Consider the following 121,896-nt stretch of genomic DNA (forward strand, 5'->3'; position numbering starts at 1 on the left):
TCAACCCTGAATATTCATTGGAAGGACTGATGCTGAAGCTGAAGCTCCAATACTTTGACCACCTGATGCAAAGAGCCGACTCATTAGAAAAGACCCTGATGCTGGGAAAGACTGAAGGCAGAGGAAAAGGGGGTGACAGATGAGATGGTTGGATGGCATCACAGACTCAATGGATGTGAGTTTGAGCAAGCTCCGGGAGATGGTGAAGGACTGGGAAGCCTGGCATGCTTCAGTCAATGGGGTAGCAAAGAGTCAGACACTACTGAGTGACTGAACAACAATTCCAAAGAACTTAATGAGGGTTTTTATAATCATTGGTCAAAGGTAGGGTCTCTAACAAAATTACAGTGTGAGCAGGACTTGCAGTGCCTTAAGTCTCAGTTGGTCTTCTAATCTTGATGAGCTTTCCTGGTCTGTTTAACCTTGCTTCAGATGATTTCTCACCCCACTCCAGTACTCTTGCCTGGAAAATCCCATGATGGAGGAGCCTGGTGGGCTGCAGTCCATGGGGTCACTAAGAGTCGGACACATCTGAGCGACTTCACTTTCACTTTTCACTTTCATGCACTGGAGAAGGAAATGGCAACCCACTCCAGTGTTCTTGCCTGGAGAACCCCAGGGACGGGGGAGCCTGGTGGGCTGCTGTCTATGGGGTCACACAGTCAGACAGGACTGAAGCGACTTCGCAGCAGGTGATGTCTTGGCTACTCCTCTTTTGATTAGTAACTGTTCAAATTGCCCTTTGGAACTCAGGAAAGGTCATAATGGCTGGAGTCTTAAAACGGGGGACAGAAATGCCTCCATATCTGGGAACCCCACAGGGCCCTGCTAGGTTTCAGGGTGATGACAGTACTCTAAACTGATACTCTATAAATGGGTGAATTGTAGGCCTTGTGAATCATATCTCAATAAAGTCACTTTTTAAAAAAATGCCCAGACAGGATGTCAACAGTGACAGACATTTTGTCTTTTTCTTTCTTTCGGGTTCTTATATGATTGATTTCTTTAATTTGGTGTTTTTCAGATCATAGATATTATCCTTTCTCTTTTTAAAAAAAGTCTTCATTGATTTTGCTACTATATTGCCTCCGTTTTATGTCTTGGTCCCTTTGGCCTCGAGTCATGGGGGATCTTAGGTCCCCAGCCAGGGATTGAACCTGCACCCCCCGCACTGGAAGTCAAAGTCTTAACCACTGGACCACCAGGGAAGTCCTTGTGATTCATATTTGTTGAAGCAAATGGAACAGTACTAGAGGTCAAAAGAAAGATTTAGTCATCTTGTTTCCCACCCCCTAAACAGGGAGCTATCCCACTGGAATGGTGATTAATCCAGCATTTAAAACAGCTGCCTTTCTTGTGGGGTTAGTGGTCAGTCACTAAGTCGTGTCTGACTCTTGCGATCCCATGGACTGTATCCCTCGTGGCTCCTTTGTTTGTGGGATTTCCCAGGCAAGAATACTGGAGTGGGTTGCCATTTCCTTCTCCAGGGGATCTTCCAGACCCAAGGACTGAATTCATGTCACTTGCATTAGCAGGTGGAATTCTTTACCACTGAACCACCTGGGAAGCTTTCCTTGTACAAAGGTAGCCTCAAAAGCCTAAATCTGGGATATCTGATTGTGGCCAGATGCCCTCCCAAGCCCCATCTCCAACCCACTCCTTCTCACCCCATCAGTTTTGTGTCCATAAAGGACTCAGAATTCCTAAATTTGCCTTTGACAACTAAAAAATGTCACTTGTCTCCTGATTCTCCAAGAATGAAGTTGCTAGCCATTGCATTCACTGACGATTGACACACCCTGCCCAAAAGGAGGTCAGGGCTGCCATCAGGAATGAGGCCCTCTGAGCTCTGGGAAAACCAACAGAACAAGTCTTAGGACAGTTGGATATTTCCAGGAGAAGTTTTTAGGAACCCGATTCCTTGTATCTTCTCATATCTAGAAAGGCACTAAAATCATTAATGGAGAATTCTGATCCTGGTGATCAGCAGCAACCTTCTACTAAGAGGTATACCCCTTTCACCAAACCATATATATATATATACTGACCTCCCCACCCTCTTTGGAGCAGCTCCTCTGAGCTTCCTGGGAGGGTATCTGCCCAGCTATTGTCCTCAGTAAGTTCCCAAATAAAATTGAAACTCGCAACTCTCACCTTGAACATTTTTATTTCAGTCGACACATTTCATCCTTGCCTCCTGGGCGATCTTGGGCAATTTTATTTTATCTCTGAGCCTGTTTCTTCACCTGTGACATGGGACTCAAAATGTCCACTCACCTGGTTGTCTCAGGGGTAAGGGAAGCCCCACATCATATAGGAAATACTTGACATGGAATCAGGCACAAGCAGATGCTCGGGTGAGATAAGCACCAGCTGTATACGCTCAGGGGGCGGGGGGCTACACGTGAGCTTCCCGATGCCCACTCCCTTCAGCTCCGCCAACCTGGATCTCCAGCAAACACCCAGGAATGTTCCACTAGGGGGCTTGGAAGTACCTGTGGAAGGTCAGAGGGGGCCCGCAAGAGGGGACAGCCTGTCCCATGGAGACAAATGTGCAGGCTGTTTGTATTCTCTCTGCCTTCTATGGGCTTCCCTGGTAGCTCAGCTGGTAAAGAATCCTCCTGCAATGCAGGAGACCCCGGTTTGATTCCTGGGTCGGGAAGATCCCCTGGAGAAGGGATAGGCTGCCCACTGCGGTATTCTTGGGCTTCCCTCGTGGCTCAGATTGTACAGAATCCACCTGCAATGCATGAGATCTGGATTCAATCCCTGGGTTGGGAAGATCCCCTGGAGGAGGGCATGGCAACCCACTCCAGTACTTGCCTGGCGAATCCGCATGGACAGAGGAGCCTGGCAGGCTGCAGTCCATGGGGTCGCAAAGAGTTGGACACCACTGAGTGATGAAGCACAGCACACTGCCCTCCATATCATCCATATTCTTGTCCTGGCTAGTGGGACAGGAAACCTTTGCTGAAGGGGCCAGGAAGAAAGCCAACGGGATGCATGTGGGTGTGGTGTTCATGCATGCCGCACCACATACAGACCCCTGCACACACAGACCAAGGCTTGGCACCGGGCAAGGAGGCAAAATCTTCCACTTCTGTGATGAAGATGATGGTAATGAGGGTAGTGATGGCTGCCAGCACTTATTGAACAGTCACCTGACACCAGATCTGTTACATAAATATATTATGGTGTCATCTAATCTTATAAGGGTGATACTAATATTATCCCCATTTTACAGATGAGCAGAGTCCCCAGGACACAACGTGACTCACCTAGAGCCACACATCTAGTAAAGGGCAGAGCCAGGAACTCTGACCCTTCTAGGTCTTACCTATATTGCTCCTTTAGGACAAAGGAGTTATAAAGGATAACAGGGGAAGGCAATTTAAAAAATTGTGTTCAGCCTTTGTGATTAAGTAATGTCAGTTGCTTATCATGTCCCTCTTTCTGTTGAATTTCACTTTGAGATTTTATATCCCCAATACTTACAACACTTGGGATTTTTCTGAGTTCTCCTTTTAATGCTTAAAAATATGCTGACACAGGATTTGCCTGATGGTCCAGTGGTTAAGGCCCCGCGCTGCCAATTCAGGGGGCATGGGTTCCATACCTGGTCGAGAAACTGAGATCCCACGTGCCCTGCTGAGCAGCCAAAAGATTTTAAAATACATGTACATTGACATGATAGTTCCATTCTTAATCCATGACCTGGGCATGAAATAGTTTAATGTCATTGGAATTTGAAGAATATTAGTCATGCATGTATGGGGAAATAAGTTCTGGTAAGCTGTTATGAAATTGAAACTAAAAGCAGGTGAAAAAAGCACTTTTGTGTTTCTCTATATGGTTATGAACCAGTCCTGTTGCATCATAAGGATGACTATTCATCATTTTTCTTTTGCTTTACAGCACAAACGAATGTGTGAGTTTCTAAACTCAGTAAATAAATAAAATTTAAAACCTGTGTTCAGATTGCAGATTTGGGGGTTCCCCTGCTGCGTCCAAGAGCTAGCTCAGCCCTCTTACTGCATGCCTCAGTTTCCTTTTCTGTAAGATGGGAATAATAATAGCATACACTTCCTCCCTGGTTTTATTCTTGCCCACTGAGCGCCAAGCAAGTGCTAGCAAAGATAAGTGCATTATTTCACACCCAATCTGGCAGCTTCCTAAAAGCTGTGGTGAAGTAGGTATTTGTCTGAAATGATGCTGAGGGTGGAGAAGGGGCGTGGCTAGCGGGACTGAGTGAAAGACCCTGCTAGAGAGAGGGGCGTTCCCTTCCGGGAAGCCCCTAGAGTCTAGAGCCAAGAGGCGGGGCCTGGCGGGGGTGTGGCCGGCGCTGGTGTCCCATTGGCTGCTCAGGTGCCCCAGGGGAATAAAGCCCGGACCCGTTAGTACCTGGGACAATTCTGAAGACACGCTACCCCTCCTACTCGTCCCGTCTGTGGACCGGCTATCCAGTCGGTCCATCTAGACCATCTCCAGTCTATTCCTCCTTTGCCTGACGCTCAGATACCCAGCTCCTCACCTTTCTCCGGTAAGCCGCCCTATCCATCCACACCTCCATCCGCGGGACTGGAGTGTCTGCGGCCACCTTGGGTTTTCCCTGGGCAAGAGAGGGAGAAAGAGTCAGATAAGCGTAAAAACCCATACGTGGAAGCCAGACTGGCTGGGTTCACTGCCAGCTTTGTACCTCGGTTTCCTCATCTGTACAGTGGAGGCAATAATAACAGAATCTTCCTCTTAAGGTGGTTGTGAGTATTGGAAGCGGGGAGTCTTAACCACAAGCCCAGTCCTAATAAGAGTTAATTTTTATGTATTTGGCTGGTTGGGTCTTAGTTGCAGCACACAGGATCTTTGTGTCACATGGGGATCTCCCAGGGACTCTGGCTAGATGTGGCATGCAGGGTCTCAGGTTCTCAGTCACCCAGAATCCATGGAGACAGACCCCCCACCCCCACCTACTGTGTCCTGGAGAGAGCTTGGACTCTGGGCCTAGGCTGCCTGGTTCAAATCTTACCTCTTCTCTTTGTAATTACATTGCGACTTAGTGGTTAGGACTCCCTGCTCTCACTGCTGAGGGCACGGGTTCAATCCCTGACTGGGGAGCTAAGATCACACAAGCCTTGAGACATGGCCATAAAATACAAGAATCCCTTCTCCGCTAGTCACTCCCTGTGTGACCTTGGACAAGCCAATACTGCAGTTTCTTTTTAAAAAAATTAATTAGTTTCTTTGTTTTTGGCTGCACTGGGTGCACTTTTTCTCTGGTTGCGGTGAATGGGGGCTACTCTAGCTGCGGTGCGCAGGCTTCTCGTTGCGATGGTTTCTCTTGTTGCGGAGCACGGGCTCTGGGGCAGACAGGCTTCAGTAGTTGGAGCACTCGGGCTCAGTAGTTGTGGCAGAGGGGTTAGCTGAGCCTCGGCACGTGGAGTCTTCCCAGAGCAGGGATCGAACCCATGCTAGGTGGATTCTTTCTGTCGTGACGCTGGGGCTTGATTGGACTCAGCCAGGCAGTTCTCACTTGGGTCTCTTCTCGGGGGCTGCAGTGTGATAACGGTAGCTGGGTTAGAGTCTTCCCTAAGTCAGGCGCCATGTCTGCCCATCAGCTGGGATATCAGCTGGACATGTTAGGCGGGGCACCTCCCTGGGGCCCCCGGCATGCCGCCAGGGCTTGTTCCCATCTTGGTGGCTGGGTTCATACAGGGAGCTTCCCAGCTGCCTGGCAGCCCGGTCGCCTTATATGACCCAGCCTTGAGAGCCATGCTGAGCTACAACCAGATGACACAGGGCTGTCAGTAGTGGACAGTGTCCATCTCTTCCCGACTCCCTGTTCAGTGACATCCTGTTAGTAGCTTGAAATGTCACAGACGTGCAGACCCTAGAAGTCAAGGTTTCTTCCCCTTTGGCGAGGCTATCATTAAACACTCACCAGCACATCACTGCTTGGAGGGAGTCACGTAGTGTTCATTTCCCTGCAGTTACAGCCCCTCCCCCCACACCCCCCCACCCAGGATTCAAGGGAAGGAAGTGTAGACCTGACCCCACCTCCCACCTAGAAAAGCCTCAGTGTTGCATCATAAGCGGTGTGTGACGGGTAGGAATTGCTCAGCGATCAATCTGGAAAACACAATCAGAGCCTGTTTCCTCAACAGGAGAACTGGACAATAACAGGCAATTATCCTGGGCATTTCCTAGGGCTGGTAGAAAGATTAAGTGAGTTAATATCTGTAAAACTTAAGAAAATGCCTGGCACATGGTAATCACTTTAAATGTTTATGTATTTACTTGTGTGGCTGCCTCAAGTCTTACTTGCGGCACACAGCATCTTTGTGTCATGCAGGATATTTTCTTGTGGCTTGTAGTCTCTTGTGGTGTGCCTGCTGAGCGGCTCTGTGGTACGTGGGATCTTAGTTCCCCAACCAAGGATCGAACCCATATCCTCTTGCCTTGCAAGACAGATTCTTAACCACTGGAACACCAGGGAAGTCCTGGTAATCACTTTATAAGTGATTGTTAAATAATATAATAGTTATTACAAAAAAATAACAATAATAAAAAGCTTCCCCTAATGGGTACAGGGTTTTCCAAAGATTAGTTGTTTTTATTAAGCTTTTACTGGAATATAGTTGCTTTACAATGTGGTGTTGGTTTCTGCCTTACAACAACCTGAATCAGCTATATGTATACATATGTCCCACCCCCTGCCCCATCCCACCCCCCACGTCATCACAGAGCACTGGGCTGAGCTCCTTGTGTTATAGAGCAGCTCCCCACTAGCTGTCTATTCTACCCATGGTGCTGTATATATGTCAATGCTGCTCTCTCAGTTCATCCCACCCTCTCCTTCTCCTGCTGGTCCACAAGTCCTCTCTGTATCTGAGTCTCTATTCCTACCCTGCAAATAGTTCATCACTACCATGTTTCTAGATTCCATGTATATGCATTGATATATGATATTCGCTTTTCTCTCTCTGACTTACTTCACTCTCAGAGATTAGTTTTTAAAGATGTGTAATTTAAATATGTAATAAACAGGCAAGCAGCAAAATATTGAAATGGTACAGAAGCAGGTGCCATGTGCCTGTCCTTCCCAGGGGCCCCCCACCCTGTCGGGTTTCTTGTGTGTTTTCTGAGATGTCTTGTACACATGGATTGTGGGTGTGCATGTGTATCCTTGCAGTTTTTGCACAAACTAGACCTGATATCCTGCCCCTGGGTTTTAGCCATAATCTTGCCGCTCATTCTGAGTAAACACCCACAAGTCTATTTCTTCCTCATAGTCTTCAAAAGCTGCAAGGTCTAGATGTTATTTTTCTTTTTTTGACTATGCCTCTCGGCTTGTGAGATCTTAGTTCCTCAACCAGGGATCTAACCCAGCCCTCAACAATAAGAGCACAGAGTGATAACCACTGGAGCTCCAGGGAATTCCTTGGATGTCATTTCTGATATTAATAGCTTCCCAGCATAATGTATGTGTGTGTTGGGGTGAGTCGGAGGTGGGCAGGGGTAAGGGGGAGAGAAGATGACCTCTGCCCATTTTACAGATGAGGCAGCTGAGGCCAAAGGGAGATTCCTTGTCCGATAACAAGTTGGTGGCTGAGTTGCGATTTGAACTCAGGTCTCCAGGATGCTATAATCTGGCACTTGTCCTCGGCCTTCTGGGAAGTTAGGGACAGGGTCCTTCCCAGCCCCACTGCTACTGAGTGGCAGCAGCTGACGCCAGGGCCAACTCCCCTGACCCTCTGGGTTTCTTTCTTTTCTCCCAGTGGTGATGTCGCGAAGACCCCTGCACGAGGAGACCCCTGTCCGTGACAGCATGACCCTGTCCAAAGTGGCCGGCACCACGGTCTATCTCAAGATAGACAGTGCCCAGCCCTCTGGCTCCTTCAAGATCCGGGGCATCGGACACCTCTGCACAATGGTACAGCCTCATCCGGGCAGATGCCCTCTGTGGACAGGGCAGGGCCACTCACTGCCATGTGACATCCTTGGAGTTCCAGGCTGGGCCCTGCTGACTCCCCACAGGCACCCTCCATTGGCACCTCCCCTGGTTAAAGGGTGTCAGCCCAGAGGGTCCCCTGGTGGACTGACCCCAGAGCCATCAGCGACCTTCCTCTCCTTCATCTTTCCCTGAACCAGTTAGTCTCTTTGGGGAGAAAAGGTGTCAGGCCTGATCCTCTCCCCTGTCTGTCTCCACAGTGGGCTGAACGAGGCTGTGAACATTTCGTCTGCTCCTCAGGTAAGCGGCCTGCTGTGTGTCCTGGGGTCAGGTGCTCCACCTCTCTGAGCCCTGGTTTCCCCAGCAACGAATAAGCCGTTGCAAACATCTTCAGAAGTCCCAGTTTAGAATTCCAGGGGGAGGCCAGCCCTCACACAGGGAGGGTTCAACCCCACTAACACTGTCTACCCTCCACCCCTGGCAGCGGGCAATGCAGGCATGGCAGCCGCCTATGCAGCCAGGAAGCTGGGCATCCCCGCCACGATTGTCGTGCCCAGCACCACGCCTGCCCTCACCATCCAGCGGCTCAAGAATGAGGGCGCCATGGTCAGAGTGGTGGGTGAGGTGAGTACCAACCTGGAGCTGGGGCCACAGAGGGCACCGGGGCACAGGGCCAAGTCTGCCGGCCCCTCACCCCTCGCGCCTTCTCTGTGATCTTGCAGACATTGGATGAAGCCATCAGGGTGGCCAAGGACCTCGAGAAAAACAATTCAGGCTGGGTCTACATCCCTCCCTTTGACGACCCCCTCATCTGGTATGTGGAGCCCCCAGTCAACCAGGGTGGGTAGTGACCATGCCCCTACATCACCGAGTGGATACCTTCCCCAATACACACCATCACGCACAGCAGCGTACACGTGTGTGCACATCACATAGAAGCACACACACAGGCACAGCCGCTGGTGCCCACATCTATCTGTTTCAGTGCCCGTTCTCCTGGACCATGGGCAAACGCTTGGGCTCAGATACACAGGGGTGTGTGTGTGTGTGTGTCATTGGGGCCCCCGGAAGCAGAACCCCGAGATAAAGATTTCAGAGAAAGCGGTTGACTTGGGGGGTGACTCATTTGAGTACTGGGGAAGCGAGATGAGGAAGGAAGGGTGCTGATGGACTGGTGACCACTGTGGTCAGCAGGAGCTTAATCCCCCAGGGGCCCCTGGGAGCCAGCATGGACCATGAACCAGGGTTGTGGTAGAGGATGTTGGGCAAGGAGTGTCTGTGCATCAATTCCTGTAATTCTTAATTCCTATAATGGATTGAGGGCTGTTTCCGGGGGTTTCAGTTCCTGGCACCACCAGCTGCCACATTCACCGTGCTCCAGAGGCTAGAGGAAGACAGGCAGAGATGCAGGTGTTGGCAGCTGGAAATAGGGTGGAGTCAGGTTTGAGGGGACCAGCCTCAAGGCCCATCAGCTGCCTGGGATGAGGGCAAACAGAGGGTAAGGGGCATCTTCAGGACCCCTGCCTGGTGTCTCTAAGCAGCCCAGCCCTGACCTCCACCCCTCTTCCCCACCCACCTCCTCCAGGGAAGGCCACTCATCCATCGTGAAGGAGCTGAAGGAGACGATGACTGAAAAGCCAGGGGCCATCGTGCTGGCAGTAGGGGGTGGAGGCCTCTTGTGTGGAGTGGTCCAGGGGCTGGTGGAGGTGGGCTGGAGGGACGTGCCCATCGTCGCCATGGAGACCATCGGAGCCGAGAGCTTCCACGCTTCCACCAAGGCCGGCAAGCTCGTCACCCTGCCCCGCATTACCAGGTAAGCAGCCAGGGAGGCTGTCACTATGTTCAGTGAGTGCTGTGGGGAGCTCCCCGCTCGGTGCTGGCGGCCAGGTAGATTCCCCATGCCAGCCCCATTTTGCAGGTGAGGAAACTGAGGCTTTGGTCACTTAGAGTCACGCAGCCAGTGAGTGGTATGGCTATTAATGAAGTCTGTGTGAGTCTGTACCAAGAACATCACACTTCCTCACATGAAAAGGCTAACATTGGTCCTTTATTAGGGTTCTTCTGTGGTAGGGTTTAACACACATCACTAACTTACCAACCATTTATTGAGCCTCTAATATGTGCAAGGCACTGGCCGATCCTGGGGAGACAGTGGTGAATAAACACAGCTCCTCCTCCCAAGGGGTTCATATCCCAGCCCCAAACCTTTCCCAGATGGTGTTTGACTAGCATTAGGTTTAGCCACATTATACAGGAGTCCAAAGTAACAGTGGTTTAAACAAAATTGAACTTTATTTCCTCTCATATAAAAAAGTCTAGCTCCACGAAGCCAGGTGCCCAGGACCCTTGATTTTGTTCTCCATCATCCTCATTGCATAGACTTATGGCCCAAGATAGCTGCTTAGGTGTTGGCTATCACACCCACGCTCAATCTGGCAGGAAGAAGTCAGGGCAGAAGCTGACTCTTTTCCTTTAAAGACACAGATATGTCCACTTACCTCTTATTGTCCAGAAGGTAATCACTTGGTCTGCCTCCCTCTTCTCTCCTGCCTCTTTCCCCTCTTCTCCATCTTTGTCCCTGCCAGTGTTGCCAAAGCCCTGGGCGTGACCACCGTGACGGCGCAGGCTATGAAGGTATATCGGGAACACCCCATTTTCTCTGAAGTTGTCTCGGACCAGGAGGCTGTGGCTGCTCTTGAGAAGTTTGTGGGTATGTATGTGCTAAGTCCTTTTGAGACCCAACCCTGCTGGCTAAGGACTATGTGGCTGTCCGATTGGCATGCCAAGGGATGTCATTCGCAATTCTGTCTCCTGTCCCTCTGTGGAACTTCCCATTAATGAAAGTTACTGCAGTCCAGGGGTTAAAACAGAAAGACCGAGGGGACAAATGATAAAAGTCAGAAAATGTAAGAGCAGGGGAAAATAACTGCGTATGTAAAATGTTGGTTCTGAGCAATGTAGTCAGGGTGAAAAAGGAAACTATGGACCTCAGTGTTGGACAGAGGTGAGTCTGCGACTACGCTGGACTCTTTTTAAAATATCCTTGTGATTCTTTTACTCTTCCAGATAAGCTTTTTTATTTTTGCCACATAGCATGGGCTTCCCAGGTGGCTCAGTGGTAAAGAATCCACCTGCCAATATAGGTGATGTGGGAGACTCAGGGAGACTTTGATCCCTGGGTCGGGAAGATCCCCTGGAGAAGGGAATGGCTACCCACTCCAGTATTCTTGCCTGGAGACTCCCATGGGCAAAGGAGCCTGGAGGGGTACAGTCCATCAGGTCGCAAAGAGTCAGTCAGAGACAATTTAGCAAGTAAACAGCAGCAGCAGCAACATGCGATCTCAGTTGCCCAACCAGGGATCAAACCTGCACCCTGTGCAATGAAAGCGCGGAGTCTTAACTGGACCACCGGGGAGTCCTGAAGCTGGACTTTTACGGGGTTCATCCTAGAACAGGGATCTCACACACACATACATACACACACGCTTATGCTGCCATTTAATTCTCTCGTACTGGGAGTTAGTTTGGCCAATCAGTGCTGGCACTCTTGCTCAAATGATGTTAACACAGTGCCCAGGAAATTACAAGCAAAGCAACTTGTTGGCTCTGATGTTGAAATTCAGCCCTGACTCAGGCCTTCCTTAGAAGGTCAATGGAGGGTAATGATGGGGGGTGGGGGGGGGGGGTCCAGGACCAGTCTGTGGCCGGGGCTGATAACCGATGGCTTCACCAGTGACCCGGTGGTTTCCTGGCTCCACCCCCACCATCCCCTTGCTCTTGTAGATGACGAGAAGATCCTGGTGGAGCCCGCCTGTGGGGCCGCCCTGGCCGCCGTCTACAGCAACGTGATTCAGAAGCTGCAAGGACAGGGGAAACTCCGCACCCCTCTGTCCTCTGTTGTGGTCATTGTCTGTGGGGGCAGCAACATCAGCCTGGCGCAGCTACTGGCACTCAAGAAACAGCTGGGCATGGACGGGCTGCCCCAGTGAGGACCCTCCCCTACCCGGGATGCACCCTGGAAGGAGTGGAGTTTTCTGCAGCATGACCCAGAGCCTCATTGTAAATATTATTCCCGTGTCTGCTGGGAGCCCATGGCCCGCGCCAGCTGGTATTCTGGTTCTCCTGAGACCACTGTGTGTGGAGCGGCCGGAAAGGCAGTAGCCAGCAAGGCTGTGAGCGGAACTCTTCTGAGTGTTTGTTTCTCAGGAAGCCCAAAGCCTACCCTTACTCACTTCTCTTAAATCCACCCCCACCCCCAGCCGTGCCTTGTGGCTTGTGGGATCTTAGTTCCCTGACCAGGGATTGAACCTGCTACCTCAGCAGTGACGGCATGAGTCCAAGCCACCGGACCGCCAGGGAATTCCCTTTTCTGTTGTGCAAATTTTCATTTTCGTAAGAAGTGCTTTTTTATTGAAACAAAGCTCCTCTTTGAGTTCTTCTATCATGACTGTCTCCCTCCTTCCCTCCCTTCCACCCAAGCATGCCTGCTGTCATCCCCAGCTCTCAATATCCCCTGTGCCCCCTAACCCTGGGAACCCTGGGGCCCCACATGCAGGCCGGGACCCCAACTCCTGCTGGGAGTGTGTGCCAGGAGGGGGCATCTCTGCATGTCAGGGAGCCAGTGAGGGGCAGCCGTGCTGAAGGAGAGGGGCTTGGGATGGGACACGGGCCTCTAGAGGAGGCAGGACCAGCTGGGAAGGCAGATCATTCTACTGGGAAGTCCTTCCTGATAACAGAATAATTGTATCGCAGAACCACTGGGAGCGGGGTCATGAGCCCCTTGTTCCTGCGCGCTAAGTCACTTCAATCGTGTCCAACTCTGTGCAACCCCATGGACTGTAGCCTGCCAGACTCCTGTGTCCATGGGATTTCCCAGGCAAGAATACCCCGTGTGGGTTGCCTTCTCCTTCTCCAGAGGACCTTCCCAACCCAGGGATCAAACTTGTGTCTCTTATGTCTCCTGCATTGGCAGGCGGGTTCTTTATACCACTAGCGCCACCTGGGAAGCCCCGGGGGTGTGTGAACCAATGACGGACACTCATCTCTGGTCCACATCAAGGCAATCCTCCCAAACACAGAACCCTGTCTTCAAGGACAGTACATACTGAAGCCAGTCTATAAACCAGACAGAAGAGGAACTGCTGGGGCTGTCTTGGTCCTGGAGGGAGCCCCCCCAACACCCCTGCACCACCTATAGCAGCCCCTGGACACCTGGAGCCCCATGTTTGAGAACCGCCCTAACCCCTTGGGTTACCACACAGATTCACATGGGCTTGCAGAGGGGGAGCCCCCACCCCCACCTTGACGAAGAGCAGGTACCGTGAGATTTCAGGGAAAACCCACCCTAGTGACAGGGATACAGGCTGACTTCCAGCTGGGAGAGACAGCACACGTACCTGAAACCCAGGAGACAGGGGAGGGACGGGGGGAGGGATAGTTAGGGGGCTTGTGGGGCATGGACATGCACACACTGCTATATTTACAACGGGTGACCAACAAGGCCCTACAGCACAGGGCACTCCGCTCAATGGTACGTGGTGGCCTGGATGGGAGGGGAGTCTGGGGAGAATGGATACACGCGAATGGCTGAGTCCCTTCACTGCTCACCAGAAACTCACAGCACTGTTGGTCAATCAGCAATACCCCAATACAAAACTAAAAGTATTACACAAAAAATCCAGGAGACAGGACTCCACAAAGGGCAGGCAGGGATGGGGAGTCACCAGTCGACTGGCCCCAGAATTGTTCCTGGAGGGATAGAGTCTAAAATATCAGTCAGTTCAGAGAAACTTGCCCAGAATAGGAGTCTTTCCAGCTCTACCTATATGTGGAACTTAAAAAAGTTGAATTCCCTGGTGGTCCAGTGGTTTGGACTCCACGTGCTTCCAATACAAGGGGCATGTTTTCAATCCCTGTTTGGGGAACTGAGATCTCACAAGCTGCTGAGTTCAAGCAATGTGCCCCACAAAAATTACACATATACATATATATAGCAAACCCACTCCCACCCCTCAGCTGTGCTTGTCTTCCCAGAGCATTTATCAACATCATACACACTGTGTTTATCTACTTCCTCAATGTAAACATCATGGAGGTTTTTTTCTTTTTTGGTACCTGTTATGAGGTATCCCCAGGACCTTATAACAGTGCCTGGCATGTTTTAAATATGTGATAAATTCTTGCTAGTGAATGAATGTTGAGTGTGTAAGGCCCCACGTGGGCCATGTCATAGCCACCACTGCAGTGAATCTCACCCTCCTCCAAGCACACACACACACACACACACACACACGCAGAGAAATGCTGCTCACATCATTACCTATTTAACAGTTGAGGTACTGCAGGCACAGAGAAGTTAAGTACCGTAACTAGTAAGAGGTGGAGACAGGATTCGAACCCAGGCCTCTGACTCCAGGGCTATGTGCTTTCCTCTCCCCAAGCATGGCACGAGTCTTGTCTCCAGTGGAGGCTCTGGGTGAGATCGGATGGGGAGGGACTCTGTGCTGCGTTGATCTGTCTTCCCCCACCGCCACCCTTGGTAGGACTCAGGGAGTAGGGGGTAGGACTTGGTGGTTAACAGAGCCCTACAACAGGACCCAGAACAAGGTAGGTGTTCAATAAGCACAGGATAGATGGATGGACGGACATGGGTGGATGGATGCATGGGTAGATGGATTGATAGTTGGATTATAGATGGATATGGGGATGGATGGATAAATGGAAGATGGGTGGATGAACGGATGGATGACCGTGCGGATGAACGAGGGGTGGGTTGGCACGTGAATGCCTATACAGATGGACAGACAGGATGGACAGGAGGGTGCATGGGTGAACGGTCAGAACTCAAACCTGAGAAGAGAAAGGACGCTGACCCTGCTGTCCCCGTGGCCCCAAGAAGCACAGCACAGGGGCCTCGGCCTCTCTTGTTTAATGGCAGCACAGCCTGCAGTGTGGTTCCTGTAGCAGGGGGCCTGAGGGTCCTGCCCGGAGGCCAGGGGCAGGCTGGAGCTGGGGGGGCGGGGGCCACGAGGCTGGAGCCAAGGGGCTGACACTCCTGCTTGGCCCTGGGGAGAGCAGGACTCTTGGGCCCCTCCAGCCACAGGTAGCCAGAAACTTTGGTTTTTCATAGCGTTTCCAGTTTCCGTCCGCCAGGAGGAGAAACAGGGGCAGCTGCTTCCCCAGGAGCAGATGGGCAGGGGGTGGGGATGGGAGGAGTGATGCTGACCTGGAGCCAAAGCTCCAGAGCCACGGGCAGGAATGGTGCTGGGATGTAGGCCCTGGGGCCTCTCCTGCAGAATCGGAGGGACCCGAGGGTGGTAGAGAAAAAAGCAGGAGAAAGATGCAGAGGGAGACAGGGATAGCATCACCCAGGCAGGGGAAACAGTCAGTCCCGTGCCCCCTGGGGTTCCGTTCCCCACCCCGGAGGCCGCCCAGACGAGAGTGAAGCTGGCACCAGCCCAGGTCCCCATCCAGGCACAGCAGGGCGATGATGCCCCCTCCCCTGCAGAGAAGGCAGGCGGGAGGGCAGGGTGGCAGCCAGTTGGGTGGTCCCCGCCAGGGTCAGCGGGGGCAGAAGGCAGCAGAGCAGAGATGGAGCTTCAGTCCCAAGAGACCTCGATGGGCGAGAACTTCCAGAGGTCAGGCTGGCCCATGTGCAGCATGCCACTGAAGGGCGAGGTGCTCCACTGGAACGGGGGCAGCTGGTCCCACGTGGGGCCGCTGACCGCCAGGAGGCGCAGGGCCTTGGCCAGGGCCGCGCTGGTCACCTGTGGGTGAGGGGAGGGCAGGTGGCTAAGTCGTCCCAACCCAGGAGGCCCTGCGGCTCCCCACCAACTCTGACCACCCCCCACCCACAGCACCCCAAGCCCGGTACCTTCACGTCGATGCCCCCGTGGGAGCGCTGGTGCAGAGCCTGGAAGGGGTAGGAGCCATTGGCTGGGTTGAGGTCGGAGCGGGCAGAGATGGCGTTCTCCCCATTGGGCTTGGGGGTGCAAGCTTTGCACAGTGACAGGGGGTCGTGTAAGAAGTCGTTGTACCTGGATGCGGAAGGAGAGGAAACACCAGTCGTGCTGGGGGCAGGGAGACTGGATTCCAAGCAGCAGCCCCATAACCCAGCCACCTGAGTTCAATGTGCCAACCTGGACTTCCGTCACCCACCCCCTTTGGCTGGTCACTCCATACCCATCACTCAGCCCTTGGCTCTGCCATCCCTCCCTTGGGGTGTCCCTCTGGGCCCCCACTCCAGGCCAGGCTAGAGACCCCGCTTTGTCCCTTCACAGCATTTCCTGGAGTTCAGACAGTCCTCGTTACTCATCAACATCACTGTGAGCACATCTCTGCAACCCCTGAGGGAGAGCATGCTCCCCGAGGACCACGGGGGCATGTTCTGTGCTCTTGGCTGTCCAAGGTCCTGCTGACGCCTCAGTCCTGCTGTCACGGATGCATCACCCTCTGCCGCCCTCCGGCTTGTCGGGAGGCTAGAATGAGTTACTATAAAGCTCCACCACACGATTCTGGGCTCCCGGTGCCCCCCTCGCACCTCATAAGCCGCATCATGGAGTCCAGGTCGTGTACCAGCGTGTGGTTCCGTCGGAAGATCTGGGCCCGGGGACTCCCGTCGTAGGAGAACCAGTCCCCATAGCGGGCCACCAGGGCCGGCAGCCCACTGGCGTTGAACACGGACTCAAAGGACCTGCCGGGGAAGAGGATGGTCACTCACGACCCACACTGACTGTACCTGGCCATGGCCTCAGAAGCAAAGAGGGCAGTCGTGCCAGGACATGAACACCAACAACCCCAACGGTCGGGATTACAATAATCATGTCTTTTGTTAGTGCTGCTGGGAGGCTTGGAGGGGTGGCCAAGTAAGTTCTGGACTCTAATAAGAGATGTGGAGTTCAAATTCTGACCTCACTACTGACCAGGTATGGAACCTCAGGAACTTTAGGTACTTTCTCAAGGCCTCAGTTTCATCATCTGTGAAATGGGTACAGGAGCCGTGGTTACCACGTGCAGTAGTTATACAGATCAAAGGAGATAACCCAGGTAAAGCACTGTGAGGGGTAAAGGGTGCTGGCTGTGCAGCCGGTTAACGCAGCTCCAGCTGGGGACCCACGGCAGGGGTCGGCACCTGAGCCAGGGCGCTCCCCACCACCCTGTGGCGGGTGCAGACTAGGGGGCCCCTACAGACGCCAACCCCACAACTGTACCCCAAAACTGTCAGGGCTTTCCTGGCGAAGAAGGGGATGGGGTGGGTTTCTTTCTTCTTTTTTGTTAACGATTTTACTTTTGTTTCTTTTTTTTCTCCCCCCTGCTGGCTACACCACATGGCTTGTGCGATCTTAGTTCCCCAACCAGGGGATCGAACCTGCACCCCCCACAGTAGAAGCACGAAGTCTGAACCCACTGGATCGCCAGCGAAGTCCCAGGGTGGGTTGCTTGGAGGAACTAAAGAATCACCAGGGAACGACCCCTCCCCTGCATGGAAAACTGGGCAAAGGGTGGGAAATACCAGGAAGCAGGACATACGGGATGTTGTAGCTGGCCCAATAGGTCTTCTGGTAGAGCTCTGAGGTCCTGTCGGCCACCACCACCATGCCCCTGCGACCAGGAAGAGAGACGGGGTGCAAATGGTGAGAGAGAAGGCTCCTGCAGGCACTGCTGTGCTCAAGGACCCCCGAAGGCTCCCCACTGCCCACGGGTAGATTATGTCCCAAATCTTGAGCCCCAGTCCACGGCTGCCTTCTCCTCCAGGCTTGCCTTCCTGAGGTCTCCCCTCCCACACAGAGTTTCAGTGGCCTCCAGGACTCCGCCAAGGCGGTCCCCTCTGCTGGGGCGCCCTGCCCCTTTCCGGGTACTCACGGGATCTGCTCCAGGACGGTGAGCACCCTTCTCCCAGGGCTGGGCCCGCCAGGCACAAACGCCTTGTAGTCCACGATCATCCACTGGTTGTTGTACCTGCCAGGCCCCAGGAAGGAGAGCTGAACAGACCCGGGGCCGCTGCCCCAGCCAGCCGCTGCCCCCAGGGCCACACACAGCCAGGAATCACGTGGCCAGGGTGCTCTGGGAGTGTCCGGCCAGTCAACCATCACCTGGACACTGTGGCTTGCCCAGCCATCCTCACACTCTTCTCTCATCACGCTGCTTACCTGCTCCGGAGGAGTCTGTGGCTCCCTAGTGCTTAATGGAACAAAGGTGGATTCTTCTGCCCAACCTCCTAAGACCCCGTCCAACCCGGTTCCAGTGTCTCTGGCTCACAGGGTCCCCATCCACCCATATCCACCTCCTCAGACGGCCCACCCCACTGCCCCCAGAGCTTGAGTTCCACGTTTCTTCCTGGCCTTTCTCTGGGAGCCTTCCCCGGGTGGAGGAGCCTGTGAGAGAGGGGTAAACCCTTTCCTTCCCCATGCCTCCGTTTCCCCACGTGTGAAACAAGAGGACTCTGCTAAGAGGGTGGGCTGTGTGGCCCCGGTGCCACATCAGGTCCCCCCAGGGTCTTGAGTATTGGTGGGGAGGTTGGGTGGAGAGGCCACGGTGCCCACTCACGTGCCACTGTTGAACCTCTTGAAGATGTCAGCCCAGGAGTCCCCGTCCAAGGCCAGGCGATTGGCCACGACATTGCGCATCCACTCCAGCACGCAGCCCTTGGGCTGCACGTACTTCCACAGGGCCGGGTTCCTATTGCCGATGGTGGTCTCCAGGGTCACCTGTGGGAGAGACCAGGGCCACTGCACTGAAGGGTCACCTGACTCACCGCTGGGGCATGCTGCCACCTAGGGGGAGCACTGTTACACCAATCATGGCTCAGAACTGTTGACTAGTTTTTTTTTTTTAAACTGGCCTCAGAAGCAGTACTCAGGCAGTCTACAGAGGTGGGTAGGGAAACAGTATATCTTTATTTGCACTACCGTCAAACCGAAATGCAGCATCTTCCACTGATAATGTGGGCAACCTGCCAATGTTATCAGCAGTACCTGAGACGGTCACCAACAGATGTCATGGATGTTTTCCCACCATACAACAGGACTGCACACAACTCAGATTGTGTATGCTCCCTGTAACTTCCAAATTATGGCAGGGAGCCCACCTGCAACCAGTTTCTTATTTAACATGCTAATAAAGCAGCACCTACCGGCAGACCCCCGAGAAACGGCAGGCTCTGTTTCAGACCACCGCAAGGAAGCGAATATTGAAAGGAAGCAAGTCACGTGAATTTTTACTTCCCAGCTCCCAGAGAAGTCGTTTCCACGACACTGTGCGTGTGTGTGCTCAGCTGCTCAGGCAAGTCCGACTCTTTGTGACCCCATGGACTGCAGCCTGCCCGGCTCCTCTGTTCATGGGATGCTCCAGGTAAGGATGCTGGAGTGGGTTGCCATGCCCTTCTCCAGAGGATCTTCCCGACCCAGGGATTGAACTCATGTCTCCTGCACTGGCAATTGGATTCTTTACCACTGAGCCACCTGGGAAGCCTTTCCATTATACTATAATCTATATAATCTACGGTAAGTGTGCAATCTACTCTAAATCTACTATAAATGTGCAATAGTATTATGTCTTAAAAAACAATGTGCATACCTTAATTTAAAAAGAGAAAAGAAAAACCTGATTACAACAGTCACATTAAAGATCACTGATCATAGATCACTGCAATGAAAATGAAAAAAATAAAAATGTTGCAAGAATTACCAAAATGTGACAGAGATACAAAATGAACAAATGCTATCTAAGCTATACCATCTAACCTATAATCTAATATAAATGTGCAATAGTGTTATCTTAAAGAACAATGTACGCATCTTAATTTTAAAATAGAGAAGAAAAAATACAAAACAAAAAAATGATTACAATAGTCACATTGAAGATCACAGATCACCATAATGAATATAATAATAATGAAAAAATGAAAAATATTGCGAGAACTACCAAAATGTGACACAGAGATACAAAATGAACAAATGCTGGTGGGAAAATGGTGTTGACAGACTTGCAGGGTTGTTAAAAACCTTCAATTTGTAAAAATCACAGTATCTGCAAAGTTCAATAAAATGAGGTACATCTGTATATTACATTAAAAGCTTACATACTATTTCAATAAATGCATGTCAATGTAATTTGTCTCCTTTATAACCCCACATGTTGGTTTATGCATTTAAAAGTATTATTCTGAGAAGGGGTTCACAGCTCCCCAGACGGCCAAAGGAGCCCATGGAATCTTTGTTAAGAACCCTAGTGGAAGGTAAATTTCCCGTTTGGACACTTTTCAGGTAACAGAATCAAACCGGGATCAATCCTACAAGGATCCACTGTCCTTCCCAGGCTTCACTCCTGCTTTCCCAGCCCCAGACCGCAGCAAGGGGGCCCCCTCACCCACTGCCTGGCCCCTCTCAGGCTTGTTCCCACATCTAAGGGGACTAAACGCCCTGCTCCTCACATAGACTAATAGAAACAAAAAAGGCTTTCCATCCCCGTCCCCAGGAACTGGCGTCTTCTGCATCTAGGCTGTTTTTTAAGGGATGTTTTTTTCTCCTCTGCAGTGTTGCCCTGGTGACCACAGGGCTTGCTGAAATCCACCAGGGGTGCCAGGAACAGACTTCTGAGAGTCTGGCACCCAGCCAGGAAAACCGATAAAAACAACACACTGTAATAAACAACATTTATTCAGAGAACCCGGCCAGGTTTAGAGGGGGCTTTGTGAAAAACAAGAGGAAAAGCAGAACAAGGAAGAGCAGAGTCATGGTGGGGAGAGAAATGGCTTGTCCTAAATACGTAAACACAAAACGAGGTCACTGGGGCAGAGGATATTTTTAAAGGGCCCAGACCAATAATTTCCCAAGAGCTGGGTGACAAGGCAGAGGTCCAGGCCAACCACTGGGTCTGGGGCCTCAGATCTACATTTTTTGAGAGCACCCCCTGGTGGAGGATGCACTCACCCCGTGCTTGGCGGGGTGTCCACCTGCTGCACCTGAGCTGCCAGCTGAGAAGCTGCCCGGCGGGGAGGAGAAAGGTAACACAGAAGATGACTCACCAGCCCGCTGCCAAGGATGTAGAAGTCATCACAGGAGAAAATGGTACCAGGATAGGATGAGAAGATCACCTTGTTGCCAGGAGCCCGGGTAGATTCCGCTGCAAGGGCAAGAATGAACTCAAGTTGGGGTGGGGTGGCGGCTGGTCAGACAAGTCCATATGAGGACCCCCGCAGCTCCATCCAACCAGGAGGGGCAGCAGGCGTCAGAGGAAGCCCCCCACTCCATTCTTTCTGAGAGTTAGCAAACCAGGCCATTTGTATAAAAGCTAGTAGCAAAATGGATATATAATTTTTTAATTATTATACTTTTGGCTTTCCTTTTTTATTGCAAAAAATCTACTGCCAAAAAAAAAAAAAAGGTTATTCAGACAGCAAATACCCAGAAGTCTCAGAGTACACACTCTGTGGTTATTTTTTGGGGGGTGGTGATTATCCCCTGCTTTACCAAGGTATAACGGACAAGTAAAAATTGTGCTTAAGGTTGCACTCTGTGATGATGGGACAGCTGTAGACACTGTGAAAGGATGACCACCAACAACTAAATTACACATCCATCATTTCAGTTACCTTTGTTGTGTGTGTGGTGAAAACACTTAATTTCTGCTGTTTTGGCAAGTTTCAAGTATACAATACTGTGCTGTTAACACAGTTACCATGGTGTGCTTCAGGGTAAGTAGACTTTAAAAATCTTACTTGTCTTCTAACTGGGAGCTGGTCCTCTCTGATCAACATCTCCCCATAGTGGTATGTGAGATCTATTTCTCCCACCAAGGATCAAACCCAGGCCCCCTGCACTGGGAGTTCAGAGTCTTAGCCACTGGACCACCAGGACAGTCTCAAGTCTATTAATTTTTAGGAGGTCTATAGATGCACACGTATAAATGCATCCCCCCAAATCTGGATGGATCCAAACCAAAATGGCATCAGTGCTGTCCTCTTAGGAGAGGTCTGGGATTTTGGAGGAGGGCATCAAGGGAGATGTATTTCTCCATCTCTAGTGGCAGTGAGAACATACTAACACATTACTAGGATAAAAAAGTGTTTAAACAAATGGAATGGTGACGTACATTTTATTTAAAAGTCCAGGGAAAAAATGTAACTAAATGATCCCCTGTGGGTTGCGGAGTGTTCCAATGACTTTTACTATGTGTGTATCATTTTGCTGTGTTTTCCAATTTTCCATAACATACATGTATGACTTATGTAGGCTTTGTTTTTAAGATTGTTTTTTGATGTGGATCATTTTTGAAGTCTATATTGAATTTGTTACAATATTGCTTCTGCCGTTTATGTTCTGGTTTTGTGGCCTCCAGGCATGTGGGATCTCAGCTTCCCGACCAAGGATCGAACCCACATCCCCTGTATTGGAAGGTGAAGTCTTAACCACTGGACTGCCACGGAAGTCCCTATTTCCCCACTTCTTGAATCTGAATTGGTCACCTTACTTGCTTTGAGCACCAGAATGTTGTGCCAGTTTCAGTGGGCCCTCAAGAGGCCTTCCACACTTCCCTGTCCAGATGTCACAGGAACAGGCCTGAGCTAGCCTGTGGGAGGATGAACGCCCATGTAGCCCAACTGTCATGTCATCCCAGCTGACAGCAACCCCCAGAAATGCAGATGAGGCCACCCTAGGTCAGCCAGCTCACCCCAGCTGAATACAGAAGCATTGCTGAGCCTGGACAACATCAGCAGGCTTGGTTCAGAATAACAAAACCACCCAGGTGACCCACAGACACCCACAGATATTGTGAGTAAAAACAAATGGCTATTTTAAACCTTTGTTTTAAATTGATTTGATCTGTTATGCAGCAGTAGCTTGCTGATATACCTTGTAAAATAAAAATTAAAAGGAAATAAACTAGTCAACAGTAACATGAACTTTTAGCGTGGCCTTACAGTGACCCCAGTGTATATAGGGCCAAGACGCACACCTCCTAGCACTGTGCAAACTGTGTACCCACAGACATGCCCACACACACAGATCCACCCACATCTACCCACCTTGGGGCCCTTCTCTGAACTGGAACCAGTACTTCTTCATGACGCGCAGCATGTACTGGTAGGAGTGCCACGTGTTGTGGGCGACCAGGAGGTCACTCTGGCCAGGCAGCAGTTTGATGAGGGCAGAACAGGAGCCAGAGCCCATAGCATGGTTGGTCTTGGTCTTATTCAGGGCCACCTCTAAGTCTTCGAGGTCCCCAGAGATCTGCAACAGGCTGTGGAGGGCCAGGGTGCTGGAGGGTTACCACACCTGCATTATGTACCCATTTCACAGAGGAGGAAGCTGAGGCACTGGGAGGCCTGGCAACCGGTCCGAGGCCACGTAGCCAGGAAGTGGCAGGGCTGGCACTGGAACCCAGGCCTGTCTGACTGTAAGGTGCGTGGCCCTCTCCCCTGCCCTATGCACTCTAGGGGTGGCACTTACAGGAACCCCAAGGGTTTGATGGTGAACTTCCCAGTTGGAAAGGTCACACTGCCTTCATAGCTGTCCTCTAGGCCTTTCAGCTGCAGGAGGGTCAGCCGCACCTAGGGGGAGGGGAAAGGGGCAGAGGGCAGGGGGCAGAGGGAGGGTGAGGCCTCTCCCCCAGGCTCACACCTTCTCCTGCGATGGGAGGGGCTCTGGCAAGAGAGGCTCAGATGCACCCTCCAGGCTCCAGCCAGCCCTGACCCCCTCCTTAACCACAGCCACCCCTCCAAGCTAAGCACCCTCCTGCCATCACCTAACTGCATGTCTCCATTCTGCGCCAACCTCAAATCACCCCCGCATAAGGGCCTAGCTCAAAGCCACCTCCTCCAGGAAGCCTTCCAGCCTGCCCTGGCCCACTGTGGACGGCTCCCTGTTCTGAGTTTTGTTACTGGCTACGCTGCTGGCTCAGGGCACTGGTCTCATGTGGCTGACTTCTCCCCACTGTCACTGTCATTGTTCTGTAACCATGGAGTATATCACTGTGTCCCCCATGGGGCCTTGGCCTGGGCTGGACATACACCAGGCACTTAGCAAGCATCTGTAAGACAGATGGACAAAAGGATAGATGGAGGGATGGATGGACGGGCAGAACTGATAGATGGATGGTGGCTGCGGAGGTGAACAAGAGGACGGAGAAAGGCAATCATCTAGATGGACAGGAGAGTGGAGAGAAGGACAAATGTTCAGGCAGGTACTGAAGTAGATGGACAGGACAGGATGGATTCATTCCCTCATCTGTCAAAATGCAACAAACCTTCACTTACAAAACACCGACAATGTGCCAGCCCCTGTGCTAGGTACAAGGGCTATCACAGCGGACAAAGCAGATGTGGTCCTTGCCTTGTCCTCATGGGGCCTGAGTCTGGCTGAAGACAGGCACTGAATGCCTTGTAAGAGTGCTACCAGGAAGTGCAGAGAGGGCACACGGCCGTGAGGATGGTGGGGGTGAGCCGGACAGAGGCGGGGGAAGAAGAGTGTTCCAGGCAGAAGGAACAGCACTTTCTAAAGTCCCGAGGCAAAAGGTAACACATCTTGTTCAAGGAACTGGGAGGAGACCAGAGGCCGGAGCACAGATCAAGGTCAGCAGGCGATGAGGCTGGAGAGGGAGAGGGTACCAGGGGCTGCTGAGGCCACATTACGGGGTGTGGCATCACCCCGGAACAACAAGGCAGCCCCTGGTAAGCTTTATGAAGAGCCAGGACAGTGCAAGGGGATGGACTAACAGATGGACAGCCAGATGAGTGCCAAGACTCTGATCAGAAAGATGAGGAATGAAGCAGGGAAGGTGGTCAGTCAGCAAGATGGCTAGACAGGTAGAAGGGAGGGCAGATGGACAGACAGAAAGACGATGAACCATAACAGGTAACCAAACAGGATATAGCAACAAGGTGCGTGGACAGAAGATCTTGACAACCAGGCTAAGATGGGCAGGTAGGTGACAGATGGATGAATAAGAAAAGAGTGAAAAATGGACAGGCTTGTGGGGGGTAGACAAATGAGCTGACAAACTGGATGCACGGATGGGTAAATGGATGGACAGACGGATGGATGGGTGGGTGGGTGGGTGGCTGGATAGACGGATGAAAGAATGGGTGGGTGCAAAGAGAGATGGATGGGTGGGTGGATGGATAGATGATGTATAGGAGGGAGAAAGGGAAGGGTGGACATGGGGAGAAGGAAGACTGGACAGATGTGAGAATGGATGGGTAGGCAGATGGCTGGGTGGATGGATGGGTAAGGGAGGGAGGAAGAAAGGGCTGGCTGACAGGAGTGGGTGACACACAGGTTGGCCAGTGGAACAGGGGCAGCCACAGTGGCGGCAGGTCCCTGAAGCTGACCCAACCCGCCACCCCAGCGCTCTGAGCACGGGGGCTGCGCCCACCTGGTGCCAGTAAGCAGAGCCATTGTTCAGCTCCATCTCTTTCTGCATCCACTCCAGGTTGGCCTCTAGGAAGTTCTTGAGCCTCTCGCAGTAACCGACTTCGTACTCGAAGGGGCCGCAGTAATTCACCACCGTGTTCATCCAGTACATGTAGATGAGCTGGGGCGGGAGGTGGGGGGCGTGAGGTGGGTGAGGGCAGGGGTGGGGCAGCAGCGCTGCTCTCTTCCCCGAGGACCCCCCTGGCCCCGCACTCAGGCTCAGAGCCCCTACTCCCAGGCAGGTCTCCAGAGTCCAGGAGCCCTGGTGGGGACACCCCTGAACCTTCACCCATGCTGGCTTCTATCCCCAAGGGCCCTTCCCACCCAGCCAGCTCTTACTCCCTCCGGTCATGGCCCAATGCCCCTGGCCGCCTCCCTCCTCTGAAAGCCTTCAGCATTCACCGTCTGTCCTACAGGAAGCCTCTTTTGCCACTGGGGACCCCCGCCCTCACCGCAATCTACATGTAGTCAATCAGTCAATGACCAGTTTTGCTGAGCACCTATTATGTCCTGTCTCAAGCACTGAGGACACAACAGTGAACTTGGCAAGAGAATTGTGTGCCAGTTCCACCAGCCATCAACGGGCTGTTCCCACCTCCCTGCCCTCCAAGGTCACATGAACTGGGCCAGGCTGGAGGGTCAAAGATCACATGACCCCAGTCACCTCCCTCACCCCAGCTGATCCAGAGCCTCCCTTGGGGGCTGGTGTGCAAGCTCAGGGAGATAACGTGAGCAAAGCACCTGGCACGTGTATCTGGAGTTTCTCATGTGAGAACCACTTCGGGCCTTGCCTCCGTGTTCCTGGCTCAGGCTACGAAAACCACGAGAGATGGAATTGTGCCTCATTTACCACTGGGCACCCCAAACCACGAGGGCCTGACCCAGTGTCTGACCTCTCCCCAGACACTGAGGTCCCAGGAGGGGATCTCAACTGCAACTGCGGGTCAGAAAGAGGAGAGGGAGTTTACAGAAGGCTGTCGGGTTGTATCCCATCTCCTGTGATGGGCTCTGTCCCCCTCACCACTACGCATCTCAGACCCATCCACACTGCACGTTCATTTTCATGGCTCTATCATCTTGCACTGTGTTGGGTACCACAAGCTGGTTGCCCGGGGGGTACCTGCTGGTGGCATTTGAGTGTTCCCGCCTAGGGGGATGCTCTGAACCCCTCACGCGCACCCTCGGGTCACCTCTAGGGTACATGCCTGAGGAGCGGGGCCACTGGGTCCTAAGGCACATGTGCGTTCAACTCTACAAGCTAATGCCGAGTTATTGTCCAGTGGGGGTGTCACAGCCCCACCCACCCTGTGGGAGCGTGGCCGGCACACCATAGCCTCACCCATTCCCAATGCCTTCTGAAAGGGGTGACTACCACTTTTAAACAGCCCCAAAGCAGTTAAAGCAACACAAAAGTTTGTTTAAGGTTTCATCACATGTAGTAAAACCAGTTTAACCCAAGGCAGGGAGTGGAAATAACTCAGTCCACTCACTGATGAGTGGGTAAATAAAACTGTCTGTCCCTAAGATGCGGTATTATTTGGCCATAAAAAGGAATAAAGTTCTAACTCATGCTAAAATGTGGAGGAACCCTGAAAACAAGTGAAAGAAGCCAGTCACAAGAGGCCACATGTTGTATGATTCCTTTCATAGGAACTGTCCAGAATAAGCCAATCTGTAGAGACAGAAGGTAGATTAGCGGTTGCCAGGGGCTGGGTGGAGGGGCAGAAAGGGAGGTGACTGCTAACGGGTATGGGGTTTCTTCCTGCGGTGATGAGAATGTTCTGGAATTAGATAGTGGTGGTGGTCGTGTAACCTTATGAATACAGTAAAAACCACTGGAGTGTACACATTTTAAAATGGTGAATTTTATGGCATGAAAATTCTGTCTCAATAAAAATGAATGAATGAATGAAAGGGAATGGGAATGGCAGCCACCCCGTGCAGTTTGGTGGGTGTCTCTGGGCTAGGGGAGGCAGGGGAATGGTGTTGAGAAAGGGGTTTCAATTAGTATTAGTACCATTCCAGGGTTTAGTTTGGGCGTTTATTTTATTATTAAGCTTTGTAACTTGGAAACACGTTAAGTGTTTTTCACATGCATCAAAGAGTACCCAGGGTACTCTTTAACAAAACAGGTGAGCCTTTTCTTCCCGACTGAATGGAAGGCCGGGGATGGGGGAGACCCCCCCTACACACATCTCAGACCCCTCCGAAGCTCCCTAGGGAACACACCTGCTGGGTGGGGGGAGTCCCGGGTTCCCCGACCGACCAGGCCCTTACCTCCTCGGACACGCTGGCCTCCACCACGCCCGCGGCATAGGCCTGCAGGCTGTCGTTGAAGCGGCCGTTCGTGTGCAGCTCCAGAAAGGCCCACCTGCAGAAAGGAGAGGGGGACACCTGGTCAGTGAGGGGGCACGCATGGAACGGGTGCTCGGCTCGGCTTGCAGCCGTCTGCAACTACAGAAAACAACTCAGTGATGAACTGCCGTTCACGTGGATGTCTGTCGATCTGCCTCCGTACATGTCTCAGGCTGAGTCCCTGAAAGCAGAACTGCTGGGTCAAAGGATACATGGATTTTTATTTTTAACAGATGTTCATAAACAGAGCTATACTAATCTTTACTCCCCACCCCGCCCCCAGGATAACACCAGCTACTACCTAGGGAGGGCTTCCTCTGTGCCAGGCACTCTTCTAGTCATCTCCATATCTTTTTCTTGTTTTAATTCATTTAGTTATTTATTCTTGGCATCACTGGGTCTCGTTGCTGCAGTGGGCTTTCTCTAGTTGCAGCGTGTGGACATCTCATTTGGTTAAATTCTCTCCATACAAATTAGCCCATTGGCTTGTCACTGATATGGAAAATGCCTGTATTTTAATAGATCTTTGCTTCTGTTTTTGCCATAGAGTGCTTTTCAGCTTTGTCCTATCTTTCCTTTACGGTTCTGGATTTCATCCTTGCTCCAAGGACACAGAAATGTTCACCCAGGTGACTTCTGTAACTAAGGAAAACATTTGTGAAGGTAATTTCTTTTAAGAAAATGAGGGCGACAGAAGACACCGATGAAAGCTTGAGGTTATGTGACAGGAGAGCCAGGCGGAGCCAGGGCGGTCCCGTGGAGAGCTGGCTGAAAAGCCACCAAGCAGCTCCAGAACAAGAACAGCTCTGCCCGAGAGAAGACGCAGCAGAGGCAACGACTAGCGAACGTTCACACCCCGAAGTCTCGCCAATCAAGCTTCTTTGAGCACCTATGGGCACCAGACACCAAGGGTACAAGAAAGAATGCAACTGCTGTGACGAGAAAAGGAATAAAGTGCCATGGGCACCCTGAGGAGGTACACTCCTGCTGCTACGAGTAAAATCTAGGAAGGCTTCTCAGAAGAGGTGATAGTTCCTCTGGGTTTTGAAGTTTAAGTAGGAGCTTGCAGGAAGAAGGGGGTCAGAGGGAGGAGAGGGGAAGTAAAAGAAAGAAGGCCAAGCTCTGAAAGTTCCAAAGCAAAGAAATTGAGCCACAAGATAAAATGGAGCTGTGGGGACTTGTTATGGGGCCCCAACACAGTGGATAACAAGTCCCAGTGCTAAGCACATCACGTTTACTTCTCCCTCTAAATTCTTCTGACATGTACAGATGTGGGACCCGAGGCTCAGAGAGGTGAAGCCACTTGCCTGAAGTCACACAGCAAGTAAGTGAAGGAGCTGAGACTAGCACTGCAGAGCATGCGCTCTGAGCCTCTAACTTAACTGAGTTTTGTGGGCAACTGTTTTGTCCTTAAAGGGGAAGGGGTTAGTTCTTACCAAAGGAATATGAGAGCCATGGACTTCCAGCTAATGACTCACATATAATCACAGATAAGGATAGGAAAACACAAGAGCCTAGAATAAAGGTCTGAAATTTAAAGGAGAGCAGAAGACAAAGAGAGCCTGGGCTTGTGGCTCCCTCAGGCTGAGTTTGAATCCCCAGGGCTGTCTCTTACTGACTGTGTACCTTTGGGCAAATTGCTTACCCTCTCTGGGCCTCGGTTTTCTCACCTGTAGCATGGGCAAAGTGATTCCCACTCCAGAGGGTTGCCATGGCAGGTGCCAGAAGAGAACTCACGTTTTACAGCCACTAAATACGAGTCTTATCATGAATCTGAGACGGGAGGTTTGGAGTGATCCAGTAGATTTGGTGGTGGGAAGAAATTTCAAACAGGGCCCAGTATGTAGATTCACTTATGACCAAAAAAAAAAAAAAATCACAGGGAATCAAGAAAGAATGTATACAAATTACCTAAAACCAAAAAGGCTGTTCAGATACTAAGTCTTGGTGATAACTGAAAGGTCAGTGGCCTTCCTCCAGACAGCCCCTCCTTAAAAGCTCTCTGGCAAGGAGCAGGCCATGGTGCCGAGTCCATGGACTCAGGCGGTGGCTGAGAACTCACCCTGTGACCCGGACTCTCACAGCCCTTATGGAGGCATAGGAGGGTCCTTGTTCACAGCAGCCTTTTATTTTCTGGCTGTACTGCTTGGCTTGCAGGATCTTAGTTCCCCAATCAGGGATAGAACCCATGCCCTCTGCAGTAGAAGCTCAGAGTCTTAACCACTGGACCGCCAGGGAAATCCCTGGCATTTCTGAGTAGAGCTGGAGAAAACTGGACCCTCTCAAAACATCTGGTGTTGGGGCCTAACACAATAACCTACCCATAGATGCAACGGGCGTAGAGAACCATGTGGCAGGCTGCCACATGTAATGAGGTGTCAGACACTAGATTTTTTTCCCCCCCAAAAAAAACCCAAAAAACCCAGGATTAGAGAAGGACAAATGGTAGATTCATGATAACCTCAAGTTCAAAAGCATTACACAAGCAGAGACACACACCAGTACACATACACATGTATGTATGTAAGTTTAGGCCTGTTAGGCATAGAAAATTCTGGAAGAAAGAACTCACAGTGGTTTTATATATAAAAAGAAAGAATGAGGGCACGGTTTATCTTCCACATCCCATCTCACTTTTCTAAACGGCTAGAATTTTTTTTACTATGAATAGTTAAGTGTGTGCTCAGTCGTGTCCAACTCTTTGAAACCCATGGACTCTAGCCCACCAGGCCCCTCTCTCCATAGGATTTTACAGGCAATACCGGAGCAGATTGCCATTTCCTTCTCCAGGGGATCTTCCCAGCCCATGGATCAAACTCACATCTCTTGAGTCTCCTGCATTGGCAGGTGAATTCCTTACCACTAGCACCACCTGGGAAGCCCTAAATAGTTAAGTACTCTTAACTATTCAGTACTATTAACTAATAATTAAGTACAAAAATATAAAAGAATGCAGCGTGACTCTTCCAAGCTGGATGAAAAGGAAAAGAATGAGTGGACAGTAATAATCCACTCCCAGCCAGGCCACGGTACTGTAAATAAGGAATGAGTCACTCCCCTTGTTCAAGATAGTACCTCCTGCGTTCCGCCCTGGGCTGCCTTATTCCAAAGGGCAACTGGGGTGATTCCATCTGGATGGGGTTTATTTACTTCACCAGAGTCCTCAAAAAACCTGGTCAGGTGGGTTTCGGCCTATCTTTCCAGAACACCTTAAAAAGAGAGAGGGGATTCCAGTGCTGAAGCCCCTGAGGCTGATCTCTGAGGATCCCTCTGTTGCTTCAGGCCCTAAGCCCTTATCAAACGATTCTTTTGCAGAACCTTGCAAGGCTGGCACCATTCTCACCACGAAAGTGAGGCAGCTGCTGATGATCACCTGTAGTAAGTGTCTGGGCAAAGATCTGAACCTAGATCTCTCTGATGTTAAGCCTGAAACCTTGCTGCAAACCAAACCTTCGTACTTTTTCAGCCTCAGTTTTCCCATCTGTAAAACTGGAAGGTTTGGACATCAGCAAATGACTTCTGGAATACCTCACTGCCATGCTGGCTGACAACTTTGAGACACTATCCCAGTCTCTGGACAAAAAAACAACAACAGTAACAACAAAAAACAAACTACTGAGAAAAGAGTGTTTCTAAAGAAAAATGTTCCCATTAGACTATTCTTGATTCAGAGATCATGGCCTTCTGGCTTGTTTGGTTCTAAAATAGCTGACCGCTTTAGAAGATGAAAAGGGAAGAGATCGATAAATATTGTTCTGGTTTGTTTCTAATGCACTTGCTTGACAAAAATAGTCAGCTGCACAGAATCTATTTCCTCAATCTTTTTTTTTTTTTTTTTCTGGAAAGTCTATGGCCCACACTGTGATTTTATGTCAGGGGCAACTAATACCTCCGAGATGACGCCGGGGTTTAATGAAGAGGCCACGTTTGGGAAAAGTCGGACCATTCTAGTGAAATGAGCATGCGTGCATGCTCAGTTGCCCAGTTGTGTCTGATTCTTTTGCAAACGCATGGACTGTACCCCACCAGGCTCTTCTGTCCATGGGATTTCCCAGGCAAGAATACTGGAGTGGGTTGTCATTTCCTTCTCTAGGAGATCTTCCCAACCCAGGGATCGAACCCGTGTCTCCTGCATTGGCAGGTGGATTCTTTACCACTGAACTACCAGGGAAGCCCGTGACATGAGCAGGTTACAAATCTCCCTTCCCCATCACTGCCGTTTCAGCATATAGTGTGCCCTGGACATCCTCTACTATGTGGGATGTACCACCTTATCTGTGGCTATCACTCCTTTTCCATTCATGATGGTATAAGTTGATCTTTTGTGACTTTTCAAAGAAACAGTTGGAAAACTAATAAGAACCTGCCGTAGAGCACAAGGAACTCATTCCATACTCTTTAAAGGCCTATATGGGAAAAGTATCTTAAGAAAAAGAAAAATGGATTTATGAATATGTGCAGTGCATTCAATTTGCTATATACCTGAAACTAACATAACATCATAAATCAACTATACTTCAATAAAAATTTTTTTAAAAAAGAGTTGGGTGATAATTAGCCATTTTACTGGGCTGTGTTTCTGCTTGTTGGGTGATAGATTTGGGTTGTTTCCCAGCTTCCTATTAGGTTAATTCCCTCTTAATGGTATTTACTTCCTCTCTCAACTTGAAGGCAATTTAGATCAAACAGCTGGTTGGGGGGCATCAGGTCAGAAAAGGAGGAAAAGGTAAAGTTGGAGGGGTCAGCCTCCCCAGGACCAAGGCCAGAGCCAGGCTGGGGCAGGCGCTGCCTCTGGGGGCATCTCTGATCCCCCAAGTGTCAAGTCCTAAATGTTTTAGGCTTCACGGGAGCCAGTCAGATACAGCACAACTGAAAGAAGAGAGATGATGAGTGAAAGGACCATGCAAGTTATCCTGAAAATTCCAGGATCTGGTGAAAACTCAGGGCCAGAAAGGAGGGAAAGATGTCAACTCTAGGTGAACAGAAGAGCCAAATCATGATTTCCACTCTCCAAAAATTGAGACAAATCAGTTGACCTCAGATCAGAGGTTCAGATGCTTAGTAAAGAGGATACCCCAGCTGTCTTTCTTACATCTCACTCCTGAGTTCCCACGAAAAGTGTCTTTGGGGGAATTCCCTGGCGGTCTAGTGGTTAGGATTCGGTGCTTTCACTTCCACAGCCCGGATTCAATCCTTGGTCCAGGAATTGAGATCCTACAACTGCAGAGCATAGCCAAAAAAAAAAAAAGGGTGTCTGAGGGCTGCAGTTTCCTAGCTTACAAAACGGGGGCTTCCCATGTAATTTTCCTTCCATCATAGTCCCAAGTGCTGTCAGACCCAGAAGGAAAGGGGCAGAGTGGACAGAAAAGATGCTGGAACAGTGAAGTGAGAGCAAGGAGTGCAGAAGAGAACAGGGTTCATTTCTCAGTTTCCCCAATTGTAAAACAGGGGCAGAAGACACCCATTCTTCTTCTCTTTCATTCACTCCTTCCTTTAGTAAATAAACAGAGGTACTTTCTGTGATCCCCCTGAATTTTCCTTCGAGCCCCACCTTCAAGGGAGGAAACAGGCTCAGAGAGGTGAAGTGATTCGCCCAAGTCACACAGCATCAGAGCTGAGCCTGGAAGAACTTTCCATCCAGCACAATCATGGGAATCCTCTCCCCACTTTTCTGTTTTCCATAATTGACAGCAACACAGCCCATTGGGGAACTGCTGGGGCCAAAGCCCCTCTCCCATGTTGAGCCTTATCTCTGTGCCTCCTCCCAGCTGATATCCAGGCAGAGACTGTCAGGCTCTCTTAGCTCTGCTAAGCAGGGCCAAAAATATATGAGTCAGCAGAGACTGGGTCACCAGATTCTAGAGTCATATCCCACAGAGTTCTGGTTTCCTCTGTAAATGCCAGCCTACCCTGTGGCTTCCTCTCCCTGGGAGCCTTCCCAGATTAGCCCCACTCAGCTTCTGTGTCTGCGGTAAATCCTCTTCCCACGATTCCCGGTCTATCTATCAAACACCCTCCCAGGTGCCACAAAGCCCCAGAACTGGGGTGTCCTCGGTGTCCTGTGTCTCTCCAACACCTGCAGGAATGAATGCATTCCAGCAAACTGGATGAGTCCAGGATGGGCTAGTGTGGGTAGGGTCCAGGGGACACACAGGGTTTCCTAAGACCCCCAACACAGCCTAGGTCCTGGGCCTGGGCCATGCTGACAAGTCTTTGAGGCAGATGTTCCCCACTTCCAGGATTTTCCCTCCTCACACTGTTTCCGCCACTGAGTGGGGACCCCCTCAACTCTGTCTCTCCATGGCCAAGCACACCAGGAGAGTGAATGAATGAATGAATGAGCACAAGCCTTGGTACAAGGCCTGAGAAAGGCACTGCCCAACTTCCCAGGTAGAGCATATCCTCAAATTCCAAGATGGGAAAATGAGAGCCCAGATAGGCAGAGGAGTCAGGTAAGAGCCATATATCAGAATGACAGCCCAGACCCCTGCGACAAGGACAGTGACAGTGACTGCCAAAGACGGGGTCCTTGGCTCCATACTAAGCATCTGGACAAGCGACTCTCCCCCGGACCAGGAGAGAGGAGGGAAGTGGAGAGCAGAAGCCAAGCAAGGATACCATCTGGGTCTTTGTGAATTTAGGGACTCTCTGTTTTCAGACTGGCCTGGAATCCAAGCTCAGTCCTGCTGCTCTGGTTCCAGAAAGGAGGCAGGTGGGGCTGGCACCCACAGGGCAAGCTACAACCAAGGAAGTGAGAATTTCTCCTGGAGAGGTAGTAAAATCCCTCTGGTCCCTGGGAGTGAGACGGGCGGTGGGGGGGTAGGAGGGGCGGGGGGGGGGGGGGGGAGGAAGGGGGGGGGGGGGGGAGGAGGAAAGTGCTGGCCTATGTGGGGATTACTGTGTCGCCAGGGAAACAGAGGTCCTCTCATCCCTGGCTGAAGGCAAGGGGCTGGCCCTGAGCTGAGGGAGGCCTCACTGGCCCCACCCAACCACGGCGCTGCAGCCTCAGAGGAGGGAAACTGACCCTCAGGGAGACAAGGATGGGACTCTTGTCATCGGCAAGAGGCCCGTCCTAGGGGCAGGCTAGGCCCGGCGCCCACGCAACTCCCTCCCCCGGCTGGCCCGCGCGAGATCCGGCCAACCCTTACCCGGTCTCGCGGATGGCGTTGGTAAGGTTGGCCCAGGCTACGGCGTCAGGGTGGCGGCCATCCACCAGGCGCAGCTGGCCCGTCTCCGGGTCCAGGAGCAGCGAGCGGCAGCGGGAGGCGGGCGGAACCGGCATCCCCCGTCCCCGTTGGCCCCTCGGGGTTGGGATCGCGCCGGTCAGGCCGCTCAGGAACAGCCCGACCAGCAGGGCCAGCACCAGGGCCAGCGCCAGCGCCCGCGTCACTGCCCGGGCCAGGCGGCCGCCGGGGGAGCCACACATCGGGGCCACCATGACGGCGCGGAGCGGGTCGCCGCAGCCCGGCTCACGTGACAGCACTCCTCTGCGGAGGGCGGGGCCTGGGCAGGCTGGGGAAGGCCCGGTAGAGGGGCGGGGCTTGGGCCAAACCTTTCCGGGTGGGCGGTGCTCTGGGGGGCGGGACGTGAAGGGCGGGGCCATCTTAAAGGGGCCAGGTACCTCCTTTGCCTACTGAAACCTTGCCGTAGCACTCTTCCTCCCAACTTTTTTTTTTTTTTTTTTAATTTTTAGTTTTTTTCTGAGATTGAGGTATCCTAGTTCCCCAACAAGGGATAGAATCCAGGCCCTTGGCAGTGAGAGCACGGAGCCCTAACTACTGGACTACCAGGGAATTCCGCCAACTTTTTATTTTTCAAAATTTTGAACCTCAAGAAAAGTTGCAAGAATAGTGAAGTAAATACTCATATGCCTGCCATCAATTGCTAACATTTTGTCACATTTTATTAAATTTGTCTAATATTTATTAAAATATAATATATTATTATTATTATAAATATATACATATATTTGCTCAACCATTTGCAAGTTAACTGAAGACATCGTGACCGAGCCATCCTAAACACTACAGATGATCATATAAGAGAAAAGATATTTTCCTTCATAAACACAATACCGTTATAACATTCAGGAAATTTACCATTTACTAATGATGGTCTATCATTTTGCCTTCTTACACTGTTCATGGGGTTCTCAAGGCAAGAATACTGAAGTGGTTTGCCATTGCCTTCTCCAGTGGACCACATTCTGTCAGACCTCTCCACCATGACCTGACCGTCTTGGGTGGCCCCACACAGCATGGCTTAGTTTCATTGAGTTAGACAGGACTGTGGTCCTGTGATCAGATTGGCTAGTTTTCTGTGATTATGGTTTTAGTATGTCTGCCCTCTGATGCCCTCTGGCAACACCTACCGTCTTACTTGGGCTTCTCTTACCTTGGACGTGGGGTATCTCTTCATGGCGAACTGTGGTGTTGGAGAAGACTCTTGAGAGTCCCTTGGACTGCAAGGAGATCCAACCAGTCCATCCTAAAGGAGATCAGTCCTGGGTGTTCATTGGAAGGACTGATGCTGAAGCTGAAACTCCAGTACTTTGGCCACCTCATGCGAAGAGTTGACTCATTGGAAAAGACCCTGATGCTGGGAGGGATTGGGGGAAGGAGGAAGAGGGGACGACAGAGGATGAGATGGCTGGATGGCATCACTGACTCGATGGGCATGAGTTTGAGTCAACTCCGGAAGTTGGTGATGGACAGGGAGGCCTGGCGTGCTGCAATTCATGGGATCACAAAGAGTCGGACACGACTGAGCGACTGAACTGAACTGAATGATGGTCTAAAGCAGGGTCTTTATTCAAATTTTACCAGTTGTCCCAAAAATACTTCCTTTGTCTTTTTTTTTACTTTTGACCCAGTGTCCACTCCTCACACAGTACACAAGAATAAAGTCCTAAATGATGACTATCTAAATGTAAAAAATGAAACTGTAATTACCAGTAGGTGAGTGCATCCTCAGTTGCTTCAGTCATGTCAGACTCTTTGAGACCCTATGGACTGTAGCCCCCAAAGCTCCTCTGTCCATGGGATTCTCCAGGCAAGAACACTGGAGAGGGTTGACATGCCCTCATCCAGGGGATCTTCCTGATCCAGAGATCCACCCCGCATCTCCTGCATCTCCTGCATTGCAGGTGGATTCTTTACCACTGAGCCGCCAGGGAAGTATACAAGTATATGGGTGAATTCCTCCATAACTTGCGTGTGGAAAAAAGATCTCTAACTATGATTCAAAATCCAGATGCAATAAGAGATTAGTACAGAGTCTTCTCTGGCGGTCCAGTGGTTAAGGCTCCATGCTTCCAATACGGGGGACACAGGTTCCATCCCTGGTTGGGGAAATAGGATTCCACATGCCAAAAACTAGGATCCCACAGGCCACAGTGCTGCCAAAAAGTTTTAATTTTTTAATTAAAAAAAAAAAGATTAGTAAATTTGACTACATAAAATTTTCATTAGCTTTTACACGTGAAAAATACCATAAGTGAAATCAAAAGACACTGACAAACCAGGAGAAAATATTTACAACACACATAATGGATAAAGGAGCATTCTCAGTAATAAATGAGTAACTCTCTAAATTTGACGGGGAAATGTGGAAACCAGATAGAAAAATGGACAAAAATGTATGAACAGACTATTCATGAAAAGAGATGTTAAAGTAATCTTTAAACATGGAAAATCCCTACTTCATTTACCATAAGAGAGAAAGACAGTGATGGCAAAAGGGAACTAGATTGGTAGCTGGGCACCTGCAGGAGACAGGCCTTGATTTGTGGGGGATGTAGTTTGTGAGGGTTGAGAAGGATGTTGAGAGAGATGAAGTGCCTTATCTCTTTCAGTCCTCAACACTGCCCTCTGGAGACTTCCCTAGTCCTCCAGTGATTAAGAATCCCCCTATCAATGCAAGGGACACAGGTTTGATCCCTGGTCTGGGAACTACGATCCCACATGCAGTGGGGCAACCAAGCCTTCCTTCTGCAACTACTGAGCCTGTTCCCTGGAACCTGTGTTTCACAATAAGAGAAACCACTGCAATGAGAAGCCTGCACACTGCAACTAGGGAGCCTGGCTTGCCACAACTAGAGAAAACCTGCGCGCACCAATGAAGACCTGACACAGCCAAAAATAAAGAGATAAAATAATTTTTTAAAATTGCCCTCTGGTTTGGGTACTAGCAGAAGATATTGAGAAGAGGTGTCAAGAATAAACAAAGAATTACACAAAAAAGATCTTAATGACCCAGATAACCTCACTGGTGTGTTCACTCAAGTAGAGCCAGACATCCTGGAATTCGAAGTCAAGTGGGCCATAGGCAACATCACTACGAATAAAGCTAGTGGAGGTGATGGAATTCCAGTTGAGCTATTTCAAATCCTAAAAGATGATGCTGTGAAATTGCTGCACTCAATATGCCAGCAAATCTGGGAAACTCAGCAGTGGGCACGGGACTGGAAAAGGTCAGTTTTCATTCCAATCCGAAAAAAAAGGCAATGCCAAAGAATGTTCAAACTACTGCACAATTGCACTCATCTCACACGTTAGCAAAGTAGTGCTCAAAATTCTCCAAGCTAGGCTTCAACAGTACATGAACAGAGAACTTCCAGATGGTCAAGCTGGATTTAGAAAAGGCAGAGGAACCAGAGATCAAATTGCCAACATCTACTGGATCATAGAAAAAGCAAGAGAATTACAGAAAAACTTTTGCTTTATTGACTATGCCAAAGCCTTTGACTGTGTGGATCACCACCAACTGTAGAAAATTCTTCAAGAGATGGGAATACCAGACCACCTTACCTGCCTCCTGAGAAACCTGTATGCAGGTCAAAAAGTAACAGTTAGAACCGGACATGGAACAACAGACTGGTTCCAAATAGGGAAAGGAGTATGTCAAGGCTGTATATTGTCACCCTGCTTATTTAACTTATATGCAGAGTACATCGTGCAAAATGCTGGGCTGTATGAAGCATAAGCTGGAGTCAAGATATGCAGATGACACCACCTGTATGGCAGAAAGCGAAGAGGAACTAAAGAGCCTTTTGATGAAAGTGAAAAATGAGAGTGGAAAAGCTGACTTAAAACTCAACATTCAGAAAACTAAGATCATGGCACCCAGTCCCAGCACTTCATGGCAAATAGATGAGGAAAAAATGGAAACAGTGACAGACTTTATTTTCTTGGGCTCCAAAATCACTGCAGATGGTGACTGCAGCCATGAAATTAAAAGACACTTGCTTCTTGGAAAAAAAGCTATGTCAAACCTAGACAGCATATTAAAAATTAGAGACATTACTTTGCCAACAAAGGTCCATTTAGTCAAAGCTATGGTTTTTCCAGTAGTCATGTATGGATGTGAGAGTTGCATTATAAAGAAGGCTGAGCGCTGAAGAATTGATGCTCTTGAACAGTGGTGTTGGAGAAGACTCTTGACAGTCCCTTGGACTGCAAGGAGATCCAACCAGTCCATCCTAAAGGAAATAAGTCCTGAATATTCATTGGAAGGACTGATGCTGAAGCTGAAGCTCCAGTACTTTGGCCACCTGATGCAAAGAGCTGACTCATCGGAAAAGACTCTGATGCTGGGAAAGATTGAAGTCAGGAGGAGAAAGGGACGACAGAGATTAAGATGGTTGGACGGCATCACTGACTCAATGGACGTGAGTTTGAGTAAAACTGGGAGATGGTGAAGGACAGGGAAGATGTGCTACAGTCCATGGGGTCGCAGAGAGTCAGACAGGACTGAGCGGCTCAACAGCAACAATCCCCACTTTACAAATAAGTAAGTGGAATTGATACGACCTGGTGAAGTCGTATCCCAAGGGCCTGCAGCAAGTAAGTGGGCTAGTTGGATTCTACCCTGGGCCTCTCTGCCTCTAAATTCTAAGCATTTAACTCCTTAACTATGTGGATTCCTGTAAACCCAGCTTTGGGAGCTAGTGAACCACTGTGGATCTCAGCTTGCATGGAGAAAACGTTCAAATGGCCACGGGTCATCAAAAACAGAAAGATTCTCCTTGAGTGATAAGAATATATATCCCACATGCCACAATTAAAGATCCTGTGTGATGCAAGAAAAGACCGAGCACAGTCAAATAAAATAAATTAAAAAAAATTTTTAAAGACAAAAAAGCAAGTTAATATGTACTAAAGTTATTATAAACCAGACATTGTCCTAAGAACTCAAGATTCATTAGATCATTTAATCCTCATACTGTGTACCCAGGGGACAGGTATCTATATCATCACTCCCATTTTACAGATGAGAAAACAGAGCCACAGAAAAGTAACTTGCCAGAAAATTGCACCACAGAAAAGCTGAAGCTAGGATTTAAACTCAGACAGCCAGACTCTGGGTCCCATGTGTTCATTCCTTATCTAAAAAATGGCAAATGCAAGATCCACTGAAATGCTGCCACTGGTGTGTGCAAGGCACAAACAGGATCTATCAGTGACTACAGCCACAGTGGACTGCTGAGAAGGACGGAGAAGCAACACCGGGACTCAGAAGGTCTGTCACTCCTCAGCTGGTAACTACAACAGGCTGAATAACATCCTCCCAAAGATGTCCACGTCCTGACCCCATGACTGACAAATACGTTACAACCCACGTCAAAAAGAGCTTTGCATGTGTGATTTTTAAAAATATAACATTACTGATTTACTTCCTTTATTTTTGGCTGTGCTGGGTCTCCGTTGCTTTGCGGGCTTTTCTCCGGTTTCAGCGAGTGGGAGCTACTCTCCGGCTGCAGTTTGAGGGCTTCTCATTGCAATGGCTTTTCTTGTTGCTGAGCACAAGTTCTAGGGTGGGTGGGCTTCAGTAGCTGCAGCATGTGGTCTCAATGGTTGTGGCTCATGGGCCTCGTTGCTCCAAGGCAGGCGGGATCTTCCTGGGTCAGGGCTCAAATCCCTGTCTCCTGCACTGGCAGGCAGATTCTTTACCACTGAGCCACCAGGAAAACCCTGCAGATGTGATTTTTATGTATATATGTATGTGGTTTCTCCATGCCTTAGTTGCAGCACTCAGGATGTTCGAACTTCATCACGGCATGCAGGATCTTTTTTTTTTTTTTCTTTTAGTTGCAGCATGGTGGGATCTAGTTCCCTGACCAGAGATTGAACCTGAGCCCCCTGCACTGGGAGCTCAGAGTTATAGCCACTGGACCACCAGGGGATTCACTACAGATGTGATTCAGGATCTTGACATGGGGAGATTGTCCTGGATTACACAGATGGTGGGACCAACGTAATCGCAAGCATTTTTAGAAGAGGGAGGCAGGAGTTAGAGTGAGGAAAGATGTGTGATTGGAAGATGCTACGCTGCAGGCATCAAGGATGGAGGAGGGGGCCACAAGCCAAGGAGTGCAGCTGGCTTTTAGAAGCTGGAAAAGGCAAAGAAACAGACTCTCTCTTGAAGCCTCCAGAAAGAACGCGGACCTGCGGACACCTTGACTTTTAGATTTCTGACCTCCAGCACTGTAAAAATGTGTGTTGTTTAATGCCATTCAGTTCGTTATGGCAGCAATGGGGAATGCACAGAAGTGGACTTGGGCAAAGCCTTTTGAGTTTCTGGGCGTCCAGAGCCTCATCCTCATAATGAGAAGAATGAACTCTGTCTCCCTTGCCCGTGGGGTACTTAAACAAGACAATAAACGTGAAAAGGCTTGGCAAGTGTCCTATAAATGAGGACTGAATTCTCCAACCCATTTCAGCATACCCTTGACCTCTCTTTCTGACTTTTAGCTTTCTTGAGAGCCCCTCTTCCTCCTTCTTCCTTCCACCCCCCTCCTTGCTGGGGAGATCGCCACGGTCTTCCCCTGCAGACTCAGCTTTGAGAACAGCAGGTGACAGTCCCAGTGTCAGAGGGCTGGCCAGAGCCCAGGCTGGGAGGCCATGGGACAGAACCAGACTGTCTCATCAGAGAGGACAATGGCTGGTGGTGGCCACATCCTCCTCTGCAGCTAGGCTGCTCTACCTGACTAAGGAGGGTCTCCCAGGAAGCCTGTTAAGTGTTAAGGGCACTGGGCAAGCCAAGAACACTAAGCCTGCAAAGGAGACCCTGGCGTACTTCTTCCTACAAGCATGAGAATAAAGCTTGAGTGCGCGCATGCTCAGTTGCCTCGTCGTATCCAACTCTTTGTGATCCTCCGTAAGGTAGCCCACCAGGCTCCTCTGTCCATGGGACTTTCCAGGCAAGAATACTGGAGTGGCTGCCATCTCCTTCTCCAGGGGCTCTTCCTGACTCAGGGATTGAATCTGGCCTCCTGCGTTGCAGGCGGATTCTTTACCCACTGACCCACCTGAAGACCAAACTCAGTCGTGTGCGATTCTTTGTGACCCCATGGACCACAGCACTCCACGCTTCCCTGTCCTTCACTATCTCCCAGAGTTTGCTCAAACTCATGTCTATTCAGTCAGCGGTGCCATCTAACCATCTCATCCTCTGTCGCCCCCTTCTCCTCCTGCTCTCAATCTTGCCCAGCATCAGGGTCTTTTGCAATGAGTCAGTTCTTCTTATCAGGTGGCCAAAGTATTGGAGCTTCAGCTTCAGCATCAAGCCTTCCATTGAGTATTCAGGTTGATTTTCTTTAGGATTGACTGGTTTGATCTCCTTGCTTCTGACAAAGTGTGGCCCACTGGAGAAGGGAATGACAAATCACTTCAGTATTCTTGCCTCAAGAACCCCATGAACAGTATGAAAAGGCAAAAAATGGAATATTGCTCAGCCTTAAAAAGGAAGGAGATTCTGACGCATGCTACAAGGAGCAAGAATCCTGAGAAAATCATGCTAAGTGAAATAAGCCAGTCACAGAAAGACATACTATATAATATCACCTATATGACGTATCTAAAGTAGTCAGATTCATAGAGACAGAAAGTAAAATGGTGATAGCTGGGGGCTGGGAGTAGGGAGGGGTAGGGCATTGTTTAATGGGTATAAAATTTCAGTTTGGCAAGATAAAAACATTCTGGGGATCTGTTGAACACCATTTGGATATGCTTAACACGACCAAACTGTACGCTTACAAATGGGTAAGATGATAAATTTTCTGTTATGCTTTTTTACCACAATAAAAGTAAATTAAAATGAATTACCTGGAAATCCTTCCGGCATTAGAGCAATAGCTGACAATGGCCACCAGGAGGCGCTATGCTCCCGTTTCATTTCACGGCCCTCTCGGCCCTTTCCACTCAGCGGAGCCAGCTGACGGTTTCTAGCGGAAGGGGGCGGGGCGGGGGGAATGCCCTAGGATCCTGGAGAAAGTTAAGAGCATCTCTCTCCTCCCCGACTTTGCCAGATGCACCAGCCTGGCAGAAGCCCCAGGGCTGCATGGCACCCCCATCACATGCCGTCCCACAGCCGACTCAACCCCGCGGTTTCTCTGTGTCTCTTCCCTCTTTGCTGGAGATACCGCCGGTCCTGAATAGAGTGCGTCCACCTCGCCTAGCTGCCCGCCAGTCTTCAGATTGCCCAGGGGCTGGAGAAGACCAAGAGGTGTAAGAACTCACATGCCCCCAGGTTACCCAAAGATAAGGGAACACGGAAATTGACATGGGTCAGAGACCTCCTATTCCAGGTGCAAAGATTTCGCAGTCAACCAGCCCTGGGGTTTGCCCACTCACCTGCTCACTGTGTATGTCATAACCTCCTGGGGGTCTGAGTCTCCTTATCTGTAAAATCTATGTTAATACCCAGGAGGCTGGGAAGAAGTTAATAAAAATCCCTGAGGCTTAGAAAAGCGCTCAACCGATGGGCTAATTGCCATTCCTTGTCCTGTATCTGATGCTGGCCTGATCTCCCATCGCCTCCCTCTCGACTTTGCACTTATTACTTAAGGATCCTTTCCTGAAGAAACTCGCATCATGATCCTCTGGACCAGACAGGGTCAGTGATTTAACCAGGCAGGACTCACTGGGTTGCAATGAATAGAAACCCATTGAGACTACCTCAAGGAAATGAAAGTGTCTCATGGAATCCAAGGGAAAAAAAAAAAAAAAATCAAACAGCAAAGTGCTGAGAAGAGCAGACCCAGGATCTGGGCTCTTTGGGGACCCTGGACCAGCCTCTCCCCAAAGCCTGCTTTATTCATCTCCTCCACACAGGACATATGCCCCCACGCCCTGCCACCAGCCCACGGGCCCTGCTGCTATTCTTAGAGCATTCCAGGCACACTCCCGCCTTGGGGCCTTTGCACCCTCGTTGCCCTCTGCCTAGGACATCCTAGCTCTCTCCTATGGGTCGCTACCTCCCTGCTTCTAGTCTTGGCTCAGGTGTCACTCCAATGGCACCTCCCTTGTCCAGCTGTTTGAAAATTGCTGCCCATCTTCCACCACCAGCATGCTTCAGCCCCTCTCCTGCTTTCTTGCTTTTTTTCTTTAACCTAAGTTCACAAAAAATAAAGACAGAGGTAATTATAATCCTTCATTTATAGCCCACTCTCATCAGCATTTAATTATTTTTTAATTTTAATTATTTATTTGGCTGCACCAGGTCTTACTTAGCATGTGGGATCTAGTTCCCTGACCATGGACTGAACCCCAGGTCCCCCAAATTGGGAGCACAGAGTCTTTTAACTGCTGGGCCACCAGAGAAGTCCCAGTGTTTAATTACTAAATTTAATGATGTAAAACGCCGAATCCAAACAAAAGCTACAGTCTTGACAATAACCTACATCTAACCAGATGGTTCTCCCTGCCTCCATAATCCCCTCACCATAGTCTTCATCCTGAATCCTTTAGTTATTCTTCCCTTGTTTCCTTCTTATAGTTTATTATTGCATATGTGTGTATATATTTTTAGTTGCTTTCAACTCGATAGAAAGGATTTCGTGTTTATGTAACAGGGCGTTTTTCGTGGGATATTCGATCTCAGATATTCATCCACATTTCAATGTATTATGGCTGTAGTTCCTATGTTTTGACTGCCAAGTAGTACTTCGCAGTGGGAATTTATTCATCTGCTCTCCCATAGATGGGCACGTGGGTGTGTCCCAGTTTTGGCCACTGTGGACAGCACCCCTGTGAATATCCTTCCATGTAATTCCTGGTGTAGATAGGCAAGCATTTCTGCATGGCTTATACTTTGGTGTAGAATTGCTGGGTCATAGGATATGGACAGGCTCGGCTTTGGGAGAGAAAGCCAGAGTAAATTCCACATTGTGAATTGGTTGCACCGATTCACATCCCCACCAGACGTGTTAAGAAGGCTTTCTTTTTCTCTGTAGTGCTTACACTTTCTGATATACCATGTATTTTACTTATGTCTTTGTTTACCACCTATCTCTGCCCTCTACCCCACTAGAAGTTCAGCACCAGGAGGGCAGAGATTTTTTAACTCTTTGGTTCACTATTACATTCCCAGTGCCTGGATCAGTGTGTAGCACATAGTAGATGCTCAATAAACATCTTCTGGTTGGATGAACGAGTCGATGGCCCCAAACAAGAGCTGAGAGCTCCTATAATGTATTATCAGCCCAATTACGTGGGGATGGGCTGATTTCACCCTCTCTCTCTCACTCCAATCCAGGAAAGGACCACTGGCCAAGAACTACTGATGCCGGGACCCCCAGACCAGTTAAGTCAGAGTTCCTGAGGGTGGGGCTTGGGACATAGATAGTTTTTAAGCACTCCACGCCCACCCCTGGAGATTCTCCCTTGCAAACAGAGTGAGACCCAGAGCTCAAAGAGAAGCCGTTCATCTCAAACAGAGATGCTCAGGCCCAGTGCAAGTCCCACTGGACCTGAATTTCAGGGTGAGACTCAGGAATCTGCAACCTCATGATCTGGACACGTAGCCATCACAGCAGGTCCCACCCAGGCCTCGGTGCCTGTGGATGCTCCTCGCCCACCAGGGCCAGCTGTGATGTTACGGTTCCGGCATTTTTCTAATTCTACCTCCAGTTCTCAGCAGGTAGTGAATGGCCTTTTATCACTTGCCACCCTACTCACGTCCTGCAGCCCTGAGGTAGTCTCCTGTTTTCAGTAGAATGCTCTGAGTTCCAGGGGCCCTGTTTCAGTCCCCAAGACATGTAAAGAGTCTTTCTTGCTCTGTTTCTTGTTTCCCACTTAAACTTTTCCCCTTACTGCTGAGGGAAAGGTCACAGCTGGTCCACGGGCCAGGATGTAGGGAGCCGGACAGAAGAATTCAGAAGGGCCTTAACTCACTCGGCTCCTCGGGGTTGAGGGCAGGGCTGACATCTGCCTCCCAGGGCTCGTGCCCCAATTGTACATGACGTTGGTGTGGTCTTCAGGGTCACCCAGCTTGTTCTATGTCCCACAGAACAATTCCCACACCTGCACTTCCCGCTCCAGGGGATTTAGCCCAGCACTGGGCACCCAGTAGTTGCTCAATAAACTCTGGTTACTTTCAGACTCTTTCATACACAATTTGAATTGCATTAAATTCCCTTCAGGGACTTCCCTGGTGCTCCTGTGGTTAAGAATCCACTTGTCAATCAATATAGGGGTGCTAAGTCACTGCAGTTGTGTCCAACTGTTTGTGACCCTATGGACTGTAGTCCGCCAGGCTCATCTGTCCATGGGATTCTCCAGGCAAGAATACTGGAATGGGTTACCATGCCCTCCTTCATGGGGTCTTCCCAACCCAGGGATTGTACCCGTGTCTCTTACGTCTCCTGCATCGGCAGGCGGATTCTTCACCACTAGAGCAATGGGTTCAATCCCTGATCCGGGAATATCCCATATGCCCCCGGGCAACTAAGCTTGTGTGCCACAACTACTGAGCCCGCACTCTGGAGCTGGCAACTACCGAAGCCCAAGCACCCTAGAGCTCCCATGAGAGAAGCCACGGCCACGAGAAGCCCGAACAGCACAATGAACAGTAGCCCCCACTCGCCACAGCTAGAGAAAGCCCGTGCGCAGCAGTGAAGACCCAGCACAGCAAAGAAGACCCGAAAAGAAGTAAATAAATTTTTTTAAAGTTTGTTTTAAAAAAACTTCCCTTCAGTAACTTCCATGGCTCTCAGGATAAAACCTCAAACCCATGCTAGGCCCTGCGTGGGGACCTTGCCCACCTCGACTTGCCCCAGTCTCAGTGGTCACTCCAGCTTCCTCTCTCTGCTGCTTTAATACACCAAACTCTTGCCCACCTCTGGGTCTTGCACATCCCCGCTCCTCCACCCACTGGCTTATCCACACTACCACTGTGGATCCTTTGGCGAGTAGTTGAAATGTCACCTCCTGAGAAGCCCTCCCTGATTCCCTAGACCTCGTTGGACCCCTGTTAGACCCCTCACAGGTTCAGGACCCCTCACAATATCCTGAACTTCTTTCATAGCTCTTGCAAAGTTTTGCAATCATACTTAAAATGATTCTTTGATTCATGGCTCACACTGCCACTAGACTCTGAGAAATAGAAGAGCCAGAACCATGCTGTTTGGATTACCTCCTGGGTCTCCCTGCATAGCCTAGTGCCTGGCTTAAGGGCTGGGCTCAGTATATTTTGGACACATAAATGAGTGGATAGATGGATGGAGGGATGGTAGGTAAAGAAAGGGAGGGTACTTATCCAGCTGAACACATAAATGAGTAGATGAATGAATGGATGGATAGATGGATGGATGGATATGAGAACAAAAAATAAGTCATTTCTTTCTGCCATCTTTCCATGCTGCTATAATAGTGCACATGAATGTCCTTAAGAACATTGATAATGCTGAGAAGAAAGACAAACTCCAAGTTCATTTAGGCCGTGCTCCGAAGTCATCATCTGGCTTTTAATTGTTGTTTGTTTGTAGTGGAAGACTTTCCTTGAAAGGTTTACATGATTTCTATTGTGATGATGAAGCATGGCTACACGGGTGAATTGGAAATCATTGATGATCACGGAGCAAGAACATCATTGCGAAACTCACACACAGGTTAAGTAAGTGTGATTAGCCTTGAATCTGACGTATCACTCAAAGATCTAGAGAAGGGACAGAAGCATCTTCTTTTATCTCATTGCACCGATGACCTCAGCTAGTATCATGGCTGCAAGGAAGTGAAACAGAAACACACAGAAGAGAAAATCCTGGGATTCTTCTATGAGGGGTGTCATTCCTATACACAATACATTTTAAAAAGAGTTCGTGATGGACTGAGTTTGTTCTTTTGGCTCCTCCACTGGTGTCTGAGCCATCTCTCCAGTGGATTGTGAGCTCCATGAAGGTCAAATTCTTTTCCTCTCTTTGTAGTTTCTTTCTCCCAGGATGGTGGGGGAGCCAGGCTCTGTACTTCGGCTGCTCCACAGCCCAGTTGAGAGGGCCCGCCGTGAGGGCCATGCTGCCTTCAGCTGGATGCTGAACAAACACCACGGCAGCACTGGTGGTGTAGGAGGTGCAAAAGCATTTTGGATTCAAATCCCAGCTCTGCCACTCACTCCCTGGGGGAACTTGGACAAGCCGCTTTGAGCTCCAGGAGATTTTTTTTTTTCCATCTGTAAAATGAAGACAATATTACCTACCTTGTAGGACAATTGTGAAGGGGAGTGGGCATTACATAAGCACCTTGGCACATAATAGACACTCAATAAATGACAATGCTTATGTAATAAACACCAGCCATACCACACGAGGGTGAATAAGACTCAGTCCCTTATCTCAAGGATGTCTCACTCTAGCAGGGACAGATTCCACTGAAGTGACTTGTTGCAATAAAGGGTGTCCTTTCAAGGTATATGCGATGTAATGCAGAAGATGGGATGAGTTCAGGGAAGTCTTCTCAGAGGAGATGACCTTCAATCAGACACTAAATAGCATCGTACAGTCTGGAGTCTTGAGTTCTTCTTTCCAACTTGCTGCTAAACTTCCAGGTGACCTTTAGCCAGCTTCTCCACTCTGAGGTCCCCAGACCCCCTTCTGTAATATAAGGTTGTTCAGCATCAGCTGCAAATCTTATGGGTCACAGCCTCCCTTGAGAAGAATCTGCAGAAAGCCAGAGCCCTTCTAGAAAAAAAAAAGAAAGAAAGCACAGACATGTAAGTCTGTAATGGGAGGACAGGGGAGCCATCAGTGGACCCTAGGCTACAACTCCAGAGCTCAGCCATCCCGTTGGCACAGTAGCACCTCAGAGCTGGCCCTGCCCTCAAACACAGCCTCTGTCTTTAGTCTGTGGAGGCACAAGCAAACAGAATCATGATCCGATCTGGAAAAGCCCCCCAAGCACTGGACAGCAGGAGACAGCAGGGCCCTGGGGAGCTGGCGGGGGTGGAGGGTGGGTAGGTCACTCCGGCTGGCTGGGGAACCAGAGTTCCATTCTGGGAAAGCTCCCCTGAGCCGTCTGCCCTTGACCTTGCCTAGTTTATCACCATCTGCCCTGGAGAGGAAGAGGAGCGTGGGCTGCTCTGGGCAGGCTCCCAAGCAGGCCGCTGACCCCCGTCTGCCACCCAGGCTGGAGTTCCCGGACGCATCCTTCATCTTCCCTAATCTAAACACCCGCAGGCCCCGCGTGGTCCATCCCCGCACCCCCCCCCCCCGCCCCCCACCTCCCAGATGATGTGTTTTCAGTTGCATCCAGCTTGCTGGACAAGGGAGAGCTGGCCCTCCCATTAACACTTGAGCTGCTGCGGCCACCTGCCTCCCTGTCCATCCAGCCTGCCCTTGCCTAGCGTTTATTGAGCACCTGTTGTTGGCAGGCATCCCTGAATGAGATGACAGAGGACCTACCCTTACCTTCCTTCAAGGTCTCTGCCTCCTGGCCTAGGTCCCCCCACTCTCCTGAAGGCAAGATGTTCTTGCTACCCCCACTTACCTGGAGCGGGTTAGTTGTCTTGGGGGAAGCTGGCTCTGGGCTGGCTAATTGGGTACTGGGAGGAGAATCAGCTCTGAGTGGTGTCTGAGCATTGCTCTAAGCGGCTGTGTGATCCTGGGCTCATTTCTTACCCTCTCTGTGCCTCAGTGGGCCCATATGTACACTTCAGATTTTATGATTCCCTCTGCCAGACCCTCCTCCCTCCCCTCCCCCAGAAGAGTGGAAGGAGGAAAGAAGCCTACCCTAGAACGCTTTAAGATCTTTAAACAACCTCTGGATCCTAATACATCCGTTAGAGCATTTATTGAGCATCTATTGTGTACCTGGCCCTGGACTGGGCAACTGGAATGTAAAAATGATTCAGATTCAAGCAGGTGACCAAATGGACACCCCACCCCCTGGCCTGAATCCTGCTGGGGCCAGGGAGCCTCCGGGGGTCCCAGGTGGGCCTAGCCCAGGATACGGGGCGCCCGAGGACTCGCGTGTCAGCGTCGGCGGTGCTTAGGGCCGCGATCTGTCTCCTCCCCTTCCTCCTTCTCCGCCCCCTCCCCCTTCCCTCCCCTGAGCGCAGCGACGGCCGCCTCCCACCCGCGGGATCCCGGCGTCCGGCCGCCGGCTCACGCGTCCGTCGGTCGGCTGGGTAGTCTGTCCGTTCGCGGAGAGCCCAGCGCCCCGCCGCGCGGCCTGGGAGGGAAAGGGCGCGGAGGCGGGACCGCGGCTCCCTCCCACTCCGGGGGGAGCCCAGGAGGCGGCGGTGCTGAAGCGTGAGCCGGAGAAAGAGGCAGAACCGGGGAGAGGCGGTGAGAGCGCGGGGTGCCCAGGGACCCCACCCCCGGCTCCTTCGGGAGGCCCGCGCGCGCTTTGGGGAGGTCTGGCCTGGGGGCGGAGGGTTGTTCCCCGCAGGGCGGGAGGCATAGGCGATCCAGCTCCCGGCTTCGCCTGCTCGGTGACGCGACCCCTGAGGGGCCCTGGGCCGCGCCTGCAGCGCCGCGCATCCTGGCACCTCCCGGCGCATCCCGCATCCCTCGGCCGGGAGCGGGGAGTGGGAGCGCTCAGGTTGTTGAGGAGGGGGCGCCGCAGGCGAGGGGTCTTGGAAAATCGCGCCGCCAGCCCTAGCCCTCCCTTGAGGCCTGCCCCAAGGGAGCGCGACCGGGCGACCCCCTTTAGCCCCCCTCGCTGCCCGCCCCCCCCCCCCCATCGGTTCCCCATTGTTCTCAGCCCATCGCTCTCCCGGGGAAGGGGGGAGGGGGTGCCGCGCTCTGGTCTTAAAGGGCCCTCTCCCTCCCCTTCTTATCTCCTGGCAGGTGGCGAGCGCGAGTGGGGTGGGGCGTGCCCACGGGCCCCCGCCCCCCTCGTCCCCCAGCCCAGCTCGGGAGCCGCAGCCCGGATCAGGGGGCCGGGAGTAGCTGCCGCACCCCTCCCCCGTGCGTTCTTCGAGCCACCCGGGCCTTCCAGGACGCCGTGGACCTGGGTGGGGGGTGGACAACGGGGACAGGGACGCCCCCTTCAGCGGGAGCCGTCGGGGGACGGGGTAGGGGGGACGGACCTGAGACAAGGCCAGCAGCCCCCCTGGAGCTAGGCGCAGGGTCTGCTAGCGCAGAGGGCCGGCAGGGCGCTGCAGAGAAGGCAGGCTGGGGCCCGGCCTCCTCCGGGGGTGACAGGCCCTGCCGCGGCCAGTAGGAACGGGGGGGACCAGCAGGAAAGAGCCTGGACCTAGAGTAGAGGCGGCTGCCTCACCCCCTCGTCTGAGCCTGGAGGGAGCCCAGGGATTGAGAGCACCGTTTTCCCCTTCCTAAGAAAGACACTTGCCAGAACACACCTAACCGGAGACAGCTCTGAGGGGAAGGGATCTTGGAGCCTGGAACATCCCCCCCACCCCCAGCCCCCAACACTCCTCTAACTGAGGCCTGCGGGCCTGAGAGGGGCCGGGAGGACATAAAGGAGGCCGGACAGTCCTTGCTGCCCTCCCTGGGGTGAGAGGAAGCTCCCCTCCACCCCTGCCGCCAGCTCCCAGGCCCAGGAGGAGCTGGGTAGGGAAGAAGGGGGTCCTGGCCCCTCCGGCGGCAGTGGCCATGTCACGGCCAGGCCAGGGAGTGATGATGCCGGTGAGCGGGCTGGGCTTCCCACCGCAGAACGTGGCCCGGGTGGTGGTGTGGGAGTGGCTGAATGAGCACAGCCGCTGGCGGCCCTACACGGCCACCGTGTGCCACCACATTGAGAACGTGCTCAAGGAGGATGCCCGGGGCTCCGTGGTCCTGGGACAAGTGGACGCCCAGCTGGTGCCCTACATCATTGACCTTCAGTCCATGCACCAGTTTCGCCAGGACACAGGTGAGTGGACTCGCGGCCCTCCCCTCCCCACCACCACCACCATCACCATCGTGGCAGGACGCAGAAATGCCCCCAGCCTCCCTGAGGAGGGAACCCAGAACTGCAGAAGGCCCACCTGCTGCTCCAACCCCCTCCCTCTAAACGGGTCAGTCTAGCCTAGTCCAGATGAAGACCTGGCTTCCAATCCAGCCTCTTATGTAGGGCTGCGGATGAGTTATATCGCTTCTGTGAGCCTCAGCTTCCCCCTCTGCAAAATGGATGGGCCAGTGTCTCTCACAGCTGTGTGAGGGTTAAGTAAAACTGTGCTCACTGAGCACAGAGCCTAGAAGATCATTAGCGTTCAATCATCAGAGTGAAACGGCTTTTCGTGCAGTTCCTCAACTGATAGTTTTTCAACCACTATGGTCAGTCTTACCATGTTCATGGTAGTCCTGGTAGTAGTAGCTGTCCCATTTTACAGATGAAGAAACTGAGTCTCACAGAAGCTGAGCGATTTAAACTCAGAGCTGAGATCTAAGCCCAGACAATGGGTCTCCAGAGCTGAAACTCTTAACTAGAATCTCATGCTGGCTCTGAGAGCTCGTGTTGTTGGGATGATGTAGTGGTGGTTGCACCGATGGGGGCAGTTGAGGGGGGTTGGTGGTGTTAATGGTGGAAGGGTGGTAATGATGGAGGAAATAGTGTTGGTGGTGATGTCACTGGTTGTAGTGATTGTGGAACTGGTGGTGGTAGTGATGGTTGTGTTGGTGGTGGTCTTGGGAGTGGTGTGATGGGGTGGTCATGGTGGAGAGAATGAGGCTGATGGCAGTCTTGGTGTCGTGTGATAGGTGATGATGGTGATAAAAACGAGGATGTGATTAAAAACAGCATTTCTGTTTGCCATCACTGTGGGGACCTGCCTGAGTCATTGTTGCCTGGTGGTCTGTATGAAAAGCTTGGTGGGCAGTGACGGATGGCAAGGTCCTGCCTCTTAGAAGCTGCCAAGAATCCTTGACATGATCACCCTCAGGAATCCAGTGATGGAGGTTTGAGGGAGCTGCAATGACTTCCTAGATGATAGAACTGCATGTAACAGCCTTGGGGATAATAGAACACATCCTATCTCTCTACAGCTATACTGTACAACATGATAGCCACTAAGCCCTTGTGGCTATTGAAATTTGTTAATTAAAATTAAATCAAATTTAAAATTTAGTTCTTTGCTCCCACTAGCCACATCCACATGCTTAGTGGCCACAGGTGTCTCGTGGCGACTATACTAGACAGCAGGTCCAGAACACTGCCACCATCGAAGAGAGTTCAAGTGGCTAGCTCCACTCTAGAACATCGTTTGGTGCCTACTGGGTGGTCCCCACATGTGGAAGCAGGTGACTTCATGACAAATGGTTTGTTGTGACTTTTCCATACATCTGTGTCCCCAAACTCTGGGAATTGGCAGCGGTCACTGGTGGTACCATTTTTCATTCATGCCATCATCGACTTACCGACCTCCTGTGTGTCAGACCCCCGTGCTGAGCGCTGGAATACTGTAAGGGGCAAGACCGCCAGGGTCAGGGAAATCCAATGGTTAAGACTCAGAGCTTTCACTGCCATGTCCTGGATTCAATTCTTGCAAGCTGTGTGGCACAACCAGAAAGAAAGACAGCCGGGGTCCAGAGTAGAGGTCTATTTGTGGAGGGCCTATGCAGGAGACCCCTGTGTAGTTGGCAAGCACAGGAACACATTAACCACACAGATAATCAGTTGCAGGTCTCAGAACATGGAATAAACTTGGTCGAGTAGTGGTCACAGAAGGCTCATCTGAGGAAGTCAGGTTTGACTAGAAATCTAAAGAATGTTTGAGGGAAACAGCTTCCCAACAGAGGCAACAGCTAGTGCAAAGGCCCTGTGGCAGGAAGGAGCAGAGTACGTTCAAACCCATTGTGTTTGGAGTGCGGTGGATGAAGGGAGGTGGTATGAGATAAGGTTGGACTGGGGGAGAATGAATACATGTGTGGCTAAGTCACTTTGCTGAAACCATCACAGGGTTGTTAATTGGCTATATCCCAATACAAAATAAAAACCTTAAAAAAAAAAAAAAAGATGAAGTCGAGCAGGGGCTGGACATATAGCCCTGGAAAGCCATGAAAGGGGCTCTGGATTTTATCCTGAGGGTAGAAGAAGTCACCGTCGAGCTCTTGTGCCGATCCTTCCAGAGAGGCAGAGTCCCTGACGAAGAATTGCTGGACATCCCCTGCCCCATTCACTCTGGCTTATTCCAGAACCATCTCTGGTGGAGGGCAGGGATCTGACAAAGCGTTCTACAGGTTCAGAGCTAGTGCTGGGCATGGGGAGAGTTTTCCAGGGCCTGACAGGTAGTCCTCAGAAGCAGGAATTGCCCCATTTGAGGCTGCCAAGTTGGCCAGCTTGTCTGTGATCCCCACACCTCTGTTCTGGGCTCCTTTTCCCTTCCCACACCCTCACTTGGGCTCCCAACTCCCCAGACTCCCTCCATCCCCCCCTTTCAGGGGCCCCTTACTCTTAATTGCATTCCTTTTATGGGTCAGCCTTGCTGGATCCCCCAGAAGTTCAGTGTCAGTCATGTTCCCACTGCCCTCTCCAGGAGCTGCTCACTCCACACCTGCCCCCTATTTGTCGGAAAAGAGAAAAAGAAAAAAAAACCACTCAGCCCTCCACAGGCTCCTGGGAGCCTGCCAAGACCCCCCAGCGAGGGAGGAAAGCCTGGAAACCTCTGGGGCCAGCAGGAGACCTAGGATGCCCGGATAACTGCTAGAGGGAGAGGCAAGATGTCTCCCACCAGGAGTGTTATAATGTGCTCGCCCACTTCTCCCAGGATCAATACAAAATCAAGGGAGGACATCTGGTCCTCACCCTTCATGATTCAGGGAAGAGCCTCGAGCAGCCATTGTCACCTCCCCAGACCTCAGTTTCCACATCCATGAGATGCCCAAGAGTATCGTTTTGCCAGCATGGTTGTTGAGTTGGTGGAGAGAATCACACACCTTATTTTATCCCACAGACCTTAACTAACTGATTACCCACCATGTATCCAGCATGTATTGAACACTACAGATACCTGAGAGATGAGGAGGAGATCCTAAATCTTGAAGATTGTGGCACACACACACAAAAAACAATATAAAGTTGTGTTATAAACCCAAAGCTCGCATGTATGTGTTGAAATGAATACAGCCTCTCTTTAGATTTTTCTCTTTTTAATATCTATTTTTGTTTATTTACTTGGCTGCTCTGGGTCTTCGTTGAGGCACATGGCATCTTTGATCTTCATTGTTGAGTCAGGCGGGGTTTTTCTTTATGGCATGTGGGATCTAGTTCCCTGATCAGGAATCGAGCCCAGGCCCTCTGCATTGGGAACGCAGAGACTTAGCCGCTAAACCACCTGGGAAGTCCCCTAGATTTTCTAATTGTAAGATTCTTGACAAATTCATTGCAGCAGAACTTTAAGTTTTTGTGGGAGGTAGCAACATGCCCCAGTGACCCTGACATTGGCACCACAGACTCTCTGATAAGGTCAGATAGAAATAGGTTAGCCTCTGTGGATCCTACAGTCTCCATCGTAACTGCCGCTGTAGCCTGACTCTGCCGCTTTAGTTTGAAAGCAGCCAGACAGTATGCAAATGAATGAATGGGTCTGTGCCTTAGTAAAACTAGTTGCAGCCACTGAAATTTGAATTTCATATCATTTTCACGGGTCATGACGTATTCTTCTCCTTTCTTTCCCCCCTCTGGCCCCCATGCACCAACCATTTGAAAATTTAAGAACCGCTCAGCTCATAAGCTGTGAGGAAGCAGGCAGCCAGTGGACTGGACCAGTGGGCTGCAGTTCACCTACTCCTAATATATTCTTAGCCTGCTCATGGAGTAGGACAGTGCAGATGCCATGGCACGCTCAGTGTGGCCTGTATGAAATACTCACTTCCTGGCGTGTGCCAAGGTGTACGTGTGTGCACACACACAGCGCTGCCCCGCCTGTACATGATTGACACCCAAGTGCCCTGTCTATAAGCCTGTCGTGCTGCCAGCGGAAAGAAAGCCCAGGTGTCAGGCTTGGACCACAGGGGAAAGGCCAGCCCTGGTCCCATGGGGGCTGCTGTTTGTTCAGCCGGTGCCCCGTCACCTCTCCCCTGCTGGGCTGTTTTCATCACTCGCCACGGGGGGTGAGTTTCCCTTTGAAGCCCCACAGATCTGGAACCCACGTGGCAGGGATGCCAAGACCCTGGCATTCCTTCCACAGGCACGTCTGCTGCACTGTGGGCGATAATGGGCCAGCATGGCACTGGTCCCCCACAGCGTTCCCAGTCTTCCTTTGTCTTGAGCCAACCAAACCAGAATTTCACAAATGGGAAAACCAAGGCGGAGGGGTTGGCCCAGGTGGGCAGAGCAGCTGGTGGCGGAGCTGGGTCCAGGAGCCAGCGGGGCTCTCGGAGGAAGGTGTTGGCTCCCACAAGCAGTGGGAGAAAGATGTGGGAACCTCTCCTGTCCCCCAGGAGAGGTCACCTGCTGAGAGCCACTTGCTTCCCTGCTGCTGTGGAGGCAGGCGGCCACCACTGAGGGCTTCACCCAGATCCTGGGTCCTTCTCTTGGTCCCCTCATGGGACAGAGATCTGAGCTAACCACTCCCCAGGCCATTTCCAGATTTCTCTCTGAGCTCACGTGGCTGGGAGCAGGGGCAGGGGGAGTGATGAACTGACGGGTGACACCCATTCTCTTCTCCCTCTGCTGCTGGGGGCACTCCTGGCTGCCTTCTGCCCATTCTGTAGATGGGACAGCTGAGGCTGGGGGAGGCCAGCCTGGGGACCATCCACAACTGCTGTCCCCATGGCTCAGAGCACGGCTGTGCCTGGCACTCCCAAGCTGTCAGGCTGGAGTGACAGGTGGCGCCTGGTTTCAGCATCTCCCAAGCCAACCTCAGTCCCTTCTCTGGGTAGCTGGTGCTCCACTCAGCCCGGGAGCCCTGATGGAACATCCTGTCTGAAGACACACTGAGGCTGTTGGAGACCAGGCAGGGCTGCCCAGAGAGAGGAGCAGCCATCACCAGGGAAAGCACCGCCAGAATTTAGACCCCTAGGCAAATTGTCATATCGATGAAGCGAGAGAGGCCCAGAGAAGGTGCATGACTTGCCCAAGGTCACTCCTCTGGAACCGGGTCTCTCACACAGGTTTCAAGGTTGGAGACTAAGGTTACATTCAATAAGCCTGCTGAGAGAGTCACCTCCCCGCCTCTGCTGGGGCTTGTTGCCTGATTCTGTACCAAAGTAGGAACAGCCTTGTGCAACCCCAGAGGCCTCCAGGGCCCAGCTCCCTGGTTACAGAACCTCTTGGGACCTTCTCCCAGGCAACCTGAAGGGGCCCCAGGGGGCTGGGCCTGACACCAGGGGCAGGAAGGATGGTATGTGTTTGGACTGGGAGGGGGTCTGTCCGCTGGTGGCTGCAGCTCCAGCTGATTCCTACAAGGGTGTCTCCACCACCTGTTGCACTGCCTGCATTTCCACCCTGACAGATCCATTCTTTTGCCTCCAGCTGCTTGTCTGGCTCCTGGAGTCTCCTCTTGTAACATACATTCATCATCACTTTTATTTGATAATCACTGGTGCCTACTCAGTACCAGGCCCTGGGCTGGTTCCTTGGAACTCAGAAAGATGGACAAGACCCCTGCCAAATGGGTTTCAGAGTCTAGTCAAGGCAAAGGCAGGTACATATCATGGGAATGGCAGCCAAACTCTCGGATTCAGATACAGATCTGGATTCCAGCTTGGCCCTTTGCTGGCTGTGTGACCATGGGCTAGCCCCTTTACCTCTCTGAGCCTCAGACTCCTATTCTGCAAAATGGGCATAAGAATAGTCCCTACCTGAGAGGATTATTATCATGAGGATTGAATGGGATAATGTAGGTAAAAGCACAGAGACTATTACTTTGCACATAGTACTCATGTTCAAGTAGGAAAAAGATTTAAATACCTCATAGGAGAGGTACAGGTTGCCTGACCAGATAACATGGACAGTGTGTGCCAGGAGCCTCTGAGAGGGAGGACTTCCTGGAGGAGGAGTTCTCCAAGAGTCTGTATGGTTTGAGGAGCACTTTTGGCTGGAGGCAACCCAGGCCTGAGTGGGAGACGGAGGCAATGACAGAAGCCAGGAGAGGTAGGGAAGGTAAGGGAGGCCTCTTGAGTCCCACTGGGTATAACTGGGCCTCCAGCTGTCATCCTTTAGCGGCCAGGCCCCAGGGGGCCCAGAGCCACACTGCAAGACCAGCCTCATTAATCACAGGCCCTCAGAGGCCAGAGGTGAAGCCGGCTGGGCAGGGGCTGATGCAGGCCCTTCCCAACAGTCTGGCTGGGCTCCCTCCTCCCAGCCAGCAGGCATCAGCCCTCTTTATACATAGCCAAGGTGAGGCTCAGAGGGTGGAGAGCCACCTGCCCAAGCTAGGAAGACGTGGATCAGAGATTCAGATCCAGGTGGCCTGCAGCGCCCACCCTGTGCCAGGCCTGATTGCCCCAGCACCTTGGACAGCGCCACCCATGGCTGGACCACTCCTGTGGGAAGTAGGGGTGGAAGATGCTGGGTCACGTCCTCCTCGTAGCATCTTCTCTCCCCTCTCATGTACCCTGCCCCTGCTGCTCCCCTCTCCGTCCTTTCCTGGTCTCTCCCAACCTCCCCCCACCCCGCATCCTCATCAGTCCAAGGGAGCTGTAGAGTCTGACCTAGAGATGAGGGAGGTGGTGAAAGCTGTGATGGGGAAGTGTGGGGGCTGGAATAGGAGAGGTGATAGGGAAGGTGATGAGAGCCACGGGGGCGGGGAGGGGACAGGGAGGTGATGGGGCTATGATTGGAGCTATTAAGGGTAGGGTGGGGGCGTGTGATAAAGGGGACTGTGATGGGGAGGGTCATAGCAGCAGTCATGGAGAGAGCAATAGGAGTGCTGGGCGGACTGCGATGAAGGGTGGTGAAGAAGGTGATAAGGAGTGAAGGGGGAGGCATAAGGGTTCTAAAGATGGGGTGATGGAAGACGTGACGGGAGGATAATGAGGAGGGGCTAGGGTGGGGAGGTGATGACCAGTCACACAGGAGCAGCCCATTCAGGCTGTGAGCAATGGGATCCTTAGGTCCTTCCCCAGGATTTGGAGGGTGCCTGGGGCCCTCCCAGGCTCCCCGCCCCCCCATATCTGTGTCCCCCTGGGCCTCCCTCTCACTCCTACATCACACCCAGTGGTAGCCACTCCAGGACAACCTCCAGGTCCCAAGACAGCCATCACCCCCCCACAATGAACCCACTCAGGCTCCCAGTCAATGCAGGTCCCCTCTAATCCCCAGCTACCCTTGACCGATACCAGCTGAGAGCATGGGGCCCCCAATCTGGAAGTGGCTGCCTAGGGGAGCCTCTTGGTGAGGTCCAGGCTCTAAATTTCCTTCTTCAAAGCTCTCTGGTAATTGTGGGGATGGGGTAAGGATGGGAAGGGGTGCTGACTTGTGACTTTGAGTAAACCACACTATCTGCATGAGTCTTGGTTTCCTCCTCTGTAATATGGGCCCAACAACAGTCCCCATCTCATAAGAGTTTGATCAGTATTAGTTTGTTCATTCAGCAGAAACTTAATGAGCACCTACTATGGGCCAGACACTGTCCTAGGCACTAAGGAGGCAGCAGTGAGCAGGACACATACAAATCACTGCCCTCAGAGCCCTTCTATTTCGGTAGGAGTGATGGGCCTAGTACAGGAGGCTAGACACTGAGGAGGTCAGAATATGAGGGTGTCCTTGATTTGGGGGCCCCAGGAGCAGCCAGGCTGGAGGCTGAGTCTCCCCTGGGTCCTGTGTGGCTGCATCCTGGCTGTGCCACTCTAGCCAAGTGCCTCTCTCTGGGCTCCTCCCGTTATCCCTCTGGAGTTGCTCCAGGCTGCCGCTTCCACCTGCCCGGACGGTAGTGGCAGGCGGGTGATGGGCTATGGGAGGGAGTCTGGCACCGGGCCCTGGAGCTGAATGCCCTGAAATGCAGAACAAAGGAGGAGGCAATCAAAGGAGGCGGCGCTGGCGGCCAGGACAGTCCTGCCAGCAGCTTCAGCGCAGCCACCTCTTCTGCTGATGACAAGCTGAGCCCCACTGTCACAGAGCCTTTGTCACCTCTCCCGCCGACTGCAAGCAGAGCACACCAGGGGATGCATGGGGTTCACCCGAAATGGCACCAATATGGAGCTCTCCCCAGGTTCCTCTCTTCTGGGGAACAAAGGTTCATTTATGCCAAGGTGTTAGTCACCTGGGACCATGAAAATACAAGTCAAGGAGCCAGGGGTCAAGATCTACCTCTGTGTTGTAGGTGATTTGGACCAAGTCCCTTTCTCTTTCTGGGGCCCAATTTCCCCATCTAGAAAAGGGGCTGAGAATTCGGATGCTTCCAGGGCCGGGGCAGCCAACAGAAGTGTGTGCAGTGGCTGGGAAGGCAACGGTGTTTAACTGTTGTTCTCTACTGCCTGGTACACAGTAGGTGCTCAATAAGTACTTGAAAACATGAATAGGGTGACTGTGACTCAGCTTCTGCTAACCGTTGCCAAGAAAGCCAATCTTTGTCATTGCCTCTTTGGATATTTGGGGATTTTTTTGAAATCCAGACTTGAGTGAATCCACCTCATTTTTTTTTTTTCTTAATGTTTATTTATTTGGCTGTGCTGGGTCTTGGTTGTGGCACATGGGATCTTTTAGCTGCAGCATTTGAACTCCCAGCCACGGCAGGTAGGATCCAGTTCCCTGATCAGGGATCAAACCCGGGCCCCTGCATTGGGAGAGTGGAGTCTTGGCCACTGGACCTCCAGGGAAGTCTCCACCCCAATTTTTAAATGACTGGTCATTATACTTAGAAGATGTAAATAGTGTGGTGAGCAAACAAAGTCACATCACCCTCCACTTTGCAATCTCCAGCCTAGTCACCTGTAGTACTCAGGTGGCTTCACTTGTGTGTGTTTGCTCATTCGTTCGTTCACTCATTCATTCATTCATTTAGCTAGCATTTTCCAAGTGCCCACCTCCCCGTGCTCCTGGCTATGGAAGGATGTTAGGGTGGCTGAAAGTCCCCCAACCTTTGAGAGGCTTCTGGGCTGGAGAGAACAGACACCTCAACATTTAGAGCTTGTGCTCTGTGCTTTAACGGCAGTTCTGCAGGTGCAAGATGCTTTAACGGCAATTCTTCAGGTGAGTCCCAAGGAGATAGTGATTCTCCCTGAGGATGGCAGAGATTTTAAGAGGATGGTGGTTGAGCTGAACCCTGACAAGTATGCAGGAACCCAGAGAGGGACATGGAGTGGGGTGGGTGGAAGGACATTCCAGACAGAGGTAACAGCACAGGCAAATACACAGAGGCAGAGCTGTGTATGTTGTGTTCAGGAAATGATTATAAGTTTGGTGCTGTTAGGGTGTGAGGCTGTGTAGACAGCTGGGCTTCGAAGATGAGCTAACGCACTTAGACTGATTCATTCTGAAGGGCACTAGGGAGCTACTGATGGGTGTAGATCAGGAGTAATGTGGTCAGACTTGAGTTTGTGAAAGATCCTCTGGCTGCCTTGGGCAAGAGTATGCCTTACAGGGTGTGAAGGGTGCAGACTGGGACACGACAGAGGCTGCTGCAGTCAGCTAGGCAAGCAGTCATGGTGGTTTGGACCAGACTGGTGGCGATGGAAGTGAGGAGAAGTTCAAATCTGGCCGGGATGAATCCCAGCTTAATAGCTTACATGTGTGATTTGGGGTAAATCACTTCACCTCTCTGTTTGGCATTTGTGCAAGGCAATGATAATAGTGGTACCTGTTCTGTAGAGTGTTATATGGATTAAGCATTAACATGTAAAACACTTAGCACAGTACCTGGCACATAGTAGGTCTTCTGTGAGTGTTTACAGTCAGGATAAGGAGGAAGATGTCAATTTCACAGATGAGAAAGTAGAGGCGTGGAAGGGTCAGGGCAGTGGCCCCACAGCACTGAGCGCTCCAGGAGATAGATGACTCTCTGCTTCCTCTCTTTCCTACCCCATCATTTCCCTCTCTCAGCTGCTGCTGCTATGCCGGGGGGTCCTGAACCTGAGTGTTAGAAGCCATATGACCGGGAAGCCACACACACAGCTCATAAAGTGGGCACAGCCAGCTTGCAGCTGCCGGCAGCCTCCGGAGGAAGGGCTTTTTGAAACCAGTTTAAGGGTGGTAGCCTCTCCAAATGTGCCACAGCTCTCAGCCTCCTCCAGGCAGGGCTGGAGACCCCCTCCCTTCCCCTGCCACAGAGCTCAGGGAGACTGGGCCAGCTTCAAACGTGCAGAAACCGCTAATGGGCCGCGGCTCAGCTGACGAGTCCCCTGGGAGAGTTTGGAGGCAAACAGAACACGGCGGGAATATTGATCACAGGGAGGGAGGGGGAGCCGCCCCGGTGCCACAGACTGCAGTTCAAATCCCAGCTTAGCCACCATCCCCGGGTGGACCTCCACACCTTCCCAAAGAGCCTTAGTTTCCCCATCTGCCAAATGGGGCTAACTACGGTGCACAAAACCTCTCAGGCTCTTTCAAGGGGTGATCGGTATGCATCAGCTCTTAGCACAATAGCTGGCATTCAATAAACCAGGATGGCTCTCGCTGTCGATGTCAGGGAGTTGGCCAGCCACTCAGATAATCAGTCGAGACAACAGGGAGACGGCTGCTATTCCAGAAGGCTGTATAACAGCTTGGGTCTGAACGTCAGCTGTGTCCCTTACTTGCTGTGTAAACTTCCATGCCTCAGTCCCCTCCCCTGGAACATGGGCCAGTAAGAGTAGGGCAGTGAAGGGGACAGCTGGAGTCGAGCAACCCGGGGTGGGTTCCGACTGGATCTCCTTGCAGATGACCTCAGGGGTTCCTAAGCCTTTCTGTGCCTCTGTTTCCTCACCTCTAAAATGGGATGGTGAATTTCCTGGTGGTCCAGTGGTTAGGACTTGCGACTTTCATTAGCCCGTGTTCAATCCCTGGTCAGGGAACTAAGATCCTGCAAGCCGTGGGGCTCGGCCAAAACAAACTTTTTTTGTAAATAAATAAAATTAACTGGGATGGTAATATCCCGACCTCATAGGGCCACTGTGAGGATTAAATGAGTTATGAGCCTAGCCACAAAAGTGTGTTCTCCGAGTGTGAATGTTACTATGGTGACTTCTGGGTTGGTGGAGGATTCAGTGAACTATCTCATCAGGCCCAGCATCCACTGGGTGTTGAACTCATGCTTAACCCGCTGCCCCCCACCCCCTGCTCCGTCATAGACCTCAGGCGGCAGTGGGACTCCCCCCCCACCTGACAGGATGTCCCATGACTGCCTCCCACAGGCCCCCTCTTCCCGTCAGGGTCTGGGTGCCCCTAAACTGAGGTCACTTCCCTCCGGGAAGCCACCCCCAGAGGGAGGGGCTCATTGCTGGGCCTTGGGACTGGCCCAGCCCAGGGTAGAACCCTTTGGAGGCTAGAGGGACAGACAGGAGGGCTTAGACCCTCTCCCCCACCCCGGCCCAGTCTCTATGGAGTCAGCTTTTTCTTAAAGCCAAAATCTAGGGGCTGACACCCACACACCCCACCTTCAGGCAGGGGGCTCAGATCAGGACCACGTTCTCCAGGCAGAAGCCTCTCACAATGGCGAAACAACGGAGCACAAACAGGTAGTGATTCCCATCGCTGGAGCTGTCCTAAACTGGACTCGCAGTTGGCTGAGTTAAGCCAGCCTTAGAACCAGTCTAGCCTGGCTTTTTCTTTACTCCATGAATAAGGCGTCATTCCCCAAGTCTCCCAAGATTTCACTTCTCTGGGATCTCAGTTGTGTTCTGTAAAACAGGAACAATTCTAGTTCTTCCCTGGAAGGAACCACATGGGGATAAAATGAGTTAGTGCAAGGAAGGTGTTGAACTCATCCTCTGGCACACAGTGGGGACTCAGTCGACATTAGCTTTATCGTTACGGCCGTAGCTGCTGGCTACCCCCACTGCCTCCCCTCTCTGCTCCTCCCTGTCTCTTGGCCTGGCTTTCTGGTTCTCCCTGACTGTCCATGACTGCCTCTGCCTCTAGGCTTCAGGATGCTGTTTCTTTATGTCTCTTTGCCCCCGACTCTCCTGTGTCTACCTTTGCACGTCCCATTTTGATCTCAGCCCTCCGTGCATGTATCTTTCTCCCAGCTTCTCTCTCCTTCCCTCTCTTGCTTCCTCCCGTGTTTCCATCTCTTTTTGGTTGTCTCTGTCCCAGGCACGAACTGGTCACTGGCTGCAGTGACCGCAGCCGCCCCCACACCCCGTCTCCGGGGGCCCAGCTCCTGCAATCCTCCAGCTGACATTTGGCCAAAGCCCCTTTCCTCTCAGTTCAGCTGGAACAAGATTGGAATTTTTCAACCAAACATTCCTGAGAAACGAAGGAGGGGGTGTGGGGGGACGGGGAACAAAAGCAGACACAGAAACCGGCCCAGAAATAGTACGTGCTTGACACAGGTTCCTCACCACTGTGGGGACACAGACCCTGGTGACCAGCACAGCTGGGTGCCCAGGAGGCTAGAGAAGGGGGAGTGGACCCAGCATAGCTGGTGGGTTAGAAAGGTCAGCCGTGCATCCAGCCCACTAGTCTGAGGCCCTTCCCGTCTCCCAGGCTGAAGAACCTCCAGCCTCTCATCTCAGACCCATTGTTCTGGCCAAAAATCTAGGCCAAGGCCACTGGGGAGGGGAAAGGGTGTTTCCGCAGTTGCTCCCTTGCACATCTCAAGATCGTGGCCCAGGCGGGTCCCCAGGGAACCAGCTGGCACCCCCCTGCCCCTCGGCCTGGTCCAAGGCCAGGGGGAGCTGGGGAGATAGACGGACGGGCAGGCAGCGCTGGGCGCTGCGGGGTGCGGGGCCAGGCCGGGTGAACGGCAGCTGCCCTAATTACTCCAGCTCGCCAGGTTCCGATCTCGTTTGAAAAGGACTCCAGGGACGCAGCCTTTAATAACTACCAGTAAACAGGCAGGAAAATCGATACCTGGTAAATAGAGCCCTGGAGAGAGGGATGCCTGGGCTGGCTGGTCCTGACCTGGCTGGGAGGAGCTCCCGGAGTCCTTTGTTGCAGAGCTGGCCAACGCCGACCTTTGGAACCGTGTCCCCGCCTTTCCCGGGACCCCATGTGCACTTTGGCTCCTGCCCTCCACGTCTGCACTCCCTCTCCATCAAGACCAGCCCCTCCCCTTTCCCACTCCCTCTGAGCCCTGACCTGTGCCAAGTAGGTTGCTTGTTTCAGTTGCAGACGTGTCCTTTGACGTGCCTTGTGCCTAGTGCTGGGAACAAAAACATAGATGTGACCAAATCCTTGCCCTCCTGAAAGTCATCAACCAGTGAGAGAGATTAAGAACAAGAACAAAAACAAATAGCTTATTGACAGCACAAGGACAGACATGCAATAAAAAGCAGCATGTGCTAGCTGTAACAAACAGAATGGAAAAGCACTTCCTGGAGGAAGTGGGCATGTAGAGGGTTTTGTTGGGTGAATAGGAGTTTACCAAGTGACTGAGGGGTGGGAAAGGGTGAATGTGGTAATGTAAATAATAATAACAGCATCTTAGCTAACATTCATCAAGGACTTACTGTAGCCAAGCTCTCTGCCAAGCACCTATAGTATGCATTATCTTATTTTGTCCCACAGTAATTCCTTGGGGGGTAGGTATTAATACCCCCATTTGACAGATGATGACACTGAGGCTAAATGTGGAGCCGGAATTTGCACATGGCTTGTGAGACATCTGAGTTGTTTCTCTCAACCACTTCACTCCGCATCTTCTGCCCCTGATCCCGCCCTACCCAGCTCAAGACCTGGCGCACAGACGTGCTTAAATATGGCAAGTTCCCACCCCTTCCCTTCCCTTCCTATCCAGGGGTTACACCTTCCGAGTAACACAGCGCCTTAACCCTTACTGGGAGCCCCATCAGACATGAGGATCATCTGTCATGAACTCTCATTTTGCAGATGGGGAAACTGAGGCTCTGAGAGAGGAAGACCAGGCCTCAGGACCAAAGACAGAGCAGGATCCCGGATTTTCCCTCTAACTAATCCCCTCACAGGCCTGCCCATTGTCAAGGAAAAAAATCAATTTTCGCACACTCAATTAAAATAATAAAGCAGACAGGAGAAAGAGGAGGCCCAGGGCGGGAATTGTCATGTAACTGACTGGATGTTATAGGAGCCTGGGGATCCCATGCCCACCATGCCCCCCTCACTTGCCTCCACTACCCCAGCTCTCTGGGCGCTTGGCAAGGGCCATGAGTCATCCATAGCCCTTGGGATGCAAGCAGAGGAGAGAGCAGAGAAGCCTTTTCAGCCCTGGGTAGGGACCCACTGAAGGTTGGGCATAGTCTGAGCCAGAAGAGAGAAGCCGGAGCAAGGCACGGGGAGGAAGGGGTCCTCGGGATGAGCCATGATGGGCCCTCATCCATCTGGCTGCAGATTCCAGGGCCAGGCGCCCTGGGGTTGTGCCAGTTAACAGTAGAAACACCCTCAAGATAGAGAGGACCCACTGCGTGCCAGGCACTGCGCGAGGCAGGGAGTAAAGCAGGCAGGATCCCTCACCTTGGGGGTGAGACAGAGAGCAAAGCAAGTCTGTAGATGAATGTATCACGAGGCAGCCCTGAGTGCCAGGGATAGACCCTGAGAAAGGGAGAAGGATGGCAGTGGGAGCGCAATTGCAGGGTGGTCTTTCCAAAGAGCGGATGCTCCAACAGAGACCTAAAAGCAAGGAGGGAGGAAACTGTGAGAATGTGTGGAAGTGGCGAGGTCATATTCCAGGTGGAGGGGACAGTATATGCAAAGGCCCTGAGGGTGGACGCTGATTTGGGTCATTGAGCAGCAGCACCTGGGAGTGAGTGAGGGGGCACTCTGTAGGCCCGTGGGGCCTTGCAGGAGCTTTATAGACCATGCCGTGCTTTGCAGATCATGGCCAGGACTTCGACTTTGACTCCAAGTAAGCAGGGAACCGTGGGAAAGTTTTGAGCCAAAGATGTGATCTGACTTGAATGAGATGCCTCTGGCTGTGGTAGAGGGAACAGACCCTACAGAAGGCAAGGACAGAAGTGGAGAACAGTCATGAGTCTCCTGCCGTGGTCCAGACAGGAGGGACAGAGTGACTTACACCAGATAGATTTGGTGTGCTGGGGAGAGGGGGAAGTGGTCAGGTGTGGGATGTATTTGAAGACGGAGATGACAGGATTTTACTAATAGGTTGGACATGGGGTGTGACATGAGAAGTCAGGGGTGGGTCCAAGGATTGGGGGTTTGGGGCTTGAGCAGCTTGAAAGATGAAGTTGCATAACTGCAACAAGGAAGATTTCAGGAGGAACGGGTTTGGGGTTAGGGATAGGAAGATCACAGCTGTGCTATGGCCGAGCTGAGTTTGAGAAACCTGTTGAACCTGTATGGGAAGCTGCTGAGGGAGCTGCTGGAGACACAAGTCTGGCTTTCAGGAGAGAGGATATTGGAATCATCAGAGTACAGACAGTATTTGTCTTGATGGATTATTTTAAGACCATCATAAGTAAGGTCTGCTTGTGCCCATTTTAGAGATGAGAAAACTGAGGTTCAGAGTGATTGCATCACCTGACCACAGACACAGAGCTGGAAAGTTAGGCAGTTGGGATTTGAAGTGAGGTCTGCCTGCCTCCCAGCCCTGGGGCCCCACTCAGACCTTGTGCTCTGTGACTCTTCTCACTGAATCCTCCCAACAGCCTGGTTTGAGAGGGGAGGGGTGGCTTATGGATTAGTATCACCTTCATTTTCAAGATGAGGCCCCCAAGACTTAGTGAGACTGAAGGGATTTGCCCACAATTGAGGAGCAGTCAAGGGTGCAGCCTTCCTGCCACTGTGTCACGTGAACCTTGCAAAAGAATCTCTCCACACTGGCCGCAAGGCACAGAGCAGGCTAAAGGCACTGAGAAGTCCTGCAGCCTGGACGTTCATCTCTGCTTAACCCAGCATCCATGGAGCCTTGCTCTCAGAAGCATCTAGAACTGGGAAACATGGAGCAAAGGTTGGGAGCCAAACTTCAGGGCCTCTTTTTTTAAAATGGGGGCATGAATACCCACCTGGCTGAGGTTATTATATGGTTATATTCATTTGAAATGACCTCTCAGCGTGGAGCTCTCTGCAGGGCAGACAGGTAGTGTGTTTGTTGAAAGAAGGAACAAATAAACAGATGTATGGAAAAAAGGAATGAATAAGTGGATGAAGGAATGGATCAATGCAAGGATAGCAAAAGGCATGACTGACTAAAATAACCGAGTCCCGAATGAATCAATGTCTGAACTAAATGAATTCATTCATATATTCAGCAACTATCTAGTGAGCACCTACTGTGAGCAGGCACTGGGGACACGGCCTTGAATAAAACAAGTCCTTGCCTTGTGGCAGTGACATTCTAGTGGGAAGAGACAAACAGAAAACAAGATAGATGTGTAAAATATAAAGTATACCAGATGGAGAAAACCCGAGCAGGGAAGGAGAGGGGAAAGAAGGTATGTAGAGGGGAAAGATGGCATGTAGAGGTGGTGCACATTTTTACACAGGATGGTGGTAAGTGAAGAAATGACTGAAATCATAGATAACGTTGACGGGGGAGAATAAATGCAGGTATGAATGGCAGCAGGCATGGGTGATTGGGCTAATGAAAGGATTATTGAACCAATGAACTGAGGAATACATGAATGTGTGAACAAAGACATGAATAAAGGAATGAAAGAATGTATAAATGAATTTGTGCTTGAAGTAATCAACGAATGGATGGACTGATGACTGAATGAGTGGACGGATGAAGGAAAAAAGGGCCACTGGTGTCTGCACGGAGGTGGCCTCTGTTGATCCCTACCCTCACCCCAGGCGTTGACTCTGCTTCCCAGCTCCCCCCTGGTCTAAACAGATCCCACACCGGCTTCGCCCTTCTTCCCCGCCCCCTCCTCCACCCCCCAGGCCTGTGATGGCCACTGTTTAGGTGCCTGTGTCGACCCTTGAAAGGTGGGGCCGCTTGCCTCCCTTCCTCCCTTTCCTGACTGGCATCCCCGTACTGTCTTGACACCCCACTTCCTTGCCTTCCGCCCCCACCCTGCGCTCTGCTGGCCCCAACCCATATTGTGCTGACCTTCAAGCTCGCTCCTGCGCCTATACTGACCCCCCGGGGTCGTCTCCCGCCCCTCTGGCCTGCCCTGACCACCCCCCACCCCGACCTCGACCCCGCCCCGGCCCGGCCGCGGAGGTTCACCGCCCTCGGGTGCGCTGACTCCCGCCCCCCTTGTGAGCACAGGCACCATGCGGCCAGTGCGGCGCAACTTCTACGACCCGTCGTCGGCGCCGGGCAAGGGCATCGTGTGGGAGTGGGAGAACGACGGCGGCGCGTGGACGGCCTACGACATGGACATCTGCATCACCATCCAGAACGCCTACGAGAAGCAGCACCCGTGGCTCGACCTCTCGTCGCTCGGCTTCTGCTACCTCATCTACTTCAACAGCATGTCGCAGATGAACCGCCAGACGCGCCGGCGCCGCCGCCTGCGCCGCCGCCTGGACCTCGCCTACCCGCTCACCGTCGGCTCCATCCCCAAATCGCAGTCGTGGCCCGTGGGCGCCAGCTCGGGCCAGCCCTGCTCGTGCCAGCAGTGCCTGCTGGTCAACAGCACGCGCGCCGCTTCCAACGCCATCCTGGCCTCGCAGCGCCGCAAGGCGCCCCCCGCGCCCCCGCCGCCCCAGCCGCCTCCGGGAGGGCCAGCGGGCACGCTCACCGTGCGCCCCAGCGCCACCTTCGCCGGCGCCGCGCTCTGGGCCGCGCCCGCCGCCGGCCCCGCCGAGCCCACGCAGCCCCCTGGCGCGCCCCCGCGGAGCCCGAGCGCCCCCGGCGGCGCGCCCACCCCGGGGCAGAACAACCTCAACCGGCCCGGGCCCCAGCGCGCCACCAGCGTGAGCGCACGCGCCTCCATCCCGCCGGGGTAAGCCGGGCCCTGGGCGCAGGGGTGGCAGCCCACTAGGGCTAGGAACAAAGAATTACAGTAATTATAAAAATCATAAGTAATACCTAGCGTCTATTAAGTATTCACTTTGTGCCAAGAGTTTAACTAAGCACCTTAAGGCTCGTTTATCTCCAGGAATGAGGACCCTATGAGGGAGCGAGCGTCGTCAGCCCCAATTTACAGATAACGAACAATTTGCAGCATGGGGAGTGTTAGTAACACATCCTAGATCGTGCAATTCACAAGTGATGGAGCCATAGCTCCAGCTACACTGGTTTTGTGTGCGCGCGTGCTCAGTCGCTCACTCAAGTCCGACTCTTTGCGACCCCATGGACTGCAGCCCGCCAAGCTCCTCTATCCATGGGATTTTCCCGGCAAGAATAATGGAGTGGGTTGCCATTTCCTCTTCCAGGGGATCTTCCGGTCCCAGGAATCAAACCTGCATCTCCTGCACTGTCAGGCGGGTTCTTTACCACTGAGCCACCTGGGAAGCCATAATGGTGTATAGTCCATGTCTGCTATTTACTAAATTCTTTTTCTGCACCATCTCATTTACTACCCACATCCCCCACCGCCCAATTCTATCATGTCCCTATTACAGATGGAGAGGCAGAGGCTGAGAGAGGTATGATACTTCTGAGGGCCACCCAGGTGGAGGGCAGGGATTGAAATTCAGAACTGTGGGATTCCTGGAGTCTGTGCTGTGTTGTCTTTGGAGTTGTAAAGGGTTTCCATACCCTGCCCCAGGCCATACCCATCTCATGTGGAGGCTCAAGCAAGCCAATATTGTCCAATATCTGTGGCCCTAAAGGCCACACCTGAAATATCACCATTACATGGGGCTAATACTATGGTTTTCAAGCCAGGCTTTAGGGACCCCTGAGACAACACGGCCTAGTGGCAGGAGGGGGGCTGGCCAAGAAGCCAGCCTCTGCTTTCATTTTAACGAGATCAGCCCTTTTTGGACTCTCTTTTGTGAACTGGTTTTCACAGCAGGATTTCACTGAGGAAGGGAACCTGGATCATACCAACTTTGGAAATGCCTGGGTTAAGGCACCCATGCCCCAGGATATGGACCTAGTGAGCGTGTCAGCTTCCCACCCGGGAGTTCAGATTCACTTGATCTCAGCAGAGGACCTGACCCTGGAAGAGTTGGAATGAGGGAGGGGCAGAGACCTTGACCTTGAGATAGACCAGAAGGGAAAAAGGCAGGTGGGATGTGGGCTGTGGTGCCCAAAACCAGGAACAGGCACCAAAAGTCAACTCTGCTCCAATCCCTCTGGCATGACCCAGGAGAGTGGTCATGCAAAGGTCAGATGTGGAAGCAACCTCTGAGATCACCATATCCAGGTCTTCTCTTTCACCAACAGAAACTGAGGCCTGGGGCCCTGAATCAGGCTGCCCTTCAAAATCTTTCTGGGCTTCCTGGTGGCTCAGACGGTGAAGAGTCTGCCTGAAATGCAGAAGAGCGAGTTTCGATCCCTGGGTCGGGAAGATCCCCTGGAGAAGGGAATGGTTATCCACTCCAGTATTCTTGCCTGGAGAATCCCATGGACAGAGGAGCCTGGCAGGCTACAGTCAATGGGGTCACAAAGTCAGACACAATTGAGCGATTAACACTTTCTTTCACTTTCTGAATCTCTCTGGCTTCCGAACTTTTGAGAGTCTGGCTGCTTGAGTCCCGATCCCCTCTTGGCAGCCACTTCTGAGCCATGAGATCTGGGGCAAGTCCCTCTCCTTCACTGAGCCTCAGTATCATCATCTGTCCAGTGGGAGTTGTGTGCCTGATCATAGAGCTTATATTGAGATGGTCCTTCGGTGGCAGCCAGGACTACTAATGCTATCCCAGAGGACGGTTGGTATAGGGGGCAGGGGAGCTGTGATTTTCCACCGGAAGGACTACAGCAGCTGCCACCTGCCCGCCTAGCCCTCTCTTCCTCTCCCCCTTCCCCTCCAGATCATTCCTCTCCAGCATCCCAGTGCCCACAGGGAGGAGACCAGAGGAGGTTTGGGAGAGCATTTTGGGGAAACATTGCAGAAGGGACTCACCCATCTGGGAATCACAAACGGGTATTCATGCGGCTCCTTGCAGATCACAACCTGGCTCTGGCCGGGCTGGAGGGCCCTAGGATGACAAGAGTAGAAAACAAGTTAGAATAGATGTGGGAGGGGTCAGAAGCAGAAAAGTCCCAGGTGCCTTTGCAGCAAGAATTCGAGAACCTTCTCTCCAGGGCTGTATCACTGAAACCCACTAGTGGATGATGAAGTCAGAAGGTTGTAACCAAAATTTTCTGAGAATGGGATGGAATAGAGCTGAATAGAATCAAATGAAGAGAACAGAACAGAAGATATTGGCATGTGTCATACGCAGTAAGAATTGCTCCAGGAAGCTTTTGCATGATTTCTACATGCGTTTCATGGGTCGCCAGGTGAAATGAATTTCTCAGTCACTGATGAAATTTTTGAAAACGGCGGTTTCAGGGCAAGCTGAGGGTTGCTCAGTTTTTATTGCTCGGTATCAATTCTCTAAACATGCGGGTGCATGTTCACAGAGCCTGATAAATTGGGTCCAAACTGCTGGACATACAGCCTGCAAATGAGTACTTGAACGCAGTTGTTGGAAGGACAGGGAAGCACTAGGGAGGTGATGGGACAGGGTGGTGTGCTTGGGAGTAGTCAGGGCTGACCCTGCGGAGGAGGTGCATAGCCAAGGAACATCAGCTAAAAATACCCCTGACTCAGGGGCTCCCCCAGCAGTCTACTGGTTTGGACTGTGCCTTCCAATGCAGGGGACACAGGTATGATCCCTGGCAGGGGAACTAGGGTCCTGCATGTCTCAGGTTGTGACCAAACACATTTTTCAAAAATAGCCCTGGTTCAGAGTAGGGGGGTGGGCCCAGGACACGTGGAGTCTGCTGCTGAGGGAGGGCATGGGAGGAAGGAAGCATGGGGATGGCAGACCTTAGTTCCTCCAGAGTGAAGCTTCCCATTGCCCAGGCAACTGAGGTCTCGGTGAAGCCCATGAGGGGCAAGGGACAGTGTCTCTGAAGAACCAGGCCCCCCACCTTTTCCCTGGCCTCCAGAACACCCAGAGCCCTTCATGGACCTTCCCACAGTCACTCTGCTTCTGTGTTTAAGTCATTCGGTGTGCCTGGGCTGCCATAGCAATGTGCCACAGACTGGGGAGGCCCAAACAACAGAAATGCATTGTCTCAGTTCTAGAGGCTGGAAGCCAGAGATCAAGGTGTTGGCAGGGTGGGTTTCCTGTGAGGCCTTGGCTTACAGACAGGCACCTTCCCCCTGTCTTCACATCATCTGTCCTCTGTATCCCTGTGTCCAAATTTCCTCTTTATGAGAACACCAGGCTTATTGATTAGAGCCCGCTCCAATGACCTCGTTCATAACTTGATCACCTCTGCAAAGACCCTGTCTCCAAGTGTCTGTGAGTTTGGAGAGGGAGAGGGGTTAGGACTCCAGCAGGGACTTCCCTGATGGCTCAGTGGTAGAGAATCCACCTGCCAATGCAGGAGATGCAGGTTCGATCCCTGGGTCAGGAAGATCCCCTGGAGGAGGAAATGGCAACCCACTCCAGTATTCTTGCCTGGGAGATCTCAGGGACAGAGGAACCTAGCGTGTTACAGTCCACGGGGTCACAAGAGTCAGACATGACTTAGCAACTGAATAACAAGAATAGGACTCCGATGTGTGAGTTTCAGGGCCAGACACAATTGAAGACACAGCAGTGTGTCTGGGACTCTCCTATTACAGCTTTCTCAGTCTTAGCCTCTCTTTCAGTCTGTCTCTGTGACTGTGTCTCCCTGTCTCTGTCTGTCTCTTGCTCGTTCTCTCCTGCCTTTTTCTTTCCTTCTCAGCAGCTCTCTCCTTCTCTGTTCCCTTTTCTCCACCCTTCTTCTCCCCTGCAGAGAGAGGTGCATAGCTTCTCCTCCCTGGCCTCAGTTTCCCCATCTGTCAAATGGAGCTAAAATCACCCCAGTCCTCGTATGCTGGCTTATCAGAACTGATGGGTGTGCAAATGTATTTAAAGTCACCACACATGATCGGTGCACAAAGGAGGGGTGAACTCAGACCTCATTCTTTGTCATCCTTCTTACCTCCCGTCCCCAGCTCAGGACGGAAGTCCAGAGAGTGGCACTGACTTGTCTCCAGGTCACACAGCCAGCGGGACTACAGTGTCCCCCTGGCTGGGGTTTTTTTCCACTCCCTCCTGTGATGAGGCGGGAAGCCAGCTGGCAGCTGATGCCTGGGGGACGGAGACACAGGGGTGGGGAAGATCCGCCCTGTCTCCTGAGAGGGCAGCGTCCAGCACTTTGGAACACAGCTGTGGGGCAGACTAAGAGTTTCCAGCCCACGTGGTGGAGGGGAGAGGGAGGGGGAACAGCTGCAGGCCTGTTTCCATTTACTGAGCGCTCACAATGTCCCAGGCTCTGTCTCACGGCTTTTACATGCATCGCCTCTCTTGCTGTGCACAGAAACGGTGGTAGGTCCTATTATCCCCACTTCTCAGATGAGGAAACTGAGGCTCTGAAAGCCTGGCACTTGCTCAAGGTCACACAATTAGGACTCTGATTCAAAAATCCCAGTTGGTCACGGTATCAGGGTGGCCCCCTGGCTGCCCACTCCAAGTTTCAGACCAGGGTCACAAGGTGTTTGGAGGTTGGGGGACCCGCAGTAGCTGAGTTTGGGGCCAACTTCCCTGGCTCCTCTCACTGTGTGACCCTAGTGGAGCCCATTGCCCTCTCTGGGCCTCAGTCTTTGCACCCTGTGCAGTGGGGCTGGCAACAAAGGCCAACAGGGGGGCAGATATCAAACTGCCTGCATTTCAAACCCACCCCCTAGCAGTGGGAGAGGGGCTTACCCCCGCCGCCTTGAGCACATCCCTATCAGACCGGTAAGATGCTGTCATTGAGATGCTGCTGGCGTTTTCAAACCTCTGATTCTTAGCCTGAGAACTTCTTCCTGTTTACTGGCCACCCGTGATTGCTTCTTTTACCAATCACTTGTTTGTTTCTTTTGCTTCTCCTTCTCTAGGGCTCTTGCCTGCTTTCTTATTGATCTGCAAGTGCTCCTTCTGCTGTAGCAGGGGGGATCTTTCCTTGTAGCTCACAGGCTTCTCTCTAGTTGCAGTGCATGGGCTCCAGAGCAAGAGGGTTTGGGCTCAGTAGTTGCCCCATGCAAGCCTGGCTGTCCCATGGCCTGTGGGATCTTAGTTCCCCAGCCAGAGATCGAACCCACATCCCCTGCATTGGAAGGTGATGCCTTAACCACTGGACCAACCAGGGAAGTCCCTCTTTTTACCTTCTCTATAGCCTATGCTGGTCTGTTTTTTTAATTAGTTAATCCTTCTATTAATATTGAGCAACTACCGTATGCCAAGGACACTTTGGGGGCCCTGGAGATCCAGCCATGAACAAAATAGACAATCTCTGCCCTCTTGAAGCTCACATTTCTAGAGAGAGACAAACAATAAACAAAATAAATAAATACTAGTATGTGATAGAGAGTAGTAGTGACTACCAAGGAAAAATAAAGAGAGGAAGGGGTGTAGGGAGTAGTGGGAGGGATATACTTGAAAATGAAGAGGTCAGAAAAGGCCTCACTGAGAATATAATGTTTGAGCAAGGATTGAAGGAGGTTAAGAAGCAAGCTATGCAGAGAACTGCATGGGGGGAGGGCGGTTGCTGAGAGCACTGTAGACAGGGGGAACAGCTTGCGCAAAGGCCCTGAGGCAGGAGCAGGCGTGGTTTGTGCGAGGAGTCCAGTGCGGCTCCAGAGGCAGCAGGGGGTGTGCGGCGGGGGAGGAGGTCAGAGATGAAATGGGGCCAGTCCTGAAGGGCCCTGAAGCTGTGTCGAGGACTTTGGCTTTTCCTCTGTGGGAAATGGGAGCCAGCTGGTGGTGTGAGCTGGAGACAGGCCGGGATGACTTTGCTGTCGCAGGTTCACTCTGGACATGGAGGATAGGTGGGGGGTGGTGGGGTGGGCTTTGATGTGGCTGGTGTGTTTGGGTATTTTCCTTCTTCTTTTCATTTCCTGCAGTGATTTTACCTTTAGGTGTGAAAGCATTCACATTTTGTTCCTCCGGTTCTTTACTAGGTATTACATTTTAATGCTTCAGAAAACAGCAGTCCCAAAGGCACCCCGTGGAAAGTCTCTCCCACGCCGCGTCCCCGTGGGGTCTCTGGGCTGCCCACTCCCCCCTCTTCCTGGCCTTGCTGGAGGGTAGTGGCTGTAACCTTGTCTTTTCCCTCACGCTGCTGGGCTCCTCCTGCACCTCGCCACAAGGTCAAACCAAACACCCCCATCCCCCCCACCCTCCCACCCTGCCCCCCTAGACCTGAAGCACTTCCTGCCCTGCTCCCTGGGAGGCCAAACCACACACTCCTGTCAGCACCCGGCTGCCCCAGTGGCTGCCCCGGGCCGTGGGAACCGCCAGCCCTCCCCTCCCCTCCCTTCCCCTGCCTGGGCTCCCCGCACCACCCCCCAACCACCAGAGCAAGCAAGCAAAGCGGGCTAGAGACCAGGAGGGTGGGGGAGGTGACCTAGAGCCCCAGGCCTCCAGATAAACCTGGGCCCTAACTGACTACCACCCCTCAAAATATCGCTCCAGGGGACTTTGGTACTGTTGAAATCCTTAGGAGTGGACAGGGTCAGGGACGAGGGGACCCATTTGACAGAGGGGGAAACTGAGGCCCGTAGAAGGTCAGCGGCTTGTTCAAGCAGCCCAAGGGGTGCTCGCGCGAGCAAAGGGGAAGCGAGCCAGGCCACGGCAGCCGTTGATGGTCTGTGGCTTTGGCTGGCCCCATGGGGCACCTCCCTGCAGCTTGCTGTGATGTTCTCAGCCCTCTGGCTCTGTGGGGGGGTGGGGGTGGGGACTTGGTTGACCCTGGACTGTGGGGGACAAGAGTTCAGGTACATAAGGAGTGGGCACTGAAGAAGGGGGGGGCAGGTCACAGGAGCAGGTCCAGGGAGGTAGGTGCCAAGTGTTATTTAACTCACTTCTCCCCACGATGTGGCGTTCCCACTTCTGCTCTGTCTCCACCCACCTGGACCCAAATAGCTGAGGCCTGAACCTCCAGGGGCTCTCCAAGGGGTCACGGGGTAAGCACCATGTGTCCAGGGAGGGCCTGAGGCCCATCGGGGGACCTGAAACCACCATCAGAGACTGTGACGTGTCTGGAGCCTGCCGGAGACATGGAGGGGAGGGAGAGGACAGGAAGGCCAGCCTAGGTAGGTGGATGGAAACTATAGGGAGTGTCAGCGTGGTTTCCTGTGTCCCTGGGGTCTTGAACCCCCTTGTTGCCTGGGATGGAAAGGAGCACCCAGAGCAGGCAAATATACCCACTCGTGCAGCCCCCGATGCGCCCTCCCAGGCCTGAGCCAGCTCCAGGGTCCAGGTCAAAGGCTTTGCCCCACCTCTAGGCACAGAGGGCCCAGAAGGCTGGCCCACCTCCAGATGGCCCCACATATCAGCCTGGTGGGCTCAGCCCTGGCCTCTGACTCAGAAACTCCAGGACTGCTAACTAGTTGAGTGACCTTCATGAAGTCACTTCCCCTCTCTGTGCCTCAGTTCCATCATCTGCAGGATAAATGACAAACAGATTTCAGTTCCTGTGCCGTCTCTGCTTGAACGGGAATGACTTTCTGGAGTCCTTTAGCTTAGTCGAAAGGAGTGCTGGGATGGATTGGTGATGTCTGCCATGGGTGCAGTCCTAGTATTAATACACAAGTCATGTGTTTGCCATCCCTGCTCCAACCTTGTCTCTGGGAGCACATTTGGTATGAGAGCTACTGTTTCTAAGGACACCAGGCCTCCCTCTGAAGATACCTCAGAAGAAATAGATCTATTCCATAGTTGGCTCAACTCCTCTATTCAATACTTACTGAGAACCCATTTATGCCCAGTTTCATCCTCAATCCCGGGGTCACAGAGCCAGGTTAGACAAGTTTCCAGAAGCTTGTAGTCTGGTAGAAGAGATGGGGTGGAATTCCACAGCTAGAAAGGAAGACAGGAAACGTCTGTATCCTCAAAGAAAAGACAAACGCAGTCCCCTGGGAATTAAAAGTGGTCAGGGCTTCCCTGGTGGTCCAGTGGTTAAGACTCTGGGCTTCCAAAGCAGGAGGCACAAGGTTCAATCTCTGGTTGGGAAAATAAGATCCATCGTGCAACATGGCGTGGCAAAAAAAAAAGAGTGGTTATGTATTCACTGGGGGTAAATCAGAAAAGCCTCCTGAAGTTGGTGACCTTGAAACCTGTCTTCAAAGAGAAAAGGTGACTTTAGAATAGACAGTATGGACAGGCAGTGGGTACAGTGTGGCAAAGACAGCCAGACAGGAAAGGGCAGGGAATGGTGTGAGGAACAGCATCTAGGAAACCCTCCCCGTGGTATCTCATCCTGCCTTTGAACGCTGCTCTCCCAGCCAGAGCAGGTACAAGGCATCTCTCTTTGCTTGTCTTTTGACAAAAGAAGGAGAGAGGAGCCAAATGCCCTTTTCCAGACTCACTCTGGGGAGATTTTTTTTCTCAAATACAGCCTCCTGTCTTAGTCTCTGAACCAGGGTAAGAGAACTTGGTTTTGTGTGTGTGGAGAAGAGCACAGACTAGAATCTGACATTCTGGGCTCACATTTGAGCTCTCCCACTTACTGGCCAGTGACTTCACCTCTCTGTGCCTCAGTTTCCCCCTCTATAGAATGGGACGATCAGGTGACGGAGGGAGGGTATACAGCCAAGTCTGGGACATAGCGAGCTCTTGAAATTATTGCCCCTCCCCACCCCAGGCCATCTGTGTGAGGCGTGTTCCCTGAGACCATTTCCAGGAAAGGTCAGGGTTCCTCAAAGCCTGGCCATGGAATCTCTGCCTTAAGAAGGATGCGAAGCATTTCTGGAAATTTCTTAGAGAAAGCTTACTCGGGCTGTTCCCACGGATGCCCACAAAGCGTGCTCACTTCACAGCATTTTTTAAAAAAATTGTTTGGCCACACTGCACAGCTTGTGGGGTCTTAGTTCCCTGACCAGGGGTCAAATCCACACTCCCCGCCTTAGAAAGGCAGAGTCTTAACCACTGGACCACCAGGGAATTCCAGTGTGCTCATTTTCGAATGGACATTGGCAGAGAGTCTCCGAGGGGACCAGAGACTACAGAGAGGCTTCTCTGGGCATCTGCTTCAAGGCTCATTTCCAATGTGTGCAAAAAGAAAAAATTCACGGGGAGATTATGCCCGAGCATCGCCTCGGAACATCCCCCAAAAATCCAGTCTTCCTTCCTTCTTTCATGCAACAAGTCTTTCTTGAAAATCTACTGCATGCCATGTACTAGCGGTGACAGTGGGTGGTGAGGAAAGTCTTCCTGCTGAGGCAGCACCACAGCAGCCTCTGTGAGAAAAGCCTTCAGGCGGAGGGCGCAGCAAGTGCGCGCGCCTCAAAAGGGCTCAGCAGTTCATTATTATTATTTTAATCAATGAGACACTGTTATTTTATACATAGAGAGAATAACATCTCATCTATTATATATATATAACAATGTCTCGTCTATTATATGTGTGTGTGTGTGTGTGTGTGTGTGTGTGTATGCTTCTCTGTGCATCATTTGGGACCTTAGTTCCTCGACCAGGGATCAAACCCAAGCCCTCTGCAGTGAAAGTGCAGAGTCCTAACCACTGGACCTCCAGGGAAGTCACAGGGCTCTGCATTTTAGAGCAACAGCAGAAGCGTGTGGAGTAGAGAGATGGAGAGGGTAAGAGATGAGGTTACAGTGCCAAGGAAGGTCTGGTTATATGGGAGACTTTTATAAAGTCTTTTATAGACTTTTATATCAGATTGTGATATTATATATATAATATTAATTATGTATAATATATTATAATATTAATATTATATCAGTTATATATCATGTTATAAAACTAAGTAAGGTAAGAGCAAAGGCAGAGGCCTCTCTAAAGTGGCAAGGAAGGTCTCTGGTAGGGTGACATTTGAGCAGAAACCTGTGTTGAGTGAGGGAGCAGAACATGAGGATAACTGGGCATTCTGGAAGAGCAGTCAGCTAGTGCAAAGGCCCTGGGGTGAGGATGTGCCTGGCCTGTTTGCAGAATCCCAGGGAAACCAGGAAGCTGGGGTGGAGTGGATCAGGGGGGAGCGCAGGAAAAATAGAGTTCAAGGGATCGGTACTGGCTGTGTTGCATACGGTAATGTGTGCATGCTAAGTCGCTCAGTCATGTCCCACTCTATGGCACCCTATGGATCATAGCCTGCCAGGTTCCTCTGTCCATGGGGATTCTCCAGGCAAGAGTACTGGAATGGGTTGCCGTGCCTTCCTCCAGGGTATCTTCCTGACCCAGGGATCAAAAATACATCTCTTATTTTTCCTGCATTGGCGGGCGTGTTCTTTACCACTAGCACCACCCGGAAAGCCCATGCAGTAAGGAGGCTGGACTTTACTCTCAGCAAGGTAAGAGCCAGGAAGGACTGAGGATAGAGGAGCGGGATCTGGCGCAGGGATGAGCAAGGCATCGGACCCAGCCCTGCCCTGGGACAGCTTCTGGTCAGAACAGGTTTCAGGCCTGCAGGGTTCCTCTGACCCTTTGCCATGTGGGGGCGTTGAGGCGGGGGAGGGGGGGAGGGCGGAGCCGAGGGCGAAAGCCCGCCCCTCCTTCCCGGAGGCCTGCGGGCAGCGGTCTCCTGTCCAGGGCAGGAGGATGTTCTCACTGACTGACTGGGAGGAAACAGTGCATCCCACATCAAAAGGGGGCCTGGGTGGTTCCCACGCTCCGGCATCGTGGGAACCTTGCTACCCTGGGTTCTCGCAGGGGGCCTGCAGATTGAGAGAGGCTGGGGGCCACCTGGGGACTGTCCCCCAGCTTGCCGATGGGTAAATACAAAACAGCCCCACCATCACACCTTACTCACAACCCTCCTCCCAGGAGCAAGACATTTTTGTAACCCAGAGCTCTGTGGCTTTTAAAGGGTGCCAGAGATTGGAGGACTGCTAAGATCTAAAATACTTCCTTTCTGGGGTCCCCTCAGTCTCCTCCCTAACTCCCTGGCCAAAGGCTCAGCATGACCAGTGTCATGAGCCAGACCAGACTTTGTGCTTCATATAGACCTGAGGTAGCCAACTGTCCTTGCTGGTTGGTAGAGGCTCCCTAGAAATCTGTGCTGATGATTCTACTTGTCTCGAGAGAGTGCTGTGATGGATTAGTGATGTCTGCCACAGGTAGGAGACAAGAAGTGGTGGTCCTCATGCTAAATATTTTTCTTTCCACCCATTTTACAGATAGCCCTGGGGAGAAGGAAGGATTGTTTTCTCATGAGATAGGAAGGAAGGAAGAAGGGGATGGGGAAGCCCTGGCTATAGAGAGGACCTTAACAGTGTGTCTATACTGGAAGTGTTTTAAGGAATTCCCTGGCTGTCCAGTGCTTAGGACTCCACACTTCTACTTCAAGGGACATAGGTTCAATCCCTGGTCAGGGAACTAAGATCTGCATGCCAATAATATTAACAGCAATGATACAATGGAAGTGTTTCAAAGGATGGCGGAAAGAGGAGAAGCCAGAGGTGCCTGCATGCTATCTTATAAGAGGATTGGGGGACTTCCCTGTTGGTCCAGTGGACAAGACTCTGTGCTCCCACTGTGCAGGTGGTGTGGGTTCAATCCCTGGTCAAGGAACTAAGATTCCACATGCTGTGCAGTGTGGCCAAGAACAACAAAAAAAGAGGATGTAGGGGGGATGAGATTAGGGCGATGGTCTCCCTACAGGAATGTCCTGGAGGATTATGACAGATGCCAGGAAGGGGGAGATGGATCCCCCATCCCTTGGGTCCTGGAAGCCTGCAAGGAGGAGAAACTCAAGACATGCCCACTCTCACCCCTGCAACAGACTATGAGCTTTGCATGTTTTATCCCATTGAACCTTTGCAAGACTCTATTCCCATTACACATGGGGAGACTGAGGCACAGCATCTTTCCCCTGTCACACCTCAGCTACCCAAGCCTGGGGGCCCCACGGTACCTCTCCTCTGTTACACCTCCCTCGGGAGCTGTGTTCAGTGATTCCAGGTCACCAGAGTGTTTGGGGACCCCAGTGTCTGCTCCAGATGCTGCCACCCTCCTCAGGGGAGGGGTCTGGGAGGGGTATCCTGGCTGACTGGGTATAAGCTTGTGACGCTGGGCAGGCACAAAAAGAGGGCTGTGTGCCGTGCATGTGTGTGTTACTGTGTGTGTAAAGTGGGAGCCTCCAGCCAAGTGTCTGCATGTCAGTGTGGGGGAGTGTAGGTCAGAGTGTGTGGACCAGTCTGTCCCACCCGGCTTCTCCTGTCCAATTGAATGTCTTTGTGGTGTCTGCACGTGGGTATCTCTCTGGGCGCTGTGTTCCCTGGAGTGTGTGTGTCCATGTTTCTGTGGTGTTCTCTGTGTAGAAGTGTGTGTCTATGTCTAGACCTGTGTGTGTTCGTGGAGTGTGTTCCCTGAGGTGTGTCTGTGTGTATGTATGCATGGTGTGTATTCCCTGGTTTGTGTGTGTGTTTGTGTGTTTGCGTGCAAGAGTGTGTGGCACATTCCCCAAGTATACGTGTATCTGTGTCTGTATCTCTACACAGGAAGGGGGCCTCCTGGGTTGTGGGCACATTTGTGTGTGCGTGCAACTGCCATGTGATCCCTGGAGCGTGTGTGTACATGGAGCCGGGGGCATGTTTGCAGGGGTGTGTGCTGGTCTGTGCAGTGTTTTTCATGTGTGCATGAATCTGTGTTCTATTGCACTTGGCATGTTCCCTATACATGTGCATGCATATATAGCCCACGTTCCGAGGGGTATGTGTGTGTGTGTGTTTCTGGACCCACTGGAGTGGCACGCAAACCTGCCAAGTGTACCATTGGCTTAAAGACACCTTCCCCCCAGCTCGCTGGTGCCGACTGCGCCTGCGGGGCAGGTGTCCAAACAGCACTGACCGGGTCAGACCTGAGCAGGCTTGCCAAGGGGGCTGCAGCGCCTTCCCCAGCTGTCCCTGCCCCCGCCCCTTTCTGCACTGCCTCCTGCAGCAACCCCAGGCCTTCATGCTGCCCCTGGCTTTTTTCTTTTTTTTTTTTTCTGGCTGTGTCAGGTCTTACTTGTGGCATGGGAAATCTTTGTTGCCACATGCGAAATCTTCCTTCTACTTCCATGACCAGGGATCAAACCCAGGACTCCTGAGTTGAGAGTATGGAATCTTAACCACTGGACCACCAGGGAAGTCCCTGGTCCCTGGCTTTCATGACACTCCTCCTTAGCAAAACTTCCCCATCCGATTTCATGCCCATCCACAGCAAGATACCAGTTCACCCACAAAGCTAAACCCTGAGGTCTGGACCCAGGTGGGCACATTGTACAGATCACAGCTGGCCTCCTCCTTCAACCCTCCTGACAGGTATCATCCCCATTTTACAGACAAGGAGACTGAGGAGCACAGGAGACAGAGGAGCATTTCCTCTCCAAGATGGAGAGAAGTTATACTTAGTGGGCTGAGGTGCAAGAGAGGTGAGATTAACCAGGATTACACAGTGATGGTGATATGATGGTGCTTGGTGTTCAGTCGCTCAGTCGTGTCTGACTCTTTGTGACCCCATGGACTGCAGCATGCCAGGCTTCCCTGACCTTCACCATCTCCCAGAGCTTGCTCAAGCTCACGTCCATGGAGTTGGTGATGCCATCCGACCATCTCGTCCTCTGCTGTCCCCTTATCCTCCTGCCTTCAATCTTTCCTAGCATCAAGGTCTTTTCTCATGATTCAACTCTTCACATCAGGTAGCAAAGTATTGGAGCTTCAGCATCAGTCCTTCCAATGAATATTCAGGATTGATTTCCTTGAGGATTGACTGGTTTGACCTCTTTGCAGTTCAGGCAAGAATACTCGAGTGGGTTGCCATGCCCCCTCCAGGGGATCTTCCCAACCCAGAGATCGAACCCATTTCTCTTGTGTCTGCTGTGTTGGCAGGCCAGTTCTTTACCACTAGCACCACCTGGGAAGCCCAATGATGGTAGTGATGATGGTTGAAACTATGAGTCTGTAGTAGGTACTAGGAAATGTGCTCAGCCTTTTACATGTAGAATTTCACTGACTCTCCAGGGCATATGTAAGGGAAGTGCCATGAAAAAAAAAAGTGAAGGTGTTAGTTGCTTAGTTGTGTCCGACTCTTTGTGACCCCATAGACTGTAGCCCATCAGGCTCTTCTGCCCATGGAATTCCCAAGGCATTGGGTAGCCATTCCTTTCTCCAAGGGATCTTTTTGAAAGGGAGGTGCCATATTATGCCCATTTAACTGATGAGGAAACACATTTATAAGAGATGTGGTGATGTGCCATGTGTTGAAGTGAAGTTGCTCAGTCGTGTCCAACTCTTTGTGACCCCATGGATTGTAGCCTACCAGGCTTCTCTGTCCATGGGATTTTCTAGGCAAGAGTACTGGAGAGGGTTACCATTTCCTTCTCCATCCAGCTGCTTAATGGTTGAGCTAAAATATGAAAGCAGCTCTGAATGATTCCAAAAGCTAGATCTCTTCAGAAGGAAGAGCAAAGATGGGAGGCAAGCTACATTTTTCTGAGACCTTTTCATTTGAACAGGGGATAATGCCTTAGTCACCAGAACTGACATCATTAAATACTCCAGAGGGGGAAGTTCATTCTTCATTCAATGTCTCTGGAAAACCTGGATTAGCCACAGCTAACCTGTTTCCTTATGCAGGACTTTTCAGAGCCTTTAATACGTTCACATATGTTGTGAATGTCCTAGTGGGAGACAGTGAAGTGGATCCTTGGTGATCCCTAAATCCTTCTTTCCCAGAACTTTTATGGGTATCAGCAAACTCTGAGAGAAGTTTGGCTAAGTCATGAATAGTTGGGTTTCAGACACAATAGTCAATGAAAAGGAACAGTTGGGAGCCAACTTCTCTCACCTGGGAAGAGGTCAGCTGTGGAGTGGGAGAGGGTCAGTACTAAGTCTAGGGGCTCATTCCATTATCACGGGGGGCAGAGGTCCTGGCCACACCCTACCCCGTAATATTGACAGAAGGTTGTCAGAGTAGGAATGGAATTCTCTAGTGGTCATTCTAGATGAGTGGGACAGGCAGAAAGGAATCAGAGCATGCCCATGAGCCAGAGACAGAAGGCAAAGCAGGGTCCCCTGATCTGGTCTGGGGAGGCTACAATCTCTTCTCTTCTCCTCTCAGGGTCCCTGCGCTCCCAGTGAAGAACTTGAATGGTACAGGGCCAGTCCACCCGGCCCTGGCAGGTAAGGTCCAGTCAAGGACGGAAAAGAAGGGCGGGGCCCACAAGGTGGCAGCCCCACCAGTCTGCCCACTGACTCCGCCCCTTGGTGGGCGTGGCCCAGAGGGCACATCCCCTACCATTGGGCTATAACTCTGGGGTGGGCGGGGCCCGCAGAAGGCTCTCAACTTGGCTTCAACTTTAGGTAGGGCTGAGTGGGCACCGTCCATGGGACACACCCCATCCACCCATCCGAGGATTCCTGGGTGTACCAGGTGGGCGGAGTCTGGGGAGAGACCCTAAGGGTCCTCTCGACGATGGGAGAGCAGGGCGGACAGGGCCTGGATGAGCACCCCGCCCCCTGACTATCGCTGCCTGGCGTCCCGCAGGGATGACTGGGATCCTGCTCTGCGCCGCGGGGCTGCCCGTCTGCCTGACCCGGGCCCCCAAGCCCATCCTGCATCCACCGCCGGTGAGCAAGAGCGACGTCAAGCCCGTGCCTGGCGTGCCCGGGGTGTGCCGCAAGACCAAGAAGAAGCACCTGAAGAAGAGTAGGCCTCCTAAGCTAGACCCTGACCCCTGAACTAACCCTGCTAACCCATCTGAGCTCTTCTGGTCCCATCCACCACCAACTCCGATTACATAAAACCTCAAGCAACCCTTGACATGTGACTCCCACCAGCTGTTACAGCTTCTGACATTATCCCTCTGACTGACCCTGTCCTGAGCCATGCCCTCAGGGCTAGACTCGGGGTACAGTCAGGCCTAGCCCAATGCTGTCCTTGCAGGTAAAAACCCTGAAGATGTGGTTCGAAGGTACATGCAGAAGGTGAAGAATCCACCTGAGGAGGTGAGCCCCTGAGCAAGGAGGGGGGCGGAGGGCAGGCAGCCTCCCCTCCAGAGATGGAGACCCCAGCACCCCACTCCTTGTGAGGTTCTATGTGTTACAGCTTCTTCTTCCAGTTTGTGAGTTTGCCTTCTCATTGTCTTTACAGCATCTTTTGATAAACACCAATGCTACGTTTAACAGAATCACATTTATCAACCTTTTGATAATCAACAGTTTTTGCATCTTATTTTTACCCATATTTTTCCAACAAACGTATTTAAGCTTTGTTTTCGATAGTTAAGCATTGAATCTATCTGGAGGGGGTGTGCGGGAGCCATCTCTTCCTCTGCCATGCACCTGAATTCAGTACCTGGGGGTGTCCCCTCCCTTTGACAGATGGAGGCCAGAGAGGGGGCGGCCTGCTGCCCTTGGGGGTGGGGTGAGGGTCTGGCCCCTGCTGAGGGGCAGTGCTGACCTGGGGGTGTCCTGCCCGCCCCAGTCCTCAGTTTCACCTCTGTGCTCCCCCTGACCCCAGGACTGCACCATCTGCATGGAGCGGCTGGTCACGGCCTCTGGCTACGAGGGCGTGCTTCGGCACAAGGGTGTGCGACCTGAGCTCGTGGGCCGCCTGGGCCGCTGTGGCCACATGTACCACCTGCTGTGCCTCGTGGCCATGTACTCCAATGGCAACAAGGTGGGCTGGCCAGGGGGGAGGGGACGGGCAGGAGGGCTGGGGAGGGGCCCAGACGCCTGGGAACCTCACAGCCACGCCCCCTCCCCCGCCCCAGGATGGCAGCCTGCAGTGCCCCACCTGCAAGGCCATCTATGGGGAGAAGACGGGCACTCAGCCTCCCGGGAAGATGGAGTTTCACCTCATCCCTCACTCGCTGCCCGGTTTCGCTGACACCCAGACCATCCGCATCGTCTACGACATCCCCACCGGCATCCAGGTGAGCCCTCAGGCCCCTGACTTTGAACTCGCCAGCGGTTCCCCACTGCCGTCTGAGGTTCAAGCCCCCTGCTGCCCCTCCCCACAGGGCCCTGAGCACCCCAACCCGGGCAAGAAGTTCACTGCAAGAGGCTTCCCACGCCACTGCTATCTGCCCAACAACGAGAAGGGCCGGAAGGTGGGTGCCGCGAGGACAAGGGGGTGCAGGAGCAGGCCAGGGCCCCAGCACTGAGCATAGCCATCTAGTGTGCATGTGTCTAGCCCTGCCAGTGGCCTCAAAACCTCATTTCATTTACTAGCCCGCTGAGGTCAAGGTCTTAACACCATTTTAGAGATAAACAAGGCTCAGCGAGGGCAAGTCATTTGTCCAAGGTCACACAGCGAGGTCACACAGGAGCCTGGATTTGACCCAAGCAGTCTAGACTCCACTGCCGCACCAGAAGAGTGTCGGCTTTTACTTTTTGTTTTTCAAAAGAAGCCAGAAATTCTGATTTTCACGTGAAACCTTCAGGTTTTTGAATACTGCCAACGAAGGAACGAAGCTGCTATTTAATACAGCGTGAGGTTCAAACCAAACACAGCTGAGAGTCATCAGTTTGAGACTCTTCACCCCAAAGAAATAGGCTGGTAACATGGAAAGTGGTTTTACTGGGGGAGCTCAGAGTGGGAGTCAGTCTAGGGAAGGAAGTGAGCACGCTGGGTGGCCACGGAGAATCTTGCAGGGTAACCTCAGGGTGGACGGGGAGGGACTCAAGCCCTGGGCCTGCTGGGAGCCTGTGACCCTTGCTCGCTCCGCCCCCATTTGCCCCGCCATTGCCCCGCCCTCCAGGTGCTGAGGTTGCTCATCACCGCCTGGGAACGGAGACTCATCTTCACCATAGGGACGTCCAACACCACAGGCGAGTCGGACACCGTGGTGTGGAATGAGATCCACCACAAGACCGAGTTTGGATCCAACCTGACGGGCCATGGCTACCCGGACGCTAGCTACCTAGACAACGTGCTGGCGGAGCTCACAGCCCAGGGTGTGTCTGAGGCTGTGGCCAAGGCCTGAGGCCCGAGGCTGCCCACCTTCCCTCCTGCTTTGCCCCTGGTCCGGCACATGCCTCCCTCCGCCCGCCGGGTGTGTCCTGGCGGCCCAGGTTCAGGGCTGGGGAGGAGCCTGCAGGAGGAGCCAGGAGCGTTCCGGGGATTTGGCTGGTAGCAGTTGGGATTATGGGAGGATGGCAGGCCAGCCGGCTTCGACCCTAGCTCTTTGAGAGGGTTGCAAGGGTGTACCGGAAAACATAGCAACCTCCCTACTAAAAAGACAGAGCCCCACCCCCTCACACAAACACACGTGTCCTGTTGAACACATGCACGCACACCCACGTGCCTCTACTTACCCCCAGACTGAGGGGGAAGAGACAGAAAGACCCCTGTGATACCCCAGGTGGATTCCCATCTGTGTCTCTATCGCATCTGCACAGGCTTGTCTGCGAGCAAGGGCTCAGGGCTAGCACCTGGGGGCCCGATGGGGCTCCAGGAGAAAAGGGGGCACTTGGGAAGCTCAGTCTCCCCCCATCTCTGCCACCCACTAATGGCCCACGGGGTGGAAGCCCCCAGATTATTCAGCAGTTTTGCAAAAGGGCAGGCCAGGGAGACAGACTAGAAGAATCTTATTTTGTGCTTATGTCTCTTCATCCTTCTGGGACCCTGACCTCCTCCCCTCCCATCCCCAAGCCTTATGTCTGTCCCTGATAAAGGCACTGTTTTCCTTTCCTCCCCACCCCATTCTCTCCACCAAATCACTCTCAACATCAAGATCCAAAGGCTGGAGCTTCTGGCTTCAGGAGCGAGACGAGGAGGCCTGGCGTAGGCCAGCAGGTTTAAAAAGCAGTCCAGACAGCAAAGAGTCCATTTCCCTTTCCTCGGGAGTGGGCAGTGGGGTGGCTGATAGCCTCGGCCAACCAGGGGCCTGTTGCTCAGGCAACTCACCAGCTCCGCCTCTGTTGATTGGCTGCCATGGTGGAAGTCAGCCAAGATTTAAAGGGACGCCAGCGATTGCTCTTTTGAAAATCTACCAGTCCCACTGTGGGTGGAGAAATAAATGGCCTTTCTCCTCCTCAACTGGGTCTTTTCCTGTCAAGAAGGGGCGTGGGTGGCTCTGTTTCTGGGGGACTTCAGTCCATCGCATGGGGGAGCTTGCCCGCCCTGGTGACCCAGGCCCACTGTCCCTGTCAGGCTCGGGCAGCTGGAGATGGAGGGTCCCCACGCTTCTCCTGTCCTGGGGTGGGCCGGGGGTGTGATGGTGGCGGAGGCAGACCCTCCCATTCCTAGTCCCCAAGAGTGTACAAGTTGAAGTTCTGTTCTCCAGCACAGGTGCAAGGCAATGCACGCAGCTCCTGGGTTCAATGACTAGGAATGAGCTCAGGCTGGGAGCCTTCAGGAAACAATGGGGGGGCTGGGAGACGCCGTAATGGCTTGCGGGAACCTCAGAACCCCAGTCTCTGCCCTCGGGGAGGAGGACCAGGTTCTGTCTAGGGAAGACAAGGACCTGTCCCGGACCTGCAGCAAGTCTCCTATCAACCTCTCACATCCCAGGAGGCTGGGGGCTGTAGTGGATGCTGCAGCTCCAGGCGACCCCTGCTGGGCACCTTTGGGATAGCACCGCATCTTTCCTGGTCCTTAACATTTCTGTCCTACCCTCTAGTTACACAAAACGGGAAATGAATATTTGGACACCCTTCCAATCCTGCCAGTTGGGTATTCCCCAACATTTTACCTTCTGTGATTCATTCTCAAACAAAAGCTCACCTCAATATAAAATCGCCCAACCCCGTGATCCTCAAATCTCACGTGCAATCCACATCACCTGTGGAACATGCTGAACGCCCCGATGCCTGCCCTCATGCTCCCTCAGATTCTGATTCAGTTGATCCAGGAAGCTGCATTTCCAGTAGATACCCTGAGGATGGGCTGTGGACCACAGTCTGAGAAATCCCTCCCTGTTTCCTATACTATCACCATGGAACCCATTTTGAAAATCACACATATCAACTCACTCACTCATTTTATACAGGGTAAACTGGGGCTCAAAGAGAAGGAAAGAGCCTGGCCTGAGGTTTCTCAGGCTTCAAGGGTCTGAGTCAGGCATACTGGGCTCCCGGCCTCAGTTATTCCTGAGGGCTCCTGATTGTAGAAGCTTGTGGTTAGGATTCTTGGCTAAGGACAGGGTTCAGGAGGATCAATGAGGTTACAGGGATTGGCAGACATGAAAATAGGAAGGGTTGAGCCCATTTTAGTGCCTGTTTGGGGCAGCAAGGCCACATGGGCACCAGGGATTCGGGTACAGCTGTATCTAGCAGCTCAGGGCCAGGCTGCCCCTTGTCAGTGTGGGTAGAGGCCAGTCCAGTGAAGCAGAGACCTCAAGCTGAGCCAAGTAAGTCAGAGTCCTTATTCCATCCATTCCAGTCTGCCTCAACCCAGAGGGTGAGATTCATTCAGTGCAAGGCTGGTTCCCAGCCAAAAGAGTTCCATGCCTGGGTTCTGGGCTTAGGACACATGGGATTAGGATATCTCTAGGAACCTGCAAGCCACATCATCAGTGAGGTACAGAACAGCCACGAGGAGATTCTGGGCCAGGGGATACTGAGAAGGGCCCACTGGCTCCTTCCTCCTCCTCCCAGGCTGATTCTGGCATCCCCTCAGGGCCTCAGGGGGCCCCAAACCACTTTCCCCTGCTCCTGCTGCTGGAACTCCTCATGGGCTTGGTCCAGGTCTGCGAGCACCTCCAGCAGGTGGGCAGCTGCCTCCCTCTGCCGAGCCAGGGCATCAGTACAGGCCCCTGGGAGAGACAAGAGGAGGCCATAGGGTTTCAGCCAGCCCACGGCAGGCTGCTCTAGTTCAGATCCAGTGGCTTCCTCAGGCTCTTGGATGTGCCTGGTGCCCCGAGAATCCTAAGATGTGCCAGAGCTGCACGTGCAGCTCCCTGACCTGCTGGTGGATTGCAAACAGGAGAGTGGGGTGGGGTGGGGGGAAGGGGGCACAGAGACTGGGGTGGGAGGTCCTTGGCAAGTTGTGGGAGGTACCAAAGAAGAGAAAGAAAAGGGATTTCCTTACCCCCTTACCTTCCATGGCCCTGGAGCCCTGCTCTGGGTCCGCCTCCAGAGATGTATGCATGTTGGAATCCTCCAGGAATTTCATCCTGAAAGTTAAGAGGGAGAAAACCAGGCTGGTCCCTGAGTCCCAATCCTGCTCTTGAACCCAGAGATTCTGCTGGTTGAAGGAGACATTACAGCTTCCCATTAAACCATCATCATCACCATCATCATCACCACAGCAAACATAGAGTGTCTGATGCTATTCCAAGCCTGTTCCATGTATAAACTCGTTTAATTAGCACAAAACACAGGTGGATACTGACTAGTGGCTCCGTGACACAGATGATCGCTGAGAGAGAGACGTAAAGTAACTTGCCTAAGGTTGCACAGCATAATAATAATTGTTACCCTTTATTATTAGAAAGGGTATTATATTTTATGTTTTTATTATACAGAAAGCTAACTGTGTGTCCAGGCACTTACAAAGTGCTTTATCTGTATGAGCTCATTCGGTCCTCAGGACAACCCCATGAGGTAAGGACTGTTGGTACCCTAATTTTCCAGACTTGAGAAAACTGAGGTACAGAGAAGGTAAGCAACTCGCCCAAGGTCACACAGCCAGTCCAGAACTTGAAACCAGACAGGCCAGCTTCAGGACTCACACTGTAAGCTGGAACAAATCTCCACCACTGAGTTACAGTGATCCTGAGATCAGCCAAGAGGGGCTGGGGACACACATCCACACTTGATGCCTGTGTCTTGGGAGTCCTGGATATCAAAGGATCTCAAGATCCATGGAACTTCCCTAGCAGCCCAGTGGTTAAGACTCAGCTTCCAATGTTGGGGGCAAGGGTTCAATCCCTGGTCAGGGAACTAAGACCCTACATGCCATGTGGCATGGCCAAAGTGGAAAAAAGAGACAAAAGGTCCCAAGATCTAGTTCCGTATTAGAGCCCACCTGAACATGAAAACAGTCCTCCCCTAGAGCCTGGCCCCACCCAGAAGCTCATCAGAGGCACATGGGAAGAATGAACCGGTGATCATGGGGAGGACACAGCAAAGTGGGTTGCGGGATGGGACCCACCTGAGCCGGTCCCGCCCCAGAAGCAGCTGCCGATACACCATCTGGGTCTCAGCATCAGGATCCAGCGGGTCACTCCAGTCCCCCAGGGTGACGGCTGAGTGCGTGCGGCTGCAGCCGGAAGCTGGGGCGACACAGCGGCATCATCTGTAACTTTGCATTCCCCTTCCAGAAGCCTCCATGGCCAAGCCCGGCCCCTTTGACTTCTAAAACCACTCTTCGAACCTACTGCTTCCTTCCAGCCACACTGCCTCTGCCTTCACCCAACGGAGGAATAGCCTCGCTTCTCTCCATGCCCCTCCCACACTCTGGGCTCAGCCACACAGACCTTTCTCCATCCTTCAGCCTGTCTTTGCTCTGCCTGAAACACTCTTTCTTCCTCTGTCCCTTTCTCCAACTTCACTACTTAACTCTTACTCTTCTAACAGTCATACTTGAGCCGCACCTCCTCCAGGAAGCCCTTCTTGCTGTCCTACCCTGGGGCTGGGCCAGAGGGGTTCACTGGCGTCTAAAAGCCTCATCTTGGCACTTGTAACACTGTATTACAATTGTCTGGTTATTGATTTATTTTCCTGAGAACAAGCCTGGCATTTGGTAGGCACTTGAAAAAAAGTATCTGTGTGCCAGGCAGTGTTCTAATTGCTTTGCATATATCAACTTATTTAATCCTCACAGCAACCCTACAAGGTGGACATTATCATCAGGCCCATTTTACACTTGAGGAGATTAAGGCAGAGAGAGGCTAAGGAACTCGCTCAAGGTTGCAAGGCAGCCCAGGCAGAGGTGGGACACCCTGTGATTGACAGGTGTGGAGGGCGGAGCCTGAGTCCGCCCTGCCTTCTCACCTGAGCGCTCGGCCTGGAGACAGCAGGTCCAGTGCCCGCTGCGGAAGGCACCGGGGTGGCAGGAAGCCAGCTTGTCCGGGTTGGGGGCGCTGGCCTTGCGCAGGGCCGACACCCATTGGTTGAGCTCGTTCACATTCTGCGGGGAGATGGAGGGGCAGTCAGAGATGGGTTGGGACCCCAAAGGCGCCCTCTGCTCCTCCCCCATCCTGCGGCGCCTCACCTTGCACTGGAGGTAGGTGGTGTGCAGAGCCCCTGCGCCGTCCTGCGTCACCACCTGCATCACGTGCGGCAGCTGGAAGGCGCCCTCGTCCACGCGCTCCACGGCTCGGATGTGCGACACGGGGATGGAGGAGTGCATCTGGGAGAGAGGGCTGTCGCTGCAGGGCGGGCTAGGGACCGGGCCCAGGGAGACCGGGCTCGGGGACAGCTTTCCTGTCGGTGTGTGCATCCGGCGGTGTGTTCCGGCATGGGGACAGTCAACCTTGTGCATCTGTCCTATGTGTGTGTCCACTTGGCGGCCCTGTGAGTCCCACAGTCTTGGCCCATCACTCTCTCAGTGATAACTTCTCTGGGCTTCAGTTTCCATTATCATCATCACCATCACCATGGCAACCCCTGCTACTGCACTTGGGATGTGGTTCTAAGCACTCTACATTTACCAACTTATTTTATCATGATAACAGATTTCTGAGGCTGGGTCTATCATTCCTCCCAATTTACAGATGAGAAAACTGAGGCATAAGAGAATAAAGGACCCTTCAGAGGCCACTCAGCTGGTGCAGCCAGAATTGGAACCCAGGGAGTTGAACTCTAGAATCTACACTCTGCTGATAAAGTAGAAAGAATAAGTGTAGGCACCATCTCCAGTGATAGCTTTTATGATTTGCGGGTGTGCAGACACAGAAATGGGTAGATCCCCGTGGATGTCTCAGTTTGAGCTAGACTTGAATGGCAGCCCCATGAGAGCAGGGAGTTCGTGTTTTGCTTATTGCATTATCTCCAGCACTAGAACACTGCATGGTACACAGTAGGTACTCGATAAGTGCTTGATGGGTGAATGGATGGGTGAATGAATGCCTGGATATGAGTGCATGTATGGGTGAGAGATCCAATTTTCTATGAGCCTCTATGGTACGTAGTGCATGGGTAGTTCAATGGTAGAATTCTTGCCTGCCACGCGGGAGGCCCAGGTTCAATTCCCAGCCCATGCAGCCACAGCATCCCCTTTGGGCTTCCCAGGTGGGGTTAATAGTAAAGAACCTGCTTGCTAATGCAGGAAACACGAGAGACTCAGATTTGATCCCTGGGTCAAGAAGATCCCCTAGAGGAGGGCATGGCAACCCACTCCAGTATTCTTGCCTGGAGCATCCCATGGACAGAAGAGTCTGGCAGGCTACAGTCCATAGGCTGACAAAAGAGTCGGACACGACCAAAGCGACTTAGCATGCATGGTATGCAGGCAGAGACCTGCCTGGAAACAGCTGAGGAGGGCTAAGCATTGTCCATGCCCTGGGAGTGTCCACATCTGGGCAGGTACGTCCCAGCCACCACAGGCGCACATGCTGAAGACTGTCTGATGGTGCCTGTAGGTGTTTGCCTGTCCCTGTTCTGTGCCCACCTGGACCCACAGGTATAAGCAGAGCCTGGCCTTAGAATTTGAGTTTGCTAAGCTGCCTTGGGACCTTGGGCAAGTTTTTGTCCCCTCCCGGGCCTCAGCATCCCCCTGGGTACGAAGAAGCAGCTCTGTGAGGGAGGCCACTGCGGCAGTCCCTCCCCCGCGGGCTGGAGCCCCACCTGCCACTCAGGACTCTTGGAGTAGGAGAGCGTCTCCCCGCTGAGCCGGAAGTAGCGCTTCTTGAAGGCAAAGCGTGTGGCCAGGCCAGCTGGCTCCTCCTTGCGCTTGAGCAGGTAGCCTTCTCGGACGGTCACTGAAGGCGGGACCAGGGCCCTGGCTGGGCCCCCAGCTTCTGGAAAGTGGGGAGGGGGGACTTGGAACCCTTCCACCTCCCGAGGGTCTCATGGAGGAGGGGGATTCTCGGCTCCCTGCGAGGCGGGAGGATGAGTAAGATGGACTCTACTTTCTCCATAGGGAATGGTATTACTGAGGGCTGGGGTAGGGAATGGGGGTGGCAGGGAGTGGGAGCCCCAAAGTTGCCCTTGGTGATCCCCTTCCAACTTGAGGGGTGTACAGGCACCAGCAGGAGTCAGTCCAGGGAGTAAGGGCCCTGGATCTAGCTACCCTTAGGGAATCCGGACACAGGCCCTCCCACCCCCGGCACACAGGGACCCCACCAGGCCACAACCAGGCCTCCACGTTCCCACAGGGTGCTCCTAGGGGATTCGGATCCAGTATCTCATGACCTGAGTCCCACATTATGATATAGACTCGTCCCTAACTCCTCTGCTTAAAACCACCCCATGGGGAGTTCCCTGGGGGTCCAGTGGTTAAGAAGCCACCTGCCAGTGCAGGGGACACAAGCTGGATTCCTGGTCGGGGAGCGAAGATTCCGCATGCCGCAGAGTAACTAAGCCCGCAGGCCACAACTACTGAGCCCACATGCTACAACTAGAGAAAAGCCCTCATGCCACAACTAAGACCTGACGCAGACCAGTGAATAAATACTTAAATGTTAATAAAATAAAACTGCCCTGTGATTCCACTTCACTCCAAGTAAAAGCCAAAATGCCTCCAGCAACCCCACAGGACCTGCCCCCTCACCTCTCCTCCACTCCCTCTCGTTCATTCTTCTTCACTGGCCCCCCTGCCTCACTGTCCACCCCAGGGCCTTTGCACACCCTGTCCCCATCCCAAAACACTTTCCCAGGATCCTCACTGCTTGCTCTCTGTCCTCTTTCAGGTCTTTGCTCTAATATCACCCTGGGGAGGTCATTCCTGGCCACCCTCTCTAAAAGGCTGGTCTGCCACCCCTAGCCCAATATTCCCTTCCCTCCTTTTATCCCTTAGCACTTATCTCTCCCTAATGCACCACATGATTTGCTGACTCATCTTGTTTACTGCCGGTTGTCTCCACTAGAATAAAACTTCCACATGAGCAGGAACTTCTTCTGTCTCATCCACTACTGTGTCCCCAGACCCTAGAATGGTGTCTAGAACATTTTTAGCAGGCGCTTAATAGATTTCTGCCAATGGAGTGAGTAGCATGCCACAATCCCCTCTCACATCTCCACAGGGGCTGAAACGGTCTGGAGGGCCTGCTTCTGTTCATCCCTGGGCCATGTGCCAGGAAGGGTTTGCTGACTGACTAGCTGACCCACAGGTGCACAGTCTCAGTGAGTGCTGGAGTTGTGGAGGGGTGGCAGACGGGTAGGTCCTGAGGGTCCGTAAAGTGACAAGTTGACTGTGGCAGGGCCACGGGAACTCACCCTCCTTCCCATCCACGTCCACCAGCTGGTCCAGGAAGTCTCTCACCCTGGAAATACTCTGCAGCAGGAAGGGGTGTAGGGGGGCCATCCACAGCTCCTTGCCCTGGCCCAGCTGCTGGCCTAGATTTCCGATGCTCTGCACAGCCTGGAGCAAAGGAGCAGGGGGTGCTGCCAGGGCCAAGGTCACTGCAGCGAGGAAGGGCCTCTGTGGACCCAGAGCAGAGCCCTAGAGTCCTGGCTGCCAACTCAGTGCTCAACAAAAGGAGAAAGTGATAGAAGCACCTGCCTGAAAAGACATCTGTTCCTCTCTGTGCACAGATGTGTATCCCCAGTGCTTTTATTCTATCCCCCAGCTAGAACCCAAATAACCTCATTCAGGACTGCTTGATCTCATCATACATACCTGAGCCCATCAGAACCTCCAAATGTGGCCCCTCTGTGAATGATGGTCTGATTCATACTAAAGTGTAAATGACTGCTAGCCTGCTTCCCACCTTCCCCCAGAAGGGGAGGGGTTTCATTCCAAAGAGGGAATTGAGAGCAAAAAGAAAGCCTTCACACTCAGGATGAAAAGCTGGGACTTCCCCCTCATGGTCCAGTGGCTAAGATTCCATGCTTCCAGTGCAGGGGGCCCCAGGTTCAATCCCTGATCGGGGAACTAGATCCCACATGCCACAACTAAGAGTTTGCATGCTGCAACTAAAGATCCCACATGGCACAACTAAGACTTGGCACAGCCTAATTAATTTTTAAAAAGCTGAAGATGCCACGTCAAACAGATGTCTCTGAGTCTCACTTGGGTCTTCCATGGGTCTGGCCTCCCAGTTTGGTCCTCCCATGCTCCTCCCTGGCTAAGAACACCCAGGATCTGACAGGGGGGGCGGGGGGAGAGTCCTCCACTGCCTGCACCTTGGCAAGCAGCAGCAGTGAGCGGCTGGTCTGGGGATCCGCGTGCTGGTCCCGGAGGTCAAAGAGCTTCGGGGTGAGGATGGCAGGTGCAAAGAATCGCAGGAAGAGAAAGCCGCTTATGGCCAGGTACTTCACATCCTGCGGAGAGGAGCAGCAGGTGAGGCGTGTCCTCCAAACCCACTTCCCAGTCGGGGAAACTGGGACAGCAAGGACAAGGGATCGGTGGTTCCAGGAGAAGAAGTAGAAGGGGACATGGCTCAGGAGGCCATCCTGTCTGCCAAGGAGGCTTTTCTTCTCTGGGCCTCAGTTTCCCCACCTGGAAAATGGAGTGATAATACCAATTCTGCACCATCAGACTTAGCCAAACATCCTCAGGGTCTGCTTTGTGCCAGGCACTGTGCAAAGGGTACAGGAGGCGTCATCATTATTCCCAATTTACAGCTGAGGAAGAAGCTCAGAGATGTCAACTGACTTGCCCCAGGTCACGCAGCTGATGAGCAGAGGAAACAGGATTCAAACCCAGATCTGTGATTTCTGATCATGAATAGCAACAAGCCAGATATTTCTCCAAGTATTTGCTTATTTAATACTCACCCTTGGAGGTTCTGTGTCTCCATTTTACAGAGGAAGCAACTGAGACCCAGAGAGGGAAGGTCACTTGCCTAAGGTCACACAGCAATAAATGGCAGAGCCAGGATTTGAACCCAGGCAGAATTTGAACTCTGCTCTTCATCACACTGTCCTGCATTCAATACTAGCTACTGGGTGTCAAAAACTAAGCCTGCACTGTCACGATTATTCCTCAAGCAATCCATGGGGTAGTACTACTATCCCCATTTTCCAGATGAAGAAACTGAGGCTTGGTAGCAAACCCAGTTCAGCTGGCTCCCTGCACAACCCCCAGTCCCAGCCTCTGCCCTCCACAAATTGTAAAGCATGGTACCCCTTCGTGTGAGACACAGGCCTGGGCCACCTGCACATAAGGCTGGTTCCCCCAGCTCCAGAGGGGACTTGGGAAGAGGCGTGTCTCTCTCCTGGGCGCTGACCCCCTCCAAATGGCTCCTCACTTACCCATCACACTCACCAAGCTATATTTAGCTCCCGAGAATATGCTGCAGTGTTTATTTAGGGGTTGTATTCACACATAAAACAATACCCTCTCTGGGTATGTGCCAACTTTCCAGGGCACCTCTACATTGACACTGAGCGTTGCCAGGAGCTGAGTCCCTGGAGCTGCCCAGAGATGGGGGAGGAGGCCCCACAGATCTGGAGCCCCAAACTGCCCCCAGTCTGCCCCCCACCCCAGCCCGCCACGTTCCTGGGTAACTTTAGCCTTTGACATCAGCTCATTAACTTCCTCCTTTCATGAGAAGGAGGAACCAGGTGTCAGAGACAGGGGTCACTTGGGTCCCTCTGACCCCCTCCATCTTCGTGGGCATGAGGAAATCTCTGTTCCCTGCCCGCAGCCATTGCTCACTGGGTGACACTTGGGTGTCATGGATCGGGGCTCCTCCCACAAGGGCCAGGCTGTCTGAGGAGCTGGTCTCCCGCTTCCCCCACCCCCACCCCGGATGTGTCCCACTTAGCACCTCCTCCAGCGGCCGAGGCAAGAGCCCCACAGTGTGGGGTGTAAATCAGCCTCATCCCAGTTGGAGGCCCAGGCTCAGGTCTGAGGAGGAGGATGAGGGGAGGAGGGAGAGAATCCCCCCTGGGAGTCTGGAAGCTGAGCCTTGAGTCCACAACTCTTAGCCAAAGCACCTCACCTCTCTGGGCCTCAGTTTCTTCCTCTGTAAAATGGGATAATACTGGCACCCACCTCACAGGGTGGGTGTGAAGACTAGATGAGGTAATAAATATGTAAAACAAAGTCTGACCCCTAGCAGGGCAGTATATAGTGTTGTGGTGGTTGTTTGGTCACTCAGTCATGTCTGACTTTTTGCAACCTCATGGACTGTAGCCCACCAGGCTCCTCTGTCCGTGGGATTCTCCGGGCAAGAATACTGGAGGGGCTTGCTGTGTTCTCCAGGGGATCTTCCCAACCCAGCGATGGAACCTGCGTGTCCTGCATCTCCTGCATTGGCAGCCAGATTCTTTACCACTAAGCCACCAGGGAAGTCCCAATAAATGTAGTGTTAGCTGCTGTTATTATTATCATCCTCATCATCACCACTATCATCACCCCTGGGCCCCAGATCCTGCCAGAACACTGTCCCCACTTCTGCCAAGACACACAGCACCTCAGGGTGGGCAGCCCAGGTTCTGTCCCACCCCTCCCCTGCCTCTCCCTGTGGTCCTGGACTAGCCACTGCCCCTCCTCAGCCTCAGTTTCCCCATCTGCCCAGTGGGACCGCCTGGCCCACCTCATGCTCCGCCTGGGGAAAACGCTCCTCTACACACTGGCGCAGCTGCTTGAAGGCGAGGCGCATGGTGGGCGGGCAGCGCCCCACGGAGCCTACAATGGTGTCCACGATAGGCCCCAGGTAGCCTGTCAGCAGCCCCAGGCTGGCCTCCCGCACATGTTCCTCGGAGGGTGCACCCTTGAAGGAGATTCTCCTGGAGAAGCAAGCAGAGGGTTGTGCCTCAGAACCCAGCATCTGCCCACTCAAAACCCTCTACTAGCCTCTACTAAGCTCAGAGAGCACCCACCTTCCCATCCCTTCTCCATGGCCTCCCCTTCTACTGGTCCATTCCCGCTGCGGGGAGTCACCTCCTCAAAGAGGACATCTCTCCCCCACTGCTCACCATCATGGACCCGGGTTCCCTGCATTTTCAGTGCAGACCTGCCAGACATGCACTGCTGCCCCAGGACCTTTGCACTTGCTGTTTCCCCTGCCTGGAACATCTTCCAGCAGACCTGCACACGACTACCTCCCTCACCTCCTCCAAGCCTTAGACTCCACATCCCTTTCTCTGTGAGGCTGTCCCTGTGACCTCCCTATGGAATATCACAAGCCCCTCCCCTGCTTCTGGCTCTTCCCATGACCCTCCCTCACTTTACTTCCCTCCATTTCACTAATCACCTGCAAGAATCTTCTTTAGTTTATTAATATTACCTGTCTCCTCCAATAAGACAGATTTGTGTCCATTTGTTTCCTGATACAAACTCAGCGTTCAACCTAGTGCTTGGCACATACATGCGTGTGTGTGTGTGTTGGGGGTGTGCACTCAGTCACTCAGCTGTGTCCAACTTTTTGTGACCCCATGGACTGTAGCCCCCCAGGCTCCTCTGTCCCTGGAATTCTTCAGGCAAGAATACTGGAGTGGATAACCATTCCCTTCTCCAGGGGATCTTCCTGACACAGGGATCGAACCCAGGTCTCCTGCATTGCAAGCGTATTCTTTACCTTCTGAGCCACCAATGTCACCTTAAGTAGCCTGATTGTTCCCATTTAACAGATGAGGAAACTGAGGCTCAGAGAAGTCCCCTTGTCAATAGGTGGCAGAACATAGATTAGAACTCAGGGCTGCCAGTTCCAGAGTCTGTCTGCACCCTGCCCTGCCCAGTCCCCTGATGCCCCTGCACCCTGTGGGCACCCACTGAGTCCCACTGTCTTTGCCAGCTGTCCTGGGAAAAGCCCTGGCCTTGGGGTTTCACAGATGGACTCTGCCCTTCTATTCAGGGGCTGCATTCAAATCCCCACTTGGCAACTTCCCAGCTGTGCAGCCTTAGGCAGGTGACCTCCCCTCTCTGAGGCTGTTTCCTTGTCTGTAAAAAGGGGTCCTAATGCCCGCCTCTGGGTGGTCAGAAGGGGTGGGCAGCACTTGCTGGGCAACATCCAAAGAGAAGGAAAGAACCTCTCCTGTTTCCACCATGGTCCCCTGTGGACTGCCCAGCAGCCAACTCTGATGGCTTGGTAAGAACAAGCCCACCTGCCTGAGCTGGAGAAAAAAAAAGTCCTGGAAAGAAAAGAGGAGCCCAGGAGACATGGAATGACCCCCCAACCCCGTCATTGCCCTGCCCCCTAACCCCATGACATCAAGCACTGCAGCAGGCCAACCCCTCCACAGACCCTCCCCCAAGGGCCTCAGCCACCACCAGCACAATAATAGAAATATTAGTACTTCCGAAGTACTGGTTAGTGCTGGGCTTCGTGTGTGTGACTAAGTTCATTCTCCTGACAGCCCATCAGGTAGATATTCACGAGGCTTGAAATAACCTGCCCACCAGCAATGGCAGAGCTGGGATTTGAACCCAGGGCACTCACGTCTCAGAGTCCCGCCTGGAACCACCGCACCACACGGTCTAAGGGGCTGGCTGATCTCAGGGGAGGTTGTGAGGCTAGAACTAGTGCTCCGGAGCAGGAAGAGGGGTGGGGCGGCAGAAGGCACAGACCCGGCCCGACAGGCCTGCCAGGCAGACGAGGGGTTGTGGCGGGTTCACCCCTCAGGTCTGGCTCACCGGGTGCGGCCCAGGTCCATCTTGCAGGGATCCAGCTCCATGTACTTCCTCTCCTCGAAGACGCGGTTGATCACCGGCCTCAGGACCTCATGCAGATAGGGCATGCCCACGAGCTGGGGGCAGGGGGCACCACACGGGGCGGGGCTGAGGGCAAGGCTGGGGTGTGCCCACAAGCTGGGGGCGGGGGGGGCCACGCAGGGAGATGTTCAGAGCGAGGCGAGGGTCCTGCCCCCGGGCTGGGCTGGGGGTGCAACTCAGGGCGAGGCCAGCCACCAGCCCCCCAGTTCAGCTGCCCAGGGCCACCTGAGGCCAGCCAAGCTCTGGGCTCTGAGTAAGCACTGGGAAGGGAGTGCCCGTGAGGAAAAGGCCACCGGACTGCCCACCAGCCCCCCAGGCCTTCACCTACTCACCTTCATAAACTGTTCCATTGACTTGGACGCCAGGGAGTTAGAACGGAAGAGGGTGTTGGGGTCAGCTGAGAGGACAGAGAGAAGTATTTGCTAGGATATAGGGGGCTGGATCCATCTCACTCCCCCACCAAGGTTGGGTGGGGGGCAGTGGTCATGATCTTTCCGGCCTCAGGAATCGAGGAGATCTGCCACATCAACTCCTTTCACGTTACAAAGGCCCAGAGTGGTTAAATGAGCTGCCTAAGGTCACACAGCACATGAGTAGTAAAACCAGGTCCAGAACCCAAGACCATTCCCAGCCCCTGTCGCCCCAACACACAAAGACACAGCAGTCCCTGTCATCTGCCTGAGCTCCCCAATTCTCTCTCAGAGACCCTCTGCAGACCCATCCTTGGGGACTGATGCCTGGGGGTGGTCATGCAGGCAACTCACTGGTCCGTGCCACCTCGCGTCGGGTGAGATAGTCTAGAAAGGGTCCAGTCAGGCCCTGGCCCAGAAAGAGCTTCACCAGCTTGGTGGCCAGCTCCTGGCGGCAGTCCCCCGAGGTCAACTCCTCCAGGACAGCCAAAGGGCTGGCGGCATCCTCCTGCACAAGGACAGGAGGCAGGAGAGGTGGCCTGGGGCCCTGGGACCCCAAAACAGAAGAGCTCAGCTAGACATCCCTAAAGCAGGGGGTGGCCATGACCCAGATCCCCCACACACACCCCCAGGGACGCACCCACCTCTGCCGGCCCCAGCACCGACTCCATGAGCAGCTCCCTGAGCGGCTGGTAGTGCTGTGAGGGCAGGACACAGTCCTCGGTCAGACGCACCTTCAGCCTCAGAGCACCCAAGCTGCCGCTGGCAGGGGCCGGAACACAGGAAAAGGAACATAAGTATGTATGGGCAGGTGCAGAGAGCCCAGAGAGGCAGGTGTGAGCGCGGGTGAAGAGCATGGATAATTGTCAAACAAGACAGATATGGGCAGGTGTGAACAGTTGTGGGCAGTATAAACAGGGGTGAACAGATATCGACAGGTATAAACAGGAATGGACAGGGGCAGGCAGTATAAACAGATCCAGCCAATGTAGAAAGATGAGGCCAGTGTAAACACATGTATACAGGAACGGATGGTGTGAACAGGTGTGTGGACAGGTGTGGAGGGACCAGAAATCCTGCACACACATCAGATTCAACTGATGTGTTTGCAGGTGGATGGGAATAAGGTGAACTCATTTGGACACATGTAAACGCACATGGTGAGACATTCAGCAAGCGTTTGTTAAATGAATGAAGGGACCTGGTGACGGCGTTTGGGCTGACGTGGGCACCCATGAGGACTGGCCCGCAAGCGGAAGACGGAACCCAACATGGTTCCAGCCCGGCCTCCTCCCACTGTACCCACATTTACCCAGAATCCTTCTCTGCTCTGGGAAAGGGCTGGAGGCGGAACCAGCCATTGGGCGGGTTGTGTTGCAGGACCTGTGGGGGGAACTCCACCTGTGGGGCGACACACAGACCCTCAGCAGAGCTCTGCCCTGCTGGGCCCTGGAAGAAGAGTTAGGCTGCCCGCCCAAGGAGGGGTGGCAAAGCCCACCCAGGGTCAGCTCCTCCTCCCCCACCGTGTTCTATCAACACAACGATGGCGACACTCTGTCCCCCAGTCCCCGATTATTAGCTCTTGCCAGGGCACCGGAGGCCTCCAGGGAACACTTAATCTACAGTTGAGGAAACTGAGGCTCAGAGAGGTGGAGTGACTTGCCCAAGGTCACACAGCGGCTAGAGATAGCATGTCTGGAGTGAGTGTATTTTCAGCTCCGTTGAGGGACAAAAACTTGCATCTATCAAAAGGCTTAAAGATAGTCTAGAAGGTCAAGTCCCACCCTCTCCCTCTCTTTTTAAATAACAACTTTATACATATATAATTTATATCCCATATAATTCACCAATTTAAAGTAATTCAGTGGTTTTTAGTATATTCACAGGTTGTGCAACTACCACCACTAATTTCAGACCATTTACTATCAGCTCCTCTGGCCAAAGAAAGCCTATATCCATTAGCAAACACTCCCCATCCTCCAGTCCCTGGCAACCACTAATTTTTCTGTCTTTATAGATTCTCTTGTATTTAACTTATATGCGGAGTACATCATGAGAAACACTGGGCTGGAGGAAGCACAAGCTGGAATCAAGATTGCCAGGAGAAATATACTATATTTTGTTTCTTTATTCATCTGTTGATAGGCATTTGAGCTGTTTCTACTTTTGGCTATTTATGAATGATGCTGCTATAAACATTAACGTAAAATGTTGTGTGTAGATATGTGTTTCCCTTTCTCTTTGGTACACATCTAAGAGTGCAACTGCTGGGCCACGTGGTAACTCTTACTGAGGAACTGCCAGATTTTTCCAAAGCAGCGACACCATTTTACATGCCTTGATGACTTTGGTGAAGCATGTGGTCATTTCAAGGGAGGTCCATGATCAAGTCTCCCTCTTATTTAATCTTGCCTCCTTTTAAAAACTGGCAACTTCAGGATTTTCCTGGTGGGTCAGTGGTTAGGACTCAGCTTTCACTGCCATGGCCCTGGTCATGCGACCCAGCCAAAAAACAAAAAAGCTGTCAAAACAAAAATGCTGAGTATACATCCACTCACTACTCCTGAGAGGCAAGAAAAATAATACCCATTTTACAGATGGGGAGACTGAAGTTCTAACAGAAAGACCTTAAGCCCAGTGCATCTAGGAATAAGAGTTAGATTCTGGATTCAGAGAGACCTGAACTCAAATCCTGACTCTGCCATTTCTTAATCATATGATCTTGGGAAAGCCACTTCACCTCTCTGAACGTTAGTCTTCCCATCTGTAAAATAGAGACAGCAATGGTCCCAGCCTCTTAACAGTGGCCATCAAGGTTATATAAATGAAGCGATGCTGGAGAAGCACTTAGCACAGTGAAGCACACAGTCAACCTGGCTACTCTCATCCCGGAATAAGAACCTGGGCCCACCCTGTGACCTTAGGTAGGTTCCTGCACCAATGGGATCATGGGACTCTGTCATGCAGGCCTGGCCAAGGTTCCTGATAAGGCAAACATCACATCTAACCTTCCAAGTGAGCCCCAAGATGCCCAGACCTTCTCCCCAGTCCCCCTTGGAGGTAGTGGTGAGCCAAGGAGGGTGTCTGGGGGTTGCTCACCATTCCCAAGAAGTCATTCTTGCCAACCATGTCCCAGTCCCAGAGTTCCACTCGCAGAGGGGATGGGGAACCTGGCATCTCCCGCAGCTCCAGCACCTCATCCCAGTGTGGGAAGCGAGTCTTCTTGATGGTCTGGGAGAGGAGGGAGTGAGAGACAGAGAGAGCTACTGGGACCATTCTTGTATCCATTTTACAGATGGGAAGGCTGAGGTTCAGAGCGGTTAAGTGGCTTTCCCAAGGTCATTTAATGCCCCAGTCTCCCAGCTCCGCTCCACCACTTACCGAAGTCTCCAAGCTCTGGCTGCCCCAAAACACACGTGCAAATGGGTCAGACGTGCCAGAGATGTCTCGGGGAGCCAGGTCCCTGGGGACAGATGAGGTAAGGAGTGGGGGTCACAGGACCCTTGAGGACCAAGACCCAAGCCTTGGAGAAGGGGTTCAGGGTAGACAATTCAAATGTTGCTGATTTCCAAGACAACAAAATAGTACATTGTAGGGATTTAGCAAAGAGCATCCCTCACCAGGCCTGTCCAAACCTGGTATCTTCCTTTTGATTAATGCTGCCCTATGAGGACACATTACTATGCCCACATTTTCTAGGTAAGGAAACTGAAGCAGAGAAAGGTGAAGCTGAACATCACAAAGCAGCGGGTGAAGGTGCAGTGAGGAAGGGAAAGGGAGCCTCTGTTTCCCTGGAGCCCATGGATGGGAGACCAGATGCCAGATGCCAGGGTTCAGAGCCTGGATTCTCCCATTCACTGGCTGGCTGACACTGGGAGAAGTCACTTCACCTCCCTGAGCCTCAATTTCCTCATCTGGAAAATCAGAGTAATAACAGACTGACCTCGCAGGGCCAAGGGATAAGATGACATGTGGAGAGTGCTCAGCTCACTCATTCACTCAACAAACACTCCTACCCACACTAGGACCAAGACAAGGCATGAGGAAGGGACACCTGCCTCTGGTTGCCATGACAACCCAAGTCTCAGCCTCTCCCACCCCTCCTTCCCAAGGTCCCCCAGATCCAGGGACCCTCTCCCCCCGACACCCAGGGGCTGCTTCTTTCCTCCTGCTGTTTCTCTCCCACCCTGCTTGGCATCCAAAGCCTTCTTTGGTTTCCTAGGAGCCGGCCTAGTTGCTAAGCGACAGCAATCGGTCCCTCTCCTCCTTACAAGGATCCTGCATAGCTTTGTAGCTGGGGAGGAGGCCATGGGCACAGAGTAAGTGAGGAGTCCCTACCCCAGAAAAAGTCCCTTTGCCTGTCCTATGCCTGCCTGCTACTCCAGTCACTCTCCAGGGAGCTCCAGCTGGGGATAGAAATCTGGAAGCGGTGGGAGAGGCACAGAGAGGGCAAGAAAGGGCTTTAAGGTCACAGAGCAAACTAGAAAGAGAGACCTAGTCCAACTTGGGTGAGGACTGGCCTAAAAGTAAGAATAAGGGGAGTAAGGTGTGGGGGAAAACATGGGAAGAAAACAAAATAAGACATGGAAGGGCGAAAGGAGTGGAAGTAGTCAAGGAAATAGAGTGACGGGCAGCTGAGAACGAGAGAGGAGTGATAAATAGACAAGAGGGAAGATGGGTGTCCCAGGAGTGCATCCGTCTTTTTTCTGATGTTCCCTTGGGACAGGACCTGCCCCTCCCTTTCTCCCAACCCACATGACTTGAGTGGGTTGATTCCTCCCTGCCAGGAAGGGGCTTGCAACTCAAGTCTGACCAATCAGAGTCAGCGGAATTGGTTCAATGATAGGCAGGTACTCCAAACTGGGCCAATAAGAGTTAGTCCCAGGATATTGGTTGGAAATGGTGGAAGATAGTTTTTTCCATTGGAGCTGCCAAATTGGTAGGATGCCAGCCTGGAGCTGTTAGGATCAGCTTTGCCCCTATCTGGGGAGAAACTGTCTGAGAATAAAGTTAATACAAAAGACACCCAAGGAATCTAAGTCTACAGATTCCTGATGTCTCTGTTGGAGCACCTGGATCCAGCCATGCCTGAAGCTGCATATGATTCAGATGAGCCAATCTCCTTAAGCCAGTATAAATTGGGTGTCTATCACTTGTGATTTGATTAATATATCTCCACATCCATCTGCCTGATCATTCTGAGTATCTGGCATTTGGTTGCTGGTCACTGGGGACCCAACAAAGACTTTGCTCATGCTTTAACCCAAGAAACTTGCAACCTGGTGAGCTTGGACTGTTTGCCTTACAAGGATGTCAGTTTTGAGCCCAGAAGTATCTCAGGAGTGAGGTGGTCTCAAGGCAGCTGGGAGGAGTCCAGTGGATTCCTGCTCATTCTCAGACCACCCCCCTACCACATCCTCACCCCCATCATGACCATACCTAGCCTGGAGCACGTGACAGCGAAGACAACAGCCCCGCACGTCCTCCAGCATCTGCACGGCCAGGCAGATCTCACCCTGCACCTCTGCATCTGGGTCCACGCGGCTCAAGTTGATCCAGCTGTCGATTCCTGGAGGGCACAGGCACCAACATTCATTAAGCACCTACCACCATCCAGGCATTGCATTATCTTTAAAAATTCAATTAATGTTAAAAGGATATTGAGTCATGGACCTCTCATTAGCCTTCTGTTATAGGTACTGTAATTATCCCCGCTTCCAGATGAGGAAAAAGAGGCACAGCAAGGAAGGAGCTAGTAAACCGCAGAGCTAGGATTCAAATGCAGGTAGTATAGTTCTAGGGCCAGTGCTCCTAGCCATGTACTATCACACTCTTCATCCTAGTATATAAAGCCCTCCATCATTTACTCTCCCCTCAGGGAAAACAAAAACAAAAACACTTGAGCATTCCAATATCTGAGCCTTCTTATAGGCTCTCGGCCTGAATCAATCAAGTCAGTCTTGATCTTCTCAATCTTTTTTTTTTTTTCCATTTATTTTTATTAGTTGGAGGCTAATTACTTTACATCATTGCAGTGGTTTTTGTCATACATTGAAATGAATTAGCCATGGATTTACATGTATTCCCCATCCCGGTCCCCCCTCCCACCTCCCTCTCCACCCGATCCCTCTGGGTCTTCCCAGTGCACCAGGCCCGAGCACTTGTCTCATGCACCCAACCTGGGCTGGTGATCTGTTTCACTCTAGATAATATACATGTTTCGATGCTGTTCTCTTGAAACATCCCACCCTTGCCTTCTCCCAGAGTCCACAAGTCTGTTCTATACATCTGAGTCTCTTTTTCTGTTTTGCATATAGTGATCTTCTCAATCTTAACCTTTCCTTCTTTCTCTCTCTCTCCGTCTCTGTCTCTCATTCTCTCAACACATTAAAGATACTGTTCCAGGGACTTCCCTGGCAGTCCAATGGTTAAGATTCTGCACTCCCAATGCAGCGGGGGGTGGGTGGCCATGGGTTCGATCCCTGGTCGGGGAACTAAGATCCCACACAGCAAGTGGCATGGCCAAAAAAATTTTTTCTAATTAAAACTAAATAAATAAAAATTTTTTAAGATACTGTGCCACTGACTTCCAGCTTCAGTTGTAGTTACTGGGAAGTCCTTTCAGCCTAATAATTGATCTTGCATGAATGGTCTATCTTTTCCAAGTTTAAGGACTAAATCTTGGATGTTTTTTGCAGTCTCCCCACAGTATATCTAGGTAAGGATTTAAAAAAACAAAACAAACAAAAAAAAAACCCTGTTTAGTAACCGCTGTGCTCCTTCTACTTATGAAATCATGCCCTTGAGTTCTGGAAAATTCCAGGTCATCAATTTTTTAGAATCATTTCCTCTCCCCAGTTTTTTCTATATTTTGCTTCTAGGACTCCAATTAAATGGATGTTAGAGACTTTCTCAGTTATTTTCCATGTCTTGAACTTCTCTTATATGCTTTTCATTTCTCTCAGCTGAGGTTTAAATAATTTCTTTAGATCTCTCTCCCAGTTCACTAATTCTGACTTCAGCTCTAAAGAATGATGTGCCACTCATCCACTTGGTTTTTAAGGTCAACAACTGTACCTTTTATCTCTAAGCATTTGATTTGGTTATCTTCCAAGTCAGTCTATTTTTTTTAATGTATTGTTTTAATTTATCATGGCTATTTCTGGCCCTTCCAGGTGATTAAATTTTATTTATTGAATTTTAAAAATTCTTATATATCTAAATACAAAGTCTAAAGTCTTTACAGGTCTAAATCTGATGGTCATCATTTCTGCTGACCCTTGTTCTTGGTGGCTCACTTCCTTGTGTGTGTGATGATCTTTGAGCTTACTCTGTGGGAAATTTAACATGAGGATGCCTATCCCTGGAGAGGAGTGGCAGTTGCTTAGGACCTTTGAAGGGGAATTCTCAGGTTCAGTAATAGCCACCTTCCCCCTGGCCTAAGATTTAGTCTGTTGACTGTGAATCTGATATTGACATTAACTTTCAGGGAAATCCTTCCTGAGTCCCTTAGCTCTTGCTCACCACTCCATGTTAGGTTTTAGCTCATGATTCACCAGGAGTAGAGGGAGGAATGGAAGGGGGCATGGCAACCCGCTCCAGTGTTCTTGCCTGGAGAATCCCATGGACAGAAGAGCCCAGCAGGCTACAGTCCACGGGGTCGCAAAGAGTCGGACACAGCTGAAGAGACTTAGCACACAAGCTTGCAAGCAAAGGGAGGAATACTGAATGCTCTTCACATCCTTCCAACAATGTGTTAGGAATTGCATCTAATTCAGGATCTCACTGGTATGTGGCCAGAGAGCCATTCTGTGGATCTAGTCCCCCATGCTGCCGGAAGTGTAGGTTCTACTTTACCTCTCTATCTCTTTCGTTATTCCCAAGTCCAGGATGCCATAAGCTGTTTCTAACTTGATTAGGTATCTGTTGCAATAATTAAATTAGAAAAGTGAAGTTCCATCTCACCTCACTTCACTTGGTATTGTCTAGACTAAATGTAAAGTGCTTAGCGTTGTGGCTGGCACATAATAAGCCTTCACTAAATAGAAGTGATGATTATAATGATTGGCACATAGTGTGCTGTTAACTAATGCTCACTGATGCAAAAATGTATTATTACATTATTCAATAAATGGTGTCAAGACAACTAAGAATCATCTAGACCAAAGCAGTAAAGTTCAATCCCTATTGGATACTTTGTATCTGGGTAAGTTCCAAATAGATCAAAGACTTGACTGTTAAAAAAAAATGGGAACAAATTGTTGCTAGAAAGAATCATATAAAACAATCTGTCCTAATCTCAGGACTGAGAAGGACTTTCTAGGTATTACATAAAATCAAGTGCCCCCCCACACGCAAATTTTGATTACAGAAAAAGAAGCAAATTTTCTACTGGAAAATGATAAGCAAAGTCAAAATATAAGCCACAAAGGAGAAAAAAAATTTGCAGCTAATGTGACAATGTTTATTTTCCTCATGTAAAAAGATCTCCCTCAAAAAACTAAGAAAAGGCAAACAACCCAGTGGGTGAAAAATACACATACAATGTGAATAGACAATAGACACACAAAAAAAAGGAAATAAAGAGACTCTTGAGTATTTAAAAAGGTCTTCAAACTTACTTATACAGAAATGCAAAACAACCCACACAAGGAGCCAATTTTTTAACCTATTGGATTCAAGATCCAAAGGTATGGCATTTGCTGACATGGTTAAAGGGTAGATTAAACCGTTAACTGTTAAGTAACTGGAGAGTAACTTAACAATAACTATAACTATCAAACGTGCTAATGTGGATACTCTTTGATCCAGCAAATCCACCTCTAGTAATTCATTATGCTGATTGATATAACTGGCATATATGGGGACTTCCCTGGCGGTCCAGGGGTTAAGACTCCTTGCTTCCAATGCAGGGAGCGTGGGTTCGATCCTTGGTTGGGGATCTAAGATCCAACATACAGCACTGCACAGCCAAATTTTTTTTTAATTAATATAAACTTGTATACATGTGTGCAATCGCATTTGTCCAAGGTTATTCATTGCAGCATTGTTTGAACTAGGAAAACATTGTCAATAACCCAAGTGCACATCAAGAAGGCACTTAGCAAAATAAATGATGGTACATCCACAAAACGGAGTGCCATTAAGTCATACTAAGAGCAAAGAATGCAGAAGCTCTTGAGACATTAATATGGAAAGATCTCAAAGATACACAGCGAAGTGAAAAGACAGGATACAGAACAGTGTGTTTAATGGAGTCCTATTACTATAAAAAATAAAAAAGTGAAATAGCTCAGTTGTGTCTGACTCTTTGCGACCCCATGAACTATAGCCCACCAGGCCCCTCTGTCCACGGGATTTTCCAGGCAAGAATACTGGAGTGGGTTGCCATTTCCTTCTCCAGGAGATCTTCCCGTCCCAGGGATTGAACCCAGGTCTCCCGCATTGTAGGCAGACGCTTTAACATCTGAGCCACCAGGGGAGCCCTATTTCTATAAGCAGAGAACAAAACACATATAGTAGAAAGAGCACAGACTTTGCAACTAGACCACTTGTTTCAAATCCCAGCTGCCCCACTTAGTCACTTTGTGATCTTGGGCAAGTTATTTAACCCCCTGTGCCTCAGTTTGTTCACCTATAGAATGGGCATAGGGTTTCCCCGGTGGCACTGGTGGTAAAGAACCCTCCTGCCTATGCAGGAGACATAAGGGACGTGGGTTCAATCCCTGGGTCAGGAAGATCCCCCTGGAGGAAAGCATGGCAACCCACTCCAGAATTCTTGCCTGGGAAGACAGAGGCGCCTGATGCAGCAGCTACGGTCCATGGGGTCGCAAACAACTGGACACGACTGAAGCGACTGAGCATGCGCACGCAGAATGGGCATAACAAGGGTACCCACCTCTTAGTGTTATTAGAATAATTAAGTGAATTGATACGTGTAAAGCACTTAGAAAGTGATCAGCACACAGTAAGCACCACATAAACGTTAGCTGCTGTTACTGTTGCTACTTGCCTGCATATTTTTTTTTAATATTTATTTTATTTTATTTATCTGTCTGTGCTGGATCTTAGTTGCGGCATGCGGGACCTTTAGTTGCAGCACAAAAACTCTCAGTTGTGGCACGTGGGATCTAGCTCCCTGACCAGGGATCAAACCCGGGGGCCCTGCATGGGAGTGTGAAGTCTCAGCCACTGGACCACCAGGGAAGTCCCTTGCTTGTGTCAGTTTAGAATGTCCCGAGAAGGACACATGAGAAACTGACAACATGGGGCTGAGAATGGAGTAGCTGGGGTAAGAGGGACAGTCTCATTGCTAACTGTTATCTCTTAAATATTGAACGTAAATAAGTTAACTGCTCAATAAATGAATCAAATTCAAGTGCGGGCTTCCCTGGTGTCTCAGTGGTAAAAAAAAAAAAAAAAAATCTGCCTGCCAATGCAGAAAACACAGGTTCAGTGCCCGATTCAGGAGGATCCCACTTGCCACGGAGCAACTAAGCCCATGGGCCACAACTACTAACCCTGTGCCCCAGAGCCCAGGAGCCACAATTACTGAAGCCCCTGTGCCCTACAGCCCCTGCTCCACAAGAGAAGCCACTGCAATGAGAAGCCTGAGCGTGGCAACTAGAGAGTAGCCCCCACTCGCTGCAACTAGAGAAAAGCCCACGCAGCAACGAAGACCCAGCACATGCAAAAAAATAAATAATACAAATTTTTGAAAAAATAAAATTCAAAACAGAAGCAACAACCAAAATAATTCCCCCCGTGCTGCTTGCTATGCCCCAGCAAGCGCCACCCCCCTGCCCTCTGCCTGGAACCCTCACCCACCTCGGGGGTCCGCTGTAATGGCCTCCCTGCTCAGCGAGATCTTGCCTATGATGTCATCGTGCCTGCAGAAAGGCAGGCAGGTGAGGGTCCAAGTCAGGGACACTTGCCCCGCCCGTGGAGAGGTGGGTGCAGATGTCAATGGCTGGGTGGACAGGTACTGTGCTTTGGGGTGTCCCGCTTTCCCTCAGATGCCCAGATTTGGGTCCCCAGCACACACACCCCACCGTGTCCTCGTCCAACACGTAGAAGGCCAGATGGTGGAAATCCAGGGGCAAGTGCACAGTGTACTCCTCCCCCCAGAAGGGGCTCAGGCTCCGCCAGATGGTTGCTGTCCTGCAAAAGGGGGCACAGGGGGTTCTTTGGGCCACACAGGCAGCAGACACCTGGGGACACACACACACACAGACACATACACACCCAGAGCTACTCAAACACAAATACAGCTACATATACACACTCACATAGACCCAAGAACCCTGATATAGAGCTACAGATACACACACCAACCATAACACATACCCAGAGACCTGGACACACACACACACACACACACAGAAACAAACATTCACAGATATACCAAGGAAGCCAGAGACACAAACAGACACATGCACACATATACAGATACTCATATGCCTCTTCAAAAATTTCTAGAAACATACAACTATGTGTTTCAACGTATAGACAAGGCAGACCCACACAGAGAAAACATTCATACAGATAACACAAACAAAAGAAATGCCCAGAACATGGAGACACACACAGACACACATTCACATACACAGAGTAATACCCGGCAGAGATACACAGAGAAGATCACACAAACCCTCAGTAACAGACAAGACACACAATTCCATTCATCCATCCATTCATTCATTCATTCACTTCATAAACACTCACCCTGACTATGGCCAAGTCTTGGGGGCTATGGGGAATCAGAGGAAGAGGTGCCAAGGTCGCCACCCCCACAGAGCTCCCCCAGCAGAAAGGGGCTCCCTCCCAAACCCTTATGACACAATGAGAGAAGTCCTGTGATTGGTGAGCCCAGCAGGGCCCACTGGGCTGAGGACGGGAGGGGTCAGGAAAGGCTTCCTGCAGGAGCTAGTCAGGCAAAGTAGAGGATGAAGACAATCCAGATGGCTGGAAGAGCATGTGCCAAGGCACTGAGGCAGGAATGGTGAATTTGAGGAACAAGAAGATTGTGGCTGAGAGGCAGGGAAGTGTGAGGGGCCAGGGGACCATGAAGTCAGCAGGGGCCAGAGCACTCTCAGCAAGAGGGAACCCCAAAAGAATCGGGGACCAAGACAGACCCAGAAACAGACACACACCTCCATCCCAACACCTCTGCAGATGCACTGCCCTTTACCCAACAGCGAAAAGAGAACTCACTTTGCCCAGTCAACACACACTCAAGTTTACAGCTGCAAGATTTGGCCAACACACCTGCCTCTGCCTTCTTCCTTCTGAGGCAGGAGGTAGATGGGCCCCCTTCAGGGTAAAGCAATTGGAGATTCATTCCCTATGGACTAAAACTCCAAGACAATAGCAGGACGATTAAGGGAGAGGCTGGGCCCTGCCCAGACCACATACTTCTCATTCTGGAAGTCAGGAGACCTCTGTGACCACACATGTGCAGAAAGGCTCCTTGAGGTCAAAGGGGAGCGATGTTAACTAAGGCCAGGTGACCCACAGGCCTCTTCAGTAGAGTCCATCCTGGCTAAGAGATGCAGGCACACATGGAAGGATCCTGAGATACATGAAATACACACTGTGGACCAGGTAAATCAAAGTGATTGGTCAAAGAAAACCTGGAAGAAATGCTTTATAAAAGTAATTCAAACTACCACAAGGGTGCAACTCAGGGACTCGCCCTCTGAGTCTGCCCTTAGGCCTATCCACCACACATACTGTACTCTTGGCCCTCTTAATACTTGACTTGCTTCACTACTTTCCATCTTTCTGGGAATTCTTTTCTGCAAAGCCCAAGGGCCAGGGCTCTTGTCACTGATCACTGGTCTAGTAGATGAGCATCTGGTGCTCTCACCATCACAACCTGGCCTCAATCTTTGGCTGGGAACTCAATCCGCACTTCGCTTCCACCACACTCTTCCCTAGTAGAGTGTGAACGTGACAGACCAGGGCCACTCCATCAGACCGACGACCCTTCTTTCCAAATACTCTCATCCCCCCTACCCCACCTTCTTTCCAACAGGAAGTCCCCCCAGACTTGGAGGGTCCTCAGAACTCAGAGAGGGGCAGACAGCAGCCTGGGGTCACACAGAAAATCAGTCTGTGGGCGTGGGGGTGGTGTCACAGAGTGTGGTGAGGGGTCAGGGTAAACCCAGAGTGATGGGGATAAACCCAGAGATCAGCTGGGGTGCTGCAGGTTGACCCTCCCCCACATGGGCTCCCTGCCCCCAGCTCCCAGCCCATCTGGACCAGAACTGGCGCCAGGAGGATCCTGAATCCTCGGTCTCCATAGGAACCGAGGCTTCAGCCGCCCGCCCACCCACACCCCTCAGGCCTGCGGGGGCTGAGAGCTGTCCCTCGGCCTGCGGGGGCGGCAACCAAGCCCAGCCCAGCCCGAGACTGGCTCAGGCAACCAGACATCTTCACATCCTCACATGTTCACAGCGGCGCCTGTGAACCAAATAAGCAGGCATCGGTGCACACATGCGTGTACACGGCAGCCCACGTGTGCACACACGCATACACACCCCACACGCTGGCACACGTGAGCCTCTGAGTCTGCACACCCACGGGGACACACACCGGTGGTCACGGGCATTCACACCAGCCCTCCAACACTTCCCCACACACCATACACACTCACAAGCAGGTCCAGCTGGGCACACACACACAAACACACACACCAGTGCCCGCAGCACCCAGCAGGCCCAGAACCAGCCAGCCCAGCCAAGCGTGAGATTCCCGCCCCCGGGAAGGCGCAAGCTGGCAGCCGCTGAGTCAGCCCCAGGATGCAGGCAGGGACATCGTCAGGGCAAGGGGGAAGGTGGCGGCCAGTTGGTGGGAATAGAGGGACAGAGGAGCCAGCAGCCCCCACCATCCAGCCCCATAGCCGGGGCACAAACACCCGCCATCAGGCCAGCGAGTCCATCTGTGGGGTAAGTTTGCCCCCAAGGTCCTCTTTTCAATGTGGATTCTTATACCTGGACTCCCCTGTCTCCTTCACCCCATGCCCGGCTGCTCCCCGCCTCACCTGGCCACCACTTCGTCGTCCACTTTCACTATGCAGTAGGGGTCACTGCTCCCAGACCTGCAGAAGGAGAAGGTTTGGGGAGCAGGCTTGAGAGGGTAGACCGGAGTGGGGATCCCAGTCCATCTTTGTTTTATAGATGGGGGCAACTAAGGCTCAGAGATGGGAGGGGATTTGCTCGGGTCACACAACAAGTTCAATACAGGCAGGACCTCTGGGGACCATCAGACCATGCCATGGTTGCCCAGCAGCCACCCGCTGCATGCCTGACCTCCTTGAATGGGCCTGGGGCTTCCACCCAGAGAAACAGAACACTGAGATCTGAAACCAGAACATGTGGAGTCCTGGGCCCAGGAAGCCCAAAGCACTGGTCCAGAGCATGTACTCATCCGGTGAGTCATCCCTGGCCTCAAGCTTGCTCCCGGTGGAACCCCAGCAATTCCTCGCCCCCTCTGTGGGCCTCAGTTTCTCTGCTCTGTAAGTTGGGCATAATATTTCCACACCCCTCTTAGGGTAGGTGAAGGAGCTAAAGAAGCTAACACGTGGTGTGATACATCACAGCTGACCCCAGAGCTCTTCCCACAGACACCTGAACCCCAGCCTCAGGATATGTGCTGCACCCTCCATTGGGAGTTTCCCTGGGAGGGGACGCTGCATAGCTCAGCCTTCAGCGGGGACGGGCCTCAGTGGATGCTCTCACTGCAAGCACAGACCAGGGAGGCCAGACCTCAAAACTCAACCAGTAGGAGACATGGGCTGCAACCCCTCGAGTAGCCATGAGCCATTAGCCAACCAAAGCCAGTTCCATCCCCTCTTCATTATAAGATCTACTAGTCTATCTCAAGATAGGCTGCAACCCCTTGAGTAGCAAAGAGTCATTGGCCAACCAAAGCCAGTTCCATCCCTGCTTCATAATAAGAGGTACTTGTCCATCCCAAGCTGTTGACCGGGGTTCCTCATGACTTCCCCCACCCCTGCCCTCATCCCATCACACAGGCTTCCCTTGGCTTCCACCAAGCTCAGTCCAGCCTCAGGGCTTTTGCATTTGCTGTTCCACCAGCCTAAGACACCCACTCTGTTCTTGAATGGCTCCATCTTTTCATTCAAACCTCAGCCAAAAAGTCACTGCCTCAGAGTGGACAGTCCTCCGACAGTTGACTGTAACACTGCCCTCTGATCCCTCTGAGCGCGTGAAGTCATCTGGTTCCCTTGTTTCTCTCTGCTCCGCGTCTGTCTCCACGGCTCCCTGCCGCTTCTGAACGCTGAGATCCTTGGGGGAGGAGCTGTGCCTCCGTCCCCCTCCCTCCACAGCCTGGCAGAGTCAGGATTTGAACTCGGGTCTGTGGGGCTCAGCTACATGTTCCCAACCACCGCCACCTGCACTCCGACTCAAGATCCCTTCCCCATATGGCCCCATTCCCCAGTGCTCCAGCTCCCGCCCTCTCTCTTTCACCCTCCTTCCGTTCAGCCTGTCACTGATCCACAAACGCCTGGGAGATTCTGGGAAAGAGGGACATGGCACCAGGAACTGCTCTAACCTCGTCTGCTGAGCCCTTTGTGGGCCTCAGTTTCCTCTTTGGTTGCTTTCCCTCAGTTCTCTCTGCCGAGTGTGCCTTCATTTCCCCATCTGCTCTCCATCCCTGAACATCTCAGTCTGGTCAGCAACCTGTGCCTCCACGTTCCTCTCTGGCCTCCCTTTGGCATAATGCCCCAGGCCTCAGTTTACCCATCTGGATCTATTCCAAACCCATTGGGCTGAGTAACACTGGGAGCCTCAGTTTTCCCCTCCGGATGCCCATGGCTGGGTGATACCCCCTCCTTCTCGTGTCTCTCTCCACGTCCTCTATCCCTGAGCCTCTTTTAGGCAGGCTCCCATTCCTTGATTTTCCCAACAGCAGATGTAGGACAGACAGGCTGGAATCCACTAGAAAAGGGCTGGGAGCCACACCCCCTCCTGTTCACCCGGCCTGACCCCTGGGTCCCTCTGGGAGCGGAGCACGTCAGCTCCAGGACTCTGACGCACAAAGGCCTTATCAGACTCCTATCAGGTAGGGGCTACAGTGGCGGGAGGGGCTGCCCCTCCAGACCCTGGATCTCTCCAGACCCTCGGCCTCTCCCACGGCCCCTGTCCCACCTCCAGTGTGTGAAAGCAGGCCCCTGGGACATCGGCTGCCCCGTCTGCCTGTTGCCTGGTGTGTGCATGCTGAGTCGCTTCAGTCGTCTCCAAATCTTTGTGACTATGGACTGGAGCCCTCTCCAGGTTCCTCTGTCCATGGCATTCTCTAGGCAAGAATATTGGAGTGGCCTGCCATTTCCTTCTCCAGGGGAATCTCCCCAACCCAGGGGTCAAACCCACATCTCTTATATCACCTGTGTTGGCAGGTGGGTGCCTGGAAGCAGTCAGTATTCAAATCCCAGCAGTGTGACCCTGGGCAAGTGTCTATACCTTTCTGAGCCTGAGTTTGCCCATTCATGAAATGGTAATGCCAATAGGACTCAAAGAAGTGTTAAGCACAGGACCTGGCCCACAGGAAGCCCTCGACCACATATAGCTGCTATTATGAGTGACAGAAATAACTCAAATTATCAGCTGAGGCCTCCTCTCAAGCCAGGGTTGGAGCCCTCTCAAATCTGGGGAGGCTTCAAGAAGATTCTGGGCCCTCTCCCTTAGGAGAGAGGAAAGAGGACATACCCCCCTCTAAGAGTCCCCATGGGCATGGAGATCTCAGCAAGCTCTGAGTGAGCCCCTCTGAGAAGGGCACTACCAGCTAGGGAAACTGAGGCAGGCTGGCAGGATCCCCACTGGGGCCTAGTCACTTCCCCCTACCCTGGTACTGGGGTGAGGCCCACCTAGAGCTCACCTTGGCCCGGGAACTGGGGGGAAGAGAGGCAGCCGAGAGACTCAGGGATCAAGTATGAGTCAACTCCCTCCCCAGGAGAAGCAGAGGGAGCCCTGCGAGCTGTGTCTGGGTCCAACGACAACATCCGCCCCTCCCTCACGGCCCTCAGCCAGGACTGGTGAAGGGGCTGGAGCACCGAGAGAGGGGAAAGCTGTTTCTGAAAAGTCTCCCAATCAACCGTCCAGCAGCTGCCAGGTGACCTCACTACCTCAGCAGTTCCAGAATTGCTAATGCGCAGGGGCTCTGAAAGAGCATCTCAGAAGAGGGGAGACAGGCGGCTTGTCGAGACTGCATTGGCACAGCTAGCGAGCTCTCTGCTTTCTTCAGGAGCTTGTTTGGGGGTCACTGATGAGGATGGGGGCAGCTAGAACTGCTCTAAGGAGCTTCCCTGTTGACACAGCTCCTGGACTGGGGAAGGGGAAGGTTCATGAAGTCAAAGGCAGGATACCCTCCTCACTGGAACCCCCAGCCGGAGATGTTAGGGCAGAGCTAAGCCCCAGCCTGTGCAAAGGCTCAGAATCCACATTCCTGCTCCCCCTGGCCCCAGGGTAAATCCTAAATGGTTCTCTACCCTCACAACTGCATGAGGCTTTCAGACTCCCTGTCCAGGGTTCCCCTTGCCCAGATGGGAAATCCAGACCTGGAGAGGATCAGGTTCAAGGTCATACAGTCAATGTCCTGTCAAGGATCCCACACCTGTTCCAGGTACCCACACCCTCAGAGCCCCTTCTGGGCTCCAGGCCAAAGCAGGAGGGGGACCCCCTCCCTCCATTCTGCTGATTCAGCAACTGCTGACTCAGCCCGGAGGGAAGCATAATCAAGGACTGGTACTGCGGGGACCCCATCACCTGGCTGGGGAGGGGCTGCATGGGGAAGTTGGCTCTCCAAGCAGCTTAGCATCAGGAAAGGCCCCCCACGGGGCTGGGCGCTGGCTGAGGCGCTAGGGGCTCTGGGTCCAGAGGAACCGTTTCCCCCAGGCCTGGCCAGCGGGCCACCTGGTGACACTCTGCAAACCTAAACACCAGATGCTCGCAGAGGAATGCTGGGGCTGCCTGGATCCCAGGCCCTCTGGGGCCCCTCCCAGAGTCCTCTGAACCGGTGCCCACCCAGGCCTGGAGAAACCCCACCTCCAACACCTGCCTGGACTAAGGAAGGGAACCCTCCACCCCTAAATGACCTCCCCGGCTCTGACAGAATCTGATCCTGTAAGCCCCAGAGCTGAGGCCCTGGAAGACCCCCTTCAGTATATCCCAGGAACAAAGACACCCCCTTCCTGGCGACTGGGCGGGGCATCTGCTAAATCTGAGTGCCCCCTCCACCAGGACAACGATGGGCAGGCTGCCTCTCGCCCCGCGACGGTGGATCAGCCCCAGGACTCCGATTGGCACCCCTCTCTCATTTCACGACCTGCCCTGGCACGCCGAATGGGCGACCCCCTCCCCATCCATGCCCGGCACGCCCCTCATCCCCGACTGGCCCCGGGGGTACTCACACATCCTTGGCGGGCAGCGCCCGGCCCTCCACGACGCGGACGTTCAGGGAGCTGCTCTTGGCCATGGCGCCCAGCCCCAAACTTTCCGACCAGGAGGGCGCCGGGGTTCCGAGGCTGGACCGCGGCAGGGCGGGCGTCTACATGTCACCCGCAGCGAGCCTGGCACCCTCTCTCGGAGTCCCCGGGCCAGCTGCCCGAAACGCGCGGGTAGCTGGACGGGAGGTTTCCGAAGGAGGAGAGAGGACAGTGACCGGGGAGGGGGCGCCTCCCTCCCGGACTCTACAGGTAGGAGCCGGGCGCCTAGCTGGCAGAGCGCGCGGGGGGACACACCGCCAGCCCTTGCCTTCCAGTCTGGCGCTCTTGGTGGGCAGGCGGGGCGGGCGGTGGGGGGGTGGGCCACGGCCCTCCCCGCAATCCCGCCTCCCGCAGGGTCCCCCTCCCGCCCGTTCCCGGGGCCCCCCCTCGCGCGCCCTCTGTCGGCACCCCAGCCAAGCGTGCCGGAGCGCACCCGCCGCGGAGCCCCGGGCGCGCGGAGGTTGGGACTGCCAGGTGGGGAGCGGCCCACGGCCATGATGGGCGTGGCGGCAGGCTCCTGCTGAGTTGGCACTGGGCACGGAAGACATAGTGTGTCCCCTGCCTGCCCTGTTTCCAACACGATCACACCTCTCCGGCTCTCCCCTGCCTGCCATCCCCGCACCTCCTCCTCGGTCCGAGCTCCTCGCGCCGTCCCGGAGCAGTATCCGAGATCGCCGGGAGGCGTCGCTAGAGAAAGTCACACCCTCCCTGGGGGTCCTTTCAGAGTCCAGAGAGGGAGGGGCCTCGAACATCCCCTTCCATCTCTTTTAGTTCCCAATTAAATCCAGACTGTGCGTGCGGCAGATTCCACGTCACGGGCTGGCATTGCGGGGGAGGAAGCTGCGGCCGGAGGGGGAGGGGAGGGTTGAAGATAACAACCGCCACAGCGACGATAAAAAACCTTCCCCAAAGTGTTTGAACACTTACTGTGTGCCAGGCACTGTTCTAAGCGTTTTACACGCATTATCTCATCTTCCTCCTCACCATCATTCTATGTGCTACTTACTGTTGTACCGGTACCCCCATTGTACGGGTACGCAAACTGAGGTTCAGAGGGATTAAATAGCATGTGGAAGATCTTACAGTCAGTAACTGATTTGCCTTTCTGAATTTGAATGCTGACTCTGCTACTCAGTAACTGTGTGGTCTTGGGCCAGTCACTTAACTTCTCTGCACCTTGGTTTGGCTTTCTCATCTGTTCCTATGTTATTATAGTATCTCTTTCACAGGGTTTTGAGAGAATTAGATGAGATAAAGCCAGTAGAAAGGAAGCAGGAACAGGTGTCAGATCACTAACAGGCACATAAGAAACTTTTCAGAAAGTGTTTGCTATTATTGTCCTTCAAGCCAAAGCTCAAATATCACCTCCTCTAGGAA

The 121,896-nt window shown here is 52.2% G+C and overlaps 4 protein-coding genes, 2 long non-coding RNA genes and 1 other non-coding gene across 12 annotated transcripts; 3 read left to right on the top strand and 4 right to left on the bottom strand.

The window, feature by feature from the left end:
• The first annotated feature begins 4,407 nt into the window (after window positions 1-4,407).
• On the top strand, window positions 4,408-12,365 carry SDS (serine dehydratase). Its single transcript, XM_020887850.2, has 8 exons — window positions 4,408-4,540; window positions 7,773-7,927; window positions 8,206-8,245; window positions 8,430-8,569; window positions 8,668-8,759; window positions 9,531-9,758; window positions 10,531-10,655; window positions 11,729-12,365. The coding sequence occupies exons 2-8, from the start codon at window positions 7,778-7,780 to the stop codon at window positions 11,932-11,934; spliced, it is 981 nt and encodes a 326-aa protein (XP_020743509.1). The 5' UTR covers window positions 4,408-4,540; window positions 7,773-7,777; the 3' UTR covers window positions 11,935-12,365.
• A 1,881-nt stretch (window positions 12,366-14,246) lies between these two features.
• On the bottom strand, window positions 14,247-35,203 carry PLBD2 (phospholipase B domain containing 2). The gene is made up of 12 exons (XM_020887848.2): window positions 34,860-35,203; window positions 27,634-27,727; window positions 25,319-25,477; window positions 23,395-23,495; window positions 22,971-23,185; window positions 20,970-21,067; window positions 18,491-18,651; window positions 17,807-17,902; window positions 17,474-17,545; window positions 16,485-16,637; window positions 15,819-15,981; window positions 14,247-15,711 (listed from the first exon to the last, which is right to left on the bottom strand). The coding sequence occupies exons 1-12, from the start codon at window positions 35,147-35,149 to the stop codon at window positions 15,544-15,546; spliced, it is 1,770 nt and encodes a 589-aa protein (XP_020743507.1). The 5' UTR covers window positions 35,150-35,203; the 3' UTR covers window positions 14,247-15,543.
• Window positions 35,204-47,434: 12,231 nt separating this feature from the next.
• On the bottom strand, window positions 47,435-50,143 carry LOC110133732 (uncharacterized). 4 transcript variants are annotated; one of them, XR_011490705.1, is made up of 3 exons: window positions 50,058-50,143; window positions 49,470-49,811; window positions 47,435-48,664 (listed from the first exon to the last, which is right to left on the bottom strand). It is a non-coding gene; the product is annotated as an uncharacterized lncRNA (long non-coding RNA). The 4 variants fall into 4 exon arrangements; XR_011490704.1 differs by lacking the exon at window positions 50,058-50,143 and having other exon boundaries at window positions 47,435-48,156; window positions 48,287-48,664; window positions 49,470-50,006; XR_011490703.1 differs by lacking the exon at window positions 50,058-50,143 and having other exon boundaries at window positions 49,712-49,938.
• Window positions 50,079-88,932, top strand: DTX1 (deltex E3 ubiquitin ligase 1). Its single transcript, XM_070475332.1, has 10 exons — window positions 50,079-50,269; window positions 50,774-51,800; window positions 69,097-69,775; window positions 85,009-85,070; window positions 85,435-85,596; window positions 85,834-85,895; window positions 86,410-86,568; window positions 86,663-86,824; window positions 86,912-87,001; window positions 87,653-88,932. Exons 2-10 carry the CDS (start codon window positions 51,542-51,544, stop codon window positions 87,875-87,877), a joined length of 1,860 nt encoding a protein of 619 aa, XP_070331433.1. The 5' UTR covers window positions 50,079-50,269; window positions 50,774-51,541; the 3' UTR covers window positions 87,878-88,932.
• Window positions 63,078-71,959, bottom strand: LOC139037796 (uncharacterized). Its single transcript, XR_011490706.1, has 3 exons — window positions 71,846-71,959; window positions 65,028-65,091; window positions 63,078-63,655 (listed from the first exon to the last, which is right to left on the bottom strand). It is a non-coding gene; the product is annotated as an uncharacterized lncRNA (long non-coding RNA).
• Window positions 88,933-89,858: 926 nt separating the features above from the next.
• Window positions 89,859-121,601, bottom strand: RASAL1 (RAS protein activator like 1). Of its 3 annotated transcripts, none has more exons than XM_070475331.1 (21): window positions 120,445-121,601; window positions 116,056-116,112; window positions 113,058-113,171; window positions 112,839-112,900; window positions 107,451-107,580; window positions 105,393-105,474; window positions 105,111-105,242; window positions 103,324-103,412; window positions 102,656-102,773; window positions 102,366-102,558; window positions 101,934-101,998; window positions 101,524-101,636; window positions 99,485-99,677; window positions 97,125-97,262; window positions 96,216-96,360; window positions 94,626-94,798; window positions 93,052-93,189; window positions 92,832-92,967; window positions 91,990-92,110; window positions 90,925-91,009; window positions 89,859-90,649 (listed from the first exon to the last, which is right to left on the bottom strand). In XM_070475331.1, the coding sequence occupies exons 1-21, from the start codon at window positions 120,507-120,509 to the stop codon at window positions 90,518-90,520; spliced, it is 2,481 nt and encodes an 826-aa protein (XP_070331432.1). In that variant the 5' UTR covers window positions 120,510-121,601; the 3' UTR covers window positions 89,859-90,517. The 3 variants fall into 3 exon arrangements, with proteins under 3 accessions (XP_070331432.1, XP_070331431.1, XP_020743506.2); XM_070475330.1 differs by having other exon boundaries at window positions 90,933-91,009; window positions 120,445-121,595; XM_020887847.2 differs by having other exon boundaries at window positions 90,933-91,009; window positions 102,366-102,519; window positions 120,445-121,592.
• TRNAG-GCC (transfer RNA glycine (anticodon GCC)) lies at window positions 93,972-94,042 on the top strand. The gene has a single exon. It is a non-coding gene; the product is annotated as a tRNA-Gly (tRNA).
• Window positions 121,602-121,896: the final 295 nt, after the last annotated feature.

The sequence above is a fragment of the Odocoileus virginianus genome, chromosome 12 (assembly GCF_023699985.2).
Source record: "Odocoileus virginianus isolate 20LAN1187 ecotype Illinois chromosome 12, Ovbor_1.2, whole genome shotgun sequence".
Taxonomy (NCBI): Eukaryota; Metazoa; Chordata; class Mammalia; order Artiodactyla; family Cervidae; genus Odocoileus; species Odocoileus virginianus.

Excerpts from the sequence above, each read along its gene's own strand:
- SDS (XM_020887850.2), top strand. The coding sequence starts at position 7,778 with ATGTCGCGAAGACCCCTGCACGAGGAGACCCCTGTCCGTGACAGCATG. Across the intron at positions 8,246-8,429 it reads ACATTTCGTCTGCTCCTCAG|CGGGCAATGCAGGCATGGCA; the intron begins GTAAGCGGCCTG and ends CACCCCTGGCAG. Across the intron at positions 8,760-9,530 it reads TTTGACGACCCCCTCATCTG|GGAAGGCCACTCATCCATCG; the intron begins GTATGTGGAGCC and ends CACCTCCTCCAG.
- PLBD2 (XM_020887848.2), bottom strand. The coding sequence starts at position 35,149 with ATGGTGGCCCCGATGTGTGGCTCCCCCGGCGGCCGCCTGGCCCGGGCA. Across the intron at positions 25,478-27,633 it reads AGGCCAGCGTGTCCGAGGAG|CTCATCTACATGTACTGGAT; the intron begins GTAAGGGCCTGG and ends CTCCCGCCCCAG. Across the intron at positions 17,546-17,806 it reads ACCGTCCTGGAGCAGATCCC|GGGCATGGTGGTGGTGGCCG; the intron begins GTGAGTACCCGG and ends TCCTGGTCGCAG.
- DTX1 (XM_070475332.1), top strand. The coding sequence starts at position 51,542 with ATGTCACGGCCAGGCCAGGGAGTGATGATGCCGGTGAGCGGGCTGGGC. Across the intron at positions 85,071-85,434 it reads AGTCCACCCGGCCCTGGCAG|GGATGACTGGGATCCTGCTC; the intron begins GTAAGGTCCAGT and ends GGCGTCCCGCAG. Across the intron at positions 86,825-86,911 it reads ACATCCCCACCGGCATCCAG|GGCCCTGAGCACCCCAACCC; the intron begins GTGAGCCCTCAG and ends CCCTCCCCACAG.
- RASAL1 (XM_070475331.1), bottom strand. The coding sequence starts at position 120,509 with ATGGCCAAGAGCAGCTCCCTGAACGTCCGCGTCGTGGAGGGCCGGGCG. Across the intron at positions 94,799-96,215 it reads GGACGTGGATGGGAAGGAGG|AAGCTGGGGGCCCAGCCAGG; the intron begins GTGAGTTCCCGT and ends CCCACTTTCCAG. Across the intron at positions 90,650-90,924 it reads GGGCCATGGAAGGTAAGGGG|GGGCCTGTACTGATGCCCTG; the intron begins GTAAGGAAATCC and ends TGTCTCTCCCAG.